Source organism: Mixophyes fleayi, chromosome 3, assembly GCF_038048845.1.
Source record: "Mixophyes fleayi isolate aMixFle1 chromosome 3, aMixFle1.hap1, whole genome shotgun sequence".
In the NCBI taxonomy this organism is placed as follows: Eukaryota; Metazoa; Chordata; class Amphibia; order Anura; family Limnodynastidae; genus Mixophyes; species Mixophyes fleayi.
In genome coordinates this window covers 339624702-339726726 of record NC_134404.1, presented here as the reverse complement: position 1 = coordinate 339726726, position 102025 = coordinate 339624702, and the positions used below count along the sequence as shown (strand labels likewise).

At 40.3% G+C, this 102025-nt stretch overlaps 1 protein-coding gene across 1 annotated transcript; it reads left to right on the top strand.

The window, feature by feature from the left end:
* Positions 1-2255: 2255 nt before the first annotated feature.
* PLB1 (phospholipase B1) lies at positions 2256-81853 on the top strand. The gene is made up of 56 exons (XM_075200415.1): positions 2256-2319; positions 8169-8218; positions 10454-10514; positions 11589-11647; positions 12646-12763; positions 13290-13344; positions 13433-13484; positions 14851-14928; positions 16460-16522; positions 17070-17152; positions 17889-17955; positions 24827-24910; positions 25625-25690; positions 27132-27215; positions 29063-29129; positions 29497-29555; positions 29890-29963; positions 30461-30504; positions 31645-31753; positions 32860-32914; positions 34394-34474; positions 38457-38522; positions 38842-38942; positions 40981-41062; positions 42155-42259; positions 43109-43204; positions 43988-44059; positions 44808-44873; positions 45261-45321; positions 45428-45486; positions 47424-47497; positions 49114-49157; positions 50354-50462; positions 52554-52605; positions 53827-53907; positions 55021-55086; positions 55674-55774; positions 56014-56095; positions 57027-57128; positions 57615-57710; positions 60667-60738; positions 60903-60980; positions 62684-62747; positions 63671-63729; positions 64464-64531; positions 65151-65194; positions 66519-66618; positions 67309-67360; positions 69805-69885; positions 71118-71183; positions 71940-72034; positions 74224-74305; positions 75028-75126; positions 76807-76902; positions 80042-80116; positions 80926-81853. The coding sequence occupies exons 1-56, from the start codon at positions 2256-2258 to the stop codon at positions 81166-81168; spliced, it is 4362 nt and encodes a 1453-aa protein (XP_075056516.1). The 3' UTR covers positions 81169-81853.
* The last annotated feature ends 20172 nt before the right edge of the window (positions 81854-102025 follow it).

Here is a 102025-nt window from a genome sequence, read left to right as displayed (position 1 = left end):
TAGCAAGATAAAAAGAATTTGAAGAAGATGTAGCCAGCGCTTCTATAGGTAATGAGACAGGTTGGATCTCCAGGGTTGGGGATTGGAGCACTGGAGACAGGTATCTCTATCATCATATTAAGATACCTACACTGAGTGATAACATCTCAGTATAGTATTAGAATGTGGCTGGGAACTAACCAACAACTTTATGGTCACAGAGCAGGATTAACAGCTCTTTAATCGGTGATTAATAAAATTGGTCCACATTGATTCTTACATTGAGGTCACATTATAACGTACTAAGATAAATATATAAAATATTAAAATATATAATATATAAAATATTATAAGAGACTACTCCCAATGTAGGGTTTTTAATTCATGACTTTACAAGTTTTAATAAATTCTCTGAAACACTATTTTTATGTTAGTCTATATATATTTAATAAAGAATAATAAAGTTGTGGTTTTAAATGATTCTATATGAAATACATTTTAGTTTAGTCTCTGTGCTCCACAATAAAACAGTTGTCTTCTTTTTTTCCCTTGTGACTTGATATTGATTAGAGAGGTAGCACCTATCTTATGATTGTATATTATGCTTAAAATAATCTGACAGGACATTATCAATGTTATAGATCTGGGAGTTAATCTAAACTATTATACCCACAGATGTTGGTCTAGTGCGGCAGTACTTGTTGTGTGCTTTTTTTTTAACCGGAAGTTGCGTGCAAGTTGTGTCTGAGGATGAATCAGGCCAAATAGGTGCGACAAGGAGACAAAAGGACGCCAAATCAGCCGCCTTGGCATTTGCCAATACTGGGAGCGTGGGTGAAGGAGAGACCTCAGAGGAGAGCGCGGCAGGGGAAGCCGAGTCGTTGGGGAGATCCAGGGTTTAGTAAGGGCTAGGAGACTGAAAGAGTGAGACAGGAAAAAGTTGTGGATAATTGTGAGATTGATGCATACAGACAGGGCAGGGCAGATAAATTTTAGTCCGGGGGCAAGACTCTTCTCATCAGTCTATTAGGAACATTTCAAAGGAAAAAAATGCAGGTGGCCCCGCCCAAGGGAGCCCACTATGGGACCAGCCAGGGGTGTACATGCCCCCCTGCCCCCCAGACCATCCTACCCCTGCATACAGATCTAGTGTTCCAGAGTGCACGGGAGACAGGGAGGTATGAGAATGAGGTTGTAGTAGTTGGAGATACAGGATATTTGTGATGAAGTGTGAGCAGATGATGGGGATGGGGCAGGGTCCAGGGTTGGGGACTAATTTCACCAGCATCCAGGAAATGGAGGAGGGTGAGAGCAATGGTTAAGTGGGAAAAGGAGTAAAGTCAGTTTGAGAAGTTAAGGCGGTGATGCGGGTACATGGAGCAAAGCATTGTAAGCTAAAGACCGGGGAAAGTAGAGAAGGGATGGATCGGGATGAGTTTTTAAGGACAGGGGAAGGGGAAGAGAGTAGCTAGAGGGTAGAAAAAGTATTCAATAGGGGACCACGTAGTGGAAGGAAGGCAGTGGGGTGGGGGAGGGTGCAACCGGGGCAATCGTCCCCCTAGCAGGTTCTGGCTGCCTGCAGCTGTGCACTATATGCATACCCCCATCAGGGTATGACCAATATGACCAAACCAGAATTGTTTGGTCATATTGACCAAACAATTCTGTAATTGGATGATAGAAAACTATTTTTTTTATCATACTTTCAGGTGTGTGTATATATATATATATATATATATATATTTATATATATATTATATACATATGTATGTGTCTATTAACCTGAATACATGTAGTTTCATATTTGGAGTGTATATTGCGTGTCTCCTTAGTTCGTAGTACTATATATATTAGGCTTTGATGTGATGTTTGTGGCAATCGCTGTTTGTTGAATTACTATGAAATGGTGAGCGGAGCAGACTTCCCGGTTCCTCTGGAATGAGGGGAACGAGCCCTTCAGCGTTTGAGCCTATTGCTGTACATTGTTGTAACATACAGTGACAGCCGTTCCTGGGGGACCCATCACGTCAGATAAGATTTTACAAGTGTGGCATTGAAATGTTTGTGCTGGTTATTACTTTTATTGTACGTTAGGCCTGGCTTCAGCACTCAAAGGTGAAGATGATAACACGATTTATGGTTGCTGGGTTATCAGTCGCAGGCTATACTATAAAAGCAGCCAAGGATCTACAACAATGCTTCTCCATTATAGCAACGTACAAAGCTAGTGACATCGGACAAAGTGACACAGAGAAACCTCGCAGAAGAACCCAGTCATGGGGGTCCAGTTTGGGGCATCCTTGTGCCTCCTGCTCGCCCTCTCATTGGTCCTTGTAGACGGTGAGTAACGGGAGATTGAGACCATGATCTATGAGTTCCATTATAACAAAGTTTTCACTTTCAGTTCATACATGTCTGTTATTGATTTCTATTTACGGCCATTCTTAGATTGATTATGAATCCATTCCATGTAGGTGCAGTTACATGTGACAGTGCTTTTGATAAGTTTAAGTTACACAGTGCTTTAAATAGTGAAACTTCGGATGGAGGGTTATCAAAATGTGGATTATTATGTGTTTTTAAAACCGCCATCACTCAAACACAAACTTCAGCGTTTAATATTCAGCGGTTGTGGAAAATCACATCCATTGTGTGGCAGGTGTAAAAGATGTTGGCATTTTAGGACCTGATTTAACCCTTTGCAATGTGTCCAATTTTGATTTACATATTGCTTTAAGATACGAGTTTTGTAAGGGTTTCACGCAAGCATTTTCATGCATTCCATAGACCAGGCGTAAGTTTCCGTGTTGATGATGATAATGACACATCTGTGCTCCGGATGCTTCTGTAGGATATATTTAAAGTTGGGGAGCGGAAAAACGTAGACATAATACACGTGATTGCGATTTAATTAGATATGGACACATCCCAGATACCCGGAGACTGGAGGGTTGGTGCAAATATACACAATGATGAAGACTATCAGCAGTGTTATCTAATACCCCTCCAATTGATAGTACTTAATTAACATTGCGGCTATAACAGATCAATTAATTCAATTAATTAGTGGCCGTCTACTCAAATTATATAATTGTTATTTCCATAGGGACTGCTGCAGGAAAGACGATTCCCATTTAAGCTTTAAAGGGATAAATAATGGATGCGGAAGTGTTTCATTTATTTATGTTTTTAATTGGTAAATAGAAATTTTGCTAATATTAATAACATGTTATTTTCTCTTTTGTATCTGACCGCATTACACTTTTTGTACACAACATAATATATTAAAACATGTTTCATTGCATTATTAGTTTGTGTACAAATAGGGGAATGCCACTAACGCATCAGTACCAATCTGTTGGAGTTGCTCAAATTGCAAGATTTGTCTGACTCTACATACGGAAGCAAATATGTCTTTGTATGCGTCTTTTCTTATGTACACCAAGGGGGCATGAATCTACCTGTGAATAAGTCTTCTTTAATTCTTATTTTAGTCCAGATTTAATGTGTAAGTTGTCTCTATCGTACATCATTTTAATAATATACAAGGCCATCAACAAAATTGCACCGACATACATCTCCTCACTTGTCTCAAAATATCTTCCAACTCGACACCTCAGTTCTGCACAAGATCTGCGTCTCTCTTCCACTCTCGTCACTTCCTCCCATTCCCAGTTACAGGACTTTTTTCGGGCTGCACCCACTTTATGGAATTACCTCCCTTGCACCACAAGACTTTCCTCTAGTCTTCAAACCTTCAAGAGTTCTCTGAAAACCCACCTCTTCAGACAAGCTTATAATATTCCTCTACCACCCTCTTAATCTCCCTAGGTTACCCTATTACCTCTCTTTACACAGGGGGTCAGAGAGTTGTTGTCTTGTGTGAACTGACCACCATTGCTGTGTTACTGGATCATATAGACCACTAAACACCTTTTACCTTTGCAATCTGGCTGAACCAATATTCAATATGATGTAGCACTTACTTTCATGTATCAGACTCCCATTGTCCCATAGATTGTAAGCAGGGCCCTCTTACCTCTCTGTCTGTATGTATTACCCAGTATTGTTTTATTACTGTGTCTGTTCCCAATTGTAAACCGCTACGGAATCTGCTGGTGCTATTTAAATGATGATGATAACGATGACACATCTAACAATCATCATCGTAACACATAACACTGCTGATGTGTTCTTTTAGATTGATAAACGTGACAAATTATAGGAGATCACAATATTGCAGAATTCTAGCAAAGTCTTTTAACAATTTGATTGCAGACACAAATAGTATTACATCTGATTTTAAATGTGATGTGTTCTCATCTGTTCATATATATATTTATTAACTCACTATTTGTGATGTAAAATGCACTAGTGAAATCAAGCAGGTTGTTATCATTGTAACTGCACCAAGTTTGCAGACTCTGATTTTGCTGTTGTCTTAAATGATTTTATAGCTGCATTGTGGTTTACATCTGGGACAGAACTAGAAGTACTTAGCTTTATATTTAAATAATTAACTCCTTTTCAGAAGAATAGATGTCTGGGTATTTGTAGAGTAGGTTTTAAATTATCACACAGGCTTCTGCTGACATATTCACCCATAGACAGCCTGTTTCATCCTTGCTATGACTCCTTAGTGCAGGATAAGATGTTCTGCTTGTACACAGCCCCATAGAGCTACACTACCTTGGGTAAATATTCCCATATCCAAATTTTTGAAAGGACGAATGCTCCATGAGGAAGCTACCAGGTCGGCACTATTTCTGAAGCTACATCTACTGACTCAGATCTGCAATACACCAATGACATATTTACCAATCCTATACATCTTATGCCGATGCACATTTGCTAAATATTTAGTATCTGATTATTGACTGAATAATGTAATGTGGGCCCATAGCACATTTCCCATGGGTCCCTTGCCCCTCTTCTTCTTCTGTACATGAGAACTGCTATGCGCCAGTCTGTGCCTAACCTCGCATGCTAAGAAGAGGCCTCTTTGGAGTGCAGAGTGGGGGGCCCTGGAGGCTATAGCGGCATCACTGAACCCCTAAACTAGTTTTGCTATGAGGCGCAGTGCTGCATTTTCCCTCCCTCCTGTATCCACAATTTTAGTGGTGTTTCCTGCTATAAAAATTGTTTGCTTATTAAAATTGGTTCATTACAGAAACAGTCATAAAAATTATTAACTCAAAGTTTTCATATTTTCTCTTCCTTTATCCTATCTCCGGCATCACTAACAATAAACATCACAGAACTGACTCAAGCGAGGTTTTTATGCTGCTACAAGGAAATAGCTGACAAAAAATATTATGTAGCTTCAGTCACCTTAATTAACCTTCTGTATGTCATACGGAGACGTCATAAAATACACAGCGCGCCACATATAGCGTTAATGCATTTTGCTTTAAACATATGCATAAAAATGTTGTCACAAAAATGCCTACTTATGTGTGTATGTTGTGTTTTTAAAATCTGTTACTTCAAAAAACAGCAGTAGTCCTGTACCAGACGTACAGGACTACCCAGCTATGCGACAGTGTTAATAGTATATGCAAATACACAATATAATGTAATGAAGCGTCGTATATATGAGAGAGAATAGTATCTCTATCAGTGTTATTAATAAATGTGAAAGCCACATCTGTCGTTCGCACTTTGTAAATCCAATGGGAATCTTTTCCCCCCCCGACCCGATCAATGCCATTATAAAGTAAGATTTTGTTAGGGCCCCCCCGCTGCCCGAGGCCGCTGGGCTGTAGCCCAGAAAGCCCATTACGTTAATCCGGCTCTGGTCAGGAGGCTTACTATCGTATGTGTACATGCTCTTCCTGTACTCAACTCAAGCTTTCCTGCCACGTTCTGCCTCTCCAGGTGTAAGGGGCTACGATACACACATATCTAGATACTGGCGCATTTGGTGAGCGTACTCATAACAAAAATATCTATATTTATGCCATGTCAAACTCTAAATGAGGCAGAGTATGGATATATTATAAGCCATAATGTAAGAAGAGCCGAGGTATTTTCCACATTGGATGAAGAGGCACGGGCCCAAGGCAGCAGGAAAATCATTCTAATACTCTACGCATTTCATAGTTTTCTTCTGATCTATGTTGCTAACTGTTCTGTGCTATCCACCCATTTGCAGAATTAAAACCATAAAGAATGGGGGGTCGGAGGGGGGCTGTAAAGATATTAAATGTACATTTACAGGGGCGCACCGAGGATTGTCGGGGTTTCTCCCCGCCGACCCAAAAAAACAAAAAAAAAAAACACGAGAGAAAGCTGCTGCGCATGCGCTCCGTTTCGCCAGCGCTGTCCTATACAGCAGCCGCTGCGCTGTCTAAGAAGCGTCTGCGGCGGTGCTGTATACGATACAGCACTGCCGCGGACGCTTTTTTGACAGCGCCGCGGCTGCTGTATAGGACAGTGGCCACTTAGTTAGCGCAGGGGGGGTTTCTAGAGACTCAGAAACCCCCCCCCCTGCGTGTGCCACTGATTTATTAGTGTAGTATTACCTCTCAGTGCCTGTGAATTTGGCATTTGAGGCCAAGCCTAGGTTACCAAAAGTCACCGCTTTGCTGGGGGTGGAGGATCTATACAGGCTGGGTAAAGGGTAGAAGGTCAACAAAGTTGGGCAGTTAATTTAAAACTTCCAGTATGGGGTATTTACAAAAATCAAATGTTCTTTTGTGCCATTTCCGGGGGCAGTCCCAAAGCCCGGGAAGTTGTGGCGCACCTCAAAATGCGGAGAAATAAGTACAATAGCGCAATAAAAAAAATTTTTTTGCGTATCTGTGCAACCTACAGAAAGTTTTCGAATTGTACAATCTTATTTTTTGCAAACAATTCTCTGAATCTGTCAAACTTCACAGTGTGCTAAAGTTTTTCCTCTGGCTTATAGCAGATTTCAGAAACAGCTGTTCACATGGCTTTGTGGGAACAGGACGCATTTGCCCCCAAGTTTACTGGAAACAAATGATTAGCTGGTAACCATAGCAACGGAGACGTCACACTCAGAGAGATGCTCCATGATCAGGAATGAACAGAGTTTTCATTCTGCTCTGTGACACATTGTAGCTAATGTCTTTATCAGCAGTGATAACCCCACTGTCAGAATGTATCAAAGGCTTCCCCTGGTGAAGGCTGCTGCATGGAGAAGGCTATTGTGGTGGTACTTGTACTACCACAACAATTGTCCATTTAGCAACATCTCAGAAAGTAAAAACAACATATATATATATATATATATATATATATATATATATATATATATATATATATATACACATATATATTACACATATAATACACATTTTTTATTTTAAAAAAATGATTTATTTATTCATTCATTTATTTATTTTTTGTTTAAACAGTGGAACCAGAGTGATGAGTGACCCGTCAGTTTAGTTATCTTTGCTGCTGTGCCTCCTGATTTGTACTCCCCATACAATTAGTTTTTGATATTTTTATTTTGACCAATGCACAATTTCATGTACATAATGATCTAGACAAAATGCGACTCAGCAAACCTTTGAGATAGATACCATCTTGCCACACAAAACCAGGCACCATCACAAAAAACACAAATAGGAATGTCACAGTGTCAGAGAAAAAACAAATATATCGCTAGGCTGGGTGGTAAATGACCCACATTGTCCGAGTAACTGAGACTTATATATAGCACAGGCTTCTTATTATGATTGTTGAACTGAATTCTATACACAAAATAAGTGTTTAAACATAGTTATATCTGTCCACTGTGCCCTCTGTCACTTGGCTGCAGCAGGTAGAGTTTGAGTGACAGTTTTTCAAACTTGCACTCTGTGGATTGTTTGGTTCATATATACAGGGATGGGGCCAGTAATGTAACAAAGACTGAAATGTCTGAAGAATTAGCTTTTTGACTTGTATGAGATCTCACCAGGACATGTCCTATAGACATGGGAGGAGCCTCAGCTGCCTGCAATAAAGGCAGAAATAATATTTTACTTTTTAACAAAGCTATATTATAAAGTCAGAGGAACACTGAACAGTGTGTTTTACCTTCATGGTTCATATTTGAGTATTTTAATTTTTGAGTTTATTCGTCATTAATGTAATTTCTCCCATTAAATGTGTTAATTGATGTAGACATATTTTGCTAATTACTAGGTTACTTATCCTAAACTTTGTTATTTTAGGAACCCCTGTGGTGAAAGCTAAAGATGGAGCAGAACTGAAGGAAACTCCGGTAAGAACACTAGATCTAAAGATCTAATGACTAGATCTAAAGTCAGGACAAAAAAGAGCATTACGCTGTCATGTATGATGTATGAATAATAACACAAAAACAACAACAACATAATAATAAAGTAAAAAAGTGTAAAAACATTCAGCTTAGCAGAGTTCTGTTTCCATAGTAATAATATAAGGTAACTGTGGAGCTAATAGATGATATTTTAAAGCTGCCAATGACTACATACGATGCTGAAAATTAGCCTATCATTTTAAGGAAGTACTCCAACCAAAACTAAAACTGTAATTCCGAGTGACGCTCAATAAGTTATTATAAACATGTAAGGCAAAAAAGGGAGTAAATGTTATACGGGACAAACCATGTTACAATGCAAGGGGTGCAAATTAGTTTACTATTTTGCACATAACTTAAATTCTGGCTGTGTTTTCATCAAGCACACAAATACTTGATAGCTTTATTTTTTAATGTACACTGAAATTTAAAGTTGAGCTAGGACATGTCCTACCCCAACTATAAATCTGTCCCCACATTTTAATTTACCTCCCCCTCCAATGCAACACGGTTTTGCCCAGGTGCAAAGTTACTCCTCTTTCATGCTTTGCTTTCCTTAAAGTCTCAGGCCCTTAAACTGTACCCACTGTTGATGTCTCTTTTGCTGAATCCCACATCGCAGGTTTGTTTTATCTACTAATTCACTAAATTACCCCAAAAACTAAATTTTTATTTTTGGGTGGAGAAATCCGTTAGAAATTCAACAACTAAACTATAAGTGATATGAGCATTAAAGGCCAGAATCATCAAGGTATTATGGACAATAAGTAATAATCGAGTCACTTCCTGACCATATTTGAGGATATATTTAGAGGACACTTTTATACAAAAAAATATACATAATATAAAATAAACGTTTTATTTTTTTAAGCATACACTAAATAATATGGAAAATATTTTGCTTAAATGGAAGCAGAGATGAATTTGCCACTACAGGTAGCAGAGGATCCTCTGCTGGGTTATTATAAAGCCTGTGCAGGTCACTATCAAATGATTATTACAAATAGTTTGGCTTTCTAATATCACACAGTCATTAAATAAATAAGTTCATATTTGTGTTTTGTGGCATAAAACTGGTTTGCTACATAAAATATATTATTTTCAAGTCTGTAATGGTCCCTGGAAATACTGATTGTCCCAGTAAAGCACTAAATGTAAAAATACCTTGCTTGATCATTATATATGTTTGTTTATTTTCAATGATCAGACTCCACCCACTTATTTCACATGACTTAATTTAACATGTTGTACATTCAAATGCACTCTTCCTCCTCCCTCTAATTTGCATATTTTGCCCACTGGTATTAGGTAAGATCCTGAATAATGTTTTTCCAATTTATTAAGCCTAAACCGAGAAGCGTTAGACCAGATCAAATGTGTATGATTTCTGTCATAGTCAATAAATCCTCATGTGTAAATCTAGATAGATACAAAATTCTGACACCATATTAAGAGGCAAACACAGGATTTGTAGGAGGGGTAAGTTTCCACACCATGGCGCCAGTGGGTGTGACCAGCATGCATGGGGCGTGGCTATAATATTAGACAGTGCTTGGCTGCTCTCCAACTCTTCCTATCCCCATAATATACATGGGCAATGCTGCGAGCGCTACTGTTAGGTGCACGCAGCTCTCCCTTTTCAAGCAGAGCCGTGTGCAGCAGGGGCAGGGTCCAACCACCTCAATTATACAGTGCCCCAGGCTTGGAGGGGGTTTCCAGGCACTAGGAAACCCCCCATTGGTTTGTCCATGATATTTAGAATTAATAATATGATTATTTTCATATTCAATCATCTATATATTATCATATGAAGGACAGACATTGGAAGCATTGCTGCTCCTTAATAACACTATTTTGCACTTTATAGTCCAATAACTTTCCTTAAAAAAAAAAAGTTGCACAAGGATTAGAAGTCATTGTGGTTGTTTGCATTTTAACATCTGTTTGTAATGCATTTTCTAGTACTGAAAGCTTTACAAATATTAAATGTATTTAAACTCTTGCGAATTAAGATAAGCAGCAGTTATATTTATAAGCTGTCATAGTTAAGTTGAATTTAATACACATATTGATTGATACCAGGTGGAAGTGGTGGGGAAGTGTCAGAGTACAAAGGCTGCAACGCTGTTATATAACAATCTTACTTCAGGTTCATTAAACTCCTATTATCTTTAACAGAGATTCCTGTTGCCGTGTAATATTGATAATAACAGGAGATCTGACATGGAACCAACATCAGGTGAGTTTATCTAATGTATCAGTACTGTCTCTTTTCACTAATTAGGGGGGAATTATTCACTTCCCCTTACCAGCCCCTTCATTAAACTTAAATATATGTTTTAATGCTGTTCTTGCTCAGACAAGCCAGGTGATGACTATTTGGCAGTGCTACTATCTGGCCACTAGGGGAGCTGTCCAATGTAACAGAGCAGAGAATTATAGGTGAAATATCATAATAACTCCCACCTAAATATTTTATCGGAAATTCATAGAGATGTGTTCATTGTTTAGACAATTTGGAACACATTTGGGGACATTTATGAATTCTATTTCACAGGTATCTGTGGAAAAGGAGGTGTCACTTCTAGCAACCAATCACATTCCAGCTGTTATTTTTATAGTACAGTTAAAAGATGAAAGCAAACATCTGATTGGTTCCCACAGGTTACTGCAAATTTACCTGGCCAGTTTTCATAAATGTCTCTCGAAATGTTTTACCGCATGCATATGTTTAGCAAAGACTGTAAAATGTGTTTCCTCTCCAAGATTAATCCTCCCCACCTGTTCCACAATGCATGTTATTGTCTGAGATTTATAAATTGAGCACAAAGTTTGTTTAGGAAGTGATACACACTTGGATTTACAAGTCTAAAGTCAGGAGTTCAAATTTAATGTCATATTTTTGCATGATATTATACTGGCAACGTAAAGATGTCAATCGTACCGTAGGAATCGGTATTCTGTTCTCTTTACGCTTTTCAGTCTTTATGCACCAAACTCAAATGAGAACTGGATGAAAAGCACCTGAAGCTGGTGACAGACATAGAGATTTAGTTGGCAAATTTCATAATTGTTTACATCATCCTGACAAATTAAAGTTGTCCCAGAAAACCAGTTGCACTCTATCATCCAGCTTTTTGTACAACACCTGGTCTGCTCGATTGTCTTACAGACGTGATCATTTGGCAATTAGGCCAATTGTGTGATCTCACGTTTAATCGTTAATGAATAAATAACTCCACTATTGTCAGAATTTGTTTATCTCAGTTCTCAAACAATCTAAAATAATCGGGGTATTTCCCATCTATTGCAGCTCATTCATTGAATCCCCTGGACATTAAAGTCATCTCCTCTCTTCGTAGTTTAAACATTGTAAGTAACAGACAATTTACTGATGTTACAAGTGAAGAAGTTACAGACATCAGAGGTGAATCTGTGGGGGCGGCATGATTTAGATGGATTGAGATCAGATGGCTGGGTGAGGACAAATGACTATAACTTATAGAGATGGGTAGGTTGAAGACATAGAGAAAACAATAAATGATGATAACGAGAAAGAATGAGATAGGAGAGGGGATGGATAATGGGATCATAAATGGGGAGAGTGATATTAGGGAAAGGATTAGGGCAGTATATGAAAAGAAGGATGGCAGGGATGGATGAGGGCATGGAATGGAGACCAAAGATACAAGAAATGCCATATGACAAATCGGTCCATATTTTGGTAAAAACATTTAAGCTTGCAACCCAATGTCAAGAGTCCATTTACAGAACATGCTCCAGATACTTCTGTGCAAAATGGCTGAGCCAGTGCAACATTTCATCTACTGCACTATTTTACAGCAAATATGGCTGTGAGAACATATCATTTTTACCCCCTCCCCTCTAAACGAGTATCACTGTGGGGGTCCTATGTCCGTGACCACTAAGTAATACCCACCTCCGTCTGCACCTGTAATAGACAACTCTCTAGATATGACAGCTTAGAGAATTTTGTACCCCCTCCTCAAATTTTGCTAGTACCACAGCAATTAAGTGTTACGCCTCTACTTTTGTGTCTTACATTTCACTTTGTAAATAGCCCCAATTTAGGAATTTAGGATAGATACTGACATGGAAAAGAGCATATGGGAAAGACGATGCAATGGATAAGTCAAGGTCTACAGTAACAACACAGATATAGGAGAGGAATGACTAATATATAAATGTAACTTGTGCTTCACAGAAATCCGGCACAAATGGCCACAGCAAGAATCTATTTGCAAGGTAAGTTCACCCAGTCTACTGAGATCTGCTGATATTTCTCATTTAACAGTTGTATCAGGAGTTCATCAAACATAACCTGACCATTGTTAGCTTGTACCATTTAGGGTAATTATTGTAATGACCGACGGGCGCACCGCCAAATGATTAATTTCCTTATTGCCATTGTGTTTATTACTAGCCTGGAAGAGACACTTCTAAGAGCGAGTCAGTTCACAGAGTCATGTAAGTGCCAGCTCTGGGTGATTGTATTAACATGTGACTCACTAAACACTTTATATCTGGGGGAAGAAACCTGTGTATCATAATTCTGATTATATCAGATGCAGTAATATTCTTTTGATCTTTTATTTATAACGTGTCGTTAACCAATGCTGTACAATACCAGGACCATGTTATAAATACATTACATATAGTGACGTAGTAAAGTATTCTAAGAGTTCTGTCACTTTCTTCTTTTACTGCTCGTTCACACTGGTAAAAAATGCACTAAAATTCATGCGCTTTCCTTTTTACCAAGGCAATCTATTGGACGCATGAGAATAAGGGAGGGATGGATTCTAAAAATTTAGGCATGACGGTGAGAACGGCACCATTGGCTGAGCCGTTAAATTGTGAACGAGCCGTTAAAGTTACTTTAGTAATGTTGGGACTTGGCCACATTATAGTGAGCGTGATCAGATTTATAAAGAGATAATAAACTGTATTGTTGTGATTATAATGTTCCTTATGTTATAATTCTCATTTACAGATGTTGGTCAAAAATTATATTACTCAGTGTCCAACATATCCCCAGCCCCTCAGCAGTAAGTATTTAGCAATAAGCCAAGCTCTAAAAGCATGGTGTTCTGTATTGTTCTGTAATCGTACATAATATATATATTTGTTTTATAGTAAGCTGGTAGATGAAGCCAAGAAACTGGTGGAGAGTCTCAAGCAAAGTCTGGTAAAGTTCACTTGTTTACTTTCAGATATATAAAGTTCCTTCTCTCTAGTCTGTACTCCTACTCCCAAGACTTTATCTCAGGAAACACTTGGGGGTGAAACTTTCCACTGTGTTTATCAATTTGGATGATTTAGGGCAAATTGGACTAAAATGACAGCATGGATGGAACCCCACAAAGATGGCTAAGAATGATTGAAATGAAAATGCAGTTGACCAGTGACCACAATCAATTTTTGTGGCCTTCACTGACTGCACTAATTATAACCAATGAGATCCTGTTGTTTGGCATTGAAAAAATGGCCAGATTGGACCATGTGTCCAGCTTAACATTAATAGAGCGACTGTCTTTGGCTTGCACACAAAGCAGAGGTCTCCATTGTGGTGCAACAACTAATTAGGTCTATGAGGCTGAAATTGGCCCATGGACCAGAAAATCAATATGGACGTAAACTGATAAGGTCAATCAGCTTCACTCAGTGGCTGGCTGGGCTCATAGTGGGCTACTTGGGGCTGGGTCACTGGGCTACCTGAATTTTTATCCTTTAAAATGTCCCTAATAGGCTGCTGAGCCGAGTCTCACAACCCCCCACCCCCTCCCCTGGGCCAACATTTGCCAGCCAGCCCCTGGTTTCGCTCCAATATTCTGGCCACACACAGTATGATCCTGACAATCTGTCCCATGAGGTCACTTACATTGCTGGTGAGATCCGGACGTTCAGAGCTTGGGTTGGATCTCTTCCAGCATGATTGGACCCTGTTAGTGCGAAGTTGGAATGTATGGGTCATTTTGGGACTACACACGCTGCGGTATAGGGCAGATATCACAGTGTGTGTGGTCACTATTGTATATAAACCTGATTTTCTTCCTGGGTTGCAGTGTGTTAAATTTCCAAGCTTCAGTGAACGGGTTTTCTGGATAATGAGAAATAAATATATAGTATCTTGAGATACTTTACTTTAACCTTACTGAAGTAACTTGGATTTTTTGTAATAGAAATATCTAGTGCACCTAGCCTGCTCTTGCTTGTGAAAGTGTTTTTGATTATTTTTGAGGTTTTTTATACATATATGTATTAACAATATCTATATGTTTATCATATACATTTTTGAAAACTATCACAATATGAGTCCCCACCACAACGTCTGGGAGACTATTCCATAGATCTATCATCATTTCCGTACTTACTTCTGTATTTACTTATATTCCCTTTCATTTTTCCTTTCTCAATTTGAAAGTATTTTCCTTTTGTTCTAGAAATTCTCAATTCATTTTAACTAGTTAATATATTAATGACAAAGGAAGATTTAATCTTTCAGTTGACGCAGAAGCAAATCACGATTTTGATGAATTCTTTCTGCTCCTTAGACCGTGTCTTTCGCTGATGATTGGAAGCTGGTTTTGATATTCGTGGCGGCTGAAGACCCTTGCGGCTTCTGCATTCAGGTAATTACCTTGTTGGGTTCCAGACAAACATGGAGACTTGTATAATGGTTCGTTCACACAGGTACATAACGCAGCAGAAGCACAATGAGTTGAGAATAATAATTATCATAGTGGTAGAGTTAGAGGTGGATATGGCAGCAGGAGGATAGGGATCCTTAAAATAAATTAATAAGTCACGTATGAATGTGCAAAACTGTCTCCCCACAAAATATTTGCCCACAGATGAGTAAAGTTGAACTGGCTGTTTCACAGAGGTGCGAAATTCTGGTGATTCAATGTTTGGGAACTAGGACAATAAAAACTTAAGGCCATTTCAATCATCCAAACCTAAAAGGTTTTACAGCCGCTTGTGTTTTATATTTATAATAATTGACGTTCTGGGTTCTCTGGCCAAATTTTAGCAAGTGCTGTTATACATCCTCTATTGTATCCAAAACCATTTAATTGCACTATATCTATGTCTTATTATCATAGAAGGAAAAAGCACCATTGTAAAATAGAAAATACTGTCACAAAAAATGTTGCAAGGTTCAAATCTAAGAGTATTGCCAAGAGATTAGGTCTCTCTTGTGTCCCCATTAAGATCTGGGGAACTGACAAGCGATAAGATAATTTCCACATAACACACCCTAAGGACACATCACTGATTAAGATAACGAGATATTGATGGATCAGTTGATGTTATGGCTTTCAGAGAACACGCAGATAACATCGAAATGCAATACAGAGCCTGACATACACTATCTCGGAGACGAATGATAAGGAGACGAAAACACGGAGAAACAAAAACAAAAGTTTGGGCAATTAAAGGTCCCGTTTCTCAAAAGTGACAGAACTACAATGGAAAAGATACAATCACAATATTGTCCCTGTCTTATGTCTTTAAAGGCCCAGTGAGTGGTAGGGAAAGTCGAACAAAGGAGCACTTGGGACAGTCCTGTGATTCAACTGTGCTAGAAACTAAGGCACTTGGCTATCAGACACGACAGTTTACCCTACAGGAAAAACCTTCTTTAAACAGAAGGTATTCACATGTCTCAGCTATAAAGAGATATTGCTTTTTCCAAAGCTAAAACATTAGTAGTTTTATCTTCATTTAAAGAAAAGTGACAGAAGACATGGAAATCAATGTCACTTTTATATACATCCAAAATTGTAGCTAAACAAGATGTGTAGAGCCTTATATAGAAATTACAGACAGCTGTTTCCAGCTCATCAGAGCTCATCAGTGCCGGATATGAAACAGTTCTACATTATAGCAAACCCATAAAGAAGAACCATTATAATGAGGGTAATATGTGTTAGAAGGAGCCAAAATGTTTTTTTGCTGTAAGTTACACAATAGATTTAAAAGATGTAGTATTGTACTTAGAGTGGGGGGCTTTTCACACACCCCTCTGCCTGTTCTGAATGACAGTGACTAATTAACAAGAACTGGACTTCAAATCTATTGTGGTGTAAGTAAATTATAATTAAACATATGTAATGTGTCTACAAATTGTAAATATATATATTTTTTTGTTTTATACAGGAAGACCACACTCAAAATAAAATAAATGAACTAACTAAGGCTCTAGATTATTTACATCAACAGGTAAAGGCCATACCCTAAATCTCATACAATACTCTAAAAACCTGGATGTGTCGTTATAATCAATATCACCAATATAATGTTCCAAACATACGTCAGCCCCAGCTGAAAAGATAGTTTACAAGTTTATAAGATGAGTTGTATCTTTATGGACTAACGAAGAGGTTACGTCTGCTTTGTTGCATTTTCTCTTTAATTGGTGATTGAGCATAGCTGGTCATTACATAATTACACCATTAGCTGTACTATAGTTTTGGTTCAAAATGAGGGACGTTTGCGATACATATGAAAATTAAAAAAAAAATATGTAAAATTCATCTACAATTATCTGTAAAACTGACGTTTTACTGTGGTGTTAATAAGCCACGTCCTGGGGTTACTCATTACCATAACCAAAGTGTGCCAGAAACAATGGCAATATAACATTATAGAATATGGACCAATGACGATCCTAAAGACAAAACTTACATTTCTTCTCTGTTATAGAATATTCCCCCATTGTCCATCACAAAATCTTGTGCTAAACTGATAATCTGTTTCATTTCCAAAGATGCCAAAAACGTTTGTTAATTTGGTGGATTTAACGATGTTGAGCGGCCTCTACCTGTCACACCCCAGTAATTCTGAGATCAGGTAATAACCCTCTCTCTTTCTATGGTCCTGTCTGCCTTACATCACGTGTCACCTGGGACCTGATTCATTAGTGATCTTATCTGCCGTTTTTTGCTTATCTTAAGCAAATCCACTCTGTGCATGCTCAGAAAAGGGAGATAAGAAGCAAAATCCACTGCGCAAGTGAAGAATTTCTTAAGTTAAGATGAAAATCCATCTTAACTTCACTCTTATCTCCCCGTTTCTTCTTAAAATAAGCATCTTAACTTTTGCACAAGATAAGATCACTAATGAATCAGGCCCCTGGTTATTATATTGTTACCTTGCACACCTTATAATACACCCTAGCACCGTATCCACCATCAGTCCCAATTTTCAGCTTCTAAGAGCGACAGTGGCATGGATAATTTTGGTCCAAATTTTCCTTCTGAAATTTTGGGATGTATGTTATACTGATTATCTAATATTAATAATTTCATACACTTTTTTTATTGAGTTGTTTTTTTTTTAGTTGAGAACATTTTTAAGATGGGATGCAAGGGTCCAAAAAGGTATAGAGGACTAAAGGCATAACTCTTACTGACCATGGTTTAGGTGGACAGTCCTGATTTGTCAGTTTGTATTATATCAGTGCTGGCAGAAGGGCCGCTACATCATGTTTTATTAAGTGCACACAGTGTGGTAATTACTTCCCCCAACAGACATAGTTTAGACCTTCCAGGAATGTGACATTTGTGTGTCTTTCTTCTCGTTCCAGGAAATCCTGTGAATGTTTCGAAAAGCCATCTGACTACAGCAAAACTATGCTCCGCTTCTCCTTCCAGGTGAGGAGCGAATTCTATATTGGGTATCTGAGGTATAAAATGAATTACAAATCTCTAGATCGGTAAATTAATCATCTGGGTACACACTGCAGGTTTATCACCCGATCATCGAGCCAATCACACGATAAACGATCATTCGGTCCGATATTGTATTAGTGTGTACGCTCCAACGATCATGATTTATCGTTACAAAGCTCATCGCATCGTTTGATTTGATTTTATAACCGGACTAAAGACCTCTATAAACGATAGAAAGATATTGGGTAAATTCTGCAGTGTGTATGCACTCAGGACCGGCAGTGTCCATAGATCTCTATGCAGTGTGTGTGCACTCAGGACCGGCAGTGTCCATAGATCTCTATGGAGTGTGCAGAGTCAGCATCTTTTCAGCTGATGGTTATGACAGATGAAGAGCACATATCTGAAGGTAAATCATGTAAACCGTGTATAGTGTGTACACAGGAATCATCATGCTAATCGGGACTTTCAGTCACTGGTAAAATCGTTAATGATATGACATCTGTATACATTTTCTGCAGTGTATATCCAGCCTTAACATTCCAACATTCTGCAACATTCTATATGTTGGTAGATTACTGTTTTGATAGTGTAGATAGACTCTGCTACACTCACCACTCGGGGCATGATCCATTTATACAGTTGTATTTCAAAATAATCAGATCTATTCCTGAAGTGACCATCATATAAAGCAAAATGACTGGATCATAAAGGACATCTTGCCAGCAACATATGTTGGTCATCGATCATCGTCAACTAGATTTTTCAGCATGTCCGATAACAATCTGATCCGATGGTGGTTACACAGAACAACTGTTGGGAGTTGTTTAGGGAGCACACATTATACAATCTGTGATATATGATCCTCAAAAGATTGCGCAACGGTTTAGGGATTATTATGCTTCTCTATACAATTTGAGTCCAACGATAGAAGATCCAATCCAGCTTAAAGCAAATATTAAGAGCTACCTCCGCTCCTGCCAGTTACCCAAACTTAGTAGAAGTCAATTGGCAGCTCTTAACACAGAGCTTACCTCAGAAGAAATTATTGAGGCCATTAAAGCACTGAAACATCTATCAGCCTCAGGTCCAGATGGATTTTCCACCATATATTACAAAAAATGTGTTCGCCAAGTGGTCCCCATGATTTCAGGGTTATTTAGTTCAGTTCTTGAAGGGGCCAATATGATGGAGCCACCACCAGAGCGAGGATTGTGGTAATACCTAAACCGGACAGGGATCCGACGGAAGTGAGTAACTATAGACCCATTTCTCTGCTTAACGGTGATTTAAAACTTTTTGCTAAGATACTAGCAAATAGACTGGGGGCTGTTCTCCCTTCACTGGTCCATCTGGACCAAGTAGGATTTGTCCCAGGAAGGCAAGCTCCAGATAACACTAGAAGAATAATAGACTTAATCCACATAGCTTATAATACGTCTCTCCCTGCTTTGGTGGTTGCTCTAGACGCTGAGAAAGCTTTTGATAGAGTAGCGTGGCCATTTATCCAGCAGACTCTGAGAAGCAAGGGGATCTCGGCGCTGTATCATAATCCAACGGCTTCAGTTTTAGCGAACGGTTTCACATACACACCCTTTAGAATAAGTAATGGCACTCGTCAGGGCTGCCCCGTATCTCCCTTACTTTTTGCCCTTATCATGGAACCCTTAGCAGCTACAATTAGGAACAACACGGAAATCACAGGTATTCCCACAAGTTCTAGAGATAATAAGATAGCCCTGTATGCTGATGATGTCATACTCACATTAACTAACCCGCACATTTCATTGCCTAACCTTTTTAAAGAAATATCTCTCTATAGTTCCTTATCGAACTACAAAATTAATGCGGACAAATCTGAAATTTTAGATCTCAATATCCCTCAGCATATCACCAAACCACTTAAAACCACTTATAACTTTAGGTGACAACACAATAAGATCAAATATTTGGGAATATACATAACTAAGAATTACTCCTCTCTGTACGCAGCTAATTTCCATAGACTAATTAATACAATTCGGGGTGACCTAACTGAATGGAATAAATTTCATATTTCCTGGATTGGCAGGATGGCTTCAATCAAAATGAATGTTTTACCCAGGTTACTTTATCTGTGGCAAACACTTCCAATTCAGGTTCCCTTACATGTTCTCCAGCACCTTCAGCAAATGGTATCTAAATTTGTATGGGCAGGGCGTAAGCCTAGAGTGCATATGCGAATACTCTCCAAACATCAAACCTCTGGAGGCCTGGGCCTCCCAAACATAATAAAGTATTATAGAGCTACGCATATGTCACAATGTATCTTATGGCACTCACCCCCTCATTATAGAGTGTGGACGCAGATTGAGGCAGATATATTACAATAATATTCCCCATATTCCCTTCTCTGGATACCATCCCAGCATAGAACTAGATGTTTAGCCCAGCTTCCATCTGCTCATTTCTCTGTCTCAATTTGGGATCAAGTGACCAGGTTCTATAAGTTGCGATCTGATTACCCATTGCTTGTCCCACTTTGGAACAATAAAAACTTTGAACCAGCGTTAGATCATAAAATGTTTCATTACTGGTCTGCACATAACTTGCTCTTTATTTGGGATCTGGTTCCAGCTGGAGTTTTTCCTACATTTTCAGACTTACTACAAAAAATCTTTTATCAATATCTGCAACTTAGGCACCTCTATCGATCCTTAAAAGTGCCTCTCCCCTCGGACCAATGCTCTGCTCTAGAAACTTTATGTTGCTGTTCCCCAACTACTAGAGGCTTAATATCCACCTTGCACCAATTGATTAACAACTTTGGCCAGCCCGAAAAAGATCCTCATGAGCTTGCTTGGGAGAGGGACACCGGGGAGACCTTGACTCCTAAAGAATGGTCAAAGGTGAGAGCTAATATAGCTAAGTCATCCATATCAGTTAGGATAAAAGAAAACTCTTGTAAGATTTTCTACAGGTGGTATTTGGTCCCCTCTCATCTCCACACTATCTTCCCGGCGTCTAGCGACCGATGTTGGAGAGTGTGCGGTCTGCGGGGTACCCTGTTGCACGTTTGGTGGTGTTGCCCTAAATTACGACCTTATTGGCAACAAATTCATAATCTCATTAAGGATGTTACACAGGTTAAAATGCCCGTGTGCCCCCTATACTCACTTCTTCCTAGACGGCTCCCGGGCACTAGTCGCTCCACGCAAAAACTTATCAATCATATATTAAATGCCTCTAAATGTTTAATTGCCACTCAATGGAAAAACACCTCTCCCCCCTCGCTTTCAGCTACTATCAGTAAAGTATGGTCAATCTATAGGATGGAAAGCATCACGGCTCTTCTCAAAGACAAGCCAGTGAACTTCCAAAACACATGGTCTTCCTGGACGAGTTACTATGAAGCTGAGCCTCCCTTGACAACCATTTGACAAGTCTCTGTTGTTTTGATATATATAATCTGTGATTGATTAGGTCAAAGATCTGGGGCAGTTATAATATTTAATGGATGAAATCTGCCCAACTGCTAGGGCAATGGGCTGAATTGGTCTAAGCAGCAATCTTCTTTCACGTACAAAAGGATGTATCGTAGAATGATTACTAAATAAAATCCATTAGTGGAAAAAGTACAAAGTAAAGGAAATAAAACTATGGTGGTAAATTTCTCCTTCAAAGAAAACTAATGCTTGCGTGGGCTCTGAAGCCCACCAAAGAAGGCTACTATGGAATATTACTTTTGTGTTTGTTCTGAGGGTACAATCTTGGGGGATTTGATTGCCCGTCGGACCATGGTCTGGCAAGGCCCACCTTGTTTAGAAGTAGGGATTTGTTTTCAGGCCAGACATATGTCCATGTTTCTAACTTGAAGACTGGTCTTGGAATGCTGTATGCCCTCAGTGCATAAGTGTGTCTAATAGAGGTGAGTGAATTCCAGCTGGCCAATTCCGAATGGGAGCGCTGGCAGAAGGGTTGGACTATCACAAATAAGTATTCATGGGTAGAGTAGATGATTAATTGGAATAATGACAGACGGAGATCAGCAATGTAGCAATTGCACATACACAATTTGCTCACATCATAGATGATTTCGCATAATAGCAGTTATATAGACCAGGCAGAGTCCTCTGATACACTCAACAAGCATCATTGTAGGTCATTCCCGCAATATCTGTAAACAACATTGTGACTGAACACAGGACTTGGTCCCAAGGCTTATTATTGCAAACCTTGTCTTCATCTGATAATGATACGACTATCACATAGACTGATTGCATAATATATCTGGAATTCCATCTCTCCAAGCTGTAGAAACCAGCAAAGATAAAACATTCGCTGATGCTATCAGTGGGATCAAACTCAACATGAGTCAGAAGAATTTACAGATAATATTAATTGCAATTATCTAAAAATCTTAATTCAAAGTTCAATGTCATCTTCTGTTTTCGATCACCGACTTACTTATTAACCAGTAAATAGAAGCTATAGTTTATATAGATTAATGGTCACTGCAACTTCTCCCAATAAACATTGACCAGAGGAAGACAATATGGAACGTAGAACACTAAGCGTATATATCAACAGCAATGTTGTAGGCTTAGTGAAATTAATGACCACTCATATCTGGGGCCACAGTCTATTAAACGTAATTGGTTGATTACCATGTCAACAGGCCAGCATTCTGCTGTTGTTCAAAGATAAAGAGAAAACTAAGTTGTCCTTTAGTTAAGCTGAGGGCTAGAATGATACGTAGTTTTCAATACCAGGTTTGTCTTTTGCTTTTATGAAAAATGTTAGTCTCTTATGTGTTGGTACCAGTTAAAAATTAGTCCTGTGTTAAGCCACCATAGTACTACATGGAGAAAGTACTTTAAAGCCAATGTAACAGGATAAATCTTGGTGTACACATTAGTAAAAAAGTCTTCCTAGCTCCAATGCCGCTGGAATACATTTTCCATAAAGGAGATCTCCACGGATGTGGTCTCTTGTGTTCACAACTTCTTGATGCTGTGTGTTCTGATAGTCTGGCTTAGTGATAGTCCGGATGGATCACAGATTTGTAGTCAGCCTAGATGGATGCAGAGTCACTGGAGGGTGAAGCAAGTTCCTGAACACCATTGTTCATAATGTCCGATACAGATCTGGGGCAATTATAATATTTAATGGATGAAATCTGCCCAACTGCCCAATCAGCAGTCAATCAATTAAGTTGAATAGACCGTGGCCCCAGCTGTGAGTGGTCCTTCATTTAAGAATATTTAACCGTAATCCTAAATGTGCAGGCTACTCTACGCATTTCACCTTACTGACTTTGTCAGGGATAGGTGCAGTACAATGCACGTAATGTGGGAAATGTTTTAAGATTGTAGATTCATGCATATTGTAATTCAAGCCTTTTGATTGGTCTCGGATAATGGGTGTAGTCAATGGACCACATTCGAGCCCTAGATGTTTGAAGGATAATTTATAGATTTATAGGGGTATTAAAATAGCTGGTGAAGTCTTACGGCTGGTCTGGTAAGGACTTGTAATGAATATTATACGATAAATGTCCAGATGTAATAGTGGAATCCACAGGAGCTGGCTGGCCTGGGGGGTATCTGCCCCCTGGGACAGTCCCATAGTGGGCTACCTTCACTTTAGCCTAGTGACCCAGTGCAGGCTAAAGTTTGGGGTTGAAAATGATATGATGATGATCTGAAGGAATGTTTGAATAGATTATTATTTAGATCATGTATCTGTAGGTCGTGCGCTGTTTTGGCACTTATGCCATACGGCAACAGACGACATAGTGTACCGGTAAAATGGGTAACATTTGGTAAAGCGAGAAGCTATGCTACAGATTTATGAAGCAGGGAAGTTCCATGTGTATATTCAGACCCTCAGGGGTTAATGCATATAGAAGATATATCCATCTAGCTTCCTCTTTTGCTATCACCTCGCCATGCAAGGCCTGGGAACATTTTTACACCTGTAAATTTGAGAGCTGCAGGATTTCTACCATGAAGTTTGGAAAAATGTGCTGAGATTCTTTGTGTACTTAAAATCTTCCTTATGTTTTTCAAATGTTCTGCGATTTGAGAAACAGCAATCACCCAATTAAGTTGACTAGACCGTGGCCCCAGCTGTAAGTGGTCCTTCATTAAAGGATATTTAACCCTAAGCCTGCAACATTCCTGCGGATATAAGCTATGTTTCAGTATTATCTGTCACCACTGGTTATTATACAACAGCCTCTATATAAGGATTCCACATAGTGCTGTAACGTATACCAGGGATGCATTTGACAGCCGAAATGATCCATCTGATGATTGAAAAATGGGGAGAGCAGCAAAACTAAATAGGTAATGAAAAGCTTGATCCAGACCTGGTTTCTTATCTATGGTCTGGGGTGTGTAATTCATCGATATATTAGACGTACATTGGAATGAGAGAGGCTTCCTAAGAAAACCATTTCAGTCTTAGTAGGTTATTGTACTTAAAACAAAGTCACAATACAAGAGGCTAACTGTGGGGAACGATGATCTCTAGAATGTAAGCTCTCAAGGGGAGTGTCCTCTCTATCCTTTGTCTCCTGTCTGTTAGTCCTGTCTGTGTGCCTGTTACATTGTGCGCTGTATAAGCTATGCTGTATTGCGCTATTTACTATGTTAGCTATGTGTATGTTTGTATTTGTGTTAGAATTTGTGCCTAGGTATTATCTGGTTTATGTATAATTGTATTTCTGTTATACTACTGTATGTATTTTGTGTTGTACTGATTTATCCTTGCTGTACGGCGCTGCAGATTCTGTGGCGCCTTATAAACGATGATGATGATGGTAGGGATCAGCTGAGTCTGACACTAACAGAGTCTGTTTCTTTTCCAGGCTGCTCTTGAGAGATTAATAAGTTCTAAGAGATACGATAAGAGGGAAGATTTTACTGTGGTCTTACATCCGGTGCTGAATATGGTAAGGACCGTTATCTATGTCTATAATGGGGCAGTGATCAGGTATAGTGTTTATTGATTGTCAGCCAAATAACCTCCCATATAATGAATTAATTGGCTTTATATATATAAATTCTAATTACATGGATTAGTTATAGGAATCTCAGGTCGGACTATTTCATGTAAGAATGACATAGTGTAGATAAATGGTATAATAGAGATGAATGATATGATGTAGATGAATAGCACGGCGTAGATGCATGGTGTAATGTGGATATATGGCATGGTGTAGATGAATTATATGGTGCTGGTGCATGGTAATGTATAGATGAAAGACCTGGTTCATAGCATAGATGAATGGCATGGAGAAGATGGTAGAATGGTGTAGATGAATGATGTAGTGTAGATGGGTGACACAGCATAGATGCATGGTATAATGTAGATGTATTGAATGTCATAGATAAATGATAAGTTGTAGATGAATGGCATGGTGTAGATAAATGATAAGGTGTAGATGAATGGTATAATATAGATGAATAACATGGTGTAGATGAATAGCAAGGCGTAGATGCATGGTATAGTGTAGATATATGGCATGGTGTAGATGAATAATAAGGTGTTGATGAATGGCATATTTGCTATAGGGTATAGCAAGAAAATGCATTTTTTTCCAAGTTCCAGTTTTCATAAACGTCCTATAACTCGATAAAACTAATACTTCAACATGATTTTACAGGTCGATTCTGACAGAAATAACTTTAATAACTATGGAGAGGTGTACACGGTGCAGTGCTCAGCACAGGTACGTTCCAATCAATAAATCATCCTCACTGACATATAAAGGTGACTCACCGTTTACATAACTATTTCTGATGTGCACAATCTGTAATTTGATTAATCGAAACCTGGTCATAATTGCATTATTTTTTAATGCTTTATTCTGATACTTCACCTTTATAATGCAACGTGTGGGAGCTTTTACATTCAGTTTAAATTTGATGCAAACATATTGGAATGGAATGGACGGGGTCAGCCTGATGTTTCCTTGTCAGCTGATCAGAGAGTCACCAGATTTGAGACAGATTCAGAGATCTTCCACTATCGAGAGCAGGCCTGGCCAACCTGCGGCTCTCCCAGTGTGGTGAAACTACAAGTCCCAGCATGCTATCCCTGCTGATAGCCTCAGGATAGCTAGCAGGGTATGCTAGGAATTGTATTTTCACCACAGCGGGAGAACCACAGGTTGGCCCGGCCGGATCTAGAGGTTCATATATGCAGCATTTGTCAGTGATTCAATACCTTCAATAACAGCAGTAACAACAGCGACTCCCAAACATAACACAGTATTTAAAAAAAAAACAGATTAAACAAAATATTAAATAATAAAATTAATAACATATATCTTATTTCTTTGCATTTAAATAAAGCTCTATAGTGATTTTACATAACAGGCTGGGCCTCAGAGTTATTTGTACAGTTAACTAGAAGTTATATTGCATCTTGGCAAAATGATGTTGCGCTGCATGGCCGGCAAATTAAAATGTGAGCACAGATTTAGGGTTGGGACTGGGCGTGTCCTAGTTCCACTCTGAATCGCATTGTAAAACTAAAGCTGCCCAGTATGTGTGTGCTACATGCAAAAGCAGCCAGTATGACCCCTGCATGCAAATAATAATTGCATTCGCCCTCTTGCATCACAACAAGGATCGCCCAGGAGCAGATTTACACCCTAGAGCATACTTGCCAACTTTGGCAAGCTGTCCTGCAGGAGATCAAGAGGGAAATGGGCGTGTGGGGGCGGGGCTCCGTGAAACATGTCATTTGGCCCCGCCCCCTAGATGGCATCCCACTTTTGCAGCCTATCACAGCAGAGGGCAGGGCCACAATGACGCGCAACTCATTGTGTAAAATAAATTTAGTTGTTGTTCATTGAACCTCAAACACAAGCTAAAATAAGCAAATTGTTTTGACAGAACTGGGTCAAATCTATTTTCTGAGTAATGTTTAGTGATGTTCTGCAGATTTCTAGAGAGTTTAGCAAAAGAACAATCTGCATATTAGTACCTATAGGAAAAGATAAGGTGAGCACACTACAAAAAGAAAAGTGATGACATTCTGGAAGAGACAAGATTAAAGGTTGATTATAGTCCGCTCCTATAACAAAAAAAAAACCCATATACATTACCCCTGGTTAAAACCAATGCTGTAAGGATTTAACGGTTGGTTTGATGTCGTACACACAGGACACTTCATTCCTGAACACGCATAAGAACAGTCCGTACATGTGGATGAAAGATATGATGAAGGTTGAAGAGAGTGGACCACAGGTAATATGTGAGACAGGATATAGCGTTTATTATCATATGATCATGTGATATGGGCTCCATCCAGTTTTTAGCGCACCTTCTACAACTCAGCAAGGAGCGGTCCCACCCATCTAAGCAGTGGTGGAAACATTGTGGGTGCAGAGGGAGTAACCCGCCAGTAGGTGTGTCCAGCAAAGCCGGGTCACCCTCCTGGTCTGAAGCCCTCACTCCCTGCCTGATAACGGTAGAATTTAGGGCCTTTTCTGACCAGTGCATGCCCCAGACCACCCATGCTCAATAGAACCCCTCGCTCTGCTGCTCTAAAGACCTGGGAGGCTGAAGTGGCATTGCTGGTCCCATACCCAAATTTTGCAAAACACTGTTCTGCCCCTGCACCTAAGCATGTTCATTCCCCCCCCGCTGATGACACCATGTTGGTCCACATGTCCTTGGCCGTGTGTATATAAGAGTAGGCATGTAACATTGCACGGCAAAACTCGCACTGTGCTTATTTTCACATTTACACTTTCATGAGCGACTGTCTTTGTGTCCCGCCTGAAAAAAGGAACAGTTTGACGTTGATGGATGGGATCCTCTATTTAATCTTCCATGACATTTTTACAGATGACCCTGAACTGGGTCCCTGTAATCCAGGATTGATTTGTAAAGGTTTGTATAATGACACGCCTTGTGGTTTACCAGCAGTATACAATGTATGCTACTATCAGTAATCCATGATTGGCTGTTAAAGATTTTTGTTACACATTCAGTACTAGACTGAAACCGACACTTCTACTTTATTAATATAGATTTTGAAATAGTAGAGACTGGAAAAAAAAAAAAATCACAGTTTTAACTCAATAAATAATTCTGAGCCTGTTGACATAAACAGTGGTTTCCTTGTCTCAGTCGATGTGAGTTGCAACGTGTCCTTTACCTGTGTTCAAAGTAAGCTCCTATCCCTCACACTGCTCCAAAACCATTGTGATATTAAATACTCCAAAATGAATGTACATACTAATAAATATAGATATGAGGTGGAGTTCTATAGACCCCATTTCTGTGCCGTCAGATTGCTGCTCCCTCAGGGGCACATTTATCATTATTCACATAAAGTGAAAAGTAGTTTTCAATCCTTATCGCAATGATAAGGATTGAACTACTTCTCACATTTATGTACAGCCCTGCACAGAAACAGCAGTTCAGAAAAACTGCTGTTTCAGTGATAAAAAAAAAAACATACTTACCCCCCTCTTCGGAAGCGCTGTCTTCGGGTCTTCTCTTCACTCTTCAAGTGCGCATGTCCAGTTCCAAGAACTGGACATGCGCACACAGATCCCCTCTCTGTCGTTGCAGAGAGAGCGCGCTGAGTGACAGGGAGGGATCATGTGATCCCTCCACACATGCGCTGTCCAGCTCTGCTCTCCGGAGCAGAGCTGACAGCATTAGATTTCCTCAATTCGGATGATGTACGCCAGCTTCAGCTGGCGTACATTAACATGACAAGTTCCCGAAAAAAATGTTTTTTCGGGACTTGTTAGATTGCGGCCAGGAGCAGTCACCATTCTGTTGAATGGTGACTGCTCCCAAAAACGAAGAGGAATGCAAAGCAGCAGATATCCATGATATCTGCTGCGATGCCCCCTTAATAAATTTGCGGAGGACACTGTGGGACTTAAATTACCCTTTAAAAGCACTATCGTGCTTTATTAAATATGCCCCTTAGTTCCCATAGAATTATTTTGTTTTTACTAATACTGTACATTATTTGATTACATAGAGAATCCACATGACCTTGTACAAGTAATAGATCTGTTTGAACAATGTTTTCTGAAATGAAAAGTTCACACTGCTACTTGTGTTTACAGCCTTTTAAGATCGGTTCCAATTTCACCTGTGATGACCCAAGTCCTTCAGATACAATCCCAACCTCTGGTGAGTATTCATTTCTAAACAGTTACAGGTTAAGACAAATAATCCTTTCGCTCATATACACAAGTGATGTTAATATATGTGTAAACTCCTGCCAAGATTATCTGTATGAACAGCAAGTTACAATGTCATCACTTATAATCTATCAGTTCTGATGTCTCAGTGTTAGGTGTATTATAAGGAGTAATTCACTCCCAGATGTAAATTATTACAGATTTAAGAGGGATTATATGACCTGTATGCAAAGCCTTTGTTCTACCTTTACCATATATAATAAATGTGGATTTCTCTTGTTGATGTGTTTATCTGTGATGCGTTTCTTACTTCCATTGGGCAGTGAGACACAATTAACACAACTGGATTTGTTTAGTTCACAGATTGAAGCCGGCAGACATTAAAGTGATTGCTGCTTTGGGAGACTCAATTACTGTAAGTAATAAACCTTCCAGAAGAGGTTCTGTAATAACTATGAAAACCAGAGAACTCTGCATGTAAAGTCAGGTAGTCCGCCATAGCGCACCAGCCATAGGTACGTGCATGAGCCTCCTACCTACCGAGCCTGGTTTACCCTCCCATCTGATATTACCAAAGCTGAATAATGCTTTCCAGAACACGCTCTAGATACAAGACCTCTAGATGACAAGCTCCATAACTATTCCTAGTTTCATAACTTCATTAGAATGCAGATGATTCACAGCTTATGTTTCTGTGACATCTTCTCACGTGTGATGAGTGTAATGTTGGTTGTCATTACCTGTGACAGGCGGGGAACGGAGCTGGGGCCATTGTCATTGACCTACTAGACGTGGTGACTGAATACCGTGGAATATCGTGGTGGTGAGTGGAAGAATAATTCAGATTTCTTTCATCCCCTTTATTTAGTGTGTGTTCAATATCCTGATATTTACAACTGCTAGTGATTATATAAATATATATTAAGTATGGCTGAGCCAAGACTATATATATATATAGTATATATAACATTACTGTTATCTACAGATCCTAATCAGTCTTCTAAGTGGGTTCCACCTCTACAAGTAGTCAGCTGTGTAATGATAATTAGTTTTCTCTATAAATCACAGGCCATCATATATTACCTGTATATGTATCCTACCATCTGACAAGTTGCTGTTTGCTGTTTCAGATAGAGAAACTTGTATCTTAGGTTCAGAGGCTAAGAGAGACCCAGGTGATCGATTGTACATTAATAATCAATTATCCAAACCGCAATATGCTAGATTGAAAAATGAGCAAGACTTTTGTTTACAGTGAATGAAACACTTTGACACTTTGCAGAGTCTACACATTAACATTGTTTCTCTTTCTTACAATAGTATTGGTGGGGACGGAGAACTTAGTAACACCACCACATTGCCAAGTAAGTATACTTAGGTATTTTACTATTTAAGTAGGTCTTTCTCTACATGTAGTTTAAGGTAAAGAACTAGAAGGACATGTTTTTTTACTATATTGCAAAAGGACTCCCTCAATAACCTACCAGACTAAGGATGTTGTAACAACTCCAACGTATACAATGACTATCTTTAGTCCTCACCACCGGCCAATGTTGGATTCATATCCAGATGTCAGCCAACTGCCGGTTGTCCGTGGATACTCCAGGACACACTCTAAGGGGCACGTTAATCAAGTTATGACATAATCAGCATCGATTTTAAATCTACACCCTTTAAAATACCTACCTTTATATAGGTTAGATATAAAACAGTGATTAACTATAGTGTGTAAAAGAATCCCAATGAAAAATGTTGCGTAGAAATTGGTATAATGGTGAAACCAGTATAAACTTTGGGGAGATTCAGACAGCAATTGTTTCACAAAATTTCACAAGAGATAAAGAAATGTAACTCCATTATTAACTGTTTACACCTGGGGATAAATGTATCATACCCTGGTTTCTTCAACTCCTGCGAGTTCGGCGTCTTCGCAGCTTAAATTTCCCTTTACAAGGCAGCGCCGCTTTAAATATAAGCTGCGAAGATGCCGAACTCGCGGGAGTTGAAGAAACCGGGGTATGATACATTTACCCCTTGGGGGTAAATGTATCAATATGCGGGTTCTTCAACACCCGCGTGTTCAGCCTCTTCCGCGATTAAATTTCAAGCGGCGCTGCATTGTAAAGGGAAGTTAATCGCGGAAGAGGCTGAACACGCGGGAGTTGAAGAACCCGCATATTGATACATTTACCCCATGGTGTGAGAGGGTGTAACGTTTCAATGGAATTTGCAGTGGAGTCCTTATTTCACACCATTAATGATCATCACTTAGAGTTGGCATATTCGTACACGGAAAGTAAGCAAAGAAACTCGTCAGTAAATCTTTTATGGCGGCAGTGTACCGTTAATAGATGGAGCTAGCCATAAAGTAGCCAGAGCTAGCATGATAATGTTTTTTTGTATCCTCAAATAATCTGTTAACACTTAGCTATGAATCTGGAATATACAACACATAAAACCTGCTAGAAAGAGAAAACTTATAACCAAATGAATTATTTTTGCAGACATGTTACGGTTATTGAATCCTGATATCCAAGGTTACTCACTGGGAAGAGGCTCTCATCACCTGAAAAGTGCAATGCTAAATCGCGCCGTGCCAGGAGCAAAAGCAGAGTACGTGGGCGAAAAAAAATATTTTACTACTTTATAGTTTGTGTACCAAGCTGACACATTTTATGGTAAACATTATTTCCCAGTAATGCATATGGAACCACTAACAGCATATAGATATAGTCACAGATTTGCATATCTCCAATCACAGCTTTTAAGACACATTTTAATTATTGATAAAGTTGTTTACAACTAGCTATGATATACTCTGTGCTGCTGGAGGACCCTGCTCCTTCCACTATATAACTTGCAGTTTATGGTTTCCTGCTGCCTCCATTTCCCTGCTCACATTATGTCACTGCCCCTGTCACATGCAGCCCTGTCCTCACTAACAAATCACTCATCCCTTGATATACTCTGTGCTGCTGGGGGACCCTGCTCCTTCCACTATATAACTCTCAGTCTCTGGCTTCCTGCTGCCTTCATTCCACTGCTCACATCATGTCACTGCCCCTGTCACATGCAGCCCTGTCCTCACTAACACATCACTCGTCCCCTGATATACCCTGTGCTGCTGGGAGACCCTGCTCCTTCCACTATATAACTTGCAGTTTATGGTTTCCTGCTGCCTCCATTTCCCTGCTCACATTATGTCACTGCCCCTGTCACATGCAGCCCTGTCCTCACTAACAAATCACTCATCCCCTGATATACTCTGTGCTGCTGGGGACCCTGCTCCTTCTACTATATAACTCTCAGTCTCTGGCTTCCTGCTGCCTTCATTCCACTCCTCACATCATGTCACTGCCCCTGTCACATGCAGCCCTGTCCTCACTAACACATCACTCATCACCTGATATACTCTGTGCTGCTGGGGGACCCTGCTCCTTCCACTATATAACTCACAGTCTGTGGCTTCATGCTGCCTCCATTCCTCTCCTCACATCATGTCACTGCCCCTGTCGCATGCAGCTCTGTCCTCACTAAAATAATCAGAGTAGACAGGTCATTGTTTCCCACGCAATCAGCATAATCACAATCACATTTGAGATTCTACATGATGGTTTTACCCTCAATCCTTTATATTTTCTAGAGAGGTATGGGATTTAAATTAACATTGTCTCATCCACAAACAATTTGTCACCTGTCCCTCTTTCTGTATTTTGCAGTGATATGCTCGATCAGGCCAAGTACTTGGTGAGAGGGATGAAGTTATTGAACACTGCTGGGGTGAGTACAATATAAAACCATGTTTATATTTTTGGGGGAAATGCATAATACATAATATTAAAAACCTATGTTCTCTGGAAGGGGTTCTAGGTATTTTAAAGGAGTTATTTCACAGGCCTGTATTATAATAAGTAGCCCTTTATACCTACAAATGTTTATTTATCCCTATATAAGCATTATGGTTTGTCATTATTTTGATCTCAGACCTTGGCTGAGCCAAGGCACTACATTTTTAGTTTTAAAAGTTAAATAACTGGTAATTCTGCATTATAAAATGAAGATATTGTTCTGCAAAATACCTTCCTAAACTGACATTAAATCCAATAGCTTCTGTCTGTGGACCTGCTTAGACAGGCTTACTTACTGTATTGTTTTATAAAGGCTCAGTAAAACTTGGGTGTTACAATCCAGAACTCACCTGAGCCTACATGACATATGTGACAAAGGGTTAATCAAAAACAACCACCTCGTCTGTTTAAAAGTGATTTAAACTCTCCCTACCTGTCCAACATACTAACGCCTTATCAATTATGCCACCATCAAGGTTTTTTGTGAAAAGCTGACACTTCTACTCAGGAAACCTTTAGTTCGCCCTTTACTAATCTATCACAATTTACTTTCATCAGTTATCATAAACCAAATGATCTTCCCTAATCCAGAGTTATCATAAACCAAATGATCTCCCCTGACCAAGAGTTATCATAAACCAAATAATCTCCCCTGACCCAGAGTTATCATAAACCAAATGATCTCCCCTGACACAGAGTTATCATAAACCAAATAATCTCCCCTGACCAAGAGTTATCATAAACCAAATAATCTCCCCTGACCCAGAGTTATCATAAACCAAATAATCTCCCCTGACCCAGAGTTATCATAAACCAAATAATCTCCCCTGATCAAGAGTTATCATAAACCAAATAATCTCCCCTGACCAAGAGTTATCATAAACCAAATAATCTCCCCTGACCCAGAGTTATCATAAACCAAATAATCTCCCCTGATCAAGAGTTATCATAAACCAAATAATCTCCCCTGACCCAGAGTTATCATAAACCAAATGATCTCCCTTGACCCAGAATTATCATAAAAAAATGATCTCCCCTGACCCAGAGTTATCATAAATCAAATAATCTCTCCGGTTTCAACTATAAAGCACTCTAATACCAGCTAATTCTGACACCTGAATTCATAAGAACACAGAGACATGATTTTATTAAGTGTAATTTAATATGGAAAATAAATCCACAATGCTTAAGATGAAACCAATTAACAAAATGACAAACAAAGGTATTATTCAATAGTTTCAGATAAAACAAAAAGGAATAAACAAGAGAAAACGGTAAACTCATGAATGAACAAGTTTTCTGCTTACTGGGAGAACATGAATAATCAGACTCTTCCATGGGTAAAGTGGCCAACAAATGAGTGCATATGCTAAATGACATTATTGTATTTTATTTTATCCTGTAGACCCTTAATTATACAGAAGACTGGAAACTTCTGACTATCTTTATAGGAGGAAACGACCTGTGCGGCATCTGCAAGAACCCGGTAAGTGATATTACAGGAATGTATAACATCCTACTCAGACGCTGCGTCGCAGGGAGAGCGCTCAAAGAGATCAGTGATTCTGCCACGTTTCTACTTGCAGATGGCCTGTAGCTTAATCTACATTTAGTGGAGTGAATGGTTAAACTTTGTGAAGAGTATTAGTAATGAAAACATCATTTACTCTTTATAAATTCATGTAGTGCTTTATAAAAAGTGGACAAGTGAATTCTCAGCATCCTAATGAGTAAATTACATCAAAAACTTCTACTCCTAGTCTCATTGTAGCCCCCTTAATTCTCATTGAGGCCTCCTCCCTATAGTTCTCTATACATCCCAATACCTATAGTTCTATTTACAGCCCCCCTATAGTTCTCTTTATAGCCCCTTTACATACTTTTAATTGCGATCGCTGTTACGCAGCGACGCTCCGTGCTGCTCAAGGAAGAAGTGATTCCTGAGCGCACTGTATTGTGCGGCTGCCTGACGTCTCCTCGGTTTGCAACTCCCATCCCCCTGCATCCATGAACTAGTATAACAGATAACAATTTATACTTTCAGACCACTCCTGATTAATTTTAATATGCAAAGATTTTGTTTGTTAGCTTTTCCTGTATTTTTCTAGTATTTTCATATTTTGTTCTATTCTGTACTTTGCCGATTCCTAAACAATGGAACTAGTATATCTCGTAAAGTTAAGGCTTGTACACAGTTTCAGAATTTGCTGGGGTTGACTTCATGCTGAAGATTTTTGTCCACTTTCCTTTTATCTGGGCAGTGCTCTTTATAGACAGTGGTCATAAGGACCATTACACTTATGCCCAGCTGCTTGATTAATCTTGTTTCCTTGTGGTCTCCTGCATGAAACCACACTGAGTGAAAAACTGAATAAAGTGGAGTTACTGTGAAAGTAAGCATGACAATAAATAAACAGAGATACTGACAGAGCAGGTTAGACTACCAAAGCACAGGCCCCTTTTATAGGCTAACATTAGAAATATTATACCAAGTTCTATGTTTTTCTTCCTAATTGTAACACCTGCCCTCAAAACAGTGAACCTTACCTTTATGTGTGATCGCTGTTATGCAGCATCGCTCCGTGCAGCTTAGACAGGAAGTGCTTCCTGTCTTAGCGCATTGTATTGTGGTGCTGCCTGAGTCTAAATTATTATTATTATTTTTATTATTACCATTTATTTATATAGCGCCACTAATTCCGCAGTGTTGTACAGAGAACTCACTCACATCAGTCCCTGCCCCATTGGAGCTTACAGTGTAAATTCCCTAACACAAACACACACACAGACAGGCACACACCGACAGACACACAGAGTAGAGCCAATTAACCTACCAGTATGTTTTTGGAGTTTGGGAGGAAACCGGAGCACCCGGAGGAAACCCATGCAAACACAGGGAGAACATACAAACTCCTCACAGATAAGGCCACGGTCGGGAATTGAACTCATGACCCCAGTGCTGTAAGGCAGAAGTGCTAACCACTTAGCCACCGTGCTGCCCACTGACAGTGACACATGAGACGGCCTCCGGGCGGCTTCGTTAAACTTCAGAAACTTCCTGGTAAGGCCAATGACCAGATCTCCTGTACTTTTGTACTTTAATATTTCGTTGCTTGGTGGAATTCCAGTCTACAATTGGAATCGTAGCTCTTTTCAGCTGTAGTGTGAATCCTGGCCTCCATAGAGAAGGCTGAATCACTTCTTCATCCCTCTTTATAACATGCACAGCTGGGCCGCTTACCTCTGTAGTGTCAAAACACAAAACCTCAGCCTGACAGTGGATCACAAAATACAAACGCCAGATTCCTCCAGCAGATATCTTGACGGTTACAGTCAGTTTCTCCAAACGCCTCAAGCATATATATCGTCAGCAGATGTTAACGCTCTTAAATACAGCTCCTTACTTTACCTGCACAGTGCTTAGGCTGGGTACACACTACAGGATTTTCAGCCGATTATAGGTCCAATCACACGATAAACCACCGTTTGGCCCAATATCGCATTAGTGTGTACTCTGCAATGATGGGCGATTATTGTTCCAAAGCTCATCGTATCGTTTCATTTGATTATTAAACCGGATTAAAGGTCTTGTTAAACGATGGAACAATGTCGTTCCAATTCTGCAACGTGTATGCACTCAGAACCAGCAGTGTCCATAGATCTCTATGCAGTGTGCAGAGTCACCATCTTTTTTCAGCTGATGGTTATGACAGATGAAGAGCACAGATCTGAAGGTGAATCTTGTGAAACGTGTATAGTGCGTACACATGGATCGGCTGCTGATCGAGACTTGTTTTTTTTTCTTTTTTAATCATTGATAAAATCGTTACTGATTTTGCATCTGGGAAAATTTTCTGTAGTGTGTACCCAGCCTATAAAGCAATTGCCAGTAATGACACAGTTGCATGCCCGGGATTGCTAGGTGCAGTAGTTCCACACATTCTGAAATACACAATTTTGGTGCCTTATGCAGTACAATCAGGTGTCCTGGGTTGTTGCTTTGTCGGACAGTACCCTGGGCCAACATTAGTCTGCCATTTCTCTCTACTGTCTGTAGCAGGAGATAGCTCCATACTGAGCTCTAATGGGTGTGGCAACACGCCTTCCCAATTCTGCTGGGAAGGAACGCAATCTGCAGGGCATTACCAGGGTGCAATCTAGCGCCATCTAGTGTAACGCCCTCTACACTAGCTTGCAATTTTCACAATACAGAGATATAATTCAGGCGCGGGCTGGGATGCTGCAGGCAGGGGTGCACACAGGCGGCTGCAGCCCCTGTCGTGTGATGCACGAAGAAATTGCATCGGGGGGCGGCCGGCCGGCCTACCCCCCGGCCCTAAAAGACCAAAATCCGATGCCCCCCTGCCTCCCGGCCCAGCCCGCCCCTAACATTTCTCATAGACATGAAAAGTTGATCTCCTTTTGCTCTGAATATTCCGTACTTGATTCTGTGTTCATTGTGTACTCTAAAAACATAAAAAAAATGACATCAATCATATATGATGCTACAAATTTACAATTCACACATGCATGCACACATGCACAGCTGCTTTATCTGCAATCTTTGACAAATACAATATAAGGAGATAAGTTGATTAATGAGTGACTGACACGTCAATGGCTATTTTCAATGAGAGATATTGGCCTAGGCAGTAACACGCATGGTATTCCCAAGTTCGCTATCGGTTATGCGATGACTCTGCAAGTATCTTACATGTAAAATCTTAAGATGAAATAGTTTATGTATCCAGCCATTGTTCTAGTTAATGTACATTACTTGTGAATACTGATGTTCAGTTATGAACAAAGACATTTAAATGACTCTTTTTTGGGGGCTCTGTTTAGATGGAATGGCTCCATGTGAATTCCTAGTGGTAATCAGCCATATTTACTATATGGGCGCATGCTTAGGGAATCCCAATTCAGGGGACGTCAAATATATAGTTTTATTTTAATTTATTTTTAAGTTTATCTCAACCCCACACCTATTATCCCAGCATTAATAAGAGAGGAGGGGTCTTGGATAGAAAGACATGAGAGTGTGTTGTACAAAACTATTAATTATACATTCACTAGTACATATTCATAGAGCCCTTGGGGTAATGAAACATATAGTCCAATTGTTCATTTCCTGGTCCAGTCATTCGGATGTTGGAGGTGACAAGTTGTGTCAATGTGACATCATTCACGTTACTTATATAAAAAGTAACATAAATAATTGTTACTGTATTGTTAAATTTACAAGGTTAAATAATACTCAACCAGTAAGCTAGATCATTTCCATTACTTAAGCATAATTGCACATACTATTGTGATAGAGAGATGTTTGTGTGTCTATTTGTCCCAAAGTTATGTAGCAGATTAAATACCTGATCTCCAGAGAAACGACTGTATCTTAGTAGATAAGGGTAAAGATTTGTGCAAAACCAGGGGAAAAGTCATAATTCATTTATTTTAATTGTCAACAGATCTATCATTCTCCGGAACAGTTTGTCTCCCGCATCAAGGAAGCCCTGGACTATTTGCAGCAAGAGGTATATAGTCTCATTACAATATAAAATATGATTCTTGCACGATATAGGCACATGCTTTGTAAAGTGGTGCCAGATTCATATCTCTCCTGGATGCCCATTACGTCTAAGTGCCCCTATACTCATTGCACGCTATTGGCTGGGCTGTGTCATCTGTCTTATGGGGTAAAACCATCTTCTAGTCATGTGATTCAAACTTCTCCCGATGTGAGGATCCATGGCCGGTACTCCCAGCATTGTCTATGTTAGAAGCAGGTGGTATAACAACAGTATACTTTTGTTGATAGATCTCCACTCTCCTCATGTTTATCTTACACAATAGGTTCCAAGGATGTTTGTGAACCTGGTGACAATCCTGGACATTCTGCCGCTGAAAGGACTGTACGATGACTCGAGAACTCAGTGTCCGAAGAGGATCATGAGGTTGGTCTTGTGTTGCTCAATACAGGATAGTCGTACTTTATCTCCAGATGTGTCCACCTCCACATTTGCGCCTGTTTTATGACAGCAATTAGAAAGAAGTCTCTCTATTTAATATATTGACTAATAACTGGCAGAGCCTGTACCCTAAACGCAACATAAATCACCATAATACCTATGTACTTGTAAAAATAAGTCATATAGATACATATTTGGGATCAAAGTGTAGGACAAAAATAGACATTGTCTGATAACAAATAAGACATAAACTTGGATAAGATCCCAGTGCAGGGTTAAGACATAGATTAAAAAGACATCTGTAATTCCCGATCTATATTGGGGCTGATTGCTTAGACCCTGTCCCGATGACAAGGAGATACCGAGGTCTGGAGTCAAAGCTGATCAATAAAGGTTAATGTAAAGAAACAGCACGTGATGTTCAAACCACACTGGAAACATTATCAGCAGCATATACACCAATCAGACACAACATTAAAACCAATTGCCACCAAAGCAGCTCTGACCCATTGAGGCATGGACCCCACAAGACCTGTGAAGGTGTCCTGTGGTATCTGGCACCAAGACGTTAGCAGCAGATCCTTTAAGTCTTGAAAGTTGCGAGGTGGGGTCTCCATGGTTTGGACTTGTTTTTCCAGCACATCCCACAGATGCTCGATCGGATTGAGATCTGGGGAATTTGGAAACCAAATCAACACCTTGAACTCTTGTCATGTTCCACAAACCATTCCTGAATGATTTTTGCGGTGTGGCAGGACGCATTATCCTGCTGAAAGAGGTCACTGCCATCAGGGAATAATGTTAGGGGTGCAGTTGGTCTGAAACAATTTTTAGGTAGGTGGTATGTATCAAGCTAACATCCACATGAATGCCAGGACGCAAAGTTTCCCAGCAGAACATTGCCCAGAGCATCACACTGCCTCCACCGGCTGCCTTCTTCCCATAGTGCATCCTGGTGCCATCTCTTCCGCAGGTAAATGACACACACACATCCGGCCGTCCACATGATGTAAAATAAAATGTGAGTCGTCAGACCAAGCCACCTTCTTATGTTGCTCCATGGTCCAGCTATGGCGTTCACATGCCCATTGTAGGCACTTTCAGTGGTGGACAGGGGTCAGCAAGGGCACTCTGTGTTCTGTCACCTTTCTATCATAGCCAGCATTAACTTTTTCAGCAATTTGTGCTACAGTAGCTCTTCTGTGAGATTGGACCAGACGGGATAGTCTTCATTTCCCATGTGCATCAATGAGCCTTTGGTGTTTATGACCCTGTCACCAGTTTTCCGGTTGTCCTTCCTTGGACCACTTTTGGTAGGTACTAACCACCACATACTGGGAACACACAAGACCTGTTGTTTTTTAGATGCTCTGACCCGGTTTTCTAGTCATCACAATTTGGCCCTTATAAAAGTCACTCAGGTCCTTACGTTTGGCCATTTTTCCTGCTTCCAACGCATCTACTTTGAACATTCTACTTCACTTGCTGCCTAATATATCCCACCCCTTGATAGGTGACATTGTAACGAGATAATCAATGTTATTCACTTCACTTGTCAGTGGTTTTAATGTTGTAGCCAATCGGTGTATGCATTTATTATGTCTTATTCTGCTTCAGTAGAACAATAGCTATATTTTAATGTTCTGTGAAAGATAAGAAACAGTAACAGAGTTTATAGTGAATCTGCCACCTATTAACTGTAACTGTAAATGTGTGTTTGGGGTCCTTTGGGCATGGGTCAGATTGGCCTGGTTAGTAAATGTTGGGAACCCCACGCTCTGAAATCTCGCTATCATCTCACAGCGCTGGTGCTTCTGTAGCCGCAAAGAGGTAAGAAAAGCACTGAGCTCGTACAACCTATTGGGGTCACAATGTACCCCATTAGTTTCTGGGCTTCTTATAAAGCCCTTGGGTGTATTATCATGAATGTTAGTTTAGACCACAATATGATCGCCTGTTTTTATTTTTTTGAGTTTTAAAGGCTGTTTAATAGAAAAATACAATTATTTGTGTTTTCGTGCAGTTCTCTGTGTAGATGTGTGGTGGATTATACTGAGGACACTTTAGAAATTGCAACTCTTAAAACATTCAACAAGCAGTACCAAGTAAGTCCAGCAATGGCCGTAAAACACCCCAGGTATTGTTATAGGGGCAGTTATAGCAGTATATGTAAAGTGTATGTATAATTTAATTTTAAAAAAACATGTTTAATATTGGTAAAGTGGTACAATCACTGCTCTGATCAGTCCATATGCTGCAGACAGTGGGAGGACTACTGCTGTAGTATCTCATGTAGCTGCTGAGGGAGACTGGCGCTGATGGGGGGGGGGGGGCAATTAATGGTGGTCTATCTTTACAGAGGCCCCGGCTCTGCTCTTCATCATTGCACATGAATCAGCCACCGGACATGCAAATATAGAGGAAAGAGAGTCATATTTCAACCCTCTCCTCCATATTTGTCTCTATACGGCCAAGGAGGAGTCGGGGTGTAGTGATGGCACATAAAGTAATCATATAAATACTATGCAGCCTGTTGCACTGCTTACTCCACTCCTACCTACACTGAAATCCTCTGTCACCTCTGAGGTCAGTCCGCTTTGGAGCAGAGCTGCCCTATATGTACTGTCTGAATATAACATATGGAGCGACTCGGCACCAAAAACAGAGCAACAAGGCTCTACGTACATGTAATAGGGCGATACGGCACAATAATCATTGATGATCATAGTTAAAATTAATAACCATGCTCAATATGTGATCAATATACCATGATATACCTCCAGAAACAGGAGCGTATTAGAGATGTTACTATACACTCGTTACTTCTGTACTCTTCCTAGTATACCTCATTGTTACTCTTAGACCACGCCCATGCTCAGAAGAAGCCCTCGATTTGCCCGGGAGGCTAGAGCAGCATTGTTGGACCCTATTTAAGTTTTGCTATTGGGCGCTGTTCTATGATGCAATATTTACTGATATAAACTTACCACTATAATCAAGACAACATTTAGTATATTTATATTATGTGTACCTTTGTTTTGTTGTTGAATAAGAGCTATTGTTTCCTGCTTTCATTTTACCCTTTGCTCTACTCTATTGAGTGTTCTTTCACGGGCTGACGGCAGTAGAAAAACTATGGTTTATGCAAATGCAACATGGTTCGTCTATGTAAATAACATCACAACATTTATCTTCAGGACAAAACCCGTCAGCTGGTGGAAAGTGGACTGTACGATACAACAGAAGATTTCACCGTTGTCATTCAGCCAATGTTGGAACGTCTGGAGATACCATTAAAACCGGTAAACATGATTACTAACATGGCTAAGATATGCCATTGAAAATGATTACTGATTTTACTAAATGTATCATTCTCTATCTCCGATCCCTATTATACAGAGCAGATTTAGGAATGACGCTGACAATGCTAAAACACGTCTAATCTTTCAAACTGACGTATACAATATACACTAGATATAAACTCTTTGACATTATCCACATTTTATTTTCTAACATCGTAGAATCAACATGGATTTATCTGGGAATTCTTACCACTGATCAACACAATAATAATATCAAATAGAATACATCTTTAAAGCCTTTTCTTAATTTATTACAAATTAAAACAGATTACCATTGATTATGTCAGTATTCACCCTTTTTGCTAAACCCCACTTAAGTAAACCATGGAGCAATCAGTATCTTCTGAGATCGCATAATTCATTGCATGGAGTCCACCTGTACATAATTATGTATAAGTGTCTCAATTGATTTGAAAATAAATATTGTCCTGCCTGGGGGAAGTCCCATAGTTGGTCAGTGCATTTCCAAACTAGAGCTTCACCAAGAAGATCAAAGAACATTCAAAGCAAATTCGAGAATATATTTTAATTTCAAAGACTTAATATCTACTAAAGTATTGTGAAATTCATTACAAAAATGGAGAGAAAATGACACAACTGTGAATTTGTCTAGAACAGACCATCCTCCAAAACTTAATATCCATGCGAGAAGGACACCCTGAAAGAGTTACATTGTTTTATAAGTCTACATTTAGAAGTCTTCATGTACAACGCGTTTTCCTCGGTAATATCAATGCAGACCAGAATGTTTCTTGGGATCTCAGTAACAGAGTTCTTTCTTACATCTAGGATGGATCTCCGGATAGATCCTACATGGCTCCCGATTGCTTCCATTTTGGAACGAAAGCCCATACTCAGGCCGCACGTGGTTTGTGGGCAAACATGGTGAGTACTTCCTCCCTGGTCTACATGTCATTTTAATTCTATTCCTAGTCCCCGTTCTGAGCGTTAGACATAAACCTGCCATAACGTCAACCCAAGACAGAACCTCAATTCTGATCATAAGCAAATCACAGCTCTGAGCCTATTCCAAGACCGGAAAGAGCTCTGTCCTCAGCTCCATCATCATCATTTATTTATATAGCGCCACTAATTCCGCAGCGCTGTACAGAGAACTCACTCACATCAGTCCCTGCTCCATTGGAGCTTACAGTCTAAATTCCCTAATATACATACACAGACACACACACAGACAGGCAGAGAGACAGAGAGAGACGAGAGACTAGGGTCAATTAACCTACTAGTATGTTTTTGGAGTGTGGGAGGAAACCGGAGCACTCGGAGGAAACCCACGCAAACACGGGGAGAACATACAAACTCCACACGGATAAGGCCATGGTCAGAAATCGAACTCATGACCCCAGTGCTGTGAGACAGAAGTGCTAACCACTAAGCCACCGTGCTGCCCCAAACCCCATTTTAACACATATAAAACCCTTTAAACTCATTAAGACCAGATGATTTCTACTGTCCAAGATGTTTATAAGAGTCCATGGCTGCTAATTTATATATTTGGAAGGAAACCAAAACTGTTATCTTGGTTCTAGATAGTAGCATGATTGTACCCGTTGTGGTGAAATCCCACATCCTAAAGCTGTGCTAGACCATGTCTGAACTGATGTTTTATACAATTATCTGCTATTGTTATATATTTCTCTGTTCTCATAGTTTGAACCTGTTGGACAGAAGACTAATGGCCAACCACTTGATGAAGAAATTAAACTTGAATGCCCCCCTCAGGTAAGTCATGTGCACAAATGCACTGAGCAATATACAACTGGCATTAATTAGTGAGGTTTAAACAGTATAAATATATTTGCATATTTGTGTGATGGAACAGTGACGGCTGATATTGGTAAGATTGGGGCTTGTGTGGTGAGGTGGCTATTAGAGATAAAGTGGGGGGAGCATGTGATGTCTGACTGTTATCAGAGATGAAGTGGGAGGAGCATAGGCTGCCTGGCTGTTATCAGAGATGAAGTGGGAGGAGCATAGGATGCTTGGCTATCAGAGATGAAGTGGGAGGAGCATGTGTTGCCTGGCTGTTATCAGAGATGAAGTGGGAGGAGCATAGGCTACCTGGCTGTTATAAGAGATGAAGTGGGAGGAGCATGTGCTGCCTGGCTGTTATCAGAGATGAAGTAGGAGGAGCATGTGCTGGCTGTTAAATGGGATGAAGTGGGAGGAGCATAGGCTACATGGCTGTTATCAGAGATGAAGTGGGAGGAGCATGTGCTACCTGGCTGTTATCAGAGATGCATTGGGAGAAGCATGGGCTGTCTGTCTTTTATAAGAGATGACATGGGATGAACATACTTACTTACATACATACATACAACATAAATATTTTATCTGTTATTTGTAATACTGGTGTTATTTATCCACCATTTCCTACCTCAGAAAGCTTAGGTCCATTTTATATAACTTTATCCTTATTTAATTTAGTAAATTACATAATTCTACATAACTGGTTCTTGTTTTCCTTTAGTCTGACCCTTTTCTGAAGACTGCAAAGAACAGCAACTATGTTTACCCAACCACTACTCCGGATCCAGTAAGTACTCTGCTATATTCAGGTGCAATCTCTCTGCTTGAGAACAGGTGGACACAGAACCTCCGATTTACTGATTCCAGCTTATCTGTTATCTGTGAAATCTGCTCAGAAGCTGATATTACTGTCATTGCAGCTGCATATTTTTTAAAAAAAATATTTTAAATATTTTATAATTCATATGTAGTGTTAAAGTCCACTTACGCACACTGTAGAGGCAGCCATTTATAATTAACATTGACCTTAACAGTCAAAAGGAGCTATTGAACAAGTGTGATTTGCATAGGTATCAACAAGAGCCCGGGCAACATTGGTTATCGAGACCGGTACCTTTGTAACAATTGATCTTCCCTATGTCAATAATTACAACATCGCCTTTATCTGTTCTAGCTGTACGGGAGCAAACTGGAATGTGCGGACCGTTCTCCATCTCCTGTGAAGCCAACATCAGGTAACACACAAACATATCTTTCTGTTTGTATATCGTCTCCTGTAGTGGATCAATTCTATTATATTTATGGTTTCTCTTTAGACTAAAACTTCTTTATTTTTGTTAGTTCATCAACTGAGGCCGGGAGACATTACTGTGGTTGCAGCTGTTGGAGACTCACTGACTGTAAGAACTTTGGGTGCATTTGAGAAAGGACGGTGAAATTATCTATTCTAGGTTGTCTTATTAATGCGTGAAGACAATTTGTCTAATTCATTGAGGAAGTCATGTGACTGCGCTCTGAAACTAAACGCATGAGACACTAGGCTGATTTACTGTACAAATGTGCAAGATTATGAACCTGCATCTTATATGGCATATTCAGTTTTTTCCCCAACAAAGGACTTGATTTCTCAGTCATCATGGGTGCCTTTTAGTGGGATGCATGTTGCCCCCTCTAGTTGTACTTCTGCAGAGAACAGATTTTGACCACAGTTTGCAGCATTTAAAAAATGTATTTTCCAGGGATGCTCATCTCAGCTGCTGAGCCGGGGAAATAACACAGCTTATGTGTGATACTCTCCCTGCAAGTCTTAGAGCACTATAATCCCAATCAAGTCATTAAGATTATGATTATTAGCGTTTATAGGGTGCCACAGAATTCCGCAGTACCGTACATGGCGATAGTGCAAACAGGACAGACATAGTTTACATACACACAAAAGGCAGCCGTGAAAAATCTGACAAAAATTTGTGGTAATTCAAGAAGATTTATATAATACAAGTCATATGACAAAGACAGATAGTGAATAGGGAGGGGAAATCGGGGGAATACATGTGGGGAATCAGGGGAGATTACAATCTAAACCAGTGATGAGCAACCCGATATTCTTCAGCCCTCTAACCTCCAATGTGTGGCCCAAAAGGGCCACACATTACCCTTAATTTCAAAACATCACTCATCCCAAAATGTACCCACATGCCCATCTGCTCCCCCATACAGATTGGCCACTTGCTCCAAAATATCACCACACACCCTCAGACCCCCATTTGTCACAAAATACCTCATACCGCAAGGTTCAGAAACTACCCCACATGTCACACACATCTCCCCATGTGACCCTTCTTATCTCCCCTCTGACTGAATCACAGCTCCCGTCAGACCCCCCTACACTTACTTGTATAGCCAGACTTCGCACAAGATGGAGGGAGAGTATGTTGCCCAGAATGCATCGCACAAACGTCTTCCCCTCCTCTGATTGGCTATGCTGCAGGTCGCAGAGGAGGTCACATGACAAGTAAGCAGCTGTGCTTGCAGAGAATAAGTGAGACTGGGTGCAGCAGGCTGGGGGCCCGCAGGTGAAGGTTCAGGGGTCCGCCTGTTGCCCACCCTTGATCTAAAGGGAAGGGATTGGAATGTTAGTTTGAGGGTTGGATACATAGAAGGGAAAATGATAGGGGGACGGTACACACATCCTCCTTTTACAGGGGTGATTCCACAGACTGGGAAGTGAGCAGGCACCTCCATATTTACTTGGCGGACAATTAGTTGCACATAAAGCATTAATGCGGGTCTGCATTTTCTTGCAGTTGGTAACTGCGCTCTGCGGTACACACACCTCACGTGATGTGATAAGCCGCAGTCCATGCGGAGGGTCAGACAATTCCAGTAATTGCCTTATTTCACCTCCAGAATGTTCAGTGGTATGCACAGATGTGATACATTAATTACAGACAGCCCTGACTTCCCTTGTTATCATAACTTATTTTATATTGAAAATGTGAAAAGTTGTAATTGAATAAGGGGGCGTCCGAATGTAGGCAGGATTTGAAGTGATGTTTGTACTTCACACTATGTGCACTCTTATCTCAGCCCTCAACTCCCAAACGATCATACAAAGCCTCTGTACATGGATTAAAAGATTATAATGTATTGGATAAATGATGATTAGAATCTGATTAATTGTTACGGACAACACATCCACTTTTCGTTTTTTAGAAGCTTAAGTAAATCTAACCTGGGCTTGTGCACCTGCCCATCTCTACTCAAACTGCTCTAAATTCTAGTGAAGTATCTATCCATGGACTTAATGTAATATACTGTTTCTGTTTATTTATTTCAGGCTGGGAATGGAATTGGTTCCAACCCAGGAGATGTTTTAGATGTACTCAAACAATACCGTGGATTATCCTGGAGGTAACATCACAGAAACCTATTACAGAACATGATCTCAGGCGACAAATGAATTTTACTCAAAGTAGCAATCAGCTATACTTGTAAAGAAGTAACACTTTCAGAAGATCTATTGATGACATTTATGACATTAGTGATAATAAAAATGTACATATTAGATGGTAAACATTGACATAACGTAGGAAGTATATATATATACAGTGTTTGTGCTAAGAGTAAAGCTGGGTACACATCTATGTAATCTTCCTTCAGATGCAATTTATGTAAAGAAAGTCCCGATGAGCAAACAGATTCATGTGTACACATCTACACAAATTACCGTCAGATCTGTGATCTGCATCTCTCATAACCATCTGCTGAAAAGATGGTGACTCTGTACACTCTACAGATATCTGCCTACAGTGCTGGTCGTGAGTGCGTACACACTGCCACATTTGCCCAACTTCGTTCTTTCGTTGTTCATGATTTTTAGTAAGTTTCTAAAACCCAAATCAACATATGCGATGTGTTTTTGTGGGAGCGTTCACACTCGTACAGTATCTGACCAAACAGCCGTTTATCGTGTGATCTGCACGATAATTGCATAAGTGTGTACCCAGCTTTAGGATTTCATGCATCAGCTGCCTAAATAAATAGAGGGAACAAATGTGTATAAATCCACAAGCCACAAATATAGACATCCCCCTTTTACAGTGCTGATTCCACACACTGAAGAGAGAGTGCACTCCAAAAACACTTGGCTGACAATTCCACACACTTGTGCAAATAAAGTGCGGCTATGTATGTTTTTGGATGGTAGCTGCACTTTGCGGTACACAAAGTGAGAACAGCAGACACCTCACATGTTCTGATAAACAGCAGATAGCCAGCACCGCACAATATCTGCAAATGTTTTTGTCACCTCCCAAATTTTTAGTGACAGTTGAGCGATCTGGAAATGAGACAGTTAAATGCATTCTTTATTTTAGAACGTTCATTAGAGAGACTCTGTTTCCTACCCAAATCACCCTATCCGAGCTGAAACCGTTGGTTATTCACACATGCATCTGAATGGTTGGCGATGAAATAATAACAACTTAAATCCTCATAATCTCTTTATATAGCACCACTGATTCTGCAGCGCTGTACAGAGAACTCACATCAGTTCCTGCCCCATTGGAGCTTACAGTCTAAATTCCCTAACACACACACAGACAGACAGACCAAGAGAGAAGAGAAACTAGGGTCAATTTTGATAGCTGCTAACGTACTAGTATGTTTTTGGAGTGTGGGAGGAAACCGGAGCACCCGGAGGAAACCCACGCAAACACAGGGAGAACATACAAACTCCACACAGATAAGGCCATGGTCGGGAATTGAACTCATGACCCCAGTGGTGTGAGGCAGAAGTACTAACCACTGAGGCACTGTCCTGCCTTAAAAGCAACATTAACAAGGGAGGAAGGGGGTGTAATAAATGTATTATGTACATATCTATGTCGTCACACATGAATAATATTTAAATTAACAATACTAATATTATTAATAATAATAAATAATAATAATAATAATGAATAATAATAACTAAACTAAATAATAAAACAGTAATTATAATAACTTAATATTTCTATATATTTCAGCATTGGAGGTGATTCTACTTTAGATCAGGTCACTACCTTACCAAGTAAGTATAAAACAATAAAGTAAAAAACAATAAGATATTTGCCTTCTACGATAGATCTATTGATGACATTTATTAGCTTTTTATTGTAGTGCTTTATTTCCCATGCCGGCCAATAATACTCATGTACTGGACTATACTGCTAGGTCAATCATCATCATCATCATTTATTTATATAGCACCACTGATTCCACAGTGCTGTACAGAGAACTCACTCACATCAGTCCCTGCCCCATTGGAGCTTACAGTCTAAATTCTCTAACACACACAGACAGAGACTAGGGTCAATTTAATAGCAGCCAATTAACCTACCAGTATGTTTTTGGAGTGTGGGAGGAAACCGGAGCACCCGGAGGACACCCACGCAAACACGCGGAGAACATTCAAACTCCTCACAGATGAGGCCATGGTTGGGAATTCAACTCATGACCCCAGTGCTGTGAGGCAGAAGTCCTAACCACTGAGCCACCATGCTGTCCAATAAGACTTAGTTTATATGGCATTTAATCAGTAGCTTGCAGTGCCTTAGACACTAGTGTGCTTTATAAGTATAGAGGAGTTGTGGCTGTGTTTCCGGCTGTCAGGCTATCACTGTCTGGACGCAGAGAAAGATTAAATGTATCAGATAAGAAGTATATTTTTCCAGAAGGCGGGATTGCAGCTAGAAATTAATGTTATCAAAAATGACAGGGTAATGTCAACACCTCCCACTCAAAAATGACTGTATTTGTGAGCTTGTCGTTCACCTGCTGACTATGTCCATAGCTGATCTGTGTCATATCCAAGGGCAATAGCATAAATAAGTATGTCTGAATGGTGTAAAACACAAAGGAAAGTTTGAAAGATAAAGGTATGTGTTTAGCAAAAGTTGCACAAGGGGGTGTATCAATCAATAGATTAATGTTATCTGAAGGTGGAAAACTCTCTTTAATAAAATACTTTAGAAAGCCAGGTGAAATAACAGAAACGCAATACATCTAGACATGCTAAAACAATACAATATAATAATAAACACTTCAAAATGATATTTTGTATTAGTGTCAACAACATTTATTTTATGGGCAAACTTGAAATAGCATAAAATGACAGTAATTTGTGTTTCTGCCGCCTCAGTAAGAGAACAGTGCAATGAGACATTAATGAAACGTGTCCTCTTCTCACAATGAGTCATTACTGAATGCTGTTCTCTGTTTATAAAGATATTCTTCTTGAGTTCAATCCGCTCGTCACGGGATACTCAACGGAGACCGGAGGCAGCGTGACGCACAACTCCTTCCTCAACGAAGCTGTCCCGGGGGCCAAAGCTTTGTAAGATTTTCCCCCTTCATCCATCATTATCAGATTTGTGCTATTAACAAACAAATCGCCAATGACACTTTCCCTCTAATCTAGAACTTGTATTAATGTTGTATAAATGTTTTCCTGTGTCTTCTTTCATATAAATAATTATATAAATAATTAATATATATGAAGTTTCTAAACTCGATAGAACGCTTAAATGTGCAATAACCCCATTAGTATATAGAGTGCAGCAAAACAGGTCCGTTTAACGGCAAAGACACTCGTTTCTGCTGGCCCCTTATTCAGCAGATGGTTGATTACTGAATAAATGTATAAAAGTGAAATGTAGTAAGAGGACATTACATCATCATCTTGTACATGTAATCAATATATTATTATTTTATTCACGGCTCCTACCACCATTATAAATCTCACCTGGTGCATATGATATAAATTAAAATTCTTCATCATCATCATCATCATTTACTTATACAATGTGCTGAGTTGCTCACTGATTTCTAGCAGTGCTCCAGTTCATGTTAGGTTCTCCTATACGATCCTGTACTTTGTTCTACCTTATGTCTTATCGCATTGCTGAGCTGACAGTATTTTATATTTAGCAGATAAATGACCAGTTTACAGCTAGCAATAAAACAACTATTAATCCCCATTATGCTATTGATTTAAATGTAACCTTGCTACACTGCTTCACGTCAGTCCATTAACTGTCTAATTATCTGGGTGATTTCAGCGTTATGTAAAGTACAGTGTTACTAAGTTTCAATGTAAAATAAACAGGGTGAGGTGGGTTTAAATGGCTAATAAATAACTGCACTATAAAGAAATGAATGAAACAGCTTCCTTAACACAGAAAAAAAAATAAAAAAAAAATAAATATATATATATATATATATATTAGTTGGGAGGTATGAAGATGTAGAAAGGATATTTTATGGATAGGAAAGGAGGTTAAGGTGCAGCCTAGCCCTATCATAGTGCTAGACACTCCTCGGGGGTGTGGTTGATGACACAGACACACCCCTGTGATCATGCAGACACACCCCCTTTCATCGACTATCCTGTTTTGAAATCCTCCAGTGTTAAGAGGTATGTAGCATTGCTTCACAAAGCCAATGCAGGAGGAATTTAATCCTTATGTAAGAAACTGTGGGTGGAGATATGCAAATCATTCCTTTTATGTCCCTGTAGGCCGCTGATATACAGTCGCATAAGTTGAGGTATATGTTTAAAACAATCGAAGCTCGAGAATGAAATTTTCCATGTAGGAAACATACAATCAGGGTTATTTATTATCAATGTGTAACAGTGTAAATATGCCACGATCCATAACAATCAATCATTAATTAACATTGAATAATCGAGAGCAGGTTAGATAATGAAGCACATGTCCTGATAAGATGCTCTGGGAAATTGTATTGCACAAATTCTTGCACTTTATCAGTAAATGTTAGTTTGGTTCCGAATTTACATGGTAGATTATGTTTAAAGTACTGTTTGAATGAAAATGATCTTCCTGTTTGCCACAAACAGTATAAAGAAAAACAGCTCCCACATCCTGCTGACCCTAACTAGATAAATAGCTGCCAAAAAGCTGAAATAGAATAGCATGCTCCTTCAAGCTTTATCGTGCCATTGTATTTGAATCTGCCAATCTCTACAGAGCATTTCCATTACCTAAGAGACTGCAAGTCAGTTATTCTGATAGATGAGTCTTTGGGTTTTGGTACATTGCTGACAGTCTTTTTTCCATTCATACTGAAAGTTTCATGCAGCTAAACAGCATTTAAAATATCAGCTTTTAGCTAGGGGATGGGACAGACAGTTGTGGGGCAGATTAAGTTAGGTCAAGTATAAATTATTGAGTTAATTTAAGAATAGTACTCAATTGAACAGTACAACATCTTTTGTATGTATTATTAATTGTATTCTTGTGAGAAAATTATTTATATACTTTTTGTGAATAGAAACATTAGAATGACAGAGAGCGGGAAAGTTTATCAATCTTTATAGATAGGACCATCTTTTCTGAGTAGAAAATGTTCATGTGTCTGACACTTGTTAATAATCACCTACTGTACCTTATAAACTGTGTTACAGTAACATGCCCACCCAAGTCAGAGCACTGATTGATGAGCTGAAACTAGACAAGGTGAGTCACTGGTAGAATTTGGACTAATGTCATTTACAAAGTGCAAATTGACCTGAACTAGCTTTGGCCCCGTCCCGAGACTTGATTTGTGCAAATTCACCTACATTTTTGCTGCATGCATTTACAGAGAAATACTGTGGTGTTTATGATGGGGAAATGTACATTTTTATGTTGGAATGGAATAACAGTGTAGAGAACGTGCATCTTTTGGGGAGATCCTTGCTGTCTGAAAGGGGACAACAGACACCGCCATTTACACTCGGCAAATGGACTTGAATCTTGTGCCAGATCAGGTCCCGCAGTCTTGAGATTTTTTTGAGACACACACACACATACACACACACACACACACACAAAATTGCCGCATATATTTTCTACTAATTGAATATAAATAAAGACAACCTGAGTGAACACAAAATACAGTTTTTAAATGGTCATTTCATTTATTGAAGGAAAAAAGTTATCCAACACCTATATCACCCATGCGGAAAATTAAGTCAGGAAGGGGGCAAAACCTTTTCCACACCATTTTATGAGGCTAAACCAAGCAATATTTTAGGAGAACATTGGAAATGTTTTATTTAATGAACGAGGCGGTAGTAAAGGAGTAGGATGAAAGGACGGATCTATAGGGGGGCAATTTAGTGCCCCGCCTCACTCCTAGCAGGGGCTAGCTGCCTGTGGACGCAGTGTATGCGTGTGCCTGGTGGCTGAAAGGTGGGCACAGGGCGGTGCCCGGCCATTGTTAGGATGTTGGACTTTGATATGAAGTTTAGACTTTAGTACAGTGGCCTCTGAAGATTTTCACCCTCTCCGCACACTTAGGTGAGTAGCTTATTCAAGGACTGTCGAGTGGGCGTAGGTGCGCTGGGAGGGCCATCCGGGTGCATCGATGTGTCATCGCGCCATTTTGCTGTGCGGACCAGGGGGTTAATGTATCAAGCTCAGAGTTTTCCGGCTGGTTTGAAAAGTGGAGATGTTGCCTATAGCAACCAATCAGATTCTAGCTATCATTTTGTAGAATGTACTAAATAAATGATAGGTAGAATCTGATTTGTTTTTACAAACCCGCTGGAAAACCCTCAGCTTGATACATTTACCCCCAGGTGTGCTTTATAAATAACATCCTAAACTTTATGGCGGTTCTAAGTGTTTTTTCATTAATGATTTTACACTTATGTTGCAACAGATAATAATCAAATATTTTGTTTTCATTGGCAGAGAATAAATTTTAACAATGACTGGAAAGTGATCACAGTGTTTGTTGGAGCCAATGACCTGTGTGCCTCCTGCTCAGACAGCGTAAGTTACCTTATATTATTACCTGTGAACGCTGCATGCAGTGTATATCTACAGTACAGGAGGGATGTGGTGATCTAATGTAGATTATACAGGGGATAATAATAATAAGTATCCTGTGTGGTAGGTTATAAAGATATTAGAAGTCACTGAGAAGTGTATTGTATTATGAATCCTCCTAACACTGGCCTCCTCGGGGATTGGCACAAGGGATGTGGTGATGCCACCTCCGTCAGTGGCGGAGAACTGACTGTCAACTTTTAAATAATAATCATTAATCTTCGGTGCTCGTCTGATTCTGTTTGTAGCTAAGAAAAACTTTTTGGACATAATTCATATCCCGCGGATTATGATCACGGATAGGAATTTCCCAGCGTAGATTTTGTCATTGTCATGAAATATAATGAATAATTAAAAACTTGCCATGAGTTTCACTCCTACGATGTTAGGATAGAAACAAAACATAATGCATTTTCTTCTATACTGTCCGTGTTCCTTCTCCTCCCCATCGTCCATACTCCTTCCCATATGTTATTAACTCTGTTGTCCTAGTTGGCACTTAAAAGAAAACTTTATGTTTTATGTGTGTCACTGCTTTCTGTACCAGCACATAGGGAATCCTAGGGGGGGGTTGCTAGTGCCTTGAAAACCCCCTTCAAGCCTGGGGCACTGTATAATTGAGGTGGCTGGATCCTGCCCCCGCTTCACATTGCTCTGCTTGAAACCTAACAGTAGTGCACGCACCATTGCCCATGTATATTATGGAGATAGGAAGAGTTGGAGAGCAACCAAGCACTGTCTAAAATTATAGCCACACCCCCATGCATGCTGGTCACAGCCAATGGCGGCGTGGTGTGGAAACCCCCCTTTATAATTCCTGTGTTTGCCCCTGAGGCAGGTCACAGAGAGGGGGCGGGTACAAAGCACCGGTGCCGAGCCTGCCGTGGGTCTCAAGAGTGAAACACTATAATGGGGGGTGACGGGGCAAGTAGTTGCTGCACTGTGATCCGAACTCCCACTCGGTGGCCCTGTGTACGGGAATACAGAACAGAACACGTACAAGGACAATACAGCCAGACGTAGCTAATTCCTATGTTCTTTCCTTTCTCCCTGCAGAATATGTTTTCCGCCATGACTTACACCAGCTACATTAAAGAGGCTCTGGATATGCTGTACAATGAGGTTGGTTTATAAAGAAAGTTCTATGAAATAAGCAGGATCATTAAATGACATAAATGGGCAAATGCCGTCACATGACAATATTATATTGAACCTAAATTTGAAATAAAAGAAAAAAAAATCAAGGACTTTGTAATACCTACTGCGGTCACATTTGAGAGTTTTAGTTGCTATTTGCATTGCTGAACGAGGAGGTTGGGAGTTTCATAGTCTAGAAGAGTCATTTATGAAAGTGGTAAAATGCTGTCCTTATTTCTGTGCATTTGCACCCATTTGAATGCGTAAGCGCAGGGATTGGCACGGTAAGAGGGCGGTGAGTGGGAGGAGTCAGTTTGCTGAGGGGAGGAGCTGGTTGGATCAGAGATTTCCTTACTGAAAGCTAGATTAGCACAGCAATGCTCCTCATACTGCTTCCAAATGCAGAAATTATATTTAGTGTTTAAAGATAAAACGCCAACAACCAGGGTCTTAAGAGAAAATTGGAAAAGTTTAAATTAAGGGAGTGACAGAAGACTGGAACTAACATTTGCCGTCATTTTCTCATCTCATTATCTTGAGTTATAATCTTAGTAATCTATGATCTAACTCAGGTTCCCAAGGCCTTTGTGAATCTGGTGGAGGTGATGGATATAATCCCCCTGAGAGAGGCGGTTATGGATAGCCGTGTGCAGTGTCCCACCTTCCTTACAAGGTAAGTGACGTTGTACCTCAGTCTATATTAGTGCTCATCACTGGTTGCGGTTCTCTTACTTGGAAAAGTATTTTCTAACGTCTAATGTGTCTGGGGAGCATCAAAGTGATATATTAAAACCCATATATCTGCGTACTGCATGATACATATATGTAATACAGCAAGTAATCCTTGCTGGGCCGCAGACACCCCAGTATGACACTATATCTGTAACAACTGATCGTTGTATCCTTCTCTAGGATGATGTGTCCTTGTCTTCTGAATGTCCCTCTGGATTCACGCGAGATGCAGGTCATAATGGAGACTAACAGCGCATATCAGGTGCCGGTCTAACTGACTGTGATATATAATGTACCCCTATACTGATATGTAATGTGACGGTGCTAGAGAAGGTACCTCAATACTAATATAAAGTGTGATAGTACTATACACTGTACCCTGATAGTAATATAAAGTATGACAGTACTATACAGTGCACCCCGTTACTAATAGGTAGACTGATAGTAGTATACAATATACCCCAGTACTAATATTTAGTCTGACTGTAGTATCTAACGTACACCAGTACTAACAATTAGACTGATATTAGTATACGATGTACCGCGGTACTAATATTTAGTCTGACTGTAGTATCTAACGTACACCAGTACTAATAGGTAGACTGATAGTAGTATACAGTGTACCCTGATAGTAATATAAAGTATGACAGTGCTATACAGTGTACCCCGTTACTAATAGGTACATCTGAGTCCTAAGATTACTTAGAGCAGCACAGTAGAGATCATTCTCCATAATAATATACATATCACTAGATTTATGCAATGGGACAGATTCAATAAAGCATGAGGTGAATATCACCTGGATGGTCAGATGCTCATATTGCAGCCCATTCTCACCTCCATGGGACACAAGGAAAAATGAGCGGAAAATCCATCCTCAACATTGCATCGATGTGTCTCTGCAGACTATTCTGGAGACACATCCAGCCGAGTTAAATCTCCCCCTATGGGTATGACTATATATATATATATCATTTGGCAGGTAAGCAAGAATTAGAGATATACAGCAGGGGAGAGAGGGAGTTGTGGAAGCAGAGGCGGTAGTCATTCAGATTGTGCCCCCTAGTGGCTGGGTGGAAGTTATCTTATAACAGCTGTGGTGAATAAAGTGAAGGATGACCAATCTTCATGTATGAATGGAAGTTTGTCAACCCCTAATTAACCAGTCACATGATCTTCCCCTGTAATTACAGCACAGTCTCCAGCAATTGGTTGATACTGGAAAATACGACAAAGAGGACTTCACCGTGGTTCTCCAGCCGTTCTTCCGTCACCCCAAGATTCCACATCTCCCGGTAATCTACGCCTTATAGATGTGTATACTGATAGAATACAATTAGCTGTGAGGTGCCGCCGGTCATCGCCTCGTTGCGCATATTGACGGCCAATACAGTACAGAATCTCCACTCATTTTCTCATCTCATCTCTATGGGGCGCGAGGGAAAATAAGCGAAGATTTGAGGAAAACTCCGGGGCGATGTGTCTCCACGGACTGTTCCAGAGACACATTGCGGCTCCTGGCGGATAAGGGTCTAGTTATGATTGTTCATACGCTTCTAACCTAGTGTTGAAGACGAAATACACTGTGTACAAAAGGCCATGGCCAATATCCACCATACACCATATCCTAAGATATTACACACTCAATAATAACTCTTTTCAAAATGATGTTTAAAATAGAGATAAAATAATTATCATTTGAAATAATTAAGTAAACTTGGATCTCTAATTATGTGACAACTTCATATTGCAGCATTGCCGATGATCTGCTTGTTTTTTAGGATGGAACTCCTGATGCGTCCTACCTTGCTCCAGACTGCTTCCACCTCAGTCAGAAAGCCCATACCCAACTGGCCAGGCTGCTCTGGAACAACATGGTAACGTTATATATGAAAATTACAATATGTTTTCTAGTGTGTATTCAGAGCCATTTCTACAGAGGGATTTCGTTGACATAGGGGGGGGGGGTCACTGGGGGCCTCAGTAAGCAGCAACAGATGCACTGTCACATTCCTGATAGGGGTCAGTGCACCCATTATATTCATTCAAGAAAACCAGTAAGCACATTGACTGCCAAATTCTGCATATCCGTGTATGGGCGTGGTTAAAGTGGGAGGGGCTAAACGGTAAGAAGCATGTGACCCTGCTGTGAAACTAGCGGGGGAAGATTGTGGTGTTCATCATAATTCTGTATGAACAAAGTTTCTACATCCAACTTGTCTAAACCGCGCCTCATCCCCAGTATAGAGTGCTGCCCCATGCTAAGCATATTATAAAGCATATTATAAAGTACAGCTTCACAGCAGGGGCGTGCCTATCATCAGGCAAATTTAAGCAACAGGCTCAGGCAGCAGTTTTTGAGGGCTATTAATAGGTAAGGCGTATAAAAATCTTGCTCCAAAGTCTAAATATTTCTCTTTAGTAATTTTAGTAATGTAAATTACTTGTATAAAAATGTATATAGTAGCCTGGTAGTCTTTGGAACCTTTGGAATCATTTCAATTGCCCCTTTCGGCAGCAGAATGACTAGGCGCACCCCTGTCCATTTTACACAGCCCTGAGCCAAATATGTCCAATGAACAGTACCCAGTATAGTCCACATGGTGCCCAGTATACATTATAGATCCATCACACTCAGTATACAGCGTTGACCCTTTACTCCAGTACATAGTATAATCCCATCATGTCAGACACCATGCCCGGTATACAGAATGCACCTATCATTACACTCTTCACCCATTATGCCAACATTCATGAAGATCCCACTGGCTGTCGAATGCACTGATTGGGTGCATGGATCAAAAGAAACCTGCTCTAACATTGGTTACAATGTAGTTGTTACTCCACCAGTGAACTCCAGGAGCCAATCAGAGTTCATTAAGTTTAAGTGAACTCTGATTGCCTGTTGGCATCTCTTAGATGAAAAGCAAACACAGACCAGCCAATGACAGAATAGAATGTGTAAAGCAGGAAGAGTGGGCGTTTATATAAAGGCACATTTAGTGTTGCAGTGTAGGCAATACAATAGGGCTACCTACAGTCAAGTCCATAAATATTGGCACATCGACACAATTCTCATATATTGGGCTCTATACACCACCACAATGGATTTGAAATGAAACAAATAAGATGTGCTTTAACTGCAGACTTTCAGCTTTAATTTGAGGGTATTTACATCCAAATCAGGGGAACGGTGTAGGAATTACAACGGTTTCTATATGTGCCTCACACTTTTTAAGGAACCAAAAGTAATGGGACAATCGACTCAAAAGCTATTTCATGGACATGTGTGGGCTATTCCTTTGTTATTTAATCATCAATTAAGCAGGTAAAAGGTCTGGAGTTGACTGTAGGTGTGACATTTGCATTTGGAATCTATTGCTGTTGACTCTCAATATGAGATCCAAAGAGCTGTCACTATCAGTGAAACAAGCCATCATTAGGCTGAAAAATCAAAACAAACCCATCAGAGATAACAAAAACATTAGGTGTGGCCAAATCAACTGTTTGGAACATTCTTAAAAAGAAAGAACGCACCGGAGAGCTCAGCAACACCAAAAGACCCGGAAGACCACGGAAAACAACTGTGGTGGATGACATAATAATTTTTTCCCTGGTGGAGGAAAAACCCCTTCACAACAGTTGGCCAAATCAAGAACACTCTCCAGGAGGTAGGTGTATATGTGTCAAAGTCAACAAGCAAGAGAAGACTTCACAAGAGTGAATATAGAGGGTTCACCACAAGATGTAAACCATTTGTGAGCCACAAAAACAGGAAGACCAGATTAGAGTTTGGCAAACAACATCTAAAAAAGCCATTACAGTTCTGGAACAAGATCCTATGGACAGATGAGACAAAGATCAACTTGTACCAGAGTGTTGGGAAGAGAAGAGTATGGAGAAGGAAAGGAACTGCTCATGATCCAAAACATACCACCTCATCAGTGAAGCATGGTGGTGGTAGTGTCATGGTGTGGGCATGTATGGCTGCCAATGGAACTAGTTCCCTTGTATTTATTGATTATGTGACTGCTGACAAAAGCAGCAGGATGAATTCTGAAGTGTTTCGGGCAATATTATCTGCTCATATTCAGTCAAATGCTTCAGAACTCATTGGATGGCGCTTCACATTGTAGATGGACAATGACCCGAAGCATACTGCAAAAGCAATCAAAGAGTTTTTTAAGGCTAACAAGTGGAATTTTATGCAATGGCCAAGTCAATCACCTGACCTGAATCCGATTGAGCTGCATTTCACTTGATGAAGACAAAACTGAAGGGAAAATGCCCCAAGAACAAACAGGAACTGAAGACATTTACAGTAGAGGCCTGGCAGAGCATCACCAGGGATGAAACCCAGCGTCTGGTGATGTCTATACGTTCCAGACTTCAGGCTGTAATTGACTGCAAAGGATTTGCAACAAAGTATTAAAAAGTGAAAGTTTGATGTAGGATTGTTTAGTTTGTCCCATTACTTTTGGTCCCTTAAAAAGTGGGAGGCACATATAGAAACCATTGTAATTCCTACACCGTTCACCTGATTTGGATATAAATTCCCTCAAATTAAAGCTGAAAGTCTGCAGTTAAAGCACATCTTGTTAGTTTCATTTCAAATCCATTGTGGTGGTGTATAGAGCCCAAAATATGAGAATTGACTGTATGTTGTGATAAACACAGTATCAAAAGCCGGCCCCGTACATCTTAATAAATTGATCCACATAAGAATATTTACATAAAGTTCCTTTACTATGCCGAGATACATTTTTGTTTTACAGGATTAAAACACAAATGTCTAACTCTTATACTTCATACATCCATCTTCTTCTATTTCAGCTTGAACCCCTTGGAAATAAAACAGATACATTGGATTTTGAAAACAAAGTTAACCTTCATTGTCCAACACAGGTAATAAGTGGCTCCAGTCTCCAAAGATTTCTGTGACTATGATGGTGATTGTGTTACAATGTATAAATATGGAGGTTAGAATGAAATGTTCGGGAGAGAACTGGATATGTGTCCATATGTCACACTGTTTCCCTTCATTAAATATATTTTCCTTTGTGTTTTAGGCACAGCCCTACCTGAGAACATACATGAACAGCAACTACAACTATCCCGTCCAACCGCCTACACCAGCACCTGTCAATGTAATATTACTGAGACTTTGTCTTTCTTGTTTGCCTCTAAATTTCTCATATGGGACTTTCACACTGAAATGAATTCCCCCCTATGGATAGAGCCAAGAGTCAATTCGTTCTGCCGTGTGGTGTGGTTTGGTCTGGGAATGATTGAGAATGTTTAAAGCCAAATTACACTGGTGAAACGCGTGCAGCCTTGTGGCCAAATGCGAAGTCAGTTAAACATTTTGTGGCTCATCTCTTGTATCTGCCCTGTACGGTATATTTAGATATTGAGAGCTGTAGGATTTTGCTTTGTATATGTGTTTGCTACAGTTAGGGATCTGTCTACAATGAAGCAACATAAGACATCTGCTTCAGGCTGCAACTTCTGTGAGGCAGCAAAAATAGGAATCAAAAAATGCATTTTTTTTCCTTTCTCGACAACTCTAAATTAGTGACATTTGCCGTTTGATAGATCTGATAACGCTTAAAATAACAAGCAATGAGGAACAATTTTAGTTACTGCCTCAGCCAGCTGAATGGATGAGTTAGTCAGGACCGCACATTAGAGAAAATTATAGTTATGGAATTGAGAAACAAGATATTATCTATCTATAGATAGATAGACATGAGGGCCGGATTAACCATAGGGCTAACTGGGCTACAGCCCAGGGGCCTATGGCATCCAGGGGGCCCTTGAAAGTGCTCAGCAGCAGTATTGATCGGTCGGGGGTGGGGGCGCCCTCGGCGCGATCAGTGCTGCTGAGCACTTTCCCTGCAGTACTTCTCCGGCGAGCTGTAGTCTCCTTACTGAGGAGATCTTGTGAGTCTCACTCTCACGAGATCTCCTCAGTAAAGAGCGTACAGCGCGCCGGAAAAGGAGGTAATTGCCGGGGTGGGGCGGGGGGCCGGGCAGCTTGGATCACGGGGAGGGGTGGGGCCTCACAGGGGAATGGAGGCCCCCTTAGCCCAGGGGCCTCCATTCCCTTAATCCGGCCCTCATGATGAGATACATAGATACGAGATATGTAGATAGATAGATATGATAGAGATTGAAGAGAGAGATATGATGGAGAGAGAGATATGATGGAGATAGAGATAAGATAGATAGAGAGAGATAGACATTTCTAAAAAAGGGAAAGTGAAGGTGTTGCTCATAGCAAACAATCAGATCCTAGCTATTATTTTCTAGAAGTTACTAGATATATGATAATTAGAATCCACTTTTCCTTTTTTGAAAGTTTGATAAATCTACCCCATAAAGTCTGAATCATGTCAAACATTTTTCCCCCTTTCTGCATTGTAGGTTTTTATTTTTCACTTCTTTTTCCTAAAACGTGTCCATTTGTTTTTCATTCGAATTTTGTTGGTTGCAGGGTCACATTAGAGGTGGGAAATGGTCTGACATGATCTATCTTTACATCGCAAACAGGAGATTTCTATAAGAACGTGTAGTTTTTTTATATTCACTATAAATATTATACATATTAGATAGATATTTACAGTATATGAGATATATAGATGCGAGATAGAATCATAAGATTTAGAATTACCCAGACAGCATTATTAACATCATGTATAAATCCTGGGACTCCACGTGTAATCTGTCCCAGCGATATGTCTAAACAGATGTATATCTCCTATATTTAGTGTAATGTGATGTATTACACATGATGTGTTGTAGTTTCTGCTGCAAATATAATCATCTTGTTTTTCCTCTGGTGACGTAGAATTGGGGTAGTGACATGGCGTGCCCCAATGTTATCTCCAGCTCCAAGAACACTCCCACATCAGGTGAGTAGACACTGAGTGTTCTGGACACACAGCTAGACCATGACATGTTCCCTGGGACAACTACCTAGACCATGACATGTTCCCCAGGACACACAGCTTGACCATGACATGTTCCCTGGGACAACTAGCTAGACCAGGGGTGGGCAAACCAGTCCTCAAGGGCCATCAACAGTTCATGTTTTTAGGATTTCTTTAATCATGCACAGCTGAGTTAATCTATTTGGCTGGGTTAGTAATTATCCCAGCTGTTTCTACAGACAGAAATCCTAAAAACATGAACTGTTGTTGGCCCTTGAGGACTGGTTTGCCCACCCCTGAGCTAGACCATGACATGTTCCCCAGGACACACAGCTAGACCATGACATGTTCCCCAGGACACACAGCTAGACCATGACATGTTCCCCAGGACACACAGCTAGACCATGACATGTTCCCTGGGACAACTAGCTAGACCATGACATGTTCCCCGGGACACACAGCTAGACCATGACATGTTCCCTGGGACAACTAGCTAGACCATGACATGTTCCCCGGGACACACAGCTAGACCATGACATGTTCCCCGTGTTCACTGAGCTCTGATGGCGAGACAACATAGCGTAATATCTGCTGTATACATCATGATTGAACCTCATTGTCGCAATCACTAGAGAGAGGGGTCACTAGAACAATGATGGAGGCTACAGGTCCAACACGCCTGACCAGGGATGTTATATACTATAATGAATGGTCTAGCACCCAATATATACTGACCAGAGCAGTTATAATCATAATGAATGGTCTAGCATCCAATATATATATATATATATATACTGACCAGAGCAGTTATATCCTATAATGAATTCTTAGCACCCAATATATATGGACCAGTGCTGATGTTGTTACTGCAGGGAGTAATCAACTAACTCCTCTATATCTTGCAGTCCATAAACTACGTGCAGGAGACATTAATGTGGTGGCAGCTCTGGGAGATTCATTGACCGTAAGTGTTCATTTAGTGCGGTTTATAATAAAACTATTTTTGGATTTTTATATCAGATATCAGGCACTTTATTCCTTACACAAAAAATTGCATTTTTCCTACAATAAGAAATTTGTCATATTTGGATACACGCTGGTATTGGAAGCAGAGGCTCTTTGTACAGAGGACAGTCTGACATCCTTAATATGTAGTATAGAAAACATAGCAGCAGCTTAGCTGTAAACATGTGAAATGTTTCTCATGTTGGTAAGAACACGGCTGTATTTATCATGTAAACCCCACATTTAATAAGGGGGGATAAAATTGTTTTCATATTAATCTTATTTCCATTTATATTTTCATTCAGTGTTTTTGCTACTTTGACTTAACCAACCATAAATAGAATGTCAGCTCCCTTTTGTTTTCACTTCTGCATTTATTTTGTCTGCTTTGTACTGTATGTCCCTGTTTTATGTATGTCCTGTTTTCCCCACTGTGTGGCGCTACAGAGCACTGTGGCACCTTACAAATGAATGACAATAATAATAGGCAATGAAGGAGGGCGTGTTAGATAGAGGGGGGTTAGCACACAATGTATGTTTCCTAGTTTAGAGCATATCCACAAACCAATATGAATATAAAGATAGCTAGTGAGATGGTAGGACACTATTTTCCCTGCCTATTTCATACCGTCATTCCCAAACTGGATGAGATTAAATAATCTGCATTTCACCGGTTGTAAATGATTGTTTTAGGCTGGTTTCGGTGCTAAGGCGACTTCCCTCGTGAATCTTGCCGTTGAGAGCAGAGGAGTCGCCTGGAGGTGAGAGTTCCAACGTTACTACCTTTTATACTGTCCATATAATTACATCTACATTTTGTGTTCCTTTACTTTATGCTGTGCTTTCTATCCAGAAAACCCCGAGACGTTACTCACTCACTGCGCACCACAATTTATCTCTAAAAATCCTTTCCTCATTCCGAATCATCACTTGTGCAACAAAAGTCACTTAATTTTTCCTATATAATATATGTATATGGTTTATTTATTGGGCACCACAAAGTGTACACAACATCTCAATGACAAACAAATAGTAAAGCTCCACATACGTGATAAAATGGAAAGACACACTCTCTCCCAAAGAGCTTACAATCTGTCTAAGTAGTTGACATCAAACCCAGACAGCTGGCTAGGGAAAAAGTGCTACTAAACTGCTGCCGCCCTGTGCCCCCCCCCCCCCCCCCCCCGACTCAACGCAACGATGCACAGCCAACCAGTCAGTACCACACACACCCCACACATAGACTTTGAGGGCTTTTTTCAGCTTAATACATAGAATTCCTGCAATAAAGTGTATATCTACACACAAGCTTATTTTGCAGAATTATAATGTAGATATATATATATATGACTTATGTGTGATGTTTTCCTCTCATTCTAGTATCGGAGGAGATGCGACTTTAGAGACACATACAACACTGCCAAGTAAGTCTTCAGAGGTCATGAATTAATCCACACAGATTTTTCCCGCAGATCTTTAGATTCCGGTTCATGACTTATGTTCTGGTGCTGTAGTGGCTTCAAAAATCTTATGTCATGCACAGAGTGACAATCTGGAAAATCTAGAAATCTCTAAAGTAGTGGAATCTAATTGTGCGCCAACATGCACTAACCTGTATCTAGGCTGGTAGCAGTGAGGAATCATCTTTGGTGATATACATAATATCTAATCAGACCATTTTGTTATGCGGTTTCGCTACATTGATGACATCCTGATAATTTGGGATAGAAATTGTGAGGATACTGGGTTAATGTTTTGCTCTTTTGCCTTATCAGTCTAGCTGAGACAGCCTTATACACTAACTGGGGCTACCGAGTACCTCTGTGAGTTCAGAATCACTGAGACAAAAATAACTGGATAGATAGAAATGTACCTTTATTTTAGATCAAAAATAGATATCTGTATTTACAAAATCACACAGGAAAATTGTACAGATTCAGGGGTTCACTACACAAGGAGACTACTAGACTACTCTACCCTACAGGGTCTATAATCACTAACCCTCATTCTATCCACCAAGCCACAACGTTTACTCCTCTGCCAGAAAGGCAAGGACCAAGCCCAATGTCCTCCTGCTTTTGAAGGTCCACAAAGTAGAAAAGTCTGTGGAGGCTTAGCAGATCTGATTCTTGATACAAACCTGATCCAGTCCACCTGGAGTCATAACCCCTAGTCAGCCTGTCTGAAGTAAAAGGTAGAACAACAGCAGACGCCTGGACTCCCTCTTTTGAATCTGGCCCAGTTCTCACTGTGGAACCATCCCAGATAATAATTCCCCACTGGATTGGGCTCCTGCATAACAGAGGGTGGCCACAAAGCCACCCCAAAGCCTCAGATAGCAGCAGGCACCCTGAGGAGAGAGTTTAAAGGAGGTCTGTTATATTTTCTGCAGAACAAGGGACACCCATAGTCTTGTATATTGTTGCTGTTTCTATCTATGTGTTTCTAAATGTTTATATTTTATAAACATACTGGCTTTAGGTGCCCATATAAACATGGGTGGTGAGTGTACAGAAAATTTTGAGGAACCTACTAGATAGCCTGAACACCAGACCCACAACCCCCCACCCCCCCTTTTGGGCCCTGTTGGTACTTAAATTATTTCAGAAATATTAAGTGTTAATCATCCTAAATGTAAAACTTGCACATTTATATCTTAAATAACCAATGCATCTCACCCACCATTCTCAATATAATCTCTTTGTAATCTGTGTCCTCTCCACTAATTCTTCTCAATTTACCTTCCAGATATTTTGAAGAAGTTCAATCCTAACATAAAGGGTTTCTCCACTGGTACCGGGAGCCTAAACCAAATGTTTAATGTTGCAGTTAGTGGCGCCAAGGCAGAGTAAGTGGACATTTTTTACATTGTATGTAGCCCCCAGGCCATCTATGGGGGTGTAGATGCTCACTCAGACACCTACCTCTGACAGCCTCCTATTCGTCACCCAGACTTTGGTGATTAAACTTAGGTCAAGAACTAGACTAAATCCCTTCAGACAATTGGCCGTGGTATGAAGCGGCTTTGAGCTATGTTTTTTCTTACCACACTCCAAACATATACTGGGCAGTTAATTGTCAAAATGAACCAGTGTGTGGTAGGCTAGTGGGTCTATAGATTGCACAGTCCACTGGGCCAGGGACTGATGTGAATGACTTAATATTCTCTGTAAAGCTCTGCGTAATATAGCGGCTCTATGTAATAAATAAATCAATTTAAAGGGTCACCAAATCCTAAAATATAAGTTGGATTATATAAAAGACATGCTAATAACATTTACAAATATTTATGTAAAAGATTCAGGGGCTTGTCGGAGAAGAAAATATCTGACTTCCCGTCAGCAATCCCAATGAGGTATACTGCAGGCAGCACCCTTTTGTCTGAACATGGCTGATAACATAAAACAATAGCTTTTTACTTACAACAATTGTATATGCAAGTCAAATATCTCAAGTTCTGGGAATGTATAAGAACTTTGACATATATAACTTTACACTGAATCCTGACTCTAACCCACTGTTGTATTGTCTCACGTAGGAACATGACATCTCAGGCAGAAACTCTAGTACAGAAGATGAAGCAGAGCTCTGTGAGTATGACCTCCATGGTCTGTGAGTGTGACCTCCATGGTCTGTGAGTATGGCCTCCATGGTCTGTGAGTGTGACCTCCATGGTCTGAGAGTATGACCTCCATGGTCTGAGAGTATGACCTCCATGGTCTGAGAGTATGACCTCTATGGTCTGTGAGTGTGACCTCCATGGTCTGTGAGTATGACCTCCATGGTCTGTGAGTATGACCTCCATGGTCTGTGAGTATGGCCTCCATGGTCTGTGAGTATGGCCTCCATGGTCTGAGAGTATGACCTCCATGGTCTGAGAGTATGACCTCCATGGTCTGAGAGTATGACCTCCATGGTCTGAGAGTATGACCTCCATGGTCTGTGAGTATGACCTCCATGGTCTGTGAGTATGGCCTCCATGGTCTGTGAGTATGGCCTCCATGGTCTGTGAGTGTGACCTCCATGGTCTGAGAGTATGACCTCCATGGTCTGAGAGTATGACCTCCATGGTCTGAGAGTATGACCTCCATGGTCTGTGAGTGTGACCTCCATGGTCTGTGAGTGTGACCTCCATGGTCTGTGAGTATGACCTCCATGGTCTGAGAGTATGACCTCCATGGTCTGAGAGTGTGACCTCCATGGTCTGTGAGTGTGACCTCCATGGTCTGTGAGTGTGACCTCCATGGTCTGTGAGTGTGACCACCATGGTCTGAGAGTATGACCTCCATGGTCTGAGAGTATGACCTTCATGGTCTGTGAGTATGACCTCCATGGTCTGTGAGTATGACCTCCATGGTCTGTGAGTATGACCTCCATGGTCTGAGAGTATGACCTCCATGGTCTGTGAGTATGACCTCCATGGTCTGAGAGTATGACCTCCATGGTCTGAGAGTATGACCTCCATGGTCTGAGAGTATGACCTCCATGGTCTGAGAGTATGACCTCCATGGTCTATGAGTATGACCTCCATGGTCTGAGAGTATGACCTCCATGGTCTGAGAGTATGACCTCCACGGTCTGTGAGTATGACCTCCATGGTCTGAGAGTATGACCTCCATGGTCTGTGAGTATGACCTCCATGGTCTGTGAGTATGACCTCCATGGTCTGAGAGTATGACCTCCATGGTCTGTGAGTATGACCTCCATGGTCTGAGAGTATGACCTCCATGGTCTGAGAGTATGACCTCCATGGTCTGAGAGTATGACCTCCATGGTCTATGAGTATGACCTCCATGGTCTGAGAGTATGACCTCCACGGTCTGAGAGTATGACCTCCATGGTCTGTGAGTATGACCTCCATGGTCTGTGAGTATGACCTCCATGGTCTGAGAGTATGACCTCCATGGTCTGTGAGTATGACCTCCATGGTCTGTGAGTATGACCTCCATGGTCTGAGAGTATGACCTCCATGGTCTGTGAGTATGACCTCCATGGTCTGAGAGTATGACCTCCATGGTCTGAGAGTATGACCTCCATGGTCTGAGAGTATGACCTCCATGGTCTGAGAGTATGACCTCCATGGTCTGAGAGTATGACCTCCATGGTCTATGAGTATGACCTCCATGGTCAAGCTTCTTTCCAAAATGTCTTAAGCATCCCACATATCTTGCTGCCCGGTCACTCAGCACAATCACAGAATACCCACATCACAATATTTTCTTCTAACCAATGACTTAGAGACGCCAAGGCGGACATCAACCAACAAGATTTACATCTCAGCACAATCCAAATTGCCTCCAGTCAATCACATTTTAAATGGCAAAGCAGTTGCAAATTGTTACCATAAAAAACTACCTGGAGGTGTAAGTGTGTACCGTCACTTACATTCGTACATGCAGCTTTTATTAAATATGTATTTTTCGCGAAGGACATTATATCATCTAGAACAAAGTTGACCAAGTTCAGTCCTCAAAGGCTACCAACAGGTCATGTTTTCAGGATTTCTGTCTGTAGAAACCGGTGGGATAATTACTGATTCTGCCAATAGATTAACCCACCTGTGTATGATTAAAGAAATCCTAAAAAAATGAACTGTTGGTAGCCCTTGAGGACTGAACTTGTACACCTCTGATCTAGATAATATACAATATATATTTCTGTTGCCTTTGGATACAACACAGACTGTTTTGTTCCAATACAGAGATAAGCCGATCTGTGTTGTATCCAAGGGCTATGAAACTGAGCCCAGACAAATAGAGTAGTAAGCCACAAAGACAGAGCCAGATATTAAGTAAAAGTAACCAACAAATTATAATTAAGCAAAGGGTGAAAATCTATTTAAAAAGAGCTGTTGAAATATTGACATTATTCAGCCCATAAAGCCACCTGTTACATGTGATTTCTGATGCAGTAAAACAATTGTGACCACTGGATGTGTCCAAGTGCATCCTGAACAGATGAACATCCACAAACCGCGGCCTTCTGGGACATAAATTTTGACATAAAACTCTGTTTTGTTTTCGCCCTCTGTCAGGTTATTAACTTCAATGAGGACTGGAAAGTAATCACACTCTTTATTGGCGGCAATGACCTCTGCCAGTATTGCCAGAACAGAGTAAGTGAATGGATACAAAGTGACAGACATCGGGGTAGTATTTCCTTTGGGTGCTTTCTTTGGGTCAAGATGCATTTGGCAAGAGCTTAGTTTACCGCTTAGTGAACGCAACTCAACCGACACTGCAAGTAAACGCTGGACGTACATGGATGTAAGACAGTAGCACGTTCTGCATCAACGTCCATCCAGCATCCAGTCTGAACGGTCATGTGTATTCCCACCACTTTCTTCTTAAGGTTCAATGGACGGCACTTGTAGTCACCGGTAGTCTGCTTTCACCAAGCAGTGGAAACGGCTCATACCGAAGCTACCATGGATGCAAGCAAAGCACCTGTGTGTACAAGACCTTAAAGAAAGAAGATAAATGTATTTAAATAAAGGATATGTGTATTCATAAGTCAGATTTTAGTCAATCCCCCTTACCCCCAGACCAGTTAGCAGAACGGGGCAGACTTTAAGCTTTTGATATATGTAGGTGAGGATAATACAGGTTTTAGTGTTTAGGAGCACAAGGAGGTGAGTGCCTGTTATATTTGTTTTTTTCTAAGTGATCTCTGTGTGTAAGAAACTTTGGATAACGTCAGATGCATTTAGATCATTAGAAAATTCATAGGATTAGATGAACCTTCGCCAAAGACCCAACCTATAGCCAATCAGAGCATTAGAACATCCTCAAGGTTATTTGTGGCCGTGTCAAGGTGGATTGGGTGTGGCCTTGAACTTGCTATGACAATTACTGTACAAGCTGTTTCCACGTTGTCATCTCTTTACAAGAACAACATGAGACTATCTGCACTCACCTTTATGAAAAATACAACAATTATAATTATGTTTTTAATTGAACGGTAACTTGTCTGAGATTCCACTGAAGTGAAAGTACTTACATATTAGGAGCGTGTCTGAGGCGTAATAGTGCTTCATATTCTCCCCAAAACAGTCTAGCCCTTGTATATGTATTATACACCAGTATAACAAAATATTGTTTTTATGCAGTCACAGACCAATTGTATGACTGCCCAACCTCATCCTCAGAGAATAATCATACTTCTTTGTTATGACTGTTACTTGAAAACGATTGTATGTCTTTCTATAATGTCATATTTAGCATGACGGCTAAATGATTTGTGTTGAAATGATATCTAACCATATGATAACTACATCTGCAGAGTGCACTGAAAATAAACTTTTTCTAGCAAATATCATCATATAAAATAATCCCACTTTCTTTCCAGGACCGATATTCTTTGAAGAATCACATCGATCATATTAAAAATGCTCTGGACATATTCTATAAGGAGGTATGGCGCTCAAAGCAACTTACTATCATTTCATTATCAAGGGCTTAATAACAGGTAGATGTAGTTTTTTTTTTTAGTGACATTTCTAATATTCTTTCTGAGGAACAGGAATCTCCCATGATGTTCAGCCCAGATCAGAATCCCCTGTCTAGTTTTAGGTGCATTTCAGCATCATTCTTCAAAACAGGGCAAATGCAGACAGACATGCAGGAATTAAGTGGGTGGAGCTATATTAACTTATTGCAAATCAGAGCATTAGAATGTCAACAGCAGCACAGAGTATCTCAACTTAGCCAATCCCTGAGTGTCTATCTGTAGGTAAATTTAATGTATGAGGGACTAAAACAACCTGTATCCAATGCGAGCATCTAAATAGTAAACATTACCTGTCACCACCTTGTGCATTACGTAATCCACAAAACAACGTTACCCAGGACCCCTGTTAGTCTAGCAGAGAACATCTCTCCCATGCAGCCTTCCACCAGCCCCCACAGCTACAGAGCTGTAACAATTATTGGAGCTGCCCCAGAAAACCTGAATCTGGAGGGCAAGTCGTACTGTCCAAATAGTGAGCATAGCTCATAATTAGCACCGAACACCATGCAGGACACTGAGGACAGATCCACATTAACAACAGCAGAGAATAGTGACATCAGGCACCTATATAACTGATACCGGGAGGTTGTAGGTGCAAACGCACCTCTGTATGTAACAAAGTTCATATGTCCAACTTCTTATATTGTGGTCTCACTGCAGATTCCTCGAGTTTTTGTGAACCTGGTGGAAATAATGGAGGTGGAAGGACTGCGCAAAGTAAACGCAGAGACCATTGGCTGCAGTATTTTAAAGCCGTAAGTGTTGATCTCACAATCGAATTTGGGTCTCTAGTGTGAACGAGATTTGTGTTAAAATCACAACTGGCAAAACGGGAGCAGAATCACTTTCTGCAACTTTTTATTATGATGATTTAAGAAGTTTGGTAAAAGAAAACTGTGGCAATTGTGGAATGATGACACAGGACCACTGTGAGCGTTGGGAACGACAGCAAATCCTGTTGTGGATCCCGTCAGTTGGGCCGCAGGACCAGTGGTCGGGATGAGCAGAGTTGTGATGACATTTCGCACAAATCGAGTTTCGGTGCAGATTAGGCTGTTTTGCATAAGTGCGAAGTTCCAGAGATACAATTTTCAAGTTCCGCTTTTTCTTAGTCGTTCCACAGGTTGCCATTCCCTCCAGTATTTGTCATTTCTTCAATTAATTTGGCTGTGTGGTGCAGTTGTCGGAGTGAGGACACACAACCAAATTTTGTTGGCGAAATGTGTAAAATTTTTTGGTGGAATGAGGAAATTATTTTGGGAACAGCTTTAAGAACTTCACTCGTCTCTATCCAATAGGTTGGAAGATTGTACAAACATGCAGCTATATCATTTGTACTGTCCAACATTTCTTTGAGTGTCAAAACGGGGCAGCACAGTGGCATAGTGGTTAGCACTTCTGCCTTACAGCATCATGAGTTCAATTCCCGACCATGGCCTTATCTGTGAGGAGTTTGTATGTTCTCCCTGTGTTTGCGTGGGTTTCCTCCGGGTGCTCTGGTTTCCTCCCACACTCCAAAAACATACTGGTAGGTTAATTGTCTGCTATCAAATTGACCCTAGTCTGTGTCTGTCTGCTTGTCTGTGTCTCTGTCTTTGTGTATGTTAGGGAATTTAGATTGTAAGCCCCAATTCGGCAGGGACTGATGTGAGTGAGTTCTCTGTACAGCGCTGCGGAATTAGTGGCGCTATATAAATAAATGATGATGATGATGAGTGTCATAACAGCTATATGTACTCACTACACAATGCCATATTGTCTGTGAAAATCTGCCCTACACCCCAAGTCACTGGGGCTCTGTTGTGGACATACAACACAGTGCAAGTGCTATTAGAATGAGATTTCTATTATATCATTGTCTTAGCTTCCAGTAAATAAAGCACTTTGGCTTGTGGAAGATTTTACAGGTGCAGATGTAGGTGGTTACTGCCTCTGGCATCGTCATATTACCACATTTTTCTTACCAGCATAAACAAATGAATCTTCAAAAATTGCATGTGAATCGAGTATTTGTGTTTCTGTTCTGCGGAGGTGCGACGTTCTGGAGATAAAGTCTTTGAGTTTCGTTTTTACGTTGCCTTTCACCGTATTTTGACATTTTGCTCTGTCTTTGTATGTTTCACAGAATTTACAGACTAGAATTACAGCGGATTGATGGTGTAAATTAATTTTGCATTGTATAATAAGGAATAATTCTGTCTGGAACAAAAATTATATAAAGAATTACAGGAAACTTTAGGCCAAATGACGCTGACGAAACGCGTAAAATTTTGTAACAAAATGCAGAATTGGGCGAATATTCAGCGGAACATTTTTAAAATGTATTCTCGTCTTTATGATGGACTATTTTAGCTGTTTGCAGAACACATTAGTTTCCTTTATACAGATGTGAGGGGTACAGGGAGAAGGGGGAACAGAACAAACATGATAGCTCCCTGTCATCAGAGTTTATAACACTATAGATTAATTTATAGCATAACCATGTATGTATAGTTATTGCCGTGTAACCCATAGGACTCCCGTCAATCTGAAATTTAAAAAAATAAACGTGAAGTTTGCTCAACCATAAAATACATCCTTATTTCCTTTAAGATCTCAAATAAGGTGAAATGTATTCCCAAATATCATGCTAATCTGGGTGCATCTGGAGTCTGAATTATGGGACAGTAGGCTTTGTAAGTTAAATATTTCAATGGTAAAAAAATAGGACTATGCTGGAAAAATCAGGACAAGTGGGAGCACTATTATACAGTAGTTACTAAAAGGGTAAAAACTCACTTTCTACTTCATAGCCTCTCCTGAGCCGCATCACATAATATATCCCAGCAACAGGGTTTCTCGTAGTAAAATCATTTGCATATATATTTATTTATTGTGTCTTCCACTCGCTCTCAATGCCAGAGGACGAATCACCTAATCGAATGTGTACTTTGTCTTCACGTAGCAACGCTTGTCCCTGCTTCATAAACCCGCGAGACGGTTCTCCAGAACTGATTGAAGTCAAGAAATTCAACCGAGATTTGCAGGTAAGAGGAGGTTTCTGTAATGGATATAATTTGTATCTAGCTGGAACAGAGCGTTGCATAGTTACAATATAAAAGCAGCGGTAATTGTATAAATGAATGAGTCAGATCCAGTAGATATTTAGAGATATAGAGGGAATTCAATTAGCCGTAAAGTGTCTCACGGACATTCTTGAGACACTTCACGCTCATTTTTCCTCGCACCCCACTAGGAACCAGTGACATCACTGAGAATTCAGCCTATCCATTCACTAGGTATCAGTGACATCACTGAGAATGCAGCCTATCCCTTCACTAGGAACCAGTGACATCACTGAGAGTGCAGCCTATCCAGTCACTAGGAACCAGTGACATCACTGAGAGTGGAGCCTATCCAGTTACTAGGAACCAGTGACATCACTGAGAGTGCAGCCTATTCATTCACTAGGAACCAGTGACATCACTGAGAATGCAGCCTATCCAGTCACTGGGAACCAGTGACATCACTGAGAATGCAGCCTATCCAGTCACTTGGAACCAGTGACATCACTGAGAATGCAGCCTATCCATTCACTAGGATCCAGTGACATCACTGAGAATGCAGCCTATCCATTCACTAGGATCCAGTGACATCACTGAGAATGCAGCCTATCCATTCACTAGGATCCAGTGACATATATAGAGTCCTTTCCAGATCTGTCCATGCTCCATTTATGTTATATAACTTTCTGTTGTGTTCCAATTAGGTGCAACTGGCTGCCTTGGCTGAGAAGTATCAGGGACGGGAAGATTTTGCTGCGGTATCGCAACCATTCTTTAAAAATACTGAGGTGCCAGTGGACATGGTAAGTCAGTACTGCCCCTTGTGTGCTCCGGTGGGTTCCTGCTCACCTTTCCCAGTCCCTCTTCTAGGGCGGCAAGAGAAGAAATCATTGTTTTCATTTTGTCCCTTCCAAGCTCCTGACACTCGTCATACTTGTGACATCTGTGTCCATCCTTATACTCTGCCAGCCTCTTTCCTGGTTGTTTTCAGTATTTCCCAGCATCACGGTCTTGTCCTGTGGCCGAGGTTCCCACGTTATTATATCCATTCGCCTTCTAGCAGATTACTTTAATTGCGCAATGATTGATTTGTTGTTCTTGTGGTTTAATATGCTCTCGACACATCACTGCAGCACCACAATGCAAGGAACCATTGTATCCTCTCTCAGATTTACTGACTGTCCGAGTGTCACAGCAGTATTATCTGACTGGTAAACCACATACCTCATCCTTGTCAGAGAGACATAAAAAGCTTCACATTTCTTCATACACTAAGTTCGAACAATATGGAACAATTGGCTCCATTCCTGTTTTCCTACATATGACCTCAGACAGATATGATACAGCATAAAATCAGCACAGATTTATAAGGAACCCCCTACGCAATGGAATTTATAAATGATAGAAGTCACCCCGATGTATTACAGCGTTTGGCCTGTAGCTTTGTGTCTATATGATCACAGAACTTCTTGCTGGTTTCTAAGATCTTGTACAGTTGCTGTTAGGCTTAGAAATAGAACTTCATTATTTCATAGCTGCATTCACTGTCCTGTTAAACCAGGCGGACTACAAGTCCCTGCATGTGTGGGCCAGCGTTTGCCAACATCTGCCCTAACACTCCAGGGTTTAAGGATATCTGTGCTTTAGTACAGGTGACTACATTAGTGCCTAAGTCATTTTTATTCAACCACCTGTGTTCAATCACAGACATCCATAACACTTGTACTCAGGGCCGGATTAACCATAGGGCCAACTGGGCTACAGCCCAGGGGCCTATGGCATCCAGGGGGCCCTTGAAAGTGCTCAGCAGCAGTATTGATCGGTCGGGGGCGACCCCGGCGCGATCAGTGCTGCTGAGCACTTTCACTGCGGTCCTTCCCCAGCGCGCTGTAGTTTCCTTATTGAGGAGATCGCGTGAGTCTCACTCTCACGAGATCTCCTCAGTAAAGAGCGCACAGGGAAGGAGGTAAGTGCCGGGGAAGGGGGGGGGGGCTCGGGCAGCTCGGATCACGGGGGGAGGGGAGCGCGGGCAGCTCTGATCACAGGGGGGGGCCCTCATGGGGGAATGGAGGCTCCCTTAGCCCAGGGGCCTCCATTCCCTTAATCTGGCCCTGCTTGTACTGTTAAGGGAGCTGGAGGACTAGATTTGGAAACCACTGGTGAAGGCCCAAAATCAGTGTAGATTCCAATTAACATCATATAGGAAGTGATCGGAACTGACGGAAAATGCTTTAGGGTGATGAATTTGTTTGCTACTTTATGCTTACCGAATGCGGCGGGACAGTCCAAAATGACGCGACTTTAAAGAATTGGCCAGAGCTTTGCCCAAAAGTGTGCATGTTGGGCAGATCGGGTGGGACTTTATTTGTCTCTATTTGGTGTGTATAAATGTTAGGAGATATGCTTTATGGTGACACGTGTCATGCACACTAGAAGTTTTATATCCTTCATGTAACTTGCTCAATCTGCTTTCTATACACCAGTATGGAGAACCAGACGTGAGCTACTTCTCTGCGGACTGCTTCCACTTTTCTGAAAGGGGGCATGCTGAGATGGCCATCGCCTTGTGGAACAATATGGTGAGTTTGGGGTTCTCCTCAGCGTTGGGGGGGGGTTGTGATGGACAAGATGAGTGTTTGTTTTCTCTTGTAACAACAATGTATCAGTCTCTACGGCATAATATGATTTATCTGTATTTCTGTAGCTAGAGAACCTACATAATTATATTCAATATCCTGTATCAGGGAATCTAACTGTATGGGCCTGAGTCATTAATGAATGAATACTGAGCGCATCGTGCGTTTGTTTTAAACCTCATTTAAATTGGCCCTACGTACTCCCGAACCACGAATCTGGTGATGACTATGGGTGTAGGGTTACTCCGCTGTACTAGACCAGACGGTGCAGGATACGTACAATACGTATGTGGAACATAAAATCTCTAAAGACTGCATAGAAAAATAAATTAAATTATATTTTTTATATATATATATATATATATATATATATATATATATATATATATATATATATATATATATATATATACACACACACAAGTTAACCCGTGCATGATACTCATGCATTCTAGTCAAATCAAGCTACTTAAGGTCTTAAAAAGGTTCTTGTCATGCATTTGGGCCTAGCCCAGGCCTCCTCGGGGGAAGATCGTTACTTCCCGACGCAAGCGCCCTTTTTAATGTGTGTTCATGAGGTAAAATTACCTCACGAAAATGAGTTTGACCCCTCAACTCGTAAATTTAGCCTTTACTACCCCTCCCACAGGGGGAAGGGGGGATGATGGAAGTTAACTGACTTGACTATTCTAATTTTTTTGTCAAATAATGTCAGTATACCAAATTTCAGGTCAATTGGATGAGCCCTTTCTGAGAAAATAGTTTTTTACACACACACACACACACACACACACACACTAACGCACGCCTCTACACAGGTGTGTTCATGAGGTAAAATTACCTCACGAAAATGAGTTTGAGCCCTACCAAATTTCAGCCCTTTCTGAAAATTTTTTCCCACACACACTAAGAATTTAGTAGGTCAGTGCATAACTCTGCCCAGCAGGTGGCACTGCAACTTGGGGTTTTTTTTTTCACGCACACACAGACAGACAGACGCCACTAAGAATTTATATATTAGATATATATTCATTCAGTTGATGATACCGGTCAATATTATAGTCATGTATACATGGAAAGTTTTTTTACATTTTTTTGTTTGTTTGTTTTTTTTGAAAAACACTCATTAGGGTGTTCTTAACGTCTACTGTACATAACAGACATTTTCACAGTTGCTTCTTAATTCAGACACATGTTATAGCATGTACACGTACTGACATAACTAGGACTCAGTACTCAGACTTGACCTCTAGCTGGAGCAAGAGATACGGCAGAAAACCAGCGTAATTCTGTCCTAGTTTGACTTGGACTTTGCTGCACTGAAACACCCTGTACATTGTGCATCCATCCATTCCCCACTCTGCTCACTCCCCGAAACCGCAGGATGTAGTAAGTGTTGTTTGCGCTGGAAGATACCTTGGATGTGGCTGCATTCTGTTATATTATCATCCGGTTCTGAGCATGCGCAGACTGATTTTACGGACGATACACACAAAAATCGGCAGATATGTTCCTTAATGACTCCGGCTCATAGTGTCTAGGGGAAATTATAGGTACCTGGAGTCCCCCAAAAACTAGTGCCCAAAAATGCTAAATTATCTTTATATAAAAAAGCTGAAGTACCACTTATGACCACCGTGTGGCAGATCCCTTCCCCTGTCAGAGATATTATGCTTGTCCCTGTATTCAGGAGATGAATGTTATCTCTTTGTAACTCACTTTTTGTCATAAGTGTTACACATGTAACAAAAATGGATTACCACACTAAAGAATGTACTTATGTTTTTGTTAATACAAAAAAGAATCTGTACATTCTGTTATCTCATCTTTAATTGTCGGTGAATGGTGGAGCTGCTTTGTCTTGCATCATTAGGAGATAGTGCAGATGTTTGAGTCTGAGAAACAGGCTTGTTGTCACCAGAACTGAAAGATTAGTGTCACATCAGAAAGCGGCTGGGTCAGTGATGTCATAGCAAACACATAGATAACTCAAACTCAAATGACATAGATATGCTATGTTATTTGAGCTTTTTGTCTGATATCCGCAGCCCTTTAGCACATGAACAGCGAGGTGTACCACATTCTCTTTGTAATGGATGCAAGAAAACACTATTTTTTAACAAACTTGCACTGGAAAGCAGAACACTAAATTGTATTTATATGTTTCATATGAAATTAATTTGGCTTTAGTAGTACTTTAATGGTGTTGACGAACTTAAAGGGGAAGTAAAGCACACTATTTGACATTAATATATATGTAAGGCTGTGTTTTACTGAGTTTACTAATATACATTAAATAACTGTAGTGTTTATATTTAACTAGCTATATTTACCATGCTCTCTGTCACTCCTCTGCAGCAGGGTGTCATATGAGGAGGGAGGGCTTCTCTAACTAAACAAGCAGATAATGAGTGACTGACAGTTGGTCAGACTTGCTTTGCAGAAATGCACAGTGTGGATTGGTTGATTCATACAGGGGGGCGGGGCCGGTCACAGCAACTCAGTCTCAGCTATTATATCCCACAAGTCCTAATGATATGGGAGGAGCTTCGGCTGTCTGTAATAGAGTGCGAGGTTACTACTTGTCAGGGTAACACTGAACAGCACTTTTACCTCCAAAGTTCACATCTCAACATTTCAATGTTGGAGTTTAGAGGTCCTTAACAATAACATACTTTCACCAGTAAAAATGTCTGTTTAGGCAGAATTTTTATTTTAAGCACAGTTCCCCCACCATGGGAATTTCTGTCTTCTATCATATGTACTAAGAATCCCTGTACTCCCTCTTTTCAGTTTTAATGAGAGAATATATAACTACAGGTCTTATTTAATGATATTTACTGAGAGCTAAACAGCAACTTGTAAATACCAACCCATGACATCAATACGGCAACACATCCTCTATGTGTCTGTGTGTCTGTGTGTCTGTGTGTCTGTGTGTGTCTATGTGTCTGTGTGTGTCTATGTGTCTGTGTGTGTCTATGTGTCTGTGTCTGTGTGTGTCTGTGTGTGTCTGTGTGTGTCTGTGTGTCTATGTGTCTGTGTGTCTATCTAATTTATTATTATTGCATCGGATTTACAGCTGGAGCCAATCGGCCAGAAACGAAGCTATAACAACTTCACCCATGATCGATCCAAGCTCAACTGTCCATCAAATGTAAGTAGCTGTGTTCTGTACACTAAAGCCTAAAGCAGCTTTCTGTCTCTCTTCCTAAATACCTCATACCGGCTGTGGGTGAAACATTTGGGAATAATGTTCACTAGGTTAGTTGGGCACCCTGGGCTGGCCAAGATGGAGCTATGTATTATTTATTATTATTACCATTTATTTATATAGCACCACTAATTCCGCAGCGCTGTACAGAGAACTCACTCACATCAGTCCCTGCCCCATGGGAGCTTACAGTCTAAATTCCCTAACACACATACACACACACACACACACACACGGGTCAATTTCATAGCGGCCAATTAACCCACAAGTATGTTTTTGAAGTGTGGGAGGAAACCAGAGCACCCGGAGGAAACCCACACAAACACAGGGAGAACATACAAACTCCTCACAGATAAGGCCATGGTCGGGAATTGAACTCCTGACCCCAGTGCTGTAGGGCAGAAGTGCTAACCACTGAGCCACCGTACTGCCCATACAGGGGGTAAGAATTTACAGAACCTGCATTTATGGAGTAACAGTACATACAAAATATATTTCATACAATATAATATAATTTTTGAAAGTATAAAATCTATTTTTGGTGATTTTCCCCTTAAATTAAAAACCTGTGTCAGCAAATAGATTCATATAGGATAATTGTTATTACTCTTTTGTTCCTATTTATATTGTTATTTAGACTTTTGTAACTACTGGATCAGGCTCTGCAAACGTTGTGCACTAACAATGTAAAATATTGTCCAACGAAAAATATTTCTCCATTGACTGATCTGCATGTTGTATCCTTCTGTCAGGACCAGCCATACCTCTTCACTCTGAAGAACAGTGGTCTCTCCGACGACGAGGACGAAGACAAAGACCCACCCATAATCGAGGAGCCGAAAGATGAAAACCAGGTGCCGTACTGGGCCGTGATAGTGGCTTCTATTGGTGGCGTGGCTCTGGGGTGCGCAGTGGTTGGCATTGCCATGTCAATGACCATGAAGAAGCAAAATCGTAAGCGGCAGAAGCTTAGTGAAAGCGGCTCCTCCTTCTGAGACGTGGAGGACAAGTAGAGCCCAAAACATCAAGAACTTTTAGTAGAACATGTCTCCATAATATCTTATCTGTCCTCAGCCCCTCCACCATGGAGAAGCGGGGTCTCAATCACCGGGCTGATTCTATCACACAACATTTCATTCTATATGGAAGGCACATTTATTATTAATGTATTGCGATACATTGTAGCCACATTAGTAATGAATCCCAATCTCTGCTGCTGACCCTTTATAAGATAAGCATTATCTAAATATCACCAGAACACCATTGTTACTGAAGCGGAAACAGAGCACTTCCAGGTTTATAATCAGGCAATGTCTGAATGCCTTAACAGAAAGTGTACAGATCTGTATAATCACATAATCTATAAAAAAACCAAAAAAAACGAATGTAATTTCCTGCGATGTCTGTGTAATAAGGAGGAGACTCATCTCACTTGTATATGTAACTTAAATATAAGGATGGCAACCTAAATCTGCCGTTTCTATAAATTGTGATTACAGCAGATTGCATCAGGGAACAATTCAGTCTTGTGTAGGCCCAATGTGGTCTTCACACTGCCCGTTATGTAAATAGATAACATATAATATGATCTAACACTGCCTGCTCGCATTGTGAAAATGTGTTAGGTTCACGCAATAAGAGGAAATATGTTTAAAAATAAGATTTGCAAAGACAAATACACTTTTTATTGTGATGTGAAGTTCTGTGCAAATGATCGTTTACAAAATAAAGAACGAATATGAAATATGAAACTTTGTTGCTGTCTATAATCAATATTGTAAGTTTTTCAGGTGCAACAGTAGCAAAACCATCATTGCCACGCGTAGTAAGCAAGTAAACCTAATAAACAAGTAAATGTAGTAAACTTTCTTAACCACGGTGGTTTATTATAGTCCCCCATATGCTATATTCAAAGGGGAAGATGGAATATGTGTAGCATCATTTTTTTAAAAAAAAAAAATGTAAACATTTCCTTCTCAATAGATACTTGGAGCCCGATTCATTAAAGCACGCAAAATAAATGTTATTTTAAAAACTTGCATACATCAGGCACACGCAGGTCCGTATTCAACCAGAAGCAGACGTAAAGACATGTCTCTTCTTGAATACGGGTCTAGGTCTGCTCTGGAATAAATATCACAGTCTGCTGAAGGACAATGTATCGTACATCATGACCGCTACTGCTGAGTGTAATGTATTGTTGCCCTTGTTTGTATTGTTGTGTATTTTGTTACGTGCCGTGTACTGCTAACACTGTTGCTAAATTGTAGCCACTAAGTGATATTTATTGTTATATTCAATAAATCTGCTTCATTTTCTTTGTAAGATATCAAAATGGTGACATCGCTCCCTTGTTTGATACGAAAGGAGTTCTCAAGGATCTGCTTGTTGCTCCCTTTAATCAGTCAGTATCCTAGTGATACATAATAAGGATGGTAAAAGTCTATAGATCCAGGGTGTCATCTGTATCAGTTTTCGGGGGTTAAAGCAGTACAGCCTTCTAGAACAGAGATCTGTCCTCACCCGTAAGGGGGCATAGTTAGGGCAGATCTGATTTTACCTACTTTGTCCATTGCTTCTATTATATTATATACAATGGTGAGGAGGAACTTGTGGGGGGAGGGAGGGGGATGTATGGCACAATGAAATAAGGGGGAGGCATTTCGGGCATCAGATGGGGATGAGGGCAACATGTGGGGCACAGATTGGAAGGGGGCACTTGGGGACCAGACAGGTGAGAAAGGGAGATGACTGATGAGGTGGGCAGGTAGGTTACAGACAGGTGAGCAGGGGGCATGTGGGATCTGCCACTCTACTCACCATGCAGCAGTGTGGTGGGTACACTGGCTCCCCAACGTTGTAATGATGCCGAGTAACATTAACCACAGCTAGTCAGTGCAGTGTTTGCCCGACCTGCGCCTGTGGAGGCTTCATTTTGATAATCAGCAATGCATAATAAAGTGGCACTATGAAAATAAACAATAATAATATTATATTGTTAGTGGTAGGGGCCCCCACAAGTTTCTTACCCTGGGGCCCCCACAAATCTTATTACGGCTCTGCAATGACAACATTGATCATCTCCAGTACATAAGCTACACTACACCCAGAAGCTTCCTCCTCCCTGCTCTCTCTACTCAACGGCTCAACAGCACCCACCAGATCCCCAACTGAACTCCAACGCCATCACAGGTGCCTACTCCCTGGCTTATTCCTCCCACTTCTCCCAAACTCTCTGGTTAATTAATAGGACAGTCAATGTTGTAAAATATTAATGTCACCACTAGAGGGCACTCACTGAATATAACAGTGTTCTAAGGAGAACACGTTTAAGTTCAGCATAAAGCAGAGAAAAGGACCAACATGGCATAATGTTATTATCTCCTGCCATAAAGTAGGAATGAGCAGGCGGCTGCCTGTTGACAATCACTACTCTAGAACTATTTAAAGAGCTTGAAACACCATAACAATTTTTCATTAGTTATTTTAAGAACTTCAAACCTTTTTTGTTACAAACTGAAACATTAAAGTTCAGTGTATAAATATGTTGTATTTTCATGGATGTGAACATATTGTTAGAGAAACAAACACAGAATACAAATTACTGTACAAGGAGCATTTCACGCTCAGTTATATGTACATATTTTTTTGCAATTAAAAATGTGATTTTTATTTTTTCATTTTTATTTTGGTGGGATGAGTCCCAAAAGTCTAAATAACATATTTATAAATAAGGCTCTCGGGAGTCACTACTTTTACTGGGGAGCTGTTAGCACACCCTAAGAATACAAGATAAAGCTGGCATACTGATCATTCATGAAATCCAATGTCCTTAAAATGACAACATCCATAGTTATGAAATAATAATGTCCCATTACTGATATTCTGATGTTCTGTTAATTTGCTGAGTCCAATAATATCTGAATGAGGATGAAGGGAGCAATGTATTAGAGGAAGATGAAAATGAGTGTAAGGGGGATCAAAATGGGGGCGTGATCTTCACTTTCATCTGTCTTTTTTACCTGTCTCCCTCAACACTAGACAGGGGAAATCCTAGCCCACCGCTATATGTAGTATAAGGTGCTTGATGTAGTCATATGTAATATGTAATTTGTGTCATGTAATATGTAATATGAACATAGTACATATATTGTATAATAAAACATAGAATGAATTCAGATAAGGACTGCTAATATGGGACATGGGCTGCGTGACACCAATCAGGAAGAGGTCAAGAGCTGGACAACTTAGAGGACAGAAACATTCAAATATATCACAAGAATTAAAAGAGTTCAGTGAGGAAGTATTTTTAAAAATAAGATGAATTCTAAAATAAGGACACACTGTGAAATTTGAGAGCGGAAGTCTACGAGGTAAAATAAGGAATAACCGTTTTACAGATAGGGTGATAGATCCATTAGTCTCTCAGTAGTTATGTTGGAGACTGACCCAGTAAAAAAACAGATTGTGTGGCACAAACGTATGGCTATTGGTAAAACTGAGATAAAAAATATGACTGAAAAAACAAAACAAAGGAAATAAAACAGCGGGGCAGCACGGTGGCTTAGTGGTTAGCACTTCTGCCTTACAGCACTGGGGTCATGAATTCGATTCCCAACCATGGCCTTATCTGTGTGGAGTTTGTATGTTCTCCCCGTGCTTGCGTGGGTTTACCTCCGGGTGCTCCGGTTTCCTCCCACACTCCAAAAACATACTGGTAGGTTAATTGGCTGCTATCAAATTGACCCTAGTCTCTGTGTGTGTGTGTATATATATTAGGGAATTTAGACTGTAAGCCCCAATGGGGCAGGGACTGTTGTGAGTGAGTTCTCTGTACAGCGCTGCGGAATTAGTAACGTTATATAAATAGATGATGATGAATGGACCTGTAGGTTTTTTCTTCCTACCAACATTTCACTTTTTATGTTTATACCTTAAATGTACAGTGTTTTTTCCCATGTCTACCTTGTATTTAATATTCAATAGGGGCCTATTTATTTATTAGATATCAAAGGCAGGGTTTTCATCTTTTGAAATTATTATTAACTACCAATTGTATAAATAGTTACAGGTGGTCAACGCAGGAACACTCTGGGCCTGCTGCATTAAGGCACACATACTGAGCGCAATGTGCGTTTGTTTTAAATCGCATTTACATCGGGTGTTCGTAAGCTCGAATTCCACAAGGAACGGATCAGAAGATACGCGTGGTGATAAATTCAGGTGTAGATCTGCTCTGGTCTACTAAACAAGACACTGCAGTATATGTTCAACACATATGTGGAATATAAAGTCCCGAAAGAACGCACAGAAAAAACATTTCAACTGTTAATAATAAAGTCATATGTTATGAATGTCAACTGAACATAAAATACATTCTTACAGTTGCTCCTGATTACAAACACATGTTCTAGCTGCATACACAGCCGTCATCACTAGTAATCAGCACCTGACCTGTAGCTGGTGCAAGTGATACAACAGGAAAACACAATAATAGTGATTTAAATGCATTTTGGAAACTTTCCAGTGAAGAGTGCCAGCCTCGCTGTGGATGGGGTGACCTTCAGCATACGGTGCCCTTGGACTCCTGACTCTTTCTCATTTTTGCAGATTTATTGCTAAAATGATATAAATGGAAACCATTGTGGGCTGTGTATTTTCAGAAGAGAGATTCATTTTTAGCAGCTTTCTTCTATAACTGTCAATGTGAGTCAACACAATGTAACAAACCCACTCCTTTCTCCTCTTATAATGGATAAGGTTGTAAAACTGTGTCCCATCTCCGGGATTGTTTATTGCAGAATTTGCAGGAGGAATAACAGAGCCATTGGCGCTGCGTGGAATTGCTTGTGTTGCCTGTGTTCTTCAGCTTGATTTATCATACTGTGTACACTAATCTCTCACCTCGCGTCCACAATGTGACAGATCCTATAGCTCAGCACGTTCTGCGAGCAGGAGGCATTCTGTATCGCAGAATTCTGCCAGCGTTTTACTATCCCATCTGTCAATCTGGCCCCGTCGTTGTTTATATTGGCGAGGAATAATTACTTTTCAACACCAGACTAAATAAGAAACCAGCTATTTTTCCTCGCCTGCTTTTAATTCCATCTTATTATATTGTTTAGATTGGACTTCAGTTTGAGTCATATAATAATTTTGTTTATCGATAATAATAATAATATTTGCAGAAAACATGTAAATTTTCATGCTATAAATTTCACCAGCAATATTATTATTATTATTATTATTATTATGCTTTTATTTATATAGCACAAACATATTCCATAGCACTGTACAACCAGAGAACTTTATTCATGCAACTTAGTCAATGACCCGTCAGAACTTTCAGACTGTGGAAGAATCGGCCTGTATGTGGACAGCTTCAGGGTCACGCTAAGACGTAAGCGGGCCCCGGGCAGAGATCGCATGTGTGGGCCTCCGAAGTCCCTTCAAAGGCAAAATGGGAGTTCTGTTAATGCTGGGTACAGTTTAAATGTTGGTGCTCTGTGTTTGTATTAGGCTCTGGCTTAATATTAGGTCTAGATCTACGCTCGAGACAGGTTCAGATGGAGGGCTGGGTCTAATGTGACGGCTTTGTAAAGATTTACAAGTTTGAACACTCCCTTTATTTAATGTTGCAAATAGGGTGGTACCTCACCCCCATTAGCTGAAGTTGGGAACTATTCCCATCTATCATCAGTTTATGTTGACTGTAGAACGTTATATCAGTATTATAATCCACCCAGGCCTATTCAGTAGAGCTCTAAGGATTGGATGAGTCCTTCAGCAATGTGATGCGAAGGCAGTTGTTGGCCGAGGCTCCAGTCTTTGCCGCCAGTCTTTTATCAGTTCTTTTCAGAGCTGGAGTCGGGCAGACAACAATTTGCACGTGAGCCATTTAGGCGGTTTGCTTCTGAATGGTAGTTTGAGCATTTGTTGCATCATCTCCGCGCCACCCACAATGGAAGCAAAGAATCTATGTGAGAATGTGACCTGTGATAATATAGATCCATGGAAGGCCTTGTTACACTGAGGAACACACCAACAAAGGGCATGGGGAGTAGTAAGGCACTGCCAAGGAGACTCCAGACATCCATGCCAGTTGACAACACTACTTCAGTCAGTGTGGTATAGCATGTACCAGAGAAAATACAGCAGAGGAAGCAGATATCGAAATCGGGGTACGAGTCATCAACCAAGGAACAGTCTACAACATCAAACCTATCCAGATGAAATGGAGATCTTCCTGGAGATCACACAGGCCGCTGGAGACTAAGGTCCTGTGCTGGAAAGGTTGCAACCCCCTCATATCTTGGTGACGTGGCAGGTACAGACGTTATTGTGTGGATCCGTGAGTAACAGAACAGCCAAATTATGCCTGACCATCAAAACAGACAGCCCAATGGCGCCACTGTCAAGTCATGAAGGTAAATGACCACATGTTGTCATACCAGAGAGGATGTCATAACTGGAACATGGAACATACAAGTATGCCGGATGGTATGCCACATATCCCATCACGGAAGCCTCAGTACTGCTCATTATGAAATATTACAGCTACTCAGACCCCTGCCTGATAGAACCCTGCTCATTCCCAGGTCGGACGTCAGTCATAACCACCTGACAGACTCAATGTATAGATAATATTCCATTGTTTGGCACCACCTTGTGGTGCAATGTTATTATTTCTTATAGCTGCCTGTACCTTTGACCCGGATGTGTTATGTTCTCTAATCTTCTTAACATGGCATCTGTCAGAGAGCATTCTGTGTCCGTCCTTATTCCATGCATCTGAAGACAAAGCCCGGTGATCTCCTGCGGTCTGTACCAGGTTTGCCCTGTGCACAAATGCATCTATCTAACTATATGCACGTGCGTAGTTGCACGCCCATATTGCGGCCTTCCTTTATGAGACTGCAGATTGTCGCACAATGGAAAGAGTGAAAGTATCACTGAAAATCCATCCTACAAACACACTTTATAACCATCTAGTTCGTTCATAACATCTTGGGCTCAGTTTGGCCTCATTGTGGCTTACATTAATTATTGTGTATAGTGTATTTACTGTATGTGTCAGTTATGTGTTTGAAGGTTAAGGCTGCAATTGTCACATGCAAACTCCATTACTCAAAACTGAGCACGATTGTGCACAATGAGGTAAGGCATAGTTGCCTACTCTCCAGGAATGTCCGGGAGACTCCCGAATTTCTGGGAGTCCTCCCGGACTCCCGGGAGAGCGAGGCAACCTCCAGGTTCCTAATTGCCACAATACTAAAGTGGTGGGGGTGGGGCACTTAGGACGTGAATCGCCCCCTGCTGTAATTGGCCGGAAACCTCTGGGAGATCAGGGGGAGGTGGTTGTGTTTGGGGGCTGGGCCAAATGATGCGCCCCATCGGGCCCCGCCCCCAACACGCCCACCTCCCCCTGATCTCCCGGAGGAGTCCTTGCCAATGTAGGCAAGAATGAGGTAAGGCTGCCCTTCTGGAAAGGACCCTATTACTGATATTATTTACACCTTGGCTAAGTGAGCAACACGGCAACATGCAGAATAATTCCCACATGTTTTACTGAAGATTTAAAAGCTAAGTACCCCAAACTAAAAATTTAGTTTTGGGGGAAGGGGATGACCTAAAATAAAGTACAAAGTTTTACTCACCTGCGCTCAGTGGATCCGTTCAACGGTTCTATTCATGGGAATGAGAAATTCATGGGGAAGGGCTTAAACCCAAACAAGGCTCGCAGAAGTTGGAAGGAAGATCTTCTGCTCGGATCGTTAATCGTGTCGGGTCTATTAATTCCACTCAAAAAAAAAAAGTGTTTGAATTTGCCGGAAAAATGGCAAATGGAGAACAGAGATCACTGTGGGTCTCCAGTGTCACAGTGTGGTGCACTGAAGGCAGCCGGCAAATCCTTCTGGTTTTCCACTGGTCGCCCTGTGGGCACCAACTCCCCACTTCCGGGAGACAGTTCCACAAACTATGTGCGCTCAGGTGTGGGGGGGAGTGGGGGGTGGAAGAGAGACGCGCTGTGCACATGTCAGATCATAGCCAAACCTCCGACCACTTTACCAACCTCATAATTCATTCATTTAAAAACTTTGGTTCAGATCATCCTTATTTATGGCTTAAATAGACCATTATCATGAGGGGAAAATGGAACGGTCCTTGTAGATTTATTCTCCATTGCGCAGCTGGAAGGTGTAAATTGTGTCCCATGACGTGAAAATGGCCGTGAGCCCTTCTGCAAATCAAAAAAATGCACCCTCTCCACCTTCTCTCATTTTTTGGGCGAGACCTGGTAGGGTGGCTTACCCTTTCGTGTGTCGGGTAGAACTCCCCGAAATCCGAAGAGGATTTCACACACCAAAGAGGATTTCACATGACTTTGTTTTGCCCTTTGTAAATTAAGATATTTAGCTGTATGGTTACAATATTGCCCAGGCAGAAGGGTTCTCTCTTCAATTTTTATGTATGGCCCCTCTGAGCAGCCCCTGGAATCCGTGTTGCCCCTCAGTGTCCTGCTGCATACGATATCTATGCAAGTTGTACATGTAATTATTCTTCTTAACATTCAAACAGTCCCAGCATCAAATGATTGAGCTTTCTTTAAGAAGAGCCCCATTCATCTCCTGTAGAAATATTTCTGCATGTCCACCCTCCAAAATGAGACATACCTCCTACAGAATGAGACATCTGACCTACAGAATGAGACATCCACTCCCCAGAATGAGACACTCATCCTCCACAATTCCAGGGCCTGACTTGTATTCTATTTGCAATGGCTGTGAAGCTACATTATAAATTCTATTGTGTCCCCTAATTACAAGGAATAGGCCATGCTTGCTGAGAGCCTTCACACCTCCGACCTCTCTTGGGCTGGGAATTAGACGGCCTTTAATTAATGACTTAGTTCAATCTGACATATTGATTTGTTTTGCCTCTGGCCTTCAGAATAACCTGCGCCCTGTACAGCTACAACTGCCTGACAAAATTACTGCTTTATTCCAGTGAGAGGGATTCTTCACATGCCAGTAACCCTTGTCGTGCTGCAGTATTGGTTATTCAGCAATCTAGTTATTTATCTGGTGATTTAGTAATTAGAAGGGGACATCCTGACAGACGTTTTTATCTTTTTTAAACACCATTGACATTTCTCCACCTCACTTTGCATCTAGGAGAGTGAAGCAATGCACATTTTAGACAGTACTGTACCTGGTATATACTGTAAAGAGATCCTCAGAGGCCTTTATAAGCTTTGTATTTAGAATTCGAGTCATGTAAGCGGGATGTTTTAGGATCTTATCTGAAGTCCCAATCTCCACTGTGAGCCCTCTTCCCCTTAGAATGTGTGCTCTCTAATGAGCAGGGTCCTCCATACCCTTTGTTTTCATATTTGCATTTATTTTGTACCCTATTAGGTACCTGATTTATATTTCCTATTTTACCCACTGTGTGGCGCTGCGGAGCACTGTGGCATCTTACAAATCAACAACAACAATAATATCTACACACAAACACAAGACTTCCATCAATCTGGTAACGGTAACCTGTTACATACAGATAGTAATACAGGTAATATAAATATGTGAGGAACGCATCTCTGTAAATTGGATTTGCAGAAATAAAGGACTTCACTCCCTTGGGACAATTGCTCTCAAAATATTGAAGAATTGATCCCCAGAAACGTCCGTGCTCGGAGCTGTAACAATAGCTGTCAGCAGGAGCCAATATGTTTTCTCCTACTAACCCCCGAGCGTCTTCTGCACTTCCTGCCGTTAGCTCTATCCAGCAATATCTCAAATGGTTCTACAGAGAGCCTGGTTTACTAATTGTCTGCAGATCATTAGTGCAGGCTCTGGGTGGTACATGTTTATAGGTAGCAATTGGCAACTATTTTTCTGATCTATTCCTATTGCTAATTTTATTACACCAAACAAGATAAAAGGCTCAGTCTGAGGAGTAACAGCGGCTGATGCATTATCTAGAACTGCAGAGCTGCTACTGCATAACCCTGGCTGCGCATTTTACATGGATTGTGGATGTTGGTGGACAAGAAATAGAAATATACTATAATACTATACAATAAGGACGTCAGATGGCGAAAAATATGAATCAGGTCTACTTGTGGAAGTTGTGTATTACTCTAAAACATATAACTCATTCTGGCCTACTTTTGGCTGTCTCCCTCCGGAAAATCACTGAAGAGGGGTGTAGGGTAAGGGAGAAAGGGGCGGGGCTTTGCACAATGCGCCATTTTGGACCCGCCTTCAGTGACGTAATGCCTATTTTGGGTCTTTTTACACTGGTAAAAAGACCCAAAGCAGGCATTACATCACTGTGGGTGGAGCCAAAATGCAGCGAATTGTGAAGCTCCATCCCTCCGCCAATATACAACTCAATGACGGCTCTGATGTGGGAGAAATGCCAGCTCTCCCGGGAGACCTACTCAGAAATCGGGAGTTTCCCGGACATGCCGGGGGAGTTGGCATGTATGATATAACTGCAGCCACCAATCCAGCTCAGGCCTCATATGGTTTCTCAGGACTACGGTGAGGAAGACACAACTGTTCAGTAATGTGTGTTACCATGGGGAGAACACACTGAAATTGTACTATCTGTGTCATTGTGCAGTTATTTTAGCACATGTAAATGCATTACTCAGATGTAGCTTACAGTGGGGAGGTTTGGGGTAACTGGAAATCAATTTACCCCAATAGGGATGAAGACTATCTGATCCAGGGCTACTGGCGTAAAGAACTCGAAAAAATGTGTTGACTACCAGGACTATCCACCAAATACACTTCACTCCGCCATTGAAACATTTATACTCCCCTATAAGAACCTTACACCCCAATAGAACTTTGAGGGATATTAGCAGAGTCCCTTCTCCCCCCACATTGACCAGGGATAGTGGCAGTACATCCGCCAGTGAACGCAATTGCATCCAATTCATGGCCACATGTAAATAAAATTTCCGACTGCCTATGACTTGAAGGGTGGAACGGAGACTTGGAGGATTGGACACAATGTACAGTAGAGTGCGCCGTGGTTGAGCGCACGCGTATTCATCCAACCACGCTCTGAGCATCTCTTTGGTACGTGCTTTTTAGCTGTATCACTTGCAGCAGCTCCAGGGCGGGTGTATGTGCAGAGTGATAGTGATGGCTACATATATGTACACCAGAACATATAGATATGTTACATATATATAAACTATAAAATGCAGCACATGCAGGGGCAAACGCAGGATTTCTAAGAGGGGGGGGGGTTCCAAATGTTTGATTTTGGAGCAAAGCAAAAGCAATAAACCGACAACAGACACTTTTTTGTAGCGAAATGTTTGACTGTAAATAAGACGTTTGGCTGAGTCACAGAGTGTGAGACGTAATGTGATAATAACTGGTGCAGAAGCAGCTACTGACGGGTGTTTGCTCCACTGCTTGAACGCATATGCGCTCCACTGCGGAGGTAAGTAAAAGGCTGATATCTCTCTCTCTCTCTCTCTGTCTCTCTCTCTTTCTCTCTGTCTCTCTCTCTCCTCATTAGGTAATAATGGGAAGCATTCTGGTGTAATAGCCCCTTAATTAGCTGCAGGGAAAAAAATGCATATGTTGGTATCCTGTGGATATGTTCCTCATTAGACACAGGTAATAGTGTGCAAAGTGCACTAAACAGGAACAGGAATTATATGAACATCTATTAATTTATATAGCTCCAGCATATTCTGTAGCACAGATATTGCCGCATTGACTCACAAACTCATGTGCATCCTATAAATATGGAGTTGGACTGTACTTTCAGGGAATATGTGCTTATCAATACGCACAGTTATGGTACTAGCTGTATATGTATTTATCTAATGCATAGAAGCCACCTCCCAATATATATATATATATATATATATATTTAAATTTACCAGTAGCTGCAGCATTTCCCACCCTAGGCTCAAGTCAATAAGTTTTCCCAGTTTTTTGTGGCAAAATTAAGTGCCTCAGCTTATATTCGGGGCAGCTTATACTAGAGTATATACGGTAATAAAATTTTGACCCTGATCAGGAAATTTTCAGAAAATGCAGATTATTCTAACATATTTTAATATTTTAAGTTTAACTTTCAGTTAAAAAAATCCCCCAAAATAGGGCCACCGCCGAAATGTTTGGCGGTGTATGATTTTCACAGATGTACGACATGAACATGACATGAAGAGCAGTGGTACTGTGCAGTGTCCATATGTACAGCATGAACATGACATACAGAGAAGTGGTACTGTGCAGTGTCCATATGTACAGCATGAACATGACATACAGAGAAGTGGTACTGTGTAGTGTCCATATGTACAGCATGAACATGACATACAGAGAAGTGGTACTGTGCAGTGTATATATGTACAGCGTGAACATGACATACGGAGAAGTGGGACTGTGCACTGTTCGTACATACAGCATAGCAGAACAATTCAGAATTGCATACAAAACAGAAATTAGGCAGTAGTGCGGTAGAGATACATGAAAGCTACAACTAAAACAGTAAAATGTATATAAATGTAATAAAATGTTACATAAAAAAGATTAAGGCATAAGGTAAGCTGTACATTAATGTGAGCACTGCTTTATATAAATCTGACCATCTAACCAAATTAATATTACACTACAAAACTAATATTAATCTCCTCTCACTCACAATTAAAATAAAAAACTATTAAAGTTAGTGTTATAGTCACTCACCCAGTGCTGCACATCAGACTTTCATTTACTTTCTGTATTTTCTGTCAGACAAACACTTGAGCACTGGACACAACTGTATAAATAATACACTAGAGAGAAAAGTGATGGCGGCCATTTTGTTGAGCCCAATGTTCATGAAAATATATGCAGATGCTCCTGGAAATGTGTCCTACACTGCAGACAATGTGTTATAGTTATTTAATATACCTACTAATTGGGAGGTTCCATGATCAGAGAAAGGTGGTTTCTGGGTAACTGAAAACCCCACTAAGTGGCCCCTGGTATGTACAGTGTATTTAGAGCATCCTGATTTATGTATAAAATTGTAAAAAAGAAAATATATTTTCTACATGTATTTGAGGTAATGATTATAATATTAAGAATTGTAAATTAATTTTATGAAATCTTTTTTATTTGCATATGTTCTGACCGGACATTAAATTGCACATACGCATGTACGTATCTTGCACTGTGTTCTGGACAAGTAACGTAGAGTGAGAGAGTACCAGATTCAAATGGAAAGATTTTGTGAGGCAATTTGCGTTCACATTGCATTTGAGATGAATCAGGCCCTATGAGTGTATCTGATTTGTTCCATTTTCATTTCTTGTGTAGAAACCTTTCGTTTACACTATATAGTCTCTCTTTAAAGCTCATTTACTAAAGCTGCATTTAGATGCAAAGGTTCCACAATACCAAAACAAGCAACCAGACCCTTGCTATCATTGTCTAACTTGTACCAGGTAGATAAAAGCTATTTGCTGATTGGTTGTTGTGATTCAGTGGAAATTTTACATCTGCATTAGATCTGTGCAATAAGACAGACAAGCAATTTGGTGAGTGCAATGGAATCTATAATATGACTGACAATAGGGTCTGTGTGATGTGGCTAAAAATTATATTTGTGCTATGTGGCTGACAATAGGTTTCTGCAATGTGGCAATGTTGAGTTTGTGCAATAAGCTCTATGCATTGGGGTTTGTGCAATGTAGCTGGCAATGACGTATTGTATAATGTGTCTTGTACAATGTAGAAAATAGCTGGTTCGTTTTATTGTTATGGCACAAGATTTGGCTCTGCATAATATACTTGGCATCAGATATGGCTCTGGGCATTAGACATGATTGCAGATGTGGCTCAACTTTTTTGCATCTGGCACCAGGCATGGCTCTGTAGTTAATTTCCATTAATGGATCAATGATATTTGAACAATTAAATTAATGTGGTTAATTATTATATGAGTGATTGAGAGCGTGTGGGAAATGTAGAGAGAAAATAGTTAAAACACAGCAATCTGTTACTTTAAATATCAAAAGATATTGATCAAAGAATGTGATCTGGTGTTTGCAATCTAACATTGCTAAAACAACAGTGACTGGCAGTGTCAGAGCCAGATAGGGAGTACAAACAAACCAAAGATTTCAGATTGTCTATACTGCAAACATGAAGTATATATATATACTATACTACATGTGCAGCCATTGGTTTGCAAAAGAAAGAAAAGTACAATTTTAAACTTTGCATACATGATAAAGCAATTGGATATTACTATGAGTTTTGCAAATAGGGTAAGACATACTTGCCAACTCTCCCGGAATGTCCGGGAGACTCCAAGAATCCAGGAAGGTCTCCCGGGAGAGTAGGCAATTCTCCCACATCCGTCCTACTTCCTAGTCAAGTGAGAATCTGCTTCCCCGCTGCTCGTGATAAAATATTGATTTTGTCAAAGGGCGGGGCCAAAATGACGCAATTAACCATGTCCTTCCCCCTTCCGCCCTTCCACCCCGCTCTCTGTCTGGCATCTCCCGGGACTCCGCAACGAAATGTTGGCAAGTATTCAGATTTAACAGTGACTTCTGGATTACTTACTAATCTCAAAATATTATTGCATCCTCACACAATTGTTTGCAAGCATAATTCAGTCTATAGGTTAGGCAATGTATTACTGTACCAAGCATAAAGATTGCACTTTGATGGCATTAATAAATAATAATTATCAGTATAGTATTGTGCACTGAAATTCAACTGTTACATTTATTTCCGTCGGACAATAAAGCTAATTAAATTTATAAATTAAACGTGAAAAACATGAAAACACAGCTAGTTTTGTCCTAATTGCTAAAGCTAATTTCAGCACCCCCCCTATGAAATGGGATAGTGAAAGGAGGTTCACATCGCCACCATCCTTTTTAAATATGCTTCCAGCTTTCACCGAAGAAACCAGGCGAAACTCTTCACCGGCAGCAACCCCTTGATAAAGAGGGAGGAGCTGGAGAAATGGGCTTTCTCCCTTTCTTAAATAGAACCCCAAAGGACATGCAAATATTTACATTGTGACTACTTAGGTCTTACCCCATAGGCTATTAGGCATTTATTGGATATAGATTTCAGAAAATTATTTACTTGGTGCCAGCGGTGAGGATCCGCCAACAGATACATAGCTAATATATATATATATATATATATATATATATATCTGTTTATGTTCTGTTTCTTGGATCCAGCACGTACTGACCTTTGCTAAGTGCATTGTACAGAACATATGCCTACCAGTCACACAGTGAGTCAGGGTCTGTGACAGTGGGGAATGTCCTCTCATACAGCCAAGAAATGATAGAGATTTGCTGCAGAGCGAGAGTTAGCCATCATGTAGGTCACTGTGAAATCACATCGTCTCTGCTGCTCTGTCCCAACAGCTGCTCCAGTGTCTCTGGTGCATGAAACATTGGGAAACATAGTGTGTGAAATAGGCTTTTCTTGGCACAGCTATTTGCAGAATTGTCTGTGCATAAAAGGTGATCTTTAGAATCCCATTGAGAGTCACAACATCTGTCTCCTGCTTTGTATCTTAGAACTAGACACATGTAGAGTACACAGGAAAAGACGCATTCATGAAAAGGTGCATTTACGTCCATATGATCAGTCACCTGTAATTCACTAGCATTCTAGCCAGGTGTGTGTCAGGTGTAACTAGGGTGGATTACGCCCCAAAAGTGTCGAGAAAGTGTAGTGATGACTGTTGTAGTAGCAAATGCAAAAGTCACATTATCCTATTTGTAACCATTATAATAAGTCTCATACACACAATTGTGTCTTAACAATTATTAATAACGTTTATTATATAAAATGTAATTAAATACAAACATCTTTTTTGCCATTTAACAATGAAATGGGAATAATTTTTCCAGATGAAATAAAATGGAAATATCAGTTAAGTAATAAGGCGAACCGATAACAGTGACTTCATATAATATGGCAGCCACACTAATGATTTATGTGATAACAGCTGGAGGGGTCACTCCACAATCAGTCAATCAGCAGGTCTAGTTCAGTTGCAATTATGTGACTACGCATTTAGTGCCTCTCCAAATGCAAAGAGTTGTAACTGTCACATGCTTCAAACCCACAGACATACATGTATGGATTATTTATACACATGTGAAGTAAGAAAATGTATATTTTACTCAAATAAAACAGATGTATGTTCAAATATACAGGAGGCACCTTTTCCTGATACCTGGCCTTATAGAGGCATTCTCTGGTAGTCCATCACAATGTTATCTACTATCTATCTATCTATCTATCTGTCTATCTGTCTGTCTATCTATCTGTCTATCTGTCTGTCTCATATCTTCTGCCTATCTGTCTATCTATCTATCAATCTATCTATCATGAATGAAGTTCCTATTCTCTTCTTATCTTCCTCCTGACCTCCTGATCCCATTCTCTCATAAATGGTAAGATCCCTGTCTCCTGTGCTCATTCCACCTCTAACTAAAATCTGTAATCTCTCGCTCTCTACTGGTATCTTTCCGTCATTATCCAAGCACGCAGTGATTACTCCTATTCCGAAAAAACAAAATTGTGACCCAAACACTCTCAAATTACTTCCCCATCTCTCAGCTCACGTGTCCCTCCAAGTTTCTAGAGAGACTTGACTACACTCTCCTCACACACTACCAACTTATTGGATCCTCTTCAATCAGGCTTTCGCTTTCAACACTAAAGAGAGACTGCGCTGACCAAGGTTGTCAATGATCTGATCACAGCTAAAACTAAAGGTGATTACTCTCTTCTAATTCTCCTGGATCTCTCTGCTGCATTTGACACTGTTGACCATTCTCTCCTCATACAGACTCTACAATCCCTAGGTCTTGAAGGCACTGTCCTATCCTGGCTCTCATCCTAACTATCTAATCTCTCTTTCAGTATTAGTTTCTCTGGATCCACCTCTGCTCCGCTTCCTTTATCAGTTGGAGACCACAAGGCTCAGTCCTAGTCCTCTGCTATTCTCTATCTACACCACTTCTCTTGGAAAACTAATAAGCTTCCTTGGATTTCAGTATCATCTCTATGCGGATGATACACAAATTTATCTATCCTCTCCTGATCTTTCACCATCTGTGTTATCTCCCGTTACTGACTGTCTATCTGTCATTTCATCTTGGATGTCCTCTCGCCAACTCAAACTCAATGTTTCAAAAACTGAGTTAATGATTTTCCCACCCACCAACAGAAGTTATCTACCTGACATTTCTAAATCTGTTGACAAAATGACCATAAATCCCACCACAAAAGCTCGCTGCCTAGGTGTAATCCTTAACTCAGAACTATCCTTTGTTCCCACATTGACTCTATATCTAAATCATAATACATACATCTAACAAACATTTTGAGAACACGCACATATCTCACACAAGACACTGCAAAAACTTTAATTCATGCACTCATCATCTCCCACATTGACTATTGTCATTCCCTCCTTACTGGTCTTCACCAAATCTAACTCTCATCCCTACAATCTATTTGACCTGCATCTCTGTGTGATTGATGCATCTTGACATCTCCCATTGTTGCGGGGTGAAGCTCAAGCTCACATCTGCTTCCCATCGAAGTTGGGCTGGTGCTATAGTGGAAGGGATCAAAGAGAGGAGGTATTGATACCAGAACGTTATTCCACCTACATTGGCACCCTTTGTAAGTCTATCTAAGACAGGCGGGGAGAGCGAGGAGAGAGAGTAAGGGGTCTTTAGAGACAGTCATCACCCAGTGCCTAACCTGCAAGTACTTATATGTCTCTGATGAGGGTATGCTATAACAATCTTGGAGCAGAGAGAAGGGAAGAAAGAGGCTCTGGGCAAACAAAACTGATAGGAAGGCAATCCCCCTGTCTTTCCAAGCGGTGAGATTTAAATCTGGAATGAGTTTGCAGTCTGCTTGAAAGGAAGAGATTGCGGGATGGAAGTGCAAAATTTGTATGTAACCCAATAACCCTGTCCCACACCTGCATGGCGTCTGAGATGGACAGTAGTCTATAGACAGCTAAGGGGCAGGCAGGCCTGGGAGTCCAGAGAAGGTCCGATAGAGGATAGCAAGGGCACTTGGCTCTTTCAATGTCTACCCATGGCTTAGAGGCTTGGGGAAGTGCCCAATCCAGCAGGTGGCTCAATATACAGGCTTCAATAGAGCCATACGTTTGTGGGTGAGAAGGGGGTGTTTCTGTCTCCATACGAATGTCATCATTAGTGTATGGAAGCGGGCCATCAATCGTTAGGTACAATATATGGTATAGTGTAAAAAATATACATGAGTTTGGGTAACAACATCATTTTAAAGGCAGCTATGCGGCCCAGCCAGGAGACCTTGAAGTTAACCCAATTCTTGGCCAAGGAGGAAAGATAGAGAAAAATCTGTGAAAAATTAATATCAAATATAGTAGTTAGGGTAGGGGGAATGTGTATACCCAGAGAAGGCACAGAGTCTCTTACCCAAACAAAAGGAAATTGCTGTTGTAGGATCGATAGTTAGGATTGCGGTATGCTGATAGGGAGGGCCTCAGATTTAGTGATGTTCAATTTATAGAATGAGGCTGCACTATAACCGTCCAAGATGTGTTTCAAGGCTGACAATTAGGTCTCTGGGCTGGTAAAAAATAGGAATACATCTTCTGCGAACAGATACAGTTTGTGTGTATAGGAGTGAAGAGTAATACTCAGGAAGTTTGAGGCTTGTCTAACTGTATGCGCTAGAGGGTCTGTGGCCAGAACAAACATCAGAGGGGAGAGGGGCACCCCTGCCTTGTTCCATTTGTGATAGGGAAAGGGGAAGATAGGAAATCGTTACTAAATACCCTCATAGAAGGTCCCTGATATAGGGCCAATATGGAGTGGAGTATATTTCCCTGTATACCAGTAATACTTCTTTCATATAAAGCCAGTGGAGCCTATCAAAAGCTTTCTCTGCATCCAGAGAAGGCATAACAAGCTCCGGTCCCAGACAGGAGGTCCACCACATCCAAAATGTGGCGCGTATTATCTGACGCCTGACGACCCAATATGAAGCCAACCTGATCTGGATGGATCAACTGTGGTAAAAAAAAGGATTCAGATGGTCAGCTATCAACCTGACCTAAATTTTTAGGTCAGTGTTGAGTAGCGCTATCTGTAGTTCTTACAATAGGAATGGTCCTTACCAGCTCACCCACCCTCTTAATGTCCCTAGGTTACCCTATTACCATCCTTTACACAGCTAACACAAAACAACAACCCTCTAAACAACATTTCTGTGTGACTGGATCAATCTGGCTGGACTATCTATCTATCTATCTCATATCTATCTATCTATCTATCTATCTATCTATCTATCTATCTATCTCATATCTATCTATCTATCTATTTATCTATCTCATATCTATCTATCTATCTATCTATCTATCTATCTATCTATCTCATATCTATCTATTTATCTATCTATCTCATATCTATCTCATATCTATCTATCTCATATATATCTATCTATCTATCTATCTATCTATCTATCTATCTATCTATCTATCTATCTCATATCTATCTATCTATCTATCTCATATCTATCTATCTATCTATCTATCTATCTATCTATCTATCTATCTATCTTATATCTATTTATTTATATCTATCTATCTATCTATCTATCTATCTATCTATCTATCTATCTATCTATCTATCTATCTCATATCTATCCATTTATCTATCTTATATCTATCTCATATTTATCTATCTATCTATCTCATATCTATCTATCTATCTATCTATCTATCTATCTATCTATCTCATATCTATCTATCTATCTATCTCATATCTATCTATCTATCTATCTATCTCATATCTATTTATCTATCTATCTCATATCTATCTATCTCATATCTATCTATTTATCTATCTTATATCTATTTATTTATATCTATCTATCTATCTATATATCTATCTCATATCTATCCATTTATCTATCTTATATCTATCTCATATTTATCTATCTATCTATCTATTTATCTATCTTATATCTATCTCATGTTTATCTATCTATCTATCTATCTATCTCATATCTATCTATCTATTTATCTATCTATCTACCTCATATCTATCTATCTATCTATCTATCTATCTATCTATCTATCTATCTATCTACCATCTATCTTTCTCATATCTATCTATCTATCTATCTATCTATCTATCTATCTATCTATCTATCTATCTATCTCTCTCTCTCTTGAATCTATCTATCTATTTTTCTTGAATCTATCTATCTATCTATCTATCTATCTATCTGTGATTATTACCATTGTCACATGTAGTGTGCACGTTGCTATTAATGTCATTATTCTAATCTCTTGTATAAGCTGCTTTCTCTATAGTTAATATTTCCGGCACAGTACTGGCCTCTTCCAATGTGACTTGTCTGTTACGCACGTTAGAAGTGCCACATGTCTTCTTACCCTTGTGGAAACCGTGAACAAACGTCAGCCCTTGACATCGCCAAAGAGCTTTTGCGCAGTTTTTAATTAAAGAAACAAACCCTTCCCATGATTTATTGGACTTAGAGAGTAGATCATTGAGAATTGACAACTATTCATATACACTTCATCTCTTATGAGCTCCAGACACAGATCATCATCATCATCATCACCATTTATTTATATAGCGCCACTGATTCCGCAGCGCTGTACAGAGAACTCACTCACATCAGTCCCTGCCCCATTGGAGCTTACAGTCTAAATTTCCTAACACACGCACACACACAGACAGACAGAGACAGAGAGACTAGGGTCAATTTGATAGCAGTCAATTAACCTACTAGTATGTTTTTGGAG

Bases quoted from the DNA above. Each gene is read 5' to 3' on its own strand.
- PLB1 (XM_075200415.1), top strand. From the start codon at position 2,256: ATGGGGGTCCAGTTTGGGGCATCCTTGTGCCTCCTGCTCGCCCTCTCA. The intron at 8,219-10,453 runs GTAAGAACACTA...TATCTTTAACAG, and splicing joins CAGAACTGAAGGAAACTCCG to AGATTCCTGTTGCCGTGTAA. The intron at 41,063-42,154 runs GTAAGTCCAGCA...ATTTATCTTCAG, and splicing joins CATTCAACAAGCAGTACCAA to GACAAAACCCGTCAGCTGGT.